The sequence below is a fragment of the Haliotis rufescens genome, unplaced genomic scaffold (assembly GCF_023055435.1).
Source record: "Haliotis rufescens isolate VD_foot unplaced genomic scaffold, xgHalRufe1.0.p SCAF_15, whole genome shotgun sequence".
Classification (NCBI taxonomy): domain Eukaryota; kingdom Metazoa; phylum Mollusca; class Gastropoda; order Lepetellida; family Haliotidae; genus Haliotis; species Haliotis rufescens.
In genome coordinates this window covers 4,083,707-4,205,602 of record NW_025963835.1, presented here as the reverse complement: position 1 = coordinate 4,205,602, position 121,896 = coordinate 4,083,707, and the positions used below count along the sequence as shown (strand labels likewise).

The 121,896-nt window shown below is 42.3% G+C and overlaps 2 protein-coding genes across 2 annotated transcripts; one reads left to right on the top strand and one right to left on the bottom strand.

Moving 5' to 3' along the window:
- Window positions 1-3,942: 3,942 nt before the first annotated feature.
- On the bottom strand, window positions 3,943-10,633 carry LOC124134950 (tektin-1-like). Its single transcript, XM_046500070.2, has 7 exons — window positions 10,486-10,633; window positions 9,872-10,080; window positions 8,231-8,396; window positions 7,239-7,367; window positions 6,652-6,795; window positions 5,233-5,455; window positions 3,943-4,907 (listed from the first exon to the last, which is right to left on the bottom strand). Exons 2-7 carry the CDS (start codon window positions 10,059-10,061, stop codon window positions 4,551-4,553), a joined length of 1,209 nt encoding a protein of 402 aa, XP_046356026.2. The 5' UTR covers window positions 10,062-10,080; window positions 10,486-10,633; the 3' UTR covers window positions 3,943-4,550.
- Window positions 10,634-12,744: 2,111 nt separating this feature from the next.
- On the top strand, window positions 12,745-59,688 carry LOC124134949 (tricarboxylate transport protein, mitochondrial-like). Its single transcript, XM_046500069.2, has 7 exons — window positions 12,745-12,972; window positions 46,700-46,910; window positions 52,020-52,105; window positions 55,974-56,111; window positions 56,935-57,155; window positions 57,816-57,889; window positions 58,717-59,688. The coding sequence occupies exons 1-7, from the start codon at window positions 12,864-12,866 to the stop codon at window positions 58,829-58,831; spliced, it is 954 nt and encodes a 317-aa protein (XP_046356025.1). The 5' UTR covers window positions 12,745-12,863; the 3' UTR covers window positions 58,832-59,688.
- The last annotated feature ends 62,208 nt before the right edge of the window (window positions 59,689-121,896 follow it).

Here is a 121,896-nt window from a genome sequence, read left to right as displayed (position 1 = left end):
CTGGGTTACAGTTGGTCCCCAGCAACCTATGCTGGTCCTAACAGGCAACCAAATGGTTGGTTGGTTGGTTGGTTTGTTGTTTAACGCCACACACAGCAATATTCCAGCTATATGATGGCGATCTGTAAATAATCGAGTCAGGACCAGACAATTCAGTGATTAATATCATGAGCATAGATCCATTGGGATCGATGTCATGTATCAACCAAGTCAGCGAGCCTGACCACCCAATCCTGTTAGTCGCCTCTTACGACAAGCATAGTCACCTGTTACAGCAAGCATGGGTTGCTGAAGACCTATTCTACCCCGGATCTTCACGGGTTGCAGCCAAATGGATCAGGTGGACGGGCTTGGTGAGATGGACAGCTTTGCTGGTTGATTGCATGTCATTGTACCCTGACTGCGTGGATCGTTGCTCACAATATCAATCACTGGTCCAGGTTTGATTATTTACAGGCTGTCATCACATAGTGGCAGTATTGCTGAGTGCGGCATTAACATACAAGCACAATTTGTGTAAAGTGTAAGTCTATTTTTTTTTATGTGTGGGATTCCTAATTTTGATTTTGTTTTTCATCAATGGTTAAAGGAAAATGGCATGAATAGTAAAGACAATTGGCTGCTTCTCGTCAGAAAGGATAATTTCTTTTAATTCAACATTTGTGAAAAATTTGTAAACCAAGTAATTATGTAAAGCCTTAGTTATTTCCAAGGCTCCTTAATCCATTTCATTAGAATCAAATCTTTTACTCTGGTAAAGCTTTGAAAGACCAATATCAGTGAAGGATGCATTGGTACTTGAGCCAATCTTGAGCTATCAGCATTCTAAAACAGTTTGGCATAATTTCTTTCCTCCCTTGGTCAGAAACATTGATCTTAACAAAAGAAAAACAACACAAAACGCAAGTTTTCTTTCGATAGTGCTCCCTTTTGGGTGTAGATGCCTTGGCAGTCAGAGGAGATAGGGTGTGTCTCCTCAAGAAATTGAGCAGATCCTTTATTATTGCCACATGGAACTGACTGTTTATGTTTGAATACAGAAGTAACATATGCTGCTTTGAATGATTTTCTTGCTTATACAACCTCCTGTGGGATGCAGGAAGGTACGTGTGGGAGCAAAAGATCTGATTCTTCTAGGATTTTCCATTTCATACAGATTGTAAAATTCTTTGATTGTAGCTTGTATGTTGACTGTATGAAGTGTGTATTTTACATCGTTGTTTGTTGCCTGATTCCTTATCATGCATGTAAGCCTAATTTATTAATTTATCGTGAGCAAAAGATTTATATTTTCACACATTTAATAAACATTTTGTCAAATTTAGTATGTTTGTTATTGTGCATTATCCTGATATGAGTGTTGTTGTACCCCAGTCCGCACTGGTGCTCGAATATTGCTGAGTTCAGCCTTAAACAACGAACACCAGTCCTCGGGTGTCACGTCAGCCGAGGGGTGGTCGGGTAGCCTAGTGGTTAAAGCATTCACTCGTCACACTGAAGACCTGGGTTCGATTCCCTACATGGGTACAATGTGTGAAGCCCATTTCTGGTGTCCTCCCCACCTTGATATTGCTCGAATATTTCTAAAAGCGGCGAAAAACCATACTCACTCACTCACTCACTCACTCACTCACTCACTCACTCACTCACTCACTCACTCACTCACTCACTCACTCACTCACTCACTCACTCACTCACTCACTCACTCACTCACACTCACTCACTCACTCAGCCGTGTGCAAGTGTGGCCCCTGCATCTAAGCCGCTGCAAATTCACTTTGTGTCCCTTGGTGGTAATTAGGGTAAGTGAGTATAGTTTTACGCCGCTTTTAGAAATATTCAAGCAATATCAACACGGGGAGAAGATTTGAGAAAAATTTGACAATAAGCATATATTCTTGCATGTTTACTCAAAATTGTATCATATTTTGACTTCATTTGTCATACATTTAATGCTCATTTTATTTTGAAACAATAGAAACAATAGATACACACTTCTACAATGTTCTGGGGTGTTGTGATGGGCACGGGTGGCCCAGTTATCTAAGGCACCACAATTTGCTGTGCAGAGTTGCATCCCTTGGTGGTAACCTAAAGGTGAGGTGAGGTGAAATTGGGTTTAACGTCGCGTCCAAGATTATTGCACTTGCAGCGACGTGCATGCACGTGTGTGTGTTTGTGTGGCTGCTTGTACTAGTCCGGACTGATGCCGATTTATAGTGCTAAGTCACTGAGATACCATGCCGCAGTTTAACATGAATACCCCACTCAGACACAGTATACTGACTCCGAGCCGACCAGTCCTTGTTTTAGCCCCTTAATGTCGAGCGCAAGACAGGGTAACAACAAGTACCATCTTTTAACGTCTTTTGGTATGACGCGGCCGGGGATCGAACCCCAGACCTTCCGCTCTCCGGGCGGACGCTCTACCACAAGACCACGAAGGGGGCATGGTAACCTAAAGTGGTTAATGTCTCAGACCTGCATCACTTTCCTTCCCATATTAAGCTGACATGCCTGATATACATGTAACTGGAATATTGTTCGAAGCGGTGTTAAGCCCAACTCACTCCGTGAATCAACAAGTCTAGGCCAGGCTTGCCAGTGGTTAACAGCATGAGCCATCGGGGCGTAAGTCAAACAGGTGAGTCACACAATGTGACAACCAGATTCTCAGCGGCCTCTTCATCATGGTGGTCACCTATTCTGCCCAAAATTAACTGGTTATTGCTGGACAAGGTTATGATACATCCTTTTACTTAAGAATCTCTTATATGATATATCACACATTATTTACAGTCTCTTTAAGGGTGATGATAATTGTACAAGCTTTAAAATATTTACCCATATTTTAATAATGACTCCCTCAATAAAATCCAACCTCGGCATTGTCGGACAAGTCCATATTTGGAACAGGTGGATATTTCCGGTACATTCTCACAATCCTCACCTGTACCTTTACTTCCAATACTAATGGTCATATCTCTCCCGCTTTTGGATGTGATCGTTTAGCCATCCCGTTTATCTGTGTTGGCAAGCTACATCTAAGGGGAACAACTCACAAGACATTCCCCTCTCAAAAATAATGTTGTCCAATACACGACATCAAGTTGCAGGTGCAGGTGCATGTTCGAATCTCCAGAAATGACATGATAGAACAATGTTTTATCGTGAAATAAATCACACTTCATTCTTTATTGTTGTTTGCTGTTTATTGTGCAGCTAGTCTTTCTTATATTCTTCTGTGATACAATGATTAATTTAACATTTCTTAGTTTGCCAATCAAGTTCTGACACTTTACACCCTTGGCATCCTTTACCTTTCTGATTTTGATTTTTTCTCAGGGATAGAATTGGATATTTATATAAGATATTGTTATCATTAACATTAGTGAGTGAGTGAGTGAGTATGGTTTGACGCCGCTTTTAGCAATATTCCAGCAATATCACGGCGGGGGACACCAGAAATGGGCTTCACATATTTTACCCATGTCGGGAATCGAACCCGGGTCTTTGGCGTGACGAGTGAACGCTTTAACCACTAGGCTACCCGACCGCCCCTCATTAACATTAGGTCAAACTAATTTAGTTCCTTGTTTTGCCCCTGTCCCCATGTCACTTTGTAGCTATTTTCAAAAAAAATAAAATATTCCTTTTAAAAGACTTCACCTGAAGGCGAGCTACTGACCCTTCGAACACTGCTGAAGCTTGAGGATGATTTCAAACTGTTTCTAGCAATATTCCAGCAATATCAGGGCTGGGGACACCAGAAATTGGCTTCAATATTGTCCCCATGTGGCGATTTGAACCCGGGTCTTCAGAGTGGTGAGCGAATGCTTTAACCTCTAGGCTACCCCACCGCCTGTTTACGCTCATTGATGTGGTATGACCTAGTGTTGGTTCCACACCTCATCTCAATTCATACAAAAACAACTAAAAGTGCATAGTTAAATTCCAGGTTTATTACCTACGATTGTGATAACATGTAAATTCACAGAATACATATACTGACAAAATGTACAGCTATATAAAGTGTACACTGGCAAAATAAATCTTCATCACAGTTTAAGATAAGCACTGGACAATAGATGCAGTACCTGGTGATATCATAAATTCACAGTTACATTCTCAGGTTAATGCATAAACTTGTTCAATGGTAGTATTGCTAGAACAGAACCATGATGACAAACTCTTTAAAACTTTGGAAACAGAATCATTTGGTGTCAAGATCTGTCAACTGAACTGAGTAAATGTTCCATTAAAGCTCAACATAATTAAAAAAATAATGTTGACCACAAAAGAGTGTTACAGATATGAATAATTTTCTCAAATGTGACATTTCTACTCAATATCAAGAACATGTAAACATTGAAAGCAGTGACCTCAAATTGACTTTTATGCTGTTTCTTGACCAAATATTAAAAATGAATAGAATTTCAATGGTACAGTTTGTAATCTTTAACAAAGGGGCATATATCGGAGATGCAAATTCATAATTCCAAACGATGTCCGAGTGAAAATATTAATGAACATAACTGTTAGTGCGACCCTCAATAACTCTGAATGTTGATGCTCTTCCTCATACCCATACACTCGACTTCATCAATAAACAGGGTGTTGGCCTTGACCTGAATATCCTCTTCCAACGACAGCTGGTTACGAATGAGTCCTTTGAGGGAATCTTGGGAATGCTGAAGACGTTCCTGGAGACGTCCAACAGATTCCTCGATTTCCCCAACTTCTTCGATGAGGCGGTACTGCACATGGTCGCGACACAGTTCCACGTTGGGTCGGTTTGTGCGGGTGTCAAGACGTGTCTGAGCCAGTTTTAGTGGGGATTCCTTGTCAGCGATGGCTTTCATGAGGCGCGAGATGTTCTCTTCGATTTCCTTGATCTGGGCAAGAACCTGGAGATGGAAATGGTTCAATATTATTGTTTGCAATACAAGGCCATTAAAAACATTTATATATATTAATATACAGTTTTGAAAATGCCAGGCCAACAGATATGTTTTTTCTATTGAAACCTGAATTACCAGAAACCTTTTTAATTTGAAATCCCTGATTGACCAATCAGAATAGATCATAGCTTTGGGAGAATCTTCACAATAACAGGTTTGTAACCTAATGTAAGAAAATGTTCAGATCCAGCCTGAATATCACTGTTCTGCCATGTTGTGGTTGTTTAGCCAGGGTCCTGATAAGACTTGCTCTAAGAAAGGCCTCCAGTACCTTGTTAAGATGGTCCTCCAGCTTGCCCTTGGTGTCCTTGGTTTCCGCAATGCGCTTGCTGAAGGCCAGGTCAACAGCCTCACACTGCTTCTGCATGTCATTGGAGGACTGCTGCAGGATACCGTCGACCAGAGACCTCAGATCCACAGAGCTCTGTCTCTCACGCTCTGCCTGCTCAATGTTGGCATTCGAGAAATCTTGCCAGTCCTCTGGTGTAACAGAACTGTTCAAGGGGGATAACTCATGTTAGGAAATGGTTAAATAAATAATTCTCATCTTAGATTAACCAGTGTAAACTCAGTTCTGTTATTATAAATATCCAAGATCGAGGCAAATCTTGCCAGTCCTCTGGTGTAACGGAACTGTTCAAGGGGGATAACTCATGTTAGGAAATGGTTAAATAAATAATTCTCATCTTAGATTAGCCGGCGTAAACTATCTCAGCTCTGTTATTATAAATATCCAAGACCCAGCATTGCATACTCGCTAGCATTGCATACTTATGTTTAAATAACACCATGCTGAAAATAGCCATCCAATCAAATTACATGTGTGATAAAGTGATGGTGATAGACACATGACTTCCTTAATTGAACCATATGGTAGCAAATATTTGTTCTAATAGACTGGAGGTGTAACATTGGTGATGCAAGACCATTCCAGTATGGAAATTTGGAGTTTCATATATCTTTAATCAATTGGACTACAGTTGTTGCTATTGCTTTTCCTCAATTCACAGCATAAATTCAGTTTTAAGACTTTTGAAAGTATTATCATAAACACATGGGTTATCATATTTTATAGCTAAAATGGATAGAATTATCATTAAAACGCCTGCGTGTTATCAGGAATGCGCGGGCCACTGTAACTTGATAATGCCCTCATATTACTTGACGACGGGCCATTATCACGCCCGTTGTAAGGTGACGTCATAGGATAGGGATACGTGACGTCACGTTCAATAGTGACGTCATCTGGTTTGTTCTATGACGTTTCCATATTTGTAAAAGTGGGTCAGTGACATTCGTGTTGATTGCAGTAAATGTTTCAAAACCGATATTGTTGTTTCTTTTTATATGATAACAAATTCCATCCATTTTAGCTATAATAACGATAACGCTATTTTTCAGGGCATTGTCATTTGCAGAAGCCCTCGGTCTTTTCAACTGCCCTCCTTCGTCAGGCAGTTAATTGAAGACCTCAGGCTTCTGCAAATGATGATGCCCTGAAAAATAGCGTTACCCTTATACTATATGTTATCATATGTACAGCTCTTGCTAAATTGCATACTGCCAACCCAGTACATAAATTCCCTCGAAAAGAAAGCTGTATTTCCAAGTATGCCCGGTATTGATTCATTAAAGCTACTTTTCTGTGAAATCCAGGCCTTAGCTGTATAGTGTGTACACCAACACCTACTTTGCCTCGATCTTGGCGGTGCCCTCCTTGTATCTGAGGTTGGCTGAGTTGTTGCGGAGATTCTGACAGTACTCATCGATGCTCATGGAGGAGAACTTATCCTTCAGATCTTTCTCCAACTGGTAACGCGATTTGCGGTTCAGTCTGAAACAATACACACATTTTAGATTGCAAGAACACCAGTGCTTGTGACAGATTGCTGCATCCTGATATTCATAAAAGAAAAAACAGGAACTCAACATTCAATACCTAATTTCTTAGTACAAAGCTCTCTGTCACAAGCATATACATATACATGTCACTGTTAAAAAAGGGCAGTGGAGAAGCCTAGTTATTGAAGTGTCCTCTTGTCAATCAACCAGTCAAGGTTCAATTCCCCACATGGGTAAAGTGTGCGAAGCCCATTTCAGGTTGCTAGAATATTGCTAAAAGAGCATAAAAAGATACTCACTGTTAAAATATTAAATATCCAGCACTTTAAAACAGAATAAAAGAAACTTCTATAAAGGAAATCTGAAAAATCTACAATGATGTTTACAACATGTCCTGGCTGGTAGGCTCATAACTGTGCAAGGGAGACAACTCACCTGATCTGCTCAGTGCCCTGTTCGAGGGTGCGTCTGAGGAGGGCTTGAACTCCCTCGATTGTCTCCACCTCCTTGATCAGTTCCTTCTGCACATCATCATGGACCAAGTCGATCCCAAAGCGCTTTTCTCTGCAGAAGCAATCCACATAGTAAACATCTGTTCCATTACTGACTTTTAATCAGACCCGAGTACCTGGATGATTAATTATGAATATCAATCTACACAATTGGGATACGATGATATGCATCTACCAAGTCAGCGAGTCTGACCATCCAACCCTGTTAGTCGCCTCTTATGACAAGCATGGGTTCTATTCTAACATGGGTGTGCTCAGGGAAACCATGCTAATGCAGATGGTTCCATCCTCGGTGAAATCATTCCAGGATTAAAGAACAATGGGTACGTGGCCGAACGAGGTTTTGGTTTCCTGCTTTTAAAACAACTAAACAAATATTACTCCAAAAACACAGTCAAAGAGAGTTGGTATTTATATTTAACCCATTAACTGACCATACGAAACAAAATCATGCAAACTAAAAAATAATGAGATATATTTATTGTTATTTCGACCTACCTTTCCTATTTGTTGAAATATCTATAAACTATCAGTCCTCAAAAGCATTACCTTATTCGACGTAATAAGCGCCCAGGGTGCTCTCAAAATTAGAAATAGGGGGCTCTTATTAGAATATTATTTTGGTGAGAAAAACAGTTGAAAGATAAATTTCGTGGTTTGTACTGACAGCCTGAAATGTTTATGTACAACAGATATATTTTCCAGAATTTAATTGCCCATAATTAAGGGCGCATATAACACACAAGTGTGTATTATACACGAATAAATAAGTCTTGTGTACATTGATCAATTGGAAGGGGTGCTAATTGGGATTGTTCACCAGCCAATATATTAGGAAATATTGCTGTGGGCACTTATTAGAGCAGGGCGATTATTACGTCGAATATGGTAGTATAAACAGCTCCATGTTCCTACCTGTTGATGAGACACTGCCTTGCTATATGCAGGGGTTCCTCTGTAGCCTCCAGTGCTTTCTCCACTCGGGTCTTGAAGGTCTGCAGACTGTCAACCTCCGTCGCGAGACTGTCAAGCTTGTCGTCAAGCTCCTTCTTCCAGTACTTGATGTCATCCAGGCGCTGCTCTGTCAGTCATAATCATCACTGTCATAAGACTATTGGAATAATAATCATTGTCATTGAAGATTTCAGGGAAAGGAATTTAGATACATTTTCTCTTGTCTGCATATTGATCTGCTACAGAGTTGCCATCTACCCATTGGTAAAAGTGGTAGTCCACACGGAAATGGCACTTAATCCTAATGTTTACTTTTGTCTTGTTTGTTTGTTGTTTAATGCTGCACTGTTTAACACCGCACTCAGCAGTATTCCAGCTATTCTGTAGGTCTGTAAATAATTATATTTGAGTCTGGACCAGACAATGCAGTGATTGCCATCGTGAGAAATGTTCTATGCAATTTGGATATGAATCTACCAAGTCAGAAAGCCTGACCATCAGATCATGAAAGTCATCCTTTATGACAAGCATAGGTTGCTAATGTTTGTTTTTATTGTTTTTTGCTTAATGTCGCACTCAGCAATATTCGACTTTATGACAGCGGTCTGTGAATAATTATATTTGAGTCTGGACCAGACAATTCAGTGATTGATATCATGTGCATCGATCTACGCAATTGGTATATGATGACATGCATCAACCAAATCAGTGAGCCTGATCACCTAATCCTGTTAGTCGCCTCTTACGACAAACATGGATTGCTGAAGACCAATTCTAACCCTGATCTTCACGGGCCAGGTTGCTAAAAACCTGTTCTAACTGGGAATCTTCACATGGCTGAAGTTTAGTACCGGTAGTATCAATCTAGTGGACTAACATTTTGAAACCTATTGTTAAGGCAATGTGAATGATTTAATAGCATGATCAAGATGGCTGCCAACAGGCTCTGTGAAAGATTATTATTCCATGCCTCAAAGTGGTGCGGGGGTAATAGGAACAGAGTTTTTTCAGAGAATGGGCCTTTTGTATATATTAATTTCACATTTATACATTTTTCTGATGACATAAAAGGACCCTAGTGCCTATCTCTTCTTAAGGCTAGAAAGGACTCTTTTTTTTTTACAGTTCCTATTCACTACTATATGAACAAACAACATTCTAATCTGCCCCATAGCAGGGGATAGTGATAACACAGTTTTCTTGTTGTCATTGTCATAAGGCTCTTGAAATTATAATTATCATTGTTCTTTGGCTTTGATAATAATTAGAATCATCCTCAGCTACCTGGAATATGTACTAGAATTAGTTTTCATTCAAACTAGTATAAATGTGTGTGCTGTGATTTAATAATTTATTCTACTTTCTATTTAAACTGTAATACACTGTACAGAAAACATGATTTTAAAGCCATGTTAACACATTGGCAACAACAGATTATATACCACATCATTAGAACCAGTATAAAAACCTATGGTTATGATGATAAGGGGGCAAATGAAAATAAACCATGAATAGTGAGCTGAACAGAAATAAACACTGTTATTTGTTTAAAGTTCTATAGCGTTCCCTAACTATAAGGATAATTGTCAGTTGAATTCTTACCGAATTTCTTGTTGACATCCCTTTGAGTTTTATCTGTCCTTTTCTCTGTTTCATCAGCTAAACGTTTTGATTCTTCAACTAATCTCTCAGATGCTGCCCTTTCGACTTCAGCATTTGCATATTTTGTGAGGTTAGACCGAGTCCAGTCCTCGTGAGCAAAGCGTGACGGGGCTGAAACCACCTTGGCCATGGCTTCTCAAAGGATGGGTCTGAAAATAAACAAAATACATTCAGTCAACTCTGCCCATTACCAGTGAGAAATATTTCATCTTATTGTTTGGACAAAAGCGTTTGTGAAACCCAAAAACATTTTTCCCCAGTGCACATCTAGTGAAGTGGTGTGCATTGCTTTACTTTTTTGGTCTTTAGATAGAAAGAATGTATATATTGTAGTAGGTCAATAAATCTTCCCCACACTTTAAATAAATAGGACATAATAACTGAAGCCGCCCCTATAGTCAACATTGTCATCGTTGTGAATTTGCTAAACCATGTAAACAAAGTCCTTTATCGGTACTTTCTAGTTGTACAATGGTTGTGCAAAGTAACGGTGTTTAAGTTTCCTATACCAGAGCCGGTGAAAGTTGAACGAGATATCAAATCAGAAACATTACCTTGAAACTTCGGGAAACTTCCAACGGATCGCGAATATATCTGGCGATTTGACCTAAACAGTGTGCTCTTTTCTACCAGCCTATTTGACAGTGGCGATTTCCTAGCAACCGTGGTTGCTACAGCAAACTGCGCGTGCGTTAACAGGAAGTTGTTGTGAAACTATTAGCTTTACAACTAATAAGAATCGACTGTAGCTGCTGGGAGTATGGCTGCTGGTGCGGTTTAATGTTATTTCTTGTGTGTTAACACATGTTTTAAATGATACCTGTTACGCAGCTTAATTATGTAGTATATGTTATGATAGCCTTTCTTACCCCTTCCATGAAATAAACTTTCTTGAAAAATGCTTTATTATAGCCAAATAAAATAATTTTATTGTGTCTCTCGTGGTTAAAAAAAACGACAAAATAAATGTGCCAGGTTAAAAATATTACAGATCTCTTTTAATTGAAGAAAATCATAACAGCCACAATTTATATTTTAGAATGGCATAACAAATTTGGTTTTGTCACCAAATGTTGTTGGTTTGTTGTTTAACGCCTCACTCAGCAATATTCCAGCTGCATGATGGCGGTCTGTAAATAATCGAGTCTGGACCAGACAATCCAGTGATTAATATCATGAGCATCGATCCACACATTTGGGATCGATGACATGCATCAACCAAGCCAGCGAGTCTGACCACCCGATCCCGTTAGTCGCCTCTTACGGCAAGCATAGTCGCCTTTTACAGAAGGTATGGGTTCCTGAAGACCTATTCTATCCCCTAATCTTCACGGGTCTATTACGGCGAATATGTTACACTTTGTATGTACTTAGCTTAGGCCATGAAAAAATAAGATTTAGGCATTTGGGGGAGGGCTACTTACCTATTTTTGTAAAGTCCTAATAATGGATTTGTTTATGGGTTGCTGAACTACCCGGATCTACACGTGTCGTCACCAAATGAAAACGATTATTATTATGTTTGGGACACAAACGTAGCGTAACTGTAACTGCATCCGGCAATAATTAGAAGCAATATGTGATCTGTTTAGACGCTTATTCAAATTGTACTTGTTTAAACTGAGATAGTTAAGATACGCATTACATTAACATAACTGTGACAAACTGGGCTGAATAGATTTGGTCTTTAAGTAATAATGTTTATTCTAAATTATATTATATGATTTTAAAAATGAGATAATATAAACTGCAAATATACACAAAAAAGGGAAACGGTGAATCCGCAGCCACTCTACCAACTCGTAGACACAATTTAAGGCGAATTCATAGACGTGTCTTTGTTATATTGGAATTGAATGTTAATAATTACTCATAATTAATATCAGTGTTTATTATTTTGTTTTGGTAGGATTTGCAGGATTCTTTCTAACTAGGGGCGGTCGGGTGGCCAAGTGGTTACAGCGTTCGCTCGTCACGCTGAAGACCCGGGTTCGATTCCCGACATGGGTACAATGTGTGAAGCCCATTTCTGGTGTCCCCCGCCATGATATTGATGAAATATTGCCAAAAGCGGCTTAAATTCCAACTCTACTTTTATAAGCAAATGTCCCCTGCCGTGATATTGCTTGAATATTGCTAAAAGAGGCGTAAAACCAAACTCACTCACTCACTCATAAACAAATAATCAGGTTAGTATAGCCAAGCAGAAGGACAATTGGTGTCGGTACTCGGTAGTATGGGATTACCCAAGCTGAGAAGGGCGATTCATTTGAGCTTCCGTGCCTATCTCTTGGTGACAGCTATCTGTTTAGTTGCAACAAATATATGAACTGACTGCATGAAATATAAATATAGAAACATTGGTCATGCATGACTTGCATGTCAATGAAAGACGGAGATTATATAACTGCCTTTTATTGAAATCGGTGACGTTTTAGCCTGCACCCATTTTTATTCTTAATGTCAATGTTTTTGTGCACAATCCGATTTGCGATCGATCGAAGTGCACTCGAACAGCAATGAAGACAGAAAATGTTTTAAAGAATCTACTATCTTTTACGAGTATCATCGGCTCAATCGGAACATCGCTGTATAGTCTTGTCCAACATTTGTCACGAAGAGTGAATTTGAAACATTTCTACTTTTTTTCACAATTGCTAGACATTTCTTAAGATAAACATTATATGCCACCTGCATCTGAAGCCGTGTGCCACATTTTGTTACTGAAAATCCAACCAAATTCAAACAGGATTCCGATAGATTCTGAATGATGCAAGTCCCGGAAATGACCTATATCCCACCATGACCCTTGAACTAGGTCACAGAATTTCCCACGTGTAGAGGGCGTTGAATGCTAGCGTGATTATCGGACGAGCAACTGGTGACGCGCTAGTGTTATTACTGATGCAGCCACAACTGAGTTGACAGCGCTATGGACAGGGGAACGCAGGGGCTTGTGTCCCCCTTCTACGGGAGAGATGGGAGTAAAATGGCAGCCGCACCGAGAAGCGGTGCCAAGACACTAAAGGGAATTTTAGCAGGTGCGTGGAACATTATTTTGTTACAAAGTTATACAGCTTGGCATTGCATCGTGACCCGTTCACGTTTATTTGTTTACATGTGATTTCCACAGCGTGACTGTGTCATCTCGATTGGTCATGTCACATCGTGGCTGTTATATGCCGAAATTCCAACTGTCAAGAAAATAAGTGCTTGCGGTGGTTGTATAAGTTAGTAGGAGACATAATTTGGATCGATGTTGACCTCGATTACATTGGCGACGTAACGCCACGCTGCGCACAGAACGAAGTCGAAGTCAATAATTAATAGCTTGCCTGTCGTTACATTCAGTTGTAGCAGGGGTAAAAGATATTTTTTGCAAACGTTTCTTAAAACCCGTATTTGCACAGAATGGTGATTTTTCACTGAATGCCAACTGACTGGGGCAAAGAGCCGACACGCCCACCCAGCAAGTCGATAAAAGTGCGCTGGCCAAAATGTGAATGGACAGTAATAGACATCGCACGGTTGACTGGGCACGGAATAGTCATTGTTGGAGCTGTGTCATGTGTATATAAATGTTTTTGAAGATTCATGTTTGCTTCAGTGGTCACCATGTTCAAGGTCTATATTGTGCACAGTCAGGTGGCAATTCGGGGTTGAGACTTTTAAGGGGGTGTCTGATTTTCTGGGTTTTTTTCAATCATCATGTTAAAGATTTTCAAAGAGCTTGTTTTTAAAATAATTTGGATCTGTGCAAGTAACTCTATTTGTAACTGAATGTTTTGTCTTTGATTGAAAAATTGTGTGGTTGAACTTACATATTCATGTAAACATTTTCAATTTTGATAGATAGAAGTTTGTATTTACAAGGTTTGAACATTCATTAGTGACATTTCTAATCATTCTTAGTATCCAAATGTATATGAGGTCTCAAAATATACATTTATTATTTATTATACACAAAATGAAAAGAAACCATGAACAATAGGAATTTGGTCTATCAGTAGAAATATATGACAATTTAGAGGTTATTATGGGATGTGTATTTTCGTAATCTAATACTAAACCAATGTGTATTTCCGTAATCTATTAAATACTTAAAGTTCTCAGGTGTGAATTGTTCAAATTTGGTTGTCAGTATCCAATTAAATTTTATATACTCTACGAATGTCCTGATTTCTAGTTCATCAGTCCCCAATCCCACCTGTTTGTGGAAATCCTATCAATGATGTCTAGACTCCCCTCCCCATTTTCACACATGCCTGAGGACATTGAAGCAAACATGTAGAGCTCCTGTTTCAGGAAGTTGACGTTGGAATAGCTTTGAAGCTATTGTTCAATGTGTATGAAATGAATAGAAGATAGACTGTATTAGAAGCCTGTCTATAAATAGAAAGGGTTAACTGGGTTCATTGATTATATTCATCTGGAGCTGTGGTTTGTAAGTGATACTGTAAGACGCTTTATGCGACATGTATTTAGCATGTTTGGTGTTATAGATACAGGAGTGTTTTTGTATGGAGCTTCCTGGTCCATCCCCAACAAGACAGTCTATGACCAGTGATCCAGTGATGGATGTGTGGGTGGGGGGGGGGGGGGGGGGGGGCGTGAATGAACCTCTTTTTAAAATTTTAATCTCAATATGGCCCAAACCTCCAAATCCAAACCAGCTTATTAAAATACCTTAGGTGTGTTCCGTAAGTGTGTATCCTGACTTACAATTCAATATGCCCTTGTGGCAGTTACCTGTTAAAATCTATGCTGGTCGTAAGAGGTACGACATCATGGATTAGGTATCCAGGCTCTGTGGCTTGAGTGATAGTGTGTCACTGTGCCCCAACAATGTGGATCGTTGTTCACAACATCAATCACTGGTTTGTGTGGTCCAGATTTCATTATTTACCGTTATTTGCTGTTGTCATATAATTGGAATATCACTGCGTGGGGCCAAGCAACAAGCAAACAAACACATAGATATGTTTGGTTCTCCCTTTGAGAGTACATGCTACAGTGCTCAGATATGACAGGATGTATCTTCAACAATATAATGGTAATTTTTTAATTTACATTCAGAACTGGCTGTTTAAATTCATTTTCGAGATATAAAAACCTGAGTGCGTCTTTTGTTATATAGTGTAGAAGTATCAACATGATCAACTTGGTATTTTTAACACCATTTTGAAGAGTCTGGCTAAATTAGAGAACTGCTTATTAAGATTAAGTCTTTTACAAATAGTAAAAATAATCTATATAAAAAACCAAAGAAATTTCTAAAACATCCTGTTCACATACAGTTAGCATTTATGTAAGGCACATATAAGATTTAAAATTTTATAGCCAAAGTCAATCTTAGAATAATATTTATTTAACTCTGTTCTGTGAAGCACAGATATATTCTGTTTCATGTAAACATGTTTATGCTCTCTTCTGGAGTCTCGTCATATGCCCCTCCATAATTTTAGAAATTTTGTCATACATCAAAGTATGTAACTTTTCTGTCATAAGGTAACCAGAATAATCCTAATCAAGCTAATGCTCTTATATTATGCACTTTACTCCATTTTCTATTTCATTCTGATTCTAATTTAATAGTGTTCCTATAAAGGAATCCTGATAGTTGTTTGATATCAGTCATGTCTGAAATGCCTGTGTTTGTATTGATTAAACAAACAATGACCATTCTACAGTCCGTTGCATCAGTAGAACAGCTGGGCAGTATTTGAGGCCAGGCTTCGTTTAACTAGAATATTGCTGATTGGCAAACATATAGATGTATGGTTCTATGTTTTGAGTGTACATGCTACAGTGCTCAGGAATGAAAAAGCGTATCCACAACAATACATTAATTGATAGATCTTTTATTATTTACATTAAGAACTGGTCATTAAGTCCATTTTTGAGATGTGACTCTCTTCTGGAGTCTTGTCACATGCCCCTCCTTAATTTTAGAAAACTTTGTAGTACATGAAACTGTAAATTTTCTGTCATAAGATAACTTGATTATTTCTAATCAAGCTACTACACTTGTAGAAGGCACTTTACTCTATACTTTGTTTCGTCCTGATTGCGATCTAATAGTGTTCCTATAAAGGAATCCTGATAGTTGTTTGATATCAGTCATGTCTGAAATGCCTTTGTTTGTATTGATCAAACAAACAATGAACATTCTACAGGCTGTTGCATCAGCATGATCAGTAAAACAGCTGGGCAGTATTTGAGGTGCTTCGTTTAACTAGAATATTGCTAAGTGACGCTAAGCAGCAAGCAGACAAACATATGGATATTTTTGGTTCTCCCTATAAATATATAAAGAAATAATTATGAATTATATTTTTGTAAAAAATATTGTATTGACCATTTTATCATTGTTGATTTCCATTGGCTGTTATCAGGTTATAGGATCCCATATCAATTTCTGTATCTTGTCCTATTCACAAATATTTAACATATATAATATGTTTTTTGTTTTTTTTAACACTACACTCAACAATATTCCAGCTATATGATGACAGTCTGTAAATAATCAAGTCTGGACAAGACAATCCAGTGATTGACATCATGAGCATCGATCTACACAATTAGGATATGATGATATGCATCAACCAAGTCAGTGGGCCTGGCCACCTGTAGCCCGGATATTCAGGGGTCTATTAACAAATATGGTTTTAAAACAACAAATGTAACAAGTGGTTTGGCCAAAAGACAAAATTTGGAATGTGGACATCTGGCTAATATGTCTTTCACACTTAAAGAAAAAGACTGTCTAGTTTGAATTATCTAATATATCAATTTAAACACATGTTGCCAGAGTGCCATTGATTGTCTTTCACCCAGGTGTTGAGGTAGTCTCTCTTTCAAAGCCGAGAGAATAAAAATTGAAAAAAGAGTCAAGACAGCTAAAGTCTAGGATGATTTGGCAAGTCTAGATTGCCTCAGTAAGGATTATTCTGGGCTCCATTTGGATTTTGTTTTTTTAATTTTCTCTCTCTAAATATTTAAATTACATAATTTTATTCCTGGGACTAAATGTGAGTCTAGTGTTGAGGCTGTTTGTGCTGGGAGTGATGATGAAGTCTTTGTACAGGGAGCACATGTGATATCCAGGTGTTACATGTGTGTCCTATCTCCGTCTCCACATTCATTATCTCAAGAAGCTGACCTCTTATGTATGTACATTCATTGGACTTTGAACACATTTACTTGAGATCAGATGCACTCTGTCGTGTTCAGTAGGAATTGGAGAATTATGCTGCTGTAAATTAAGGCATTATAGCTTTATGGTTTTATAGTCATTATTGTCATGATTATCATGTCATGTCATGTCATGTCATGTAGTCAGGCTATGCAGAATCCGTATTGCCTAGATAGATGCTCATGATGTCAATCACTGGGTTGTCTGGTCCAGACTCGGTTATTTACCGACCGTCATCATATAGCTGGAATATTGCTGAATGCGGCATTAAGCAACAAACAAACAGTAGCAGCTGACCAACAGCTGATAATTGATCGACATACTCGATGAAGGAGACACAAGCACCTATAAGATAGGTCAACACATTTGCTGCCTCTCAGGCCTCAAAGTTGCGACTAAAATGATCACCAATGCGACCTAAATTTGAATTTGTCCACTGTCTAAAATTCAGAGGTAGCCAAATGACTACCTTCAAAAGTATCTATTGCTACAAAATAGATTCAAAATTCTATTGATACACATATGTAGACACAATAATAAACATGTCTGCTACTAATTGTACTCGCAAATAATTCCTCCTAAAGTCAACAGTGAACCGAAATACATAAATATTAATGTAATTAGTATTTTACTTTTGTTAATAGTTTATTGGATAAGGAAGGATATACCTATATAATCTAGTAACATACATTGCATCATTGTTCAAGTCACAAATAACAAAACTCAAGTACAGTTTCCACTAATGTACAATTCATAGACTAGTGCTATGACTTGTACATATTATAATAGTTATTTGATAAAAGATAATTTTAAATGCTTTTGGCTACCTACAATATTGGCTTGACTTCTTGATTTTTACCACTGGCTACCTGGAAAAAAATACTTGTAGCCATATGGCTACTTGGTAAAAACTTAAACTTTGAGGCCTGTCTCTGACCTTGATAGCCAGGGATAATGAAAACAAGATTAGACACAGGTATCTCCTGCAGACAGGAGTTCAAAGTCTAACATCCTGACAGGAGTTCAAAGTCTAACATCCTGACAGGAGTTCAAAGTCTAACATCCTGACAGGAGTTCAAGTTGGTTTAGTCCAAGGTTACATACAGTTATTTTCACTATACTGTGGAACATGACCATGCTTATGATTATTATATTCATGCACATACAAATTCTGTATATTTATCCCCCCAAAAACAAAAAACTCAATATATGCCTATTATGTTGAATACATTATTTTTCTAATGCACTCTCTATAATATATTCTTGTTGGTTTCTGGTTTAACGGTGCACTCAGCAATATTCCAGCTGTATGATGGCGTATGAAAATAATTAAGTTTGGACTGGACAATCCGGTGATTGTCATCATGGGCATTCATCTACACAACTGGGATACGATGACATGCAACAACCAAGTCAGCCTGACCACTCAATCCCCTAAGTCGTCTTTTACGACAAGCATGGGTTGCTGAAGACCAATTCTAGCCTGGAGCTTTATGTGTGCTATAAAACTAATTACACTATATCAAACCTAAAACATTGACACTGTGTAAATCAGTGTTTGAAAGAATTACAGCCCCTAGGTTGACAGCTGAATGCTACAATTTCCAGTTTCTGTAATTTATATCCTTGGTTGAAGGCTTTAGTCAATATCATTTTCATTTTCAAGGGCAAACAGAGTTTTATTTTTTACATAGACCTCATACAAAACTGGGGGCAGTAGAGTAGCTTAGTGATTAAAGTGCCTGCTCGCCACACAGAAGATCTGGGTCTATTAAAAGCACTCTCAGCAATTTGTCCTGATCCTGATTGGGAACACACACAGCTGGCTGTGGCTTGTCATAATGAATGACATTGTTTACGTGATACTATAAAACGTATCTATGAAATGTGTTCCCCTAACAATTGAAATATGTTGCCGGTACACAATTGCCAAAACACCATTAAATATGGGGATATTCAATGTGTGATAGTCAGATGTATAATTGATGGGATATTAATATTTTTAGTTAAGAAACACCTGTTCCACAGGAATTTGTTGCCATACACATTAATGAATATCAGTCCATATAACCCACATAGATGGACCACATACCGTACTCGCTGTAATGACTGCTTTGGGCTCTTCGAAAACAGGTTAAATTTGTTGTCAGAGATCGAACAAGAGGGAACAAAGTTAGTACAAACATCTATGGAACGCTGATAATTGTTACTGGGCATTGACATGTCCCTTCTGCGCTGCTATTTTCTGTAAAAATCTGTAATATACACAAGAAAATATGGACTGTTACAGATAAAATTTTAATTAAAAGAATGAGCCAGAATATTTTTTTCTAAAAAACACATAGCAAAAATGTTATTTTTGTGGCAAACAATTTCTTTTTTCTTGATATAGTGCCACAAGTAGTTATTGTAAGTTGTAGTAGGATCACGAGGGGTGCGTGGGGTTTATGCATCACTTTGGCTCGTGGTATAAAACAAGGGACGCATAAAACCCCATAGAACCCGAGTGAAAACGAGAAAAGTTGAAACCTGAAACAATTTAGAAAATATCTGTTGACACCCAGGTGACAGTACACATGCTTTGCAAGTCCTGGAATCTACCAAATTCTGCATGGAAGTTGCTGTGTTATTTATGAACTGAATGTCAATTCCTTTACACGATTTTGACTAGATTATGCATAGAACCATTTGGCCAACCAAAATATATCTCAGAAATTCTAGCCTAGGTCGGCAAGGGTGGAAACTGGACTTTTATAGTCACTTAACTCCCTTGCCTCAGGAAGATGGGTAGTGAATGGATCCAGGATATTGATTTTAATATGATGGAAATAAAATACCCTGGATAATCGAGGATGCAGACTGATGAAAGACCACCAGGGCTCAGACAATGTCTGGTCGTCTGTCATCCATAATGGCATCCTGGTTTCTGACATATTAATTTTGAACAAATTTGATGTGTGGGTAGTCAGACTAGCCCTCATCATCAATATTATGTTGGTCAAAGGTAAATTATCTAAAATTGGCCAAGTACTATTTAATACAAGACAATTTTTTCAACAAATATTGATGGAATTGAAGCATATTTTGTAACTAGAGAGTGCATTTTGCAAGACAGGCTAAAGTTGTGATAACCAGTAAAATCAGTCAAAACATTATTTAATTTGCTTTTGAGTTTAATGAGCTTGATAATAAACAATAGTAAAACTAACTGAGAGTATCAAGTGTCCAATATCAATAGAAATATGAACAAGTGAAAAACTGTCAACTCGTAAGGTCAAGGCCCCCAAACCATCATATTGATATCCATCATGTAGAATGAAGCGGTTCACCCAATACAACGTTTAGATTTCCTCTGACTCTGTTTCCGACAGCTGGACACATTGATCATTTTTTTAAAAAACCCATAAAAATGGCATCAGCTGACTGTAGACAGGTGCATGCTGGGAATGGTAGTGATCGGCTGCTGCAGTAGAGGGTCAATTTTCCGAGAGGTCACGTTATCCTTTCTGTGTACAATCAGCAAGTGCTGCTATCCTCCCGAGGACTCTAATCTATCAAGATCCCACCTCACGCCTGTGTAAACTTTGCTCAGGAGAATGTGGACATACTGTTTACCTACTACTTACTATAATATTTACTTGGATTGGAAGACTTGGTGCTCTTTGCAGGCGAAATTTTGAAGTTGAAATTTGTCAATTTGTATTTTATGATTTTCGGGCAGGGTTGTTTTCTATATTGTTTCTATTGGGTGTACACTGAATTAAAGGGTGAGTGAATGTGATTATGCATCACATTCAGCAATTTGTATGAGGTTACCAAAAATTGTAAAATATATAGAATTAAACTGGCCAGATGAAAATGTTAAAGGTAATTGAAAGAATGTATTATATTTTTCTTGGTCAGTGTCATAACTCTAACATTATTTGACGTAATATTCTGGGGAGTTTTTCTTGTTAGAGACAGACCATTTTTCCTGTTGCTTCTTTAAGTGAGCTTATATTGTTGCGAAGTGTCCAAGGGCCATCTGGCTGTCTATCCGATTGTCTGTCTGTCCATCTTGTCAACTTTTACGGAGTTGAAAATTTGCATGAATGATTCCAGCTTTGTTTCTGAAAGTGCTCACTGAAATTAAGCATGGCTACCACAGTGTTTTGAAAACGTTTTTTGCCAATTACTCAGCCATTCCTGCATGTTTCTTTGTGAAATTTGATATGCAGCAAGTATGTGGTGTGAAAAGTGTCATACATGTATAATACAGTTTTTGTAATCAAGCTACACCTTTTGACCTTCACATCCCCCCGAGCTTTAGTTTTACGGCATTTTTATGTGCCTTCTGAAACTACAATGGTGGTCAGGTAGCCTAGTGGTTAAAGCGTTCGCTCATAACACCGAAGACCCGGGTTCGATTTCCGACATGGGTACAATGTGTGAAGCCCATTTCTGGTGTCCCTGCCGTGATATTGCTTGAATATTGCTAAAAGCAGCGTAAAACCATACTCACTCACTCACTCCGAAACTACAATACATATTGACCTGAAACTTTGTATGAATGATCCCAGCTGTGATGCCTCAAAAAACAGCTCACAGAATTCTGATTAGATTAAACATGGTTGGCATAATTTCTTCATAATTCGGGTGAACTACAGAGCCTAGTGGCTCTCTTTTTTCTGGAAGGAGGAGACAATGTGTTGGTACCCATGACACTTTTTTGAAGATATCCAATGAATATATTGTTGGGGTTTTTTTTAAACCAAGAGTAAGATTACTTTTTTGAGAATTTCTCAGGCCTTCTCCTAGAAAATCAAGGGCTCCCTAAACCTTAAATGGACATAATTATCACTTTGTTGAACAGTCCCTCACTTCTGTGCGATGAATGAATCAGGCTTGCATGGAATTTGTTATAAAACTGCTCACTGACACAATGACAAGCACTGTTAGCTCATGCTGATTCAGTGTCCTGTAGGGTAGGGCAATAGCTCAACTGTGAGATTTCATCCTCTCCCACTTGACTGAGCGCCTCTTGCAAAGCTTAATGCTAGGTATCACCCACAGCAGCCATTCATCACCATTATCCCTGGCCTGTAACCATGGCAACTTGACATGATAAATTTAAAAGAAGTATATAATGAGGAATTTAAAAGAAATTTAGGGCTAAACGTATTGTAAAGGACAAGGTATGCCAAGGGCTTTTTGTAGCCAACATGATCTGCAGGATTTAAGAAATAAGTAAAACTTTTAGAAATTGTTAAGATCCGGGAAAGAATAGGTCTTCAACAACCCTTGCTTCCTGTAAAAGGCGACTATGCTTGTCGTAAGACGCGACTAACAGGATCGAGTGGTCAGGCTCGCTGACTTGGCTGATGCATGTCATCATATCCCAATTGTGTAGATCAATGCTCATGATATCAATCACTAGATTGTCTGGTCCAGACTTGATTATTTACAGACGGACGTCATATAGCTGGAATATTGCTGAGTGCGGCGTTAAACAACAAACAAAGACATAGAAACTGTTATGACATTTACCAGATGAACTCATGAATAAAAACTAGACTTTATCCACACTTGCAAGTTTTGGATTCAAAACCAAACTGAATGCATAGTTAAGGTAAAGGTGTGCTAATATCCTGCTTGTAGAGGTGCTAATACCCTGCTTGTAGAGGTGCTAATATCCTGCTTGTAGAGGTGCTTATATCCTGCTTGTAGAGGTGCTAATACCCTGCTTGTAGAGGTGCTAATATCCTGCTTGTAGAGGTGCTAATATCCTGCTTCTAGAGGTGCTAATATCCTGCTTGTAGAGGTGCTAATACCCTGCTTGTAGAGGTGCTAATATCCTGCTTGTAGAGGTGCTAATATCCTGCTTGTAGAGGTGCTAATATCCTGCTTGTAGAGGTGCTAATATCCTGCTTGTAGAGGTGTTAATACCCTGCTTGTAGAGGTGCTAATACCCTGCTTGTAGAGGTGCTAATATCCTGCTTGTAGAGGTGCTAATATCCTGCTTGTAGAGGTGCTAATACCCTGCTTGTAGAGGTGCTAATATCCTGCTTGTAGAGGTGCTAATATCCTGCTTGTAGAGGTGCTAATACCCTGCTTGTAGAGGTGCTAATACCCTGCTTGTAGAGGTGCTAATATCCTGCTTGTAGAGGTGCTAATACCCTGCTTGTAGAGGTGCTAATACCCTGCTTGTAGAGGTGCTAATATCCTGCTTGTAGAGGTGCTAATACCCTGCTTGTAGAGGTGCTAATATCCTGCTTGTAGAGGTGCTAATACCCTGCTTGTAGAGGTGCTAATACCCTGCTTGTAGAGGTGCTAATATCCTGCTTGTAGAGGTGCTAATATCCTGCTTGTAGAGGTGCTAATATCCTGCTTGTAGAGGTATTCAGGAAACATTTTAATATTTGAAGATGAGCAAGTCTTTGACACAGACTGACTTTCTGAAGAGATGTTAATTAAATCATATGGTAAAAGAATTCATCTTGGGTCACAGATTTGTTTGTAGTTAGGTTTTCTCTTGATTTTCAGCATTCTTCTCACACTTTTGCCATCCTTGTGCACTTGAAAGTTGAAAACTGCAAGTATGAAAAAGATGAAAAGGCTAGTTGTCAACCATTTGGACATGTCTGGTAATTCTCGTTGAAAGTTCTTATTAGACAGTTTTGAGTAATTTTGACATTTCCAGTGGGACAAATAGAGCCCGTAACTTCCCTTATCCTTCCCCCTGTTTGTGTTCTGGAGGTGACTTAGTGAGGCCAGTACCCCATGCTTGTTGTAAGAGCTGACTAGGTCCCCAGTACCCCATGCTTGTTGTAAGAGCTGACTAGGTCCCCAGTACCCCATGCTTGTTGTAAGAGCTGACTAGGTCCCCAGTAACCCATGCTTGTTGTAAGAGCTGACTAGGTCCCCAGTACCCATGCTTGTTGTAAGGGCTGACTAGGTCCCCAGTACCCCATGCTTGTTGTAAGAGCTGACTAGGTCCCCAGTACCCCATGCTTGTTGTAAGAGCTGACTAGGTCCCCAGTACCCCATGCTTGTTGTAAGAGCTGACTAGGCCCCAAGTACCCCATGCTTGTTGTAAGAGCAGACTAGGTCCCCAGTACCCCATGCTTGTTGTAAGAGCTGACTAGGCCCCCAGTACCTCATGCTTGTTGTAAGAGCTGACTAGGTCCCCAGTACCCCATGCTTGTTGTAAGAGCTGACTAGGTCCCCAGTACCTCATGCTTGTTGTAAGAGCTGACTAGGCCCCCAGTTAAATTAAGTTAAATTAATGATGCATTAATATAAAATGTTACAGGAACATATGCACATTATCTTGAAGAACCAACAGTTTGATGACATCAAGCCTAACAGAGCATGACAAATAACATGTAACACGGGGATTAGTGAGTGAGTGAGTGAGTTTGGTTTAACGCTGCTTTTTAACATTATTCCAGTTATATCAAGGCGTGTCAGCTTAATGTGGTAGGAAAGTCCAAGTGATGCAGGTCTCAGACGTTTACCACTTTGGTGAAACCCACGAGTACGGGTATGGTGCTGACAAACCTAGAAACATAATCGGGGCGAACCGGGATTCGAACCCACAATCATGGGTTTCTGGCTTGCCCAAGGGATGCAACTCTGCACAGCGATTCGTGCACCTTAGACGACTCTGCCACCCGTGCCCCCCACAGGGATTAGTGATGTCGCATGGAATATAAAGTTGAAAGGTTGGGAGTGTGTTCAAAGAACGATTGTGTGTGGACAAGTATGGGTTAGTCAGACACTAATTTGAGTCTTTCTTTACATACACTTGGTGCATGTAGACATAAATATTAGGATGCATTTTTCAATAATAGGTTGAATTTGTGTGCTAAATCGAGCCCTGACATGGCTGATTAAGTGTCACACAATTACTGTAGATCCTTCACTCTTATAACCTTGGAGATACAGTGGGGATTCCGGGTTACAATAGGTCCACAGCAAACTAATACATTCTTAAAGTTCATGGACTGGGTGGTCAGGTTTGGTGACTTGGTTGACTGTGTGTGTCATCATACCCGACCGCTTGATCGCTGCTCATAATATTAATCACTGGTTTGTCTGGTCCAGATCTAAATATTTATTGGCAGCTGTTGCATAAAGCTTGAATATTGCTGATTATATTGTTAAAACAAAGACGCAAACAAGCATGTTTTGTATGCAGACTGGTACCTGGATCGAGAATTTAATCAGCAATCTGTGGTAGATTTAAGGATAGTTCCAATGTCAAATGGCAGGAGATTATATCCTACTAAATGTATTGGTCAGTCAATTTGGTATATTTAATGATATTCCCACTTTAAGTGGGTAGTACATTCATTGATTTCTCCCACACTTGCACTACGATTCAGTGGCAGACTGTATAATCTGCCCAGTAGATGGACATAGCACTTTATCACTGTCTAGAGCCAGGCCAACTTGCATTGATTTCCCTGGGTTGTAGCTAGCCTTACTAAATATCTCTGATAGGCCGTCTGTATTATTGTGTGTGTGGTTCCCATCTCCCATCTGTCCAATTTACCATCCTGCTTAAAAGTAAAACTAGCCCGCTTGATTCAGTGAACATAGATCACCCTGCTATTGAGAAGAAAGTGAGACATTTCCTGTTTTTTAAAACAATCCTCACTGTTGTTGAGATATTGAAGGATGGGAGTGGCTTAGGTTTTGTCTACCCTTTCAGTCTTTTAAGCTCTCAGCACAGCATCGATGAATTAAGCAAGATAATGATGCTGGGAGCTCATGCACTTTTGACAAATGTAACGCTCGAGTCAAGATTCATAATGTAGACCATTTTTGCACATTTCCTGTTCTGGTGCAGACATTGCATAAGTTCTAGCAGTAGTTCTTAGGGCTTAGGGCCAATACATTGTATTGCTGTAAGTTGTAGCATTATTATGAGGGGTACATGTGGTTTTATGCATCCCCAAAACAGGGTTGTTTGATACTTTTTACAACAAATTTATCTTACCATCACGTTAAAACAAATTCAAAATTGATAGAAAAGAGCTGTTCAATTGAGCTGAGGTTAACTTCTGCTTTGTCACGTGACTTTCATTGACTCTGAAAAAGCATGCTGCATTTTGCTTTTAAGTTGGGTATAATGGATTTATCTCCCACTCATACATCCACTGGGTGTCAACAGATATTTTCCAAATCTTTTCATGCTTTTAATCAAGGTGCTCATGTGACTTGATGCACTTTGCGAGGTAAGACCCGCTATTTTACAATATAGATCTTGATCATCGATCATATCGTCTTGATTGGGTGCAGCCATTTTGTTTGAAGTAAATGCAAGCGATATGAGTGATGGAATCTGATTGGTTAAGAGGAGGGATATGGAAGGGACATAATTCGTAATAGCCACTGGTGGTGCTATGATCGAGCCCAGAAATTCCTGCGTAGTTCAAGCAATGGTGGAAACTGGACATTTACAATCAGTTATGACAGAGACCTGGCTAATTGTGTGACATTGCATCCAGAAGGCATTGGTTGATGCTCATGGTTTCAACCACTGGTTTTCCTGGCCCAGTCACTCACCACTTTCATGCTGTAAGCCATCTTTGCTTTCCAGCACATTCCATTCTATTCACTGTATAGATTTGATCAGGCAGTTACATCTTTGAATAGTGATGACAGTACACACATCGAGGGTCACAGCAGGCATATTGCTGACTACTGCATTTAACATTTGAAACAACATTCATTCACATTACCGTATTTCACATAATAACCGCCTAGGGCGCTCTCAAAATTAGAAATAGGGAGCTCTTTTTAGAATATAATTTTGGTGAGTTGAAAGATCGTAAATTTTGTGGTTTATGCTGACAGCCTGAAATGATACAAAAGAAAAGTCTGTGCATATTATACACAACAGATATATTTTCCAAGAATTTAATTGCCCATAATGAATGATGCATATAACACACGAGTGCGTATTATACATGAATAAATACGTCTTGTGTACATTGATCAATTGGAAGGGTGCTAATTTGGATTGTTCACTAACCAATATATTAGCAAACATCGCCATTGGACGCTTATTACGTCGAATATGGTAATCCTAAAAGAACAAAATCCTCTTATGCTTCAGATATTGTTGTTTAAGTAATATCCTATTCCAGTGTGTAGGCGGTGCAAGCTAATAAAATAATTGAGGACAAAATGCTCAAATAACTTGTCCTATAAGTAGAAAGCTTAGCCTTTTATCTTCTGAGACATGTCTTTTTCTTCACAGTCCAACTTGAATTGGCTGATGCCATAGTCTTGAATCAATCGTGGTTGCCTTCTTGTCCATCTGTTAATAGCATCTCATAGCTTGCCATAATATGATATTAGTGATCTCAATCAAGCTCTGATGCTAGTCTCGATAAGTGGGATAACTTGAATGAATCCATACCAATGGCATACCATTGACTCGAGTAAATGTTTTGTTTTTTTAGATTAAATATATAGGGATAAGGACTTAGCCAGGAATTAACATGGCTGCTCTATGTGTCCTCGCTTAACCAAACCAAGCTCTGGACAAAGTTGGCTCAGTGAGGGTTAAATTCATGAGAAGATGATTCAAAGAAGATAAAAGCTTTAATTATTTCTTCTGCACTAAATTGCCAGGAACTGCATTGCAAAAACATCTTGTTTCTATCGATCCAGCCATTTTGAAGCTGTGCTTAAACATGCAGGATTGACCAAACACGCAATTATAGCTGATTATTGATACAGGGAAATCAATAAAATCTATGAAGACACACTGGGGCCTGGTTTTCTGGAAATAGGTACATGGTTCTTGATTCTTGTTGGCCTCGTATGCGCTCAGTCCCTCGTGTTTCCCGTTCCGTCTTTGTCATGAAGTGATCGATGCCTGTCTCCTTCATTGATTTCCAGATGAATGAACTCTTTTGTACAAGAGTCACTTTCATTGGAGTGTTTAGCACTTGTTAAGAATGTTATGAATAGTCAGTTGGAGAGGTGGCTAATCTGTCATGGTTCTCTTATAAGTTACAGCTTGTGCAAATTGAAGGTTGTGTTTCGTCTGTGTTTGTCTGTTTATTCATGGTTTGTTCATGTTTTCAGGTCGGTTCCATCACGGTTCCTTCATGGTTCGTCCGTGTTCGTCTGTTTATTGATGATTTGTCGCTGTTAGTCTGCATAATGGTGGTTTGTCTGAGTTAGTCTGCATAATGGTGGTTTGTCTGAGTTAGTCTTCATAATGGTGGTTTGTCTGAGTTAGTCTGCATAATGGTGATTTGTCTGAGTTAGTCTGCATAATGGTGACTTGTCTGACTTAGCCTGCATAATGGTGGTTTGTCTGAGTTAGTCTGCATAATGGTGGTTTGTCTGAGTTAGTCTGCATAATGGTGACTTGTCTGACTTAGCTTGCATAATGGTGGTTTGTCTGACTTAGTCTGCATAATGGTGGTTGTCCATGTGAGTCTGTTTACTATACCTGAACTTGTTTTGTTTTATTAATGTCATTTTGCTTATTCTTTCATAAATAAGACAACAACAAAACCCTTTGATGTACTGTATTCGACATAATAAGCGCTAAGGGTGCTCGCAAAATTAGAAATAGAGGGCTCTTATGTGAATATTTTTTTGCTGAAAAACAACAGAGTTGAAAGATCATAAATTTCGTGGTTTATGCTGACAGCCTGAAATATTTACATACAACAGATATATTTTTCCAGAATTAAATTTCATAATTAAGGATGCATATAACACATGTATTATACACGAATAGATAAGTCTTGTGTACATTGATCAATTGAAAGGGGTGCTAATTGGGATTGTTTACTAGCCAATATATTCGCAAATATCACCGTGGGCGCTTATTAGAGCAGGGCCCTTATTATGTCGGATACGGTATTTTGTTGGTACTTCAGTACATCGTAATCACCAGGTTATGATCATTTCCCGTCACGTGTTAAATATCTTGGTATGAACATGATAAGTGTCCTTGACCTTGTTATGCACATGCAGCAACATATGTTTGTTTGTTGTTTAATGCTGCACTCAGCAATATTCCGGCTATATGACAGCAGTCTGTAAATAATTGAGTCTGAACCAGACAATCCAGTGATTGACTTCATGAGCATCGATCCATGCAGTTGGGATACGATCAACCAAGTCAGTGAGCCTGACCACCCGAACCCGTTAGTGGCCTATTCTAACCTGCATCTTCACTGGGGCGGCAACATGTGCTACTGGAGCAGTCATCATTAGTATCAAGTTGTATTAATACAATATAATAAACACCATGTGGTCACATATGAAATGACACATTTGACATGTTGGATGTTTTGGTGTACAACCATGGATGAATAATCTGTTTTCTACCCATTATAAATAACCGTTTTCTTACGCTCCTGAAATCATGCAGTGTATTGATCAGATATTGATTTCCATATGCTTGGCTGTTTCATGTCAGGTTAACTAAATTTCCTTATCGAGTTTTACGGAAAAGCTGTCTCTCCAAAATATTGACTTAGTTTACCCTGGAATGCTGCATAATTCAACACTGTGAGTAAAGAGACCCATGGGTTGGGATTTTCTCATAATCTTGACCATGTTGATCAGGTGTGATGGAATTTTGTTGAGAAGTGTCAGAACAATTTCCTACACAAACACTGGTATGGCCCTGAAACCTTGCAACCCGACCTATAACATAGCATATTGTTTGAGACGATGTAACTTTTGGTACCAGCAAAATGTTCATTGGCAACGTGGTGTAGCGTAGCACTCGCTCATCTCAAACTACAGAGTACTTGATTTTGGTGATAAACATATGGTATGTATACGGTCATATCCTGGGTTTATTGAGTATTTGATGAAGAGGAATTTCAGATGGAGGTGCGCAACAACGTTGTTATAAGCTTTGTAGACTCTGAGTTATTCGATGTTCATTGTTAAACTGTCCAAGGGCTGCAATTGTGTTGCTAATTTGTGTTGGCTTTAACTCACAGCTTAAATCCACTAAAAAACTAAAAATAGAAGTTTTGGTCTGTGAATGCTATAGTTTATCGTAAAATTTGTACGTGTAATGATGATAGATAACTGCTCAGTGTCTAGTGTTCATTGTAAAGGTAAAAAAATGACAAACAACCAACAAAAATCTCTTTCCTTACTTTTATACTGCATTATTATTGAGACTGGTCTGAGTGTAAGCTGTTCACTACAACACTAATTCCATGAAAAATCCTGCAAGTAGAATAAAGAAAAACTATTGCTCGACTTCACCAGTTCCTGACTATTAGATTTCAAAACACCCTGCCACACATTATTTACCATCCTCAATTGCCTAAAATACCTTAAATGCATAAATGAACACTTAATTTGCTAGCCTGCATGACCACCCGATCCCGTTACTCGCCTCCTACGATAAGCTGGGTTGCTGGAGACCTATTCTGACCTGGATCTTTACGGGTAAAGTAGGTGAGAGAATGATGATATATATTGTTTAATGGTGCATATCTTACTGCTATTTGTGGCATTAAAAAAACAACATGTTCATAGAGATGAAAAACCCAGTACAGAGTGATATTGTAACATAAGACCTTGACTAGAGAACTACTTTGGCAATTTTTCCTCATTTGGTGTGATTAAAAGAGGTTTTAAAACCATACACAACAAGTTAAATTTGTTTTCAGAGATTGAGTGGTAGCGAACAAACTCAGACCTTGAAACTAAAACTGTTTCAACTATAGTTACTCGGCAGTAATATACCTCTTTTTTGTATAATATACACAAGAAACTATGGACTGTCATGTAAAGTTAAGTCTTTATAGGCCTCTTATAAAGAATATTTACAGATTGGTCTAGAAGTTGCTGAGACTCTCTCTGGAGGGCTTATTGGAGCAGGGCGCTTGTTACAGCAAATAGTTGGTTGGTTTGTTGTTCAACGCCGCACTAAGCAATATTCCAGACAATCCAGTGATTGACATCATGAGCATTGATCCATGCGATTGGGATACGATGACATGCATCAACCAAGTCAGCGAGCCTGACCACCTGATCCCGTTAGTCGCCTTTTACGACAAGCATAGTCACCTTTTACAGCAAGCATGGGTTGCTGAAGACCTATTCTACCATCTTTACGGGTCTATTACGGCGAATATGTTACACTTAGTATGTACTCAGTTAAGGCCATGAAAAAATAAGATTTATGCATTTGGGGAGGGTTACTTACCTATTTGTATAGTCCTACTAATGGATTTGTTTATGTGCCCAACACCTGTACAGAACTAATCACCTGCCCCTAATATATATTCTGGCAGCTAAAAACTGTGCACCTCACCTTGAAAATTTGTTTTTGGATGATAAACTCTTTCACAAACTTCTCCTGTGCTGTTGGTGATTTTGACTGAGAAATCTGTCAACGCCAGGCTAATTGTTTTAGGGAGACAGGATCCCATTACATATGGACCTAATGTGGCAAATGTCATCTGTGAAAAAAGAGCAGTCGCTTGTTATGGTTATGCATTCCCAACGCAAATTCCAAGGGGATTTCATGACAAGCATTTATAATAGTAGTATATTTGCCCTCCCACCTTTGACCTGAGGTTACCAGCATTGATGACACATGTCAAGCATCTGGGTCACAGTGACATAGCACGGAAATTAGACACCTGTAATCTGTACATTCATGCAGTGTATCTGCTACTGGCTGCCTGCATGGAATGGATGATGATGACGATGATGACGATGATGATGATGATGATGATGATGATGATGATGATGATGGAACGGTATGAAAGGACAGAGGTTTACTGTGTAATTAGGATACAAATCCTATTTGCAGGAATTGTGTGAATGGGTGCTTGTCACTGTGGGAATACTAAAGGCTGTTCCAGACCGATGATGATGATGATGATGATGATGATGATGATGATGATGGAACGGTATGAAAGGACAGAGGTTTACTGTGTAAGCATACAAATCCTATTTGCAGGAATTGTGTGAATGGGTGCTTGTCACTGTGGGAATACTAAAGGCTGTTCCAGACCGATGATAATGATGATCATGATGATGATGATCATCATCGACATCGACTCGTGAAGATCCGGGGTAGAATAGGTCTTCAGCAACCCATGCTTGCCGTAAAAGGTGACAAATGGGATCAAGTGGTCAGGCTCGCTGACTTGGTTGATGCATGTCATCGTATCTCAATTGCATGGATTGATGCTCATGATGTAAATCACTTCATTGTCTGGTCCAGACTCGATAATTTACAGACCACCGTCATATAGCTGGAATATTGCTGAGTGCGTTGTTAAACAACAAACAAACAATCATCATCATCATCATCATCATCATCCTAATTACCAGCTGAATATCAGAAATCCAGATTCTCCCAGATAAACATTATGATCCTTGTTTTGTCTAAGCCATGTGTCTTCATCATCATCATTGGATTGTCAGCTCAAGACTTCATCCTGACTTTTTTGTAAACCAGCTTATTGACTATGACTTACTTTCTTCTAATAATATGGTGTGCTTGTATGTAGACATTAACTTGAAAGAGATCATTGGACCAGAACATCTCAACTCAGATGAAAGCTATTTCACAGCAAGACCAAGTAAACATGCTCACTGAGTCTCTGTGATTTGCTTTAAATCCTATCAAAATATGAAAAATTAAACATAATGCTTAAGATATCAGCTTTAAGGCTGAAGTGGAGTAGTGATATTGTATGTATTCCCTGGAGACCATTGGACCCAAGATCCTGCTGCATATGTCATCTATCCCTGTTTTGAAAAAAAACCGGGGGGGATATAGCAATCAGCATGTCTGTCCGTCCAACTGATGTCTCTGTTTTCCGGTCCGGACCAGAAGTCCTAAACTGTTGAATATTTCTTGTTGAAACCATCTTCCCAAGGCAAGGGAGTTAACTGACTTTAAACGTCCAGTTACCACCCTTGCCGACCTGGCTGGAATTCCTGGGCTCGATCGTAGCGACACCAGTAGCTTTTACGAGTTATGTCCCTTCTATTTCTCTCCTATGGACCAATCAGATTCCACCTCTCGTTTCACTTGCATTTGCTTCAAACAAAATGGCGGCGCCCAGTCAAGACAATCTGCTCGATAATCAAGATCTATATTGTGATAAAATGGGTCTTACACCGCAAAGTGCATCAAATCACGCGAGCACCTTGATTAAAACATGAAAAGATTTGGAAAATATCTGTTGACGAGTTGGCGGTGCACATGCTCTGTTAATCCTGCAATCCACTGAAATCTGCACGACGATTTATGAACTGGATTTCGATTTCGTTGAGTGATTTTGATTGGACTATGCATATACTCGTTAGTCCAGCCAAAATATAACTCTTTAATACCAGCCTAGCCAAACTCCATTTCCAAATTGCACCAGATCAGGGGTATATGTCATCTCCTGATGACTCTTGTTTATATTGTCATTTGTTATTGAAGACAAGCTGTTCTGTGCTTAAAAAACAGATCTGAAGTAAAAAGCATATGGAAACAACTTAAACATCTGTTGTGTGATGCTCACAGTTTTGCATGAAACCAGCTACTAATATTTTGGTGACTGCTTCAAGATGTACAATTTTTTTCTCTGAAAAGGAGTAGATGCACAATTATATTTTTTCAGGATTTCCTGCTTGTCAAGTGAAATATTATGTTTGTTCCAGTAATTTCTTAAGCAAATTATTTGATTAAAAAAATCCACAGTTATGCTTGTTTTTTCAACAAGGCTGGAACAAACGCATATTTACGTCCAATTGTGTGGAAACTTGCCAATAAATATTTCCGAGCAGGTTCAAAAGGAAAAGCTAGCTGTAGACACATGTTCGTAGTAATTAATTTTAACAAGTGTATTGTCTTGTATCGATACAGAAAAAAACAAGTTATCGTGTTTTGTTTCATCGCATGTAAACTCACGATGCACCAGTTCACCAATGTATCATTTCAGCCTTAATTCTAGTCACAAGTCAAAAAGTGATATCTCTCAAGTTCCAGTTTGTTGAAGTGGCATACAGTTCCAGAACTGATGTCCCCTCTGCCCAAAGTCTCAGAAGCTTGCTATGCCTGCTGGTAGTGAGACTTGATGTGTCACTTAAAGACCTCGTTAGCCAACAGAAAGTGGACATTGATTCTTTCCCCCCTGGGACATGGGGCAAGGAACTAATCAGACTTTTTGTCCATCTAGGCGATATATCAAGCGACCCAATCAAGCAATTATGCACACATGGCTTAACGAGGTTAACCATGCTAATGAATAGCTTCAGTCTGGTTTTAAATGCTGTAATAAGTATTCCGTACACCAGCGATCTGCATGACTTGGGTCTGATTAGAGAAGAGGTGGATTTGGTCAATTTACAGTGCAGGCAATTATTTTTTTGCATCAGTGGACCTTTGATTTTGAAGAAATTTGTTGTTCCCCCGACCAGTGATTATAATTACAACTGATCTGGTATTGCAATTAGCTTTGTTAAATTAGAAATTTATGTGATCCATATTACATGTGCTTACCTGTCTCATTAGAAACTAGGGATGATTTAATTTGCCAAACATTAATTCTGTATAATTTATATCCCATTAAGTTTTTACACATGGTGAAAACATAACACAGAATGTGTCCAAGCTGACCACTGCATGGCACTGATGCCACTGTGTCCATTGAGTCGTGCATTGAAACGTTTAACTTATCTTGTAACTATTAGTACTGCAAGCTGGATTGTTGTTGAAATGGTTTATTAGAACAAAAGTCCAACACGATTTAATCTGCCAGAAGTCTGCAGAAGAACCGATTTTGATCATCGTGGAATGGACATGTGAAGTGAATTTATGGCTATATTAGGCCACACATTGTGCATTTTTTGTTTCATGGGCCCGCCGCTCCTACTGATAAGCAGCTGGTCCAAGAAATAAATTAAACATACAAATATTTACATTTTATTATGTCTCCCTCTTGTAATATTAACCTCTTATACAATGAAAAATGTTATATATCAATTCCATGTCTACATCAATATCAGTGATTCAAAGAGCAAGCTGTAGTTTTAACTCACAGCAGAATGACTTTCTTAAAGATAAATAAATAAATAATTGACATTGTTATTTTTAAAAATTCTGTTTTGACTGACCTTGTGTGGAAAAGCTGGTATAGATAAACATACAATTAAAAGTGTGGCCTTTTTTATATGCAGGGTCCAACTAGGATACACTTCTGTATTTTTATTTCCGCCTTGGCCAAACAAGACCCCTTCAGTGTTACCTATCACTGGGTACCTACACTGACCTCGAACCCCACATAGGTGGACGTCAACATCTAACATACTGAGCAGATAGTCCCAGCAATCAATTAGAACATATTCAAGTCACAATGAAGATGATCAGGCAGAGCTTCAGGTCAGTGTAACTGCCTATCATTGAAACTGTGACACTCTCATGGAATGAATGAGACCTAATATTCTGAGAATTCCTTGATGTTGTTGGGCAGATTTAGTCACCAATGTCCCAAGCTTGTAACAGTGACTTAAAAGAAGATTAGCTTGGCACAATGGCTGATTCTGTTTGGTTGTACCTCAGTGTTGCTCATGCTGTTAACCACTGGTTTTGCCTAGCCCAGACTCGCTTGTTTACACGTTGCCAATGTATGACTGACACATTCGCTCACTCATTCTTTGAACCCGTGAAGATCCGGGTTAGATTACTCAGTGGTCTTCAGCAACCATGCTCCCCGTGAAAGGCGACTATGCTTGTTGTAAGAAGCAGGATCAGGTTTGTCAGACTCGCTGACTTGGTTTATGAATGTCATTGTATCCCAATTGCATGGTTCGATGCTCATGATGTCAATCACACTGTATTGTCTGGATTACAGACCGCTGTCATATAGCTGGAATATTGCTGAGTGCAGTGTTAAATAACAAACAAACACTCATTCTTTGAGTTTCCTGCAATCTCACACTGCATCCAGCGGTTCAGTGGTGAGTTTTTGCTTCTCTAATTGGATCCTGACATATGTCACCAGCTCGGCCAGGCACGGCATGACATATAGATTCCTTTTCTCCATCTTGACATCAATCTTTCACGTTTCTTCTGTTTAGTTTTACATTGCTAAGATACAAGGAACAATCTAAATCATTGATTATATGTATTTCTGAAGGTCTGTGATTTGTCATGACTTTTAAAAAGACAAGAAGTTGTAGTATTCATTTGGACATAACACTGCTCTTATCTTCCGTGGGGTTGTCATGGATACCTGATGGCGGTCAGGCTTGGTTACTTGTTGTGTCATCATACCCCGAGTGCATGGATCATGATTCACTAGATTATCTGGTCCGGACATGATTATCAACCGGCTGCCATCATACCGTGGATATTGTAAAGTGCGGTGTTTAAGAACAAACACACACACATGATCTTACTAATCCGGTCCTCTGTCTAAACCTGATTACATTTTCAGTCCCACAGGTCAGGCTCAGACAGATGTTCAACTGTAAATGTATGTCACTAACACACATCACAAGTATTGAGTTTTTCTCAACATCATATATCACACATGGAGAACTTAGGCTGATGTCAGTGGCTTACACTACCAGTGTTACATACCAGTGTGTACAGTAATGTTTATTTACATAAATACAAGTTAGTTCAACATTTAATTCTACTTGACAGTGACAGTCCATTCAAAAGAAAATGGAGAGAGGAATATCCTTTCATTTTGTAATGTTTGAACATTACTTAAAACAAGTACCTTTTCAGTTAATCCTTTAATCAAATTGATACCTATTTAGTGTATTTGGTAGAGTTAAAAATTGGTAATTTCTGATATCGGCAAGAAAAAATATGTGGCTAGCCTGGCTGGCTATTTCACACACTCAGCAACGTGTGATAAAAGCTAAACTGAATTGGGGAGGGTGAGTTACATGATAAAATGATTGAAGCACATGTACCACATGTGTGTCGACCTTTGGCAAGTGACTTTGTTCGAAATGTTCACCCAGCAGTGAGTGGGTACCCGGGAGGATGAGATGGTAATGTGGCTGTTAACCTTCTAGCGCCTCACAGGCAGCTTCGGTTGTATACTCCCCAGGGAGCTGAGAATGAAAATCGAGTGCTCACTGATCCATTAACTGGGGTGATAATGTAAGCGCCATGAGCACACGGGCTGGTATGGAGTTTGGTGTCATACAAATGGACTCATTATTATTATTAATATTATTTTTATTTGTCCCAAAATGTTTGTCTAAAATGAAGAAAGTGCAGCATTGTTTATTTTGCTTGATAATGTACAGTAAACTAGTTTAAAGGACCACTAATTTTAGTTTGTAATAACCGTAGTTCTTTACAAGCATATTAGATACAACATATATACAACAAATGGCCTGGACTAAAAAATAAGTTCGTTATATCGGTCAGTTCATTATAAGACTGTTGGTTGTAAACATAGTTTACTGTAGTAAATTGGGAATTGTTAATGTGGTCCAGTATTGACAGAAATCTTGATTAGTTTTTGTCTCGTTTTTGAAAGATCTGTAATCAATAAATGGTGCTGTAGTGTAGACGTGTGGTTAAAGTGTGTGCTCAGAATGCTGAAGTACTGGGGTTGATTCCCTTGATAAGTACATATCTTGTGTCTCCTGACGTGATATTGCAGGAATGTCGCTAACAGCAGTCACAGTAAAACTATACCGACTCACTGAAACACTAATCACGTGGGGAAATGACACAACAGATTAATGTCGACATCCAGGACACTCATTCTGCAAATCATTTGAATCCTGGTACAGTAAGCCTGACATGTCTGTAGGATGACACTGCCCGTCGTTGTTCTTCGTCCTTGTCAGACAGGAGATATCGATTCAAAGGACATCTTTTAGTCACATTGCCTTCTGATTTTGCTCAGTATTGCTGACTTACAAAGGACAGTTTGATGTAATATCAATTTTGATCTATTTGGGGATCTTTGATACAAGTGGTATGTGATTTGTGATATGATTAAAGATGGGATATTAAGGAAATCCTTTGATTTTAGTTCCCAGTTTTAAATGAAAAGAATTAAGTGGCAGGGATCTAAATTCATCATAGAAAGTGTGAAGAATGAGTGAACATTTTCAAAAATCTTTTAAAAATATTGTTGTTTGTTTGTTGTCTTTTTTTTCGCCGCTCTCAGCAATTTTTCAGCTATATGACGGCGGTCTGTAAATAATCGAGTCTGGACCAGACAGTCCAGTGATTGACATCATAAGCATCGATCCACGCAATTTGGATACGATGACATGCATCAACCAAGTCAGCGAGACTGACAACCTGATCCCGTCAGTTGCCTCTTACGACAAGCATAGTCTCCTTTTACGGCAAGCATGGGTTGCAGAAGACCTATTCTACCCCAGATCTTCACGGGCAAAAATAATAATGTTGAAACCTTTTTCTTTTTTGGTAGTTAAAATTTTTTTTGATGACAAACCCTAATGTTTTGGAATAACATTCTTTGAGTCAAGTAACTAAAGAACAAGTTAGGCCAGACCATTTCGTACCTTTCTTTGGACCAAATTGGATAGATGGAAGAGGGAAAATCAACAACAAAAAATCAGCGAGTGTGCTTTTCAAGAAATGTCCATTTTCTTAGCCATAATTGAGTTTGATTATCACATTGTTGCAATTCGGGTTAGAATCGACAGTCAGGTGACTGCGAGTTGTTATGTTTTGCAGTAACCTTGTTCGATAGTGTGTACATCTGCACATGTTTTTTTTCAGTTTGTGCTGAGAATGTAGTCTGCTGCACATGCTGCTAAAAATAGCCGCTTGCAATCATCTGACGGCTGATCCTCAGTCAGAATGTAATCATGTGATCAAAACTCAGTGATGTTTATCGCTAAGAACATGGACATTTCTTGAAAAGCTTTCATTGCAATTTTTGTCATTACTGTAGGTAATATTCTTTTTTTGCCGGAATAACTTGTTTTCCCTTTCTAAGTATTAGCACACATGCAGCTATCTTGGTTAATTAAGCATCGACCGCCGTCATATAGCTTGAATATTGCTGAGTGCAGCGTTAAACAACAAACAAACAAATAATTAAGCATCGAAATATTTCATGATTATGTTTCAAGTGGCGAGGATTATGATTGGCAGAGACTCAGCAATTGTCCAATGAAATTTCCACTTCTGCTGATGGCAATTGACAAGAGTTGATTTCCCGCCATTGAGTAACTGAAATATTTTAGTATCGTTGACATAATGTTTAAAAAACCCAACAACATAATATTTCATTCAATTTTTGTTTCTCAAAAAGAGAGGGAAAAATCAGTTTGGCAGAGCTGTAATACAAAGAAATATTTGGTCTGGTGTAAATATCTTAGAGATTTGTTCAATTGCCTTTGATCTGGCTTATGAAATCTCTGGCTATTGCACTATCATTAGGTTATCTATGTCTCAGGGGATATCAACATTGATTTGAATGACTTTCTGGATCAATAGTTCCTGTAACTGCGGAAGCCAATTAGAAGAATCTAATTTGGTCTAAGTCGGCAAAGCATGGATTGAAAAAAAGAAGAAAAAAAGATTGCTCATCCAGTGGTTGATAGTAGAGTGATGTGGGGGACTTTATTATTGCCAGGGTTGTAGTGGTGGGCAAGAGAGAATTGGGAGGGTCACCAAGCACCGTGGTGGGGGGAAAGGAAATTTTGATGAGGGTACCGGTATACATGGTATATGTGTTTGTGAAAAATAATTTGGAATTTCAGTCACTTAAGGATATATCAGTTGGTTGGTTTGTTGGTTGTTTCACGCTGCACTCAGCAATATTCCAGCTATATGACGTCAGTCTGTAAATCATCAAGTCTGGACCAGCCAATCCAGTGATTGATATCATGAGCATCGATCCACACAATTGGGATCGATGACATGCATCAACCAAGTCTGCGAGACCGATATCAGTTAATTTACATGGTGTTTTGTATTAAGTATGGGAAATATATTTATTTACCATTTTGGGTATCAAACTTCTTTTGTATTTATGCCAGACAAGTATTGTTTCTTGTACAAATGATCATACAACCTTCTGAAGCTTAGAAACAACTATAGTATGTGGTTCATTGTTTTTGTTGTTGTATGTTTGTATGCTATATGACGTCAGTCTGTAAATCATCAAGTCTAGACCAGCCAATCCAGTGATTGATATCATGAGCATCGATCCACACAACTGGGATACGATGACATGCATCAACCAAGTCAGCGAGTCTGACCACCCGATCCTGTTAGTCGCTTCTTATGACAAGCATGGGTTGCGGAAGACCTATTCTACCCCGGTTGTTCATGGGTGGTGGATTGAACATGTTGAATATACTTTGTTCGGATCTGACTTATAGGACTGCCAATACACCTGGGACGAGCCTCCCATATAGAACACATATATTCTTTAATTGATACCTAACCTCTGTGTATAGATGCCATCCACGACAATGTAACTTTGTTTTTTGCATTCGTAACTACCTGATTACATTCATTTTCGAGATACAGAAATCATATATTTGCTTGTCTGAATGCTTCGGTCACTCGTAAAAATATTTAGACGAGGATAGGTCGATTAAGTTGAACTGACACAGAGAGGTATTGAATTAGAGTAAAAAATCTGGGTCCCATTCCACAAAGCAATCATAGCACTTTGACTGGCGTAATTCTGTGTTAAAGTTACGATTGTCTTAGTGCTACGACAGCTTTGTTGAATTGGGCCCTGATCCTATTCAGATTAGGACTAATTCAGTAACATCAAGACATTTGCTGAAAATGGGAACCCATGAAGACCCAGGTTAGAATCATAGGCCTTCAGCAACCCATGCTTGCCGTAAAAGTAACTATACTTGTCCTAAGGGATTGGGTGGTCAGGCTCGCTGACTTGGTGGGTTATATCCCAATTGCGTGGATCAATGCTCATGATGTCAATCACTGGATTGTCTGGTCCAGACTCGATTAGTTACAGACCGCTGTCATATCGTTTAAATATTGATGAGTGTGAAGTTCAACAAACAAACAAACAAACAAACTGATAATAGGGTTTCCGATCATGGAGCAGAGCTCTACTATAAGATGTTAATCTAAAATTGTTGTTTTGTCGGTAGTTAACCTTGAGCCATCCTTGTTATTTGTCTACATCCTGCAGCAGACATGCTAGACAGCCAAAGACATCTAAAAAACCAAACAGGACTCAACTTGATAGTGATACACATTAATGCTTGACACTATATCCGTTACAATCCATCTTGGGGGCGGTCGGGTAGCCTAGTGGTTAAAGCGTTCGCTCGTCACGCCGAAGACCCGGGTTCGATTCCCGACATGGGTACAATGTGTGAAGCCCATTTCTGGTGTCCCCCGCCGTGATATTGCTGGAATATTGCTAAAAGCGGCGTAAAACCATACTCACTCACTCACTTACAATCCATCTTGAATTCTTAATTCTCAAGTTTGTCATACGAATCATGGCGATGAACCAAATATTGCTTGAAGGTTGCCATTTAACTGAGGATGACACGGTCCAGTACACACAGTCAGATTGGCTATAATTTCCTCATTGCTGAGGTAAAAGACTTAAGCTGTGAATCAAATTGCCAGACACCAAAACACGCTGTTTGAATTCAATGGGCTTGCCATGTCTGGTTATTGTTCGAGAAGGTCACACAATTTCAAACATGCATCGCATCACAGTAAATACAATTAGTAGTCAGGAACCGTGTCCAGTACAATCAGAAAATTACATCTACATTTTGGCTAAACTTGTTCTCTCGCTCACTCAGTTCAGAATTTACTAAGCGTAACTTGCCATTGAATGTAAGATAACTATTTAAGGAAATGAAAATCCAAAAAGGGAGTGTGCATTATACACAAGAAAGTAATGTAACATTTGGATATGTTACTTGAATTGTCCTTGTAACCTAGCAACTCACAGTGACATTAAACCAAGGATAAGATTTTCTGACAGGAACTGTGGCTTGTTAAAAGGCCAGTGAATTAACAGCCAGAAAACACCCTCCTAAACCAACATTATTGGCCAGAATTCTTCACATTGAGGATAAACCAATGACAGACATTTAATTACAGCCAGCACAATTGATAATCCTGACCAAAGAGTTGTGTTCTAACTGATCTCTTTCTTCATCACGATGCGATCTTCCAATTGACATTGCGATATTCCAAATCATAATCGCGGGAGTACTTTTCCCACCCTCTCAGTCATGGTCACTGAAGATCCAATAGTCTCCAAGGCTAATTTTATTTTCTGCTAAATCTGGCAGAAATTGGTACGTTTCTTGCTACACTTTGTCAAAATCAATGCCAGCTGAGACCCTGTAATCAATATAGTGCCTGTAGTTGCAGGATATAGTGCTGTGGCGAAGGGGTTTGTGGTGGCAAAACTCTCAATAATTCACAAGTCTTGTTCGCGATGAAGTGCTGCAAACATCCCTCCGTGTTGCTTCAGCATTGTGGGTGTAAAGGATATTTTGTCTGCTAATCAGGGTGCTGAACGTAATGAGCCTTTGTTTCAGTCAAGGAAATTGATATCCTTGTCAATGTAATGTGTGGGGACGTCAGAAGTGTTTGATCAGATTATAAATGAATAGGGTTGTGAAGGGAGCATATCAAAGTTGTGGTTCAATAAATTTAGTTTAATCTTTATGTATTTAAATATTTTTTGTCATAAATTTACGAAATTATTGAGTCCAAAATATATTATTGAAAATGTTCAGATATGAAGCTTGTTTAAACTTAGTCATGCAAAGTAAGTGTGAATCATCATGCTGTTACTGAGACCGACTATTCTTTTGGGGGACCGTCTCCCAGACCCTAGACAAAAAATTAATGAAGGAGTCCAACTAAAGTCTAGAATGATTTGGCAAGTTTAGATTGCCTCAGCAAATTAAGGATTTTTCTGTGCTCCATTTGGACTTTTTTATTTATTTTGTAGACATATATTTTTAAATAAGATACTTTATTTCTGGGACTAAATGCCAGTCTACCAAAAGAGGTTGTCCAGTTTGGAGTGTGTGAATATTATACTGCTCGACTGACAACATTGTAAATTTGTAGTGGGGAATGAAATAACATGGGAGATCAACAAAATGTGAAAGTCCTAAGACCACTTCACCCACATCCCCTATAATAAATGACCAGTCACTTATTTCCATCTCTTGTGATTTTAGTCAATGATCTTCCTGACATGGTGTGAATCTAAGACTGCTGGTCACAGGCATCTGAGTGGTAATTCTCTGAAAGTTTGATAGGCAAGGGAGAGATATTTTTCGATGGTCGTGATGAATAATGAAATATTTACAGCATGCTGAGCGGGAAAGTAGCACATTATGATCGCAGCATGACACATGTTTTTTTGTCTGCAACATTGATCATTGTTTAGTTTGGTTATTATCAACCGGGGAGTTTTTTTAATTGAGGGCATGTTATGTACTGAATCAATTCGTGCCATGTCTGTTTGTTTGTCAATGTAGGGGTGTGTCATTGATTTATTTCAATTTCAACATTGTTGAAGATGCTTGTGTGCTGGTACAATACATCAATAGAAGAGTTATTTGTTTGATCCATACAGATGCACATATGTGCCACAATCTTGATGTAGCACGTGATATGCCATCTGTACGTGATCCTACCACTCATCCACTTACCCTACTAATCATCCACTTACCTAACCACTCAACCATTAACCCTACCACTCAACCATTAACCCTACCACTCAACCATTAACCCTATCACTCGCTCTACCACTCAACCATTAAGCCTACCACTCAACCACTTGCCCTACCACTCAACCATTAACCCTACCAATCATCCACTTGCCCTACCACTCATCCATTAACCCTACCACTCATCCACTTGCTCTACCACTCATCCACTAACCCTACCACTCAACCATTAACCCTACCACTCAACCATTAACCCTACCACTCAACCATTAACCCTACCCCTCAACCATTAACCCTACCACTCGCTCTACCACTCAACCATTAAGCCTACCACTCATCCACTTGCCCTACCACTCATCCACTTGCTCTACCACTCATCCACTTGCCCTACCACTCATCCACTTGCCCTACCACTCAACCATTAACCCTACCACTCATCCATTAACCCTACCACTCATCCATTAACCCTACCACTCGCTCTACCACTCAACCATTAAGCCTACCACTCAACCACTTGCCCTACCACTCAACCATTAAGCCTACCACTCAACCACTTGCCCTACCACTCAACCATTAAGCCTACCACTCATCCACTTGCCCTACCACTCATCCACTTGCCCTACCACTCAACCACTTGCCCTACCACTCAACCATTAACCCTACCAACTCATTCCTTTACACCCCTGTGCATTGCATTGGATGATGCAAGTCATTGTATCCCAATTGCGTAAATCCATTATCATGTCAGTCACTGGATTGTGTGGTCCAGATTCGATTATTTACAGACTGCAATCATATCGCTGAAATACTGCTGAGTGCAGCATTAAACAACAAACCAGCTACAAACATGCATTGATACAAACTCAGCAAACCTATCAACAGAGACGTCATTATTTTGGAGTACAAGAAATGTTTTGAGAATCAATACTGCCAGTATTGCCTGGAACTGTCCCCTAACTTGGAGAGAAGTCAGTAATTTTCCTGCTTCAAGATTGGTTTTGCTTTAATAACGTTTATGGCTGTGTTGTGAAACACCTTGCGTGACAGATACCAGTGAGGTTGGTGGAGACGGTAAGTCCATATATCCAGTCCATATGGCCTTGCATGATTGGCTGAGCTTAAACATGTTCAGGATCAATGAATGTATATAAAGAATTTTGGACAGTTTCCTTGGCGACTGACTGGAGGTTAATATCTTATACTTTGACCACAATTCTACCATCTTGACGTTGCTTGATGTTAGACATAATGCTCCCCATGTGGAAGTGATAGGGTGTGCTGGGACAGGTAACTGGGGTACCTGGGTACCCACAGGACTACCCGGACCTGTGGTTAGTCACGTAATATATTGTTATTGTCATGAAACAATGTAACTCCATGGCTACATTATATGTTGCTAACAGGGGCGTAGTTACTATGTAGCACATAAAGCAAGAGCTTACACAGTTTTAAAAATGTACTCCAATCTCATTAAAATCAGATATAAGTTTTTGTTGCCGCTAAACAAAGATCTGAGGACATCCCATTATGTCCCAACTGTTGAGACTTTCAGTGAGTACCCAGCTATGGTTGTGTAATGAAAGTTCTGGGTACCCGGGGAGTGAATTTGGACTCCTCCCAGCCAAAATGTCTACTGTCTTTGAATGACACACCACTGTCATATAGCTGGAATATTGCTGAGTGCGGCGTTAAACAACAAACAAACAAACAAACTGAAAATAGGGTTTCCGACCATGGAGCAGAGCTCCACTATGAGATGTTAATCTCTAACACTAATAAACACTCTCGTCTCACTACCAAACACCCTGCTTTACATCATTTTATGAGTTGGCTTGTTTCTTTTATGTGATGAAATTATTAGGATATGGTCAGGCTTGACGACAATCAACAATTGCTGGTGGCTATAGCAAAATTTGGACTTGTGAAATTGATCATTCTGCACCTGTACGTCATCTGTGCTAATGCCATTCCTAAAACGTGTCTGTTTTAGGGATAAGACTTATGAAAATGCAAAGCACATCAAGTGACAGTGTTTGATTTTTATGCATTCTACAGAATGAAAATATACATGTATATACATATAATAAAATGCTTCCATCCACTCAGTGTCTGACAGTTGGATGAAAATATAGTAACTATTATATTATAGCCTAAATTGGAATTTGAATACACAATGCCATATAGAAAGTGGTCAAATGTTATATTTGGGATAACTTAGTAAAGTACACATTCTAGTGGGTTAGATCGCTGATTTTGGGTGCTGGCAAGTAGGTGCCTCACTCTGAGAGTGTGGGTTCGGATCCTGGATGGGACACAACCCCCCAAAGTACCAGAAATTGTACTTTACTAAGGAAGTGTTGTCCCAAATATAACATTTGTTAAAATGGAATTTAGTATTTGATCTAATTCTGTCTTTTGGATGATTTGTTCCTGAAGTTTTGGAGCTAAGGTTTTCTGCATATATATCAGGTGAACAAAGTAATTATCACAAGCAGTCTCTCAACTGTGGCTATATTGGTTAACAAACACTATCGTGAGGTTATCAGCAATGCCATGAATCACTTGTTTAGCTGAGTTTTCAGTGATGTAAAAATTATATCCCTGAATGATTATATACCCGGGGTACATATTCACATTCTTCAATGGGGCCTAGTGGTTAAAGCGTTCGCCCGTCACGCTGAAGCCCCGGGTTCGATTCCCGACGTGGGTACAATGTGTGAAGCCTGTTTCTGGTGTCCCCCGCCGTGATTTAGCTGGAATATTGCTAAAAGTAGTGTAAAACCATACTCACTCAATCACCCTCATTCTTCGATGACTTTGGTAATAAAACTACTGATTGTGTGATGCTGTGAGTTCACTGTTGCCATGGCTACTGAAAATTGACAAAATTCTATTTTCAATTGCAGGTGGCATTACTGGAGGACTTGAGATCTGCATTACATTCCCCACAGAGTATGTGAAAACCCAGCTTCAGCTGGACGAAAGGACTGGTGCTGTGAAACGTTACAAGGGACCAGTAGATTGTGTGAAAGTGACAGTGAAAGAACATGGAGTCCGTGGCTTATATAGAGGACTCAGTGTCCTCTTGTATGGTTCCATTCCAAAATCTGCTGTCAGGTTAGTTCAGTTGTCTCCCTTGTGGAGGGAGTTGTCTCCCTTTGGTGGGGCAATAAGGGGAGATAATTCTACCAGGCCTGCTGGTGTACTTGGATATTCAAAGCAAATGGATTACTATGGATAAAATATTCATTTTCTTCAGAATGGAGGTGTTTGTGTGAATGGTTTGTATTATAGATTGTTTTTTTAGGGACCACCTACATATAGCTGGAATATTACTGAGTGCAGTTAAACAACAAACAGACATGCCTACACAATATTCAATTTTTTGAAAGCAAGGCAAATTTAGGTTCTTCACAATTTTACCCTAAATTGAAGTAAAAAACAAAATAGGGTGAACTTTGTTGAATAAATTCAAAGTTTTTGATTGAAAATGAGCTTTTTTCATCATCTTTATGTAATTTATTATGTACATTTTCGAAAAATAACTTCAAACGAACACCCACAACAAGACAGTCATTTACTTTTCCTCCCATCCTTTTTGACAGGGGGGCACGTGTGGCCCAGTCGTCTAAGGCGCCGCAATTCGCTATGCAGAGTTGTTTCCCCTCGGCACACCAGAAACCTATGATTGTGGGTTCGAATCCCAGTTCGTGCCGATTATGTTTCTAGGTTTGTCAGCACCATACCCGTGCTCGTGGGTTTCACCGAAGTGGTTAACGTCTAAGACCTGCATCACTTGGGGCTTTCCTCCCACATTAAGCTGACACGCCGTGATATGACTGGAATACTGTTAAAAGCGGCGTTAAACACAACTCACTCACACACTCCTTTTGACATGTTTTAATAAAAGACCAACAAGAATTTAATTAGTCCTGCAAACAAGTATGAATGTAACATATTTTTCACAATTATTATTTTTGACCAAAATTGTATGAAACAAGGATGCACTTTATTATCCTCTGCCACGAATTGGGAGGGGGGCATAGGAATAAGTGCTGTCCATCCCCCCTTCTGTCCGTTCATCCGTCCGTTTGTCTGTCCCATTTCATTTTCGGAGCATAAATTGGACACTGTTCAATATTTTATTACTTTGCATATGTATCCAACATGTGCTGAACTTGTGCCTTTTACTGTTTCCTTGTCAACAGTTTGGACTTACTGTATTCGACGTAATAAGTGCCCAGGGCGCTCTCAAAAATTGAAATAGGGGGCTCTTATTAGAATAATATTTTGGAGAAAAAAAACCTGAGTTGAAAGATTGCAAATTTCGTGGTTTATGCTGACAGCCTGAAATGGTACAAAATAAAAGTCTGTGTGTATTATACATGACAGATATATTTATCCAGAATTTAATTGCCCATAATTATAAGGGTGCATATAACACACGAGTGCGTATTATACACGAATGAATAAGTCTTGTGTACATTGATCAATCGGAAGGGGTGCTAATTGGGATTGTTCACTAGCCAATATATTAGCAAATATTGCCGTGGGCGCTTATTAGAGCGGGCGCTTATTACGTCGAATACGGTAACCATAATACAGGTCACTTTCATTACCAGATGGGTTGTAGTGTTCATTTCTGGATCATATATCAATAATATTTTTCATGTATTAACCAGGAAACTTTATACCCATATCAACAGAGTAATGAAATTGTCATGTTATTTTGGCTTTTCTACAAAAGGTCCTTGTTTTGAGTCTGGTTCAAATGCAACAATGCTAAAAATAGACATCCAATCAAATATCATTTCTTCATGATTGATACTTTAGGCTTTCGGGGGCACGGGTGGCCCAGTTGTCTAATTCGCTGTGCAGAGTTGCATCCCTTGGGCACACCAGAAACCTATGATTGTGGGTTCGAATCCTGGTTCGCCCCGATTATATTTCTAGTTTTGTCAGCACCATACCCGTGCTCGTGGGTTTCACTGAAGTGGTAAACGTCTCAGAACTGCATCACTTCGGGCTTTCCTCCCACATTCAGCTGACACGCCGTAATATGACTGGAATACTGTTAAAAAAGCGGCCTTAAACACAACTCACTCACTCACTCGCTCACTTCAAGCTTTCCTCCCACGTAATACTGGAATATGACTAGAATACTGTTAAAAACAATGTTAAACCCAGCTTATTCTATTATATGGTCTCTGATAAAACATTGATCTATCATGACGTCATTTCTGGAGATTTGGACATGCGCTCGCAACTTGATGACGTAAATTGGTCGACGTTACTTTTGAGAGGGAAGTGTTTGTGAGTCGTTCTCCATAGATGAAGCTCGGCCGCGCAGATGAACATGATGGCAGAACAATCGTATTCAAAAGTGGGAGAGATATGACAGGCTTACAAAATGTTGATGTCTCATATAAGAATAAATGACTCGTGGTCGTTGTTTATAGTACAATAAAACAGTGCAGAAAGTATAAACCACTCAGGGCTGCACACTGCATGGTTTATTCTCCCTGCAGTGTTTTATTATATGATAAACAACTCCCACCATCATTTATTTGTAAATAGAATGGAGACAGCACACTGGATATTGGAGGATGTGACGACCTCTGTGGTCAGCCAGCCATATCAGTCTCCTGACCCAACCCGCCATTCAATAGAAATATGCTCTCGTATAGAGGAGTTATTGTCATTTGAGAATATAGATATCCTCTAAGACATTTTTTTCTGAAGTCATTTGAAAACCAGTAGGGCGTTGTGTATAACGGGCGTGCAGTATCGATCTTGGTTATTCTGATGTCAGTGAGGAGTACATTGCTTTCCTTCTCAGGAGATCTGTCTGAATGTAGGCTCAAGATTTCTTTAATTTGAAGCCTACAAAAGTTAAATGAAATTACACAATGACACTGTCTCGGGCTTTGACAGATGAAGCTGAAAATAGCATAGATTTTTATCGATACGTGTATTCATGTTAAGGAATAGAACTATGAGATGATTTTATTATGCGGTTTCGATGTAATGACAATGTTGAGAAGGAATGGAGACATTTTGTTTCAAATTATACAATAGCGATGAGTTGGGGACAGAATTGAGTGTTGACTTGTGTGGCTTTGGACAGAAAGTTATTGATATCAGTTTTATTGATAGAGTTAGAATTAATGCCTATTATTTTCAGGATGGGCCATTTATTTTTTAGGTTGATGGGTACCAGTGGAACCTATTTGCAAACAGGGAACATTATCGATCACTCTTTGCAATTCACACACCACAGAGGAGATATTGGAGCCTTTGTAAAAGTCAAAATTAATTTCAAGAACCTATTTCTAATGTGTCTGTTGCACTTGGCATCAGTGTCTTATGTGGGAGTCTGGAGGCTGCTTGATTGGGAAGACATTTTGCAAACATATATAATCCAATAAGATGCAAGCGTATGTTATCAACTGAAGCAAGCGTTTAATTGATGCCATGGACAAGGTGTATACAGCGATCTCCACCCACATTGGTCTGGGTAATGTTCTCCTGGTATTGACAGAAAACCCTTCCCATAACGAGTGGACGTATTGACGTATTGAGTGTGTATGATGGTGATGACATTGTTCACATGGGGGCCATGTGAGCTGACAGTGGGTGGTTACTTCAAGTATGGAGGCGGCGGGGCAGCCAGGTGATCAGGGCGTTCGTTCATCATGCAGAAGACCTCAGTTCGATTCCTCACATTCGTACAACGTGTGAAGCTCATTTCTGGTGTCCCCCGCTCTGATATTGCTGGGGTAAAAAGCGGTGTAAAACCACACTCACTCCCTCCCTCACTCCCTCACTCACTGTCTGATTGGGAATTGTTTTACCATAGCCCTGGCAAAAACTATATATAGTTTATGTATAAAATGATCTGATCATAAATACACCGAAGTGTACTGAAGCCTCAAACATCCTTACTCAAACATATAAATATCAGAAGGAAGGCGTGCAGTGTTAGAAAGAAATGCGAACATAAGCCAGTGATGAGGGGAAATTAAAATGTAATCAAATGTGTTGCAGTACATATATTCTTAAACACTTAGAATGCTGGTAGACCTCTGAAGATCCGGGTTAGAATAGGTCTTCAGCAACCCATGCTTGTCTAACTAACGGGATCGGGTGGGTAGGCTTGCTGACTAGGTTGATGCATGTCATCGTGTCCCAAGTACATGGGTTGATGCTCATGATGTTAATCACTGATTGCCTTGTCCAGACTCAATTATTTACACACAGCCATTTTGATTGGGCGGTTTGAGTAGTGAGTCCAGTTCGCCAAGTTTGTTTGTTTGTTGTTTAACGCCGCACTCAGCAATATTCCAGCAATTTGACCGCGGTCTGTAAATAATCAAGTCTGGACCAGACAATCCAGTGATTAACATCATGAACATCGATCCACATAATTGTGATCTACGCACGCATCAATCGATTATTTACTGACCGCAGTGATGTAGCTGGAAAGTGCAAAGTGCCGCGTTAAACAACAAACAAATAAAGCCAAATGCCATCTTAAAGATAACTTGCAGCGACTTTGTCTGCTGTGTGGAAGCCCAGGTGGTGGTGTCAGGAGGTTCCCAGTCCATATCACTAAATGTACCTGGCAGGTGCTCTCTCCCAGCAGATGGAGACTTCCCTGGCCCTCCACTGGAGATAGCGAAATCAGTACAGAGGGCAGGTTCACACATGTATACATCGGTCTGGATACATTGTATAAGATTGTATCAGTACATGTTTAGTTGTATAACACATGCAAATATTCCATCTGTGCATGATATATTGTGTAACATTCTCACATGCACATATTCCATCTGTGCATGATATATTGTGACACGTGAAGATCCGGGGTAGAATAGATCTTCAGCAACCCATGCTTGCCATAAAAGGTGACATTGCTTGTAAGAGGCGACTAACGGGATCGGGTGGTCAGGCTTGCCGACTTGGTTGATGCATGTCATCGATCCGAATTCCATGGATCGATGGTCATGATGTCAATCACTGGATTGTCTTGTCCAGACTCGATTATTTACAGACCGCTGTCATTTAGCTGGAATAATACTGAGTGCGGCGTTGAACAACAAGCAAACAAACAAACATGATATATTCTTCAACCTTCTCACAAAGTAGAGACAAATTATGGATAATTTATGTGCTTTCGGGTGTGGGATGAGTATATCTATGATGACTGTTAAATCTTTGTTTCAGATTTGGTACTTTTGAAGAATTTAAGAAACGTTTAGCAGACGAGAGGGGGGTGTTACTACCCCAGCACAGGCTGCTCTGTGGCTTGGGTAAGTATGAATATTGTTTTAAAAATAATAATTATTAAAATAATACTAATAAATATCCTCTCCACGGAGGCATGCTCATTCTAGTCCTAGCCCCACATGTTGTCTGGTTGACTCAAATAGCCCTGTGCTGCACATGTTTGACATCTGTCAACATTCTATTACTATTCCATGAATGCAAACAAGTAGAAAAGATTGTTTAACCCACCTGTGAAATTGAATATCACATGTCACATGTCATGCACTTATTCATCATATTCATAATGGAATATATCATATGCATATGAATTATTTGTTGCCGTTTTAAACAGACTTGTATGTTTTGATAGACTCATTGATTGCACGTGAACAGCTCAGAGATTATCGGTTTGTTATAAACAGCATATATCTGTCAGTTCGTGAGGGGTATGTGACTGTTTCGTCAACATTTTGTAAGACGTTGACATTTTTGGCCTAAAAAGAAACAAACTTCCTCACCTTACTGTCACCATTCCAGCCTTATTTGTACTGACAGAAACTAATTTCTCTTAATATGCTTAAGAATAAACTAACAATAGAAATTATGTGTTATATGACTTATGTTATTTAAGTAAAAATGAAAATAGTTATTTACCAGTCATACCGTCTTGAGGCTGTCAATGAATTTAGCCTGACCTATTTTTGGACAATGTAAATGTTGTTGTAGTGTATTTGAGAAATAAGATCTGTCAGCTGTGAACATGGTTGGGGTCAAGTGAGCTTTGTTTGTATTAGTTACAGGCCTGTTCGACAGATGTTGCCAGGGACATGGCCTTGTAATCACATCCCCCCCCCCCCCCCCCCGGTCAATAGCCCTGCAATATTTGTGACAGGTGTGGACAAAACTATGCTTGTCGTAAGAGGCGACTAACGGTATCGGGTGGTCAGGCTCAGTGACTTGGTTGATGCATGTCATTGATCCCAATTGAGTGGATCGATGCTCATGTTGTCAATCACTGGATTGTCTGGTTCAGACTCAATTACTTACAAACCGCCGTCATATAGCGGGAGTATTGCTGAGTGCGGCGTTAAACAACAAACAAACCAGAACTGAATGTACCAAAATTTAATATTCTATTGTTAAGAGTGGATCCATTACACAGCCTCCATCTATAACAAAGATAGGTCACACAACAGTTTAAGAAGAATTTATTTCTGGCAGTCTCACAACCATAACGTTAGTCCAATATCAGTGTCAGTGAATGCAATTAGAAAGTCATACTTTTTGCTAGAATGTTGTCCCATGTCTCTGCACATAAGTCCATCAGAATCCAATTGATGAGAAATGTTTGTGGTTTAAACACCGCTGACTTGGCCCATCCATTCAATACCAGTCTGACCTGGGAACTAATCACTCTGTGTCTTCTGGCTTGAAAAGACAGAGACCCAAGCTACAATTATATAACACCACCCTTTCCTTGGTTGTTAGCTTACTAGGACTTAAATATAGACAAAGGTGTGTTATTGTGAATCGATATCAGTGTTAAGCATTGACAATCTCTCCACAAGTAAGTGTGTGAAAAGGATGAATATACTCTTCATGAAAAGTTAGTGTACATATCATTGATTCTCTTAAAGCTGGAGGGGGCACGGGTGGCCCAGTCGTCTAAGGCGCCGCGATTTGCTCTGCAGAGTTGCGTCCCTTGGGCACGCCAGAAACCTATGATTGTGGGTTCGAATTCCGGTTTGCCCCGATTATGTTTCTAGGTTTGTCAGCACCATACCCGTGCTCGTGGGTTTCACCGAAGTGGTAAACATCTGAGACCTGCATCACTTGGGGCTTTCCTCCCACATTAAGCTGACGCGCCGTGATATAACTGGAATACTGTTAAAAGCGGCGTTAAACCCAACTCACACACTCACTCTCTTAAAGCTGGAACTCAGTGTTTAAGTTAACAAGGACTTGAGTATTTGGCTTGTTTGCATACTTCCCCTGTGGAGATTTGGGGGCAGAAATACAATGTGTAACATCCAGCTAAAATGAGAATTGGTTGGTTAAAATGTGTGACCTGATGCATGGTTTATCATCGTACCCCATCACTGTGGCTGGCTACTCATGTTATAAGAACTTTTGTTTTGTTTGTTGTTTAATGCCGCACTCAGCAATATTCCAGCTATATGGCGGCCAAGAAGTCTTGTGTGCAGAAAGCTTTGATATAGCTGAAATAATATATTTATATATTTATATATTTATATTATGCTTTAATATACCACAGGTATCTAGGTACTAGTGTCTGCTCAAATGCGGTTTTATTTGTTCTCCGACCAGTGGATCTGTTTGCGTTCTAGTTCCTATTCTGAACTCCCTGAGGAGTATACAACCCAACCAAACTAGAGTGTTTTTTTACCATCCACCTCACAGATAAAGCTGACACATCGTGATGTAACTGAAAAAAATTGCGAAGCTACATTAAAACAATCCAACTGACTTTATACCGCTGTTGTTTGATTATGGAGAAGAAAGATTTTGGGTGTATGAACATATTTGTGTTTCCACCATCTGCTCTTCTGCCATTGGGTTGTTTTGAGTACACAGGGTGTATGTATATTTCATATGTGAAAATATTCAAAATATTTCCCGATGATAAGCATTAATTCACATGTAAAGATGAATGATAAAATGTAACCAAAAGGAAACCCCGTTAGCTTATCCTGAGAAACATATGATTATAGTGGGCAGGCAGGTTTTGGTCAGGGGTGGCAAGTATTTCAGCTAGCCAGTCCTGTGGTCTGGCTGAAATTTTTGGGAGTTTCATACCCTGATGTACTGTACACTAGGGGTAGTGACAACTGAGGGTGTGCGGTATTACTGCTATATACACCAGTATATTGTTGTGCAAACCTTCAGCAATACATATTGCAATATGTTTGTAAATGTAGCAATATATTGGGGCAAATATAAATAAGTATATTTATGTGTTCCTAATCGATATGGAGATGGAAAAGAATATCTTTCTGATTCAACTTGCCTCTGACAATCTTTATATCAATTAGCGTGTACACATCGCAACTATCAAGCTCCTCTTGTTTTGTTTTTATTCTTTAATCTCTTTATCATACATTTAATATATTCGACATAATAAGCACCTTGATCTAATAAGCACCCACAGCGATATTTGGTAGTATATTGGCTTGTGAACAACCCCAATTAGCACCCCTTCTGATTGATCAATGTACACAAGACTTATTCATTTGTGTATAATACACACTTTTGTGTTATATGCACCCTTAATTATGGGCAATGAAATTCTTGAAAATATATCTGTCGTGTATAATACGCACAGAATTTTCTTTTATATCATTTCAGGCTGTCGGATATTTGCAATCTTTCAACTCTGTTTTTCTCACCAAAATTATATTCTAATAAGAGTCCCCTATTTCTAATTTTGAGAGTGCCCTGGGTACTTATTACGTCGAATACGGTATTCACTGAAAAGGAAAAATAGTGAGGGACACTGACTGATGGTATCTGACATTAATACAGGGTAGAACTCTGATTAACTGATGAAAATGTAAATTGGCAATTTATTGCAATGCATATTGCAATACAGGTTAAAGTAAGGCAATATATGAACGTTTTGCCCAGACAGTACTGTTTATCTTGTTTCTGGCGCGGGAGTATTGCAATACAGGTTAAAGTAAGGCAATATATGAACGTTTGGCCCAGACAGTCCTGTTTATCTTGTTTCAGGCGCGGGAGTATTGCAATACAGGTTAAAGTAAGGCAATATATGAACGTTTTGCCCAGACAGTCCTGTTTATCTTGTTTCAGGCGCGGGAGTCTTGCAATACAAGTTAAAGTAAGGCAATATATGAACGTTTTGCCCAGACAGTCCTGTTTATCTTGTTTCAGGCGCGGGAGTATGCGAAGCTATACTGGCGGTGACGCCAATGGAAACTCTCAAAGTTAAATTCATCAACGACCAAACTTCTCACAAGCCTCAATATCGTGGTTTCGTCCATGGCGTCAGGTGTATTATCAAGGACCAAGGTATGTGACAAGCATGGAACTTGCTTCAGGATTGTGTTTCATTGGAAGCATGTGTGCCAGCGTAAAAACTGAAAATAAATTGGTTACACAAAGTGTTTCTTATATAGTCATGTGATTAATGAGTTTATGAAACCACGACTCAGTTATTGAAAAGGACAGACGAGTTTATAGTTCTGTTTTGATGAATAGACCTGCCAAACATTTTGAAGTATTAATTTATCATTTTGATAATGTGGAACATTACACATTTTTGGGGTCACTATGCCGAGAGACATGAGGCAAGTAGGAATAATGGACATTGTCCAGGATGATAAGAAATATGGGATCGGGTGGTCAGGCTCGCTGACTTGGTTGATGCATGTCATCGTATCCCGATTGCGTGGATCGATGCTCATGATGTCAGTCACTGGATTGTCTGATCTTGACTCAATTATTGACAGATCATATAGCTGGCATTAAACAACAACCACAGCATCAATGATCTTAAGTAATAAGAGTTGAAAAAATATAATGAACAGACATATTTCAGTTAAAAACTGGAATATTAATTTATGTTTTCATAAGTTTGTAAAACCTTAGAACAGATCTGAAATGACAACAACGCCTGGAGACTCTTGTTGCCATAGGAATTGGGAATTTGGATCTGACACATATTCATGTCTTTAGTTTCTCCCCAAATTGACTTAAGATGGGACACCTGTTTTGTCTCTCACCCATTGCAGCTAACTTGGCATCAATCTCCTTGAGTAGTTACTGTAACTCAATCAGCACTATTTGAACTTAACTATGCAGTAGTCGTTGAGCAGACATGTTGACACTTCAGGTATCCGTGGCACATATCAGGGCTTGACGCCCACCATCATCAAACAGGGGAGCAACCAGGCCATCCGCTTCTTCGTCATGGAGACCATGAAGGACATGTACCGGGGGGAGGACAAGAAGAAGCATGTCCCCACGTTACTGGTCGGACTGTTTGGCGCCATCGCTGGGGCAGCGTCTGTGTTCGGGAACACGCCCATAGATGTCATTAAAACAAGAATGCAGGTGGGTTGTTGGTCAGAGGTCATCATAAAATAGATGTGATTGAAACATGAATGCAGGTGTGTGATTGATGGAGGTCAAGATAAAATAGATGTCATTAAAACAAGAATGCAGGTGCGTTTATGGTTGAAGGTCATCATAAAATAGATGTGATCAAAACAAGAATGCAGGTGTGTTGATTGATGGAGGTCATCATAAAATAGATGTGATTAAAACAAGAATGCCCGTGCGTTTATGGTTGGAGGTCATCATAAAATAGATGTGATTAAAACAAGAATGCAGGTGTGTTGATTGATGGAGGTCATCATAAAATAGATGTGATTAAAACAAGAATGCAGGTGTGTGATTGATGGAGGTCATCATAAAATAGATGTGATCAAAACAAGAATGCAGGTGTGTTGATTGATGGAGGTCATCATAAAATAGATGAGATTAAAACAAGAATGCCCAAGAACTTCCAATTAATTTGGTGGTGATTTAATGATCAGCTCACGAGAGGGAAAATAATTGATTTGTATAACATGTTTTTTCTGCAAAAGAAATTTTAAAAAAAAGAGTCTATTGTTGTCTTTTCAGAAAGATTAAAAAATGTTCATCTAATATTCGTTATTTTGGTGCTTTTTATTTGTAAGTAAATTGAACTTTCTGCCTACAAAACAACAGGGTCTGGATGCGGCCAAGTACAAAAACACCCTCCACTGCGCCACACAGATATTTAAACACGAGGGTCCAAGAGCGTGAGTAGAAATATTTGGATAATGTGAACAGTTATCTTGTCTTTTTCCAAGGCCTGTGTAGATTCTGGTTCAGAATAGATCACTGGCACCTCATACAGTTGGGGGGGCACGGGTGGCCCAGTCGTCTAAGGCGCCGCGATTTGCTTTGCAGAGTTGCATCCCTTGGGCACGCCAGAAACCTATGATTGTGGGTTCGAAGGTTTTTTTTAGGTTTGTCAGCACCATACCGTGCTCGTGGGTTTCACTGAAGTGGTAAACGAACTGCATCATTTCAGGCTTTCCTCCCGCATTATGCTGACACGCCGTGATATAACTGGAATACTGTTAAAAGCGGGGTTAAACCCCTCACTCACTCATACAGTTGGTGTGTGGACCAGGCTATCGTTTACGGACAACCATGGTTCCGAACTAGAATAGAAATGTCAGTTATATGTAACATAACATCAACAATAATAAGTTTTTATTTCTCAGACATATTGTGTCCCCAGCTGTTCAAATGTAAATTATTTGCTTTCATTCTAAATTTGTGTGTGTATACAATGTAATATTTGTGTCTTGTTGAAACCTTCATTGTTTTAATCATCTTTTCTACATTTGGGGCGGTGGGGTAGTCTAGTGGGTAAAGCATTCGCTTGTCACGCCTCACACCTGGGTTTGATTCCCCACATGGATACAATGAGTGAAGCCCATTTCTGATGACCCCCCGCCGTGATATTGCTGGAAAATTGCTAGAGCGGCATAAAACAATACTCACTCACTTTTCTCCAGTCAACATGATTCTCTTTTACTCAGTTTTTCTTTTACAACGTGTCTTTTGTTCTCCTCAGATTTTACAAGGGCACAGTTCCTCGGTTAAGTCGAGTGTGCCTGGATGTCGCCATCACCTTCATGATCTACGACAACTTCATGGCCCTATTCAATAAGATATGGGTGACTGACTGAAACTACTTTCTTCACAACTACTAGAGGGAAGATATAGATTATACAGACCCCAGATGATAATTTAGATAAATATGACAGTAGTGGGAGATAGAGTATATATGTGATGAGTTTGGTCAGTGTGAGCTAGATATATTTTCATGATATATTAGGTTCATTTCTGAATCTAGGTATGGATGTAGTTTTAGAAAGATTTAGTTGAGGCACATGTTAGAGGCCATCACTTTTACAACTCAGAGGATTGTATTTTCGTGTTCTGGAGATGACTTTTGCTTGATACTTTGATTTTTCTAAGCAGCAAAATTGAATTATCATGACCATCAGATATGATGTCAGAAAACTATTACATGATATAAGGGAGATAACTCATGGAATCTGCTGATAAGATCCTTCAATACTGTCTCTTTCTCAGCTGTCTGTGAATCCTGTGATATATATACACATAGTTCATTTGCTGACTAAGATTTACAATCCTATTTATTCTCTATATTCACCCTGTTATCAGTGTATTTCATTTTTTAGGGGGCCTGGTAGCCCAGTGGTCTAAGGTGCTAAAATATGCTGTACAGAGTTGCATCCCTTAGTCATACAAGTATCCGCTTATCGTTGGTTCAAATCCCAGATTCCTCATGTGACTGGTTGTCAGCACCAAAGTGGTACAATCTATTCAGATCAGATCTTTTACTCTGATATGATACCGCTCTCTGTGTGACATGTGAACATCCGGGTCAGGATAGGTCTTAAGCAACCCATGCTTGCCCTGAGAGGTGACTATGCTTGCCGTAAGACACCACTGATGGGATCGGGTGGTCAGGCTCGCTGACTTGGTTGATACATGTCATCGTATCCCAATTGCGTGGAAAGATGATGTCAATCACTGGATTGTCTGGTCCAGACTTGATTATTTACAGTCTTCCGTCAAATAGCTGGAATATTGCTGAGTGAGGCATTAAACAAACAAACAAACAAACAAACAAACGGCTCTGTGTGAGTTCTTGAATCTGAATGTTCTAAAATGATTTCAGGACACAAATCTTCCCATTTTGGTGTATATGCCTGTCGTTCAGAAATGACAAGATGTATAACACGTCCACCACGATATAGAAGCATTGCCTTATTTTTATAACAATCGGAAGTCCCATAGACAGGTTTTCTAGAGACAGAAATCAGATATGCTGGTGTAAATGCTTTGCTCAGTCGTATTACAATTTAGAAGCCTAGACGCTGATTTGCTGATTAGATAGTTCACCTGACAAGCCTTCCTATGGGGTGTTGGGTATCATGTCGGTAAAAGATCTGGTTTAGTGAGATTGTAAACATCTACGACCTGCTTCACTTGCAGGTTTCCCCCCCATGAAGCTGAAATCCTGTAATGCAGAAATACTGTTCAAACCAGAGTTGAACTTCAATCACTCACTCACTCACTCACTCACTCACTCCATTTTGTATCTGCTCGGTCACAATGCTGCTTGCTCCATTCCAACTTTTCTAAGCAAGTGTCAAGCAAAAGTGTGGTCTAGTATGTATTGTATTTTCTTTAAACATATTATATTTACATGCAATAAATGGTGATTCTGGGTTATAAGATATGAATTCATAGGTTTGCAAGGTGGGTGATCTATTGTTATACAGTTGTTTATTTTGGACAGCTTTTTCCTTTTTGTTGTCAACAAATTGTTGCAATTTTGTACTGAGTGTTTGTTTTACACAGTGATTGTGTGGAGGACTGAGTGTTGCTTGTTTACAGATATGGTTGTTATGCAATTATTTATGTGTGTGTATTCATATTGTGATAGCTATATATATAACAATATATATATACATGCTGGCAAAGGGGAGGTAACCCAAATGCAACAAAGGGAATACAGCAGCCAAATCTGCAAATCTTTAAATTTGTTTCCGACCAATTGTTTTAAAATGTTGCTTTCACTCACAACAGATTCCTACCTCTTACTGGAAGATTTGTTTTTTGTATTTGTTGAGGGAACATGCTTAGCTTTTGGAATAATCCCTAATTTAATTCATAAAAATATTAAAATTGTTTTTTAGAGCAGTTTGAAATTGAGATTTATTGTGGAGTTGAACCCCACCTCATATCAACAGCTTATGACTTATATATTGGCAAACTTAATGATTTCCTTGTGTCTATACAAGAAATTTGAAAATGTTATATTTATGTGTATAGCTTAGAAGAAATATGTGAAACATTCAAACTGAAACATTTACCATGAAGTCAAAACTGAAACTAATGTTTTGTTTACCAGCAGCTTAGATAAAAAACTGAAATAGAAAAACAGATTGTATTTTCGGCACACATCCTTTTTACTTGACCTTGTGTTATTTTGTCAGTTACAAATTTGGCATAAAGTGATCACAGCTGTACAACTGTATCAGGTCTGTATATCAAAGTGTGGCAGTACAGTATGGAAGTATGGTGTCACAAGTGATTTTGGCAAGTGGGATAATGTTCTATGGCCATTTTACGGTAGCCATACTCCTGGTATGGTATTGTTACAGAGTTTATTTTACAATCAATTCAACATGTCTCCTGTAGTTTTAATCATAGATTTACAGTAGCCAAACTTCTGGTATCTATTGTTACTGTGCTAGTCTGGGTTGCTCTCGAAATACACTGACACAATTTATGTTATCCCGACATGCTACGCAGCACTGTTTCAGTCGGACCAGTTCGAGACATGTACTTGCCCTGTTGTCACTCTGCCTAGGGACCAGTTTGAGACGTGTACTTGCGCTGTTGTGTCACTCTGTGTAGGGACCACTCAATCATCACCATTCGATATCTGCATTTCTGTTCAATATTTCCATGTTGATATTTATTGCCTAGTTAAGTGCCGTAGCCAGCCGGGGGGGCAGGGGGGGCAGTTGCCCCCCCTAGATTTTTTAATAGAAAACAGTTATATTTGAATCAAGTTGGGGACAAGTGATACTTGTACAAGTATTTGCCCCCCCTGTCAAAAAAGTTAACTACGGCCTTGAAGCAGGACCAAGTTCACCTAAAGTATAGGTTGATGATGTTGTTTATTGGAAATCCAGTCCATCATGTTGTTATTAATCTAAGTCTGGCTATTGAAGAGTTTTGTTGACAATATTATTTTGTGCTAATGGAAGGTGCAGATAGCGTTGTGCTTGGATATTTTTTATCCTGTTTCATTTTCTCAGGCTCAATTAATAATGACCAATATTTTGATCAATCTCATTAAAAACAGAACTCAGTCCTCGCTTTCGCTAAACAAAGATCTGAGGACATCACATTACGGGTCACGTCAGAATGACCTTTCATTCAACCAATCAAAGCGTTGCTTACCAGATCATGACAGTTACGTCCCCAATGACTGATTCAGTCAAAATTATCGTCTGTCTCTCGCTTTAATGGGATAAACATTTGAACGGAGGAGGCGTTGCACAGTACGTGGGATGCCCTGCCATACAATCTCAACCACCTTTAGACATTCCAGAATGTTCATTAGTTCAGTTTTCAAAATTTTGATCCAGAACTGAAAACATATTTTTCAAGCGTAGTCTGAAATGGAAGTCGCAAGGTTGAAACGAGTGCCATAAAGTTTGAGAAAGCTGCTTTCTAATTGGCTGATGTCGACTTCTTGTTAGTCATTTCAGTGGTCTGTCAAGTTCGCGAAAGGTCGTTCTGACGTGACCCGTAATAGGATGTCCTCAGATCTTTGTTTAGCGGCAACGAGAACTTAGATCTGATTTTAATGAGATTGTATGTTGACAGACGCATGAACAAACATTGACATCACAGTCTATGTGCACATGTATTTGTCCAAGCTCCTCACAGCTATAACAGTAAAAACTAACTCTTGATATCAACAGTATTAATGCTCTCACTTTCTTCCACTAGGTTTGGGTCAGATTCCTTTTAGGAGTTACTGAAATTTTGTATTGAAAATGTAAGGGGCAGAGTACTTTTGATGGGTGATCAATATGTTGAATAAGGGACTATTTGTATCATGAAGCTATTAGTTTTGTTCACATGTGATTAACCTTTGAAATAAGCTAGGCACAGATGGATAAGTCTAGCTGCTGGTCAAACACAAGGTGGCCTTTTTTTGAATATTGATCGTAACTCTTGCCACAATCAGTTTGTTGATGGTACTATTACAAACTGATGTCTCCTACAAAGTATTAGATCTCATCAAATCCTAATTGATCATCTTACTCAGCATTTTTATATTTTATTAGATTATATGTTTTACACAAGACGATATAAATACTTTAATGAATTATGTAATTGGCTTTCCCATCTTGATTTTATGTATATCCATGAAACAAGACAATCATTCTGGCCAAATATTTACTTTAGTATTTCCATCAGTAAACCTGGAACCCGGACTTACGTTTCCTTCATTGACACTTTTAGTCCAGAAACTCTTTGTTATGGGGGGCACGGCTGGCAGTCATCTAAGGCGGCACTATTCACTGTGCAGAGTTGCGTCCCTTGGGCACGCCAGAAACCTATGATTGTTGGGTTCAAATCCCAGTTCGCCCCGATTATGTTTCTAGGTTTGTCAGCACCATACCCATGCTAGTGGGTTTCATCGAAGTGGTAAACGTGGGAGACCTGCATCATTTCGGGCTTTCCTCCCACATTAAGCTGACAAGCCATGATATAACTGGAATACTGTTAAAAACGACATTAAACTCAACTCACTCACTCACACACTCACTTACGGAGGATAATTGTTATAAGTCTCTATGTTAAATATTCGTTAAACAGGACATCTGTATAATATCACTTAGGAATGGTGCAAGTTTACTGGGTTTTACTGTCCACCTCCAAATTGTGATTAAACTATTCACAGAGTTCGACACATTCATCCATGTTTATGTTACATCTTGGAGATAACCTTTTTATTTGACCAGTGGGCACAGGTGGACCTGTCTTCAGAATGTGCTGTGCAGGGTAAATTGTGTCCCTTAGGCATGACAGAATCCTATGATTATGTGTTCGAATCTTGGTTCGCCCCAGTTTTTACTTGGTTTGTCATCACCATCTTATGTGTGGGTTCACTAAAGTGGTAAACATCTGAGACCTACATCACTTTGGACTTTCCTCCCACATCCAGCTATCACACCATGCTATTATTGAAATGCTGTTAATCCTGTTAAGGTCCACATTCCTCTTCTGATGTAAGCCTCTTGGTGAATTGACTCATTTTCCCGAGGCAAGAGAGTTAACTGACTTTGAAGATTCCAGTTTCCACCCTTGCCGAACTAGGCTGGTATTATGGAGTTTCCACCCTTGCCGAACTAGGCTGGTATTATGGAGTTTCCACCCTTGCCGAACTAGGCTGGTATTATGGAGTTTCCACCCTTGCCGAACTAGGCTGGTATTATGGAGTTTCCACCCTTGCCGAACTAGGCTGGTATTATGGAGTTACATTTTGGCTGGACTAACAAGTCTATGCATAGTTCAATCAAAATAGCGCAACGAAATCGAAATCAAGTTCGTAAACTATCCTGCAGATTTTGGTCGATTGCAAGATTTGCAAAGCATGTGCACCGTCAACTCGTTGTCAACAGATATTTATGAAATCTTTTCATGTTTTTAATCAAGGTGCTCACGTGATTTGATGCATTTCGCAATATAAACCCATTTTATCACAATATAGACCTTGAATCGATCGTCCTGAATGGGAGCCAGTGTTTTGTTTGAAGCAAATGCAAGTGATACGAGAGGTGAATCTGATTGGTCAATAGGAGAGCCTTAGAAGGGACATAACTGGTAATAGCCACTGGTGGCACTGCGATAGAGCCCAGGAATTCCAGCCTTGTTCGGCAAGGGTGGAAACTGGACTTTATAGTCAGTTAACTCTCTTGCCTCAGGAAGATGGAATTGACTTGGTGACAGTGTTTGACGTTTGATGCCTCTTATACAGGGGGATGCAAATAAGGATTTGGATTCTTAAAAGCAGAATGTGTCACAGCTGGATATGTTGTTTTCTGTTTTATATCTGTATACCATTGATGCAGGTGTATGTGAATGTTACAAGTGTATTCATGACTAACTATTCCAGATATTTATGTTCACACTGCCTCAAGGCCTGTATAAATTATTTGATTTTCTGATTGTTTACATTTGTTCCAATGTTGTATATATGAGAGCACTTAGTGAGCGGCATCACGTGTGTATGATGTAATTGTGAATGCACAAACATGGTGGGAATAAAGCAGGGAGAAGTCACTGTGGTGTCTCGTCTTACTTGGAGAAGTCATTGCGGTGTCTTGTCTAACAGGGAGAAGTCATTGTGGTGTTTTGTCCTACTGGGAGAAGTCACTGTGGTGTCATGTCTTACAGGGAGAAGTCATTGTGGTGTCTTGTCTAACAGGGAGAAGTCATTGTGGTGTCATCTCTTACAGGGAAAGGGGGCATGGATGGTCCAGTCGTCTAAGGCGCTCCAATTCGCTGTGCAGAGTTGCGTCCCTTGGGCACGCCAGAAACCTATGATTGTGGGTTCGAATCCCGGTTTGCCCTGATTATGTTTCTAGGTTTGTCAGCATCATCCCTGTGCTTGTGGGTTTCGTCGAAGTGGTAAACGTCTGAGACCTGCATCACTTCGGGCTTTCCTCCCACATTAAGCTGACACGCCGCGATATAACTAGAATACTGTTAAAAGCAGCATTAAACCCAACTCGCTCACTTACCTATAGCAAGGATCGACACATATGATTTGGTTGGTTGGTTTGTTGTTTTAAGCCGCACTCAGCAAGATTCCAGCTATAATACGGCGGTCTGTAAATAATCGAGCCTGGACCAGACAATACAGTGATTAATATCATGAGCATCAATCCACGCAATTGGGATCAGCCATCAACCAAGTCCGCGACCCTGACCACTTGACACGTATGATGTTTACTCCAGACTCGGTCATTCACAACAACCCATGCTTGCCGTAAAAGGCAACTAAGCTTGTAAGAGGCGACTAATGGGATTGGGTGGTCAGGCTCGCTGACTTGGTTGATACATGTCATTGTATCCCAATTATGTGGATCGATGTGCATGATGTCAATCACTGGATTCTCTGGTCCAGACTCGATTATTTACAGACCGCCATGATATAGCTGGAATATTGCTGATTGTTGCCTTAAACAACAACCAAGTAAAAACCCTTTTAAGTAAGAGTGACAGGATTTTATGCCACTTGTAACCATATTCAATCCATTAACTGTGGAGGGCACCAAGAAAAGTCTTCACACAATGTACCCATGTAGGGAACTGAACCTAGACTTTGGGTGTGAGGAACCAAAGCATTCAGCCCCTAAACATGTAGTCTCCCTTGTCCTTCCTTAAGAAGAGTGGATGGCCACAATGTCTGCAGGATATGGAGCTTATGGTTTGATCATTATGTTACTCAAACAGGCACCTCCTGGATCTGTACCCTGGGGTGGGCAATTCTCTCTGATGACTTAACACCAAGACAGTGTCCTGGATCGTTGAGGACCATCCCCATGGTCAAGTGCCCAGAGACCGGAAGGTCGGGGGTGGTTCGATCCCCGGCCCCGTCGTACCAAAACATGTTAAAAGATAGTACTTGTTATCCTGCCTGGCGCGCGGCATGGCATCTCAGTGGACTAGCACTAAAAACAGAATTCGTAAGTACCAGCAAAAGCGTGCGCACGCACGTACGCATGCACGCTATGAAGTGTAATTATCTTGAAGGCAACGTTAACACCATTTCACCTCACCACCAATCTGGATCGTTAATGTTTTTTACTGGCATAGACTCGATTGTTTACGGGCCTACTTGATTAAACTTGTCAATTTCAGCGTGAAATAGCATCCACACACCTATTCCAACCTTACCTGTGTCAACAGCTGCACTATAATTCACAGACTGTCATCACAAATATTTCTTGAGTTCAGCTGATATTTTACGACTGCTTCGAGAATTTGATTTCGCGTCTCTATTGGTGATCGACTCTCGACCACGCATAGAGATTCGACGGACTTAGACACTAGAAGTGTGTGATGTACAGCTGCTAATTCCTGTTGCCCTGGCAAACCACTGGTGGACAGCATCAACTACGTACCACGTATTCACGCTACGATGACCACAGCCAGGTCACCGTAACCATCTCACCCTCATTTGTCATCTCAAGCAGTAGACAACTCCAACTCACTGAGAAATACTCTCTTTGCATCATGTATACATGTTTATTTGAGTAACAAAGACATAACATATGTCAAGCACTTCAAGATTCCGTGAATCTTTTCCATTTACAAAAGTTCTATTGAATATAATGCAAACTCCGACTCAAAATTGAGGAAACAGGAACCAATTGAGGAACGTGGAACCAATTGAGGAACGTGGAACCAATTGAGGAACGTGGAACCAATTGAGGAACGTGGAACCAATCGAGGAACGTAAAACCAATTGAGGAACGTGGAACCAATTGAGGAACGTAGAACCAATTGAGGAACGTGGAACCAATCGAGGAACGTGGAACCAATCGAGGAACGTGGAACCAATTGAGGAACGTGGAACCAATTGAGGAACGTAGAACCAATTGAGGAACGTGGAACCAATCGAGGAACGTGGAACCAATTGAGGAACGTGGAACCAATTGAGGAACGTGGAACCAATCGAGGAACGTAGAACCAATTGAGGAACGTGGAACCAATCGAGGAACGTAAAACCAATTGAGGAACGTGGAACCAATTGAGGAACGTAGAACCAATTGAGGAACGTGGAACCAATCGAGGAACGTAAAACCAATTGAGGAACGTAAAACCAATTGAGGAACGTGGAACCAATTGAGGAACGTAGAACCAATTGAGGAACGTGGAACTAATCGAGGAACGTGGAACCAATTGAGGAACGTGGAACCAATTGAGGAACGTAGAACCAATTGAGGAACGTGGAACCAATTGAGGAACGTGGAACCAATTGAGGAACGTGGAACCATATTGAACTTCTTCCGCAGGGAGAATGTTTCGAAATCAAATAAGCTGAAATGTTTCAAATAGTTCTCTCCTAATAGACGTTTCCCTTCATGTTTAGCGAATCACAGTGAGATGGGTGGGGACTTGGATATTGCTGGCTGTATTGGTGTACATTCAAACCCAAACAACAGCTGATGTGATCACAATACTGTTTCCTCGCTAGATTTAATGGATAGCACAAAACTCGAAATTCCACCAACTCAAATATTAATACTGAACATAATACACTATTTACTAAATGCACGCGTTCCACATACGCCATGTAAATTCTCACAAACAACACCAGATGTCGGCGTGTTATGACATAACCATGGCAACGCGATGCTGAACGACTTTTGGATGTGACAATGTTATTTACATGGTCATGTGTGTTGTCGATATCGCAGACCAAGCACAGATGTTATTGTCGTGACGTCATTGCGTTTATGACATGAATGATATTAACTTGACAGTGGAAATTGCGTTTTTAACAAAATCATGAAGAAACAACGATTAAATTATATGGTGAGGACACAAATATATACATTTCACGAGTGCCCTGATGTCACAACTGTAAGTTGAGTCAAGGATCTCCTACGTGTATATATACTGGCTGGACATTTTTTACGTTAATGTATCAGAGGTATAAATATGAATTCTCCCCCAAATATTGACGTGTATTATGTTGTATTCAACTCAAATAATTCATTCAGCTCGATATTATGTTATTTAATCCGTGTTAGCACCACCTATAACTGTTTCTTACATCACACGCTCAACCTACGGACTGGCTATGTGATGACTGATTAAATAATTACATGTATTACCATATTGTAGTATTATGTTTTAAGAAACAAACTTTGTGTTTTCAATCGATATCACTAAAAGCTACGAAAGATATAATGAAGCGGAGGTAGAATCCTTTAAAGGTAGGTAACTCTTAACGCCTTAAGTTGCCAGTATTGCCATGAAGTGACGAGCCACTTCTCTTTCATTCTCACAATAGCGTAAGCGGGATAGTGATGAGTGAGTATTGTTTTACGCCGCTTTTCACAATATTCCCGCAATACCACAGCGGGGAACTTTCGAAATGAGTTTTACCCATTGTACCCATGTTGGGAATCGAACACGGGTCTTCGATTTGACGAGCGAGCGCTTTAACCACTAGGCTACCTCACCGACCCCGTAAGTGGGATATAAGCCTGTGGTCGGTAACACATGAATAGAACTACGTAGTTCCATCAATAGTTCGGAATAAATTCTAATACTAATCAAGCCACATTATGACTGAGACCCGTGAAGACCCGGGTAGAGAATGGGTCTTCAGCAATCCATGCTTGCCGTAAAAGGCGACTATGCTTGTCGTAAGAGGCGACTAACGGGATCGGGTGGTCAGGCTCGCTGACTTGGTAGATGCATGTCATCGTATTTCAGTTGCGTAGATCAATTCTCATGATGTCAGTTACTGGATTGTCTGGTCCAGACTCGATTATTTACAGACCTACGTCGTATAGTATAAACAAACAAACAAACAAACAAACAAACAAACAAACAAACAAACAGTATGACTGAGAGATATACAGGTATCATTGGCATTATTTATTATCCGAAAATTATCTATTTTCTCTAATTTACTCCATTTTGAGGTTTGCCCCTGTACATTTGCTAGCCTTTGATGAAACTTAGAGCTCCAGAGAGAGAAATACATCGGTATCGAGTGTACCGATACAAATGTGATAAATGTCGAATGTCAATCTTATTTGCTACTTATCACATAGTTTATTTCGATGTTAGTGAATTCAGTGGCTGAAAAGGGCATCTGGTTTCTTCCCGTTAAAGGTCAGATCTTTCTCCAGGACAGGAAGACACCATTATTTAAAATCAATCTCAGTCATTGGAAATGTACCCACAAACTACGGTGATCGATATCAGTGTCTGCTGCAACGCCCCACTAACTATACCGATACAAAAAATCCTTTATTATTGTGATGCTTATATGATGGGTAGTATTACACTCTATGCGGCTTTACAGATCACGCGAGAACTTGCCGAGACATGAGTGAGCGAGCGAGTTGGGTTTAAAGCCGTCTTGAAAAATATTCCAGTTATATCACTGCGTGTCAGTGCCGTGATATAGCTGGATTGCTGGTCAAAGCGGCGTTAAACCCGACTCACTCACTGTGTGTCAGCTTAATGTGGGATGCAGGTCTCAGACGTTTACTACTTTCTAGAAACCCTCGAGCACGGGTATGGTGCTGACAAACCTAGAAACATAATCGGGGCGATACAGAATTCGAACCCACAATCATAGGAATTTCTGGCGTGCCCAAAGGGACGCAACTCTGCACAGCGCATTTCGACGCTTTTGACGACAAGGCCACCGGTGCCTTCTTTGTTTTCTATCAGTTTGTTGTTGGCTAGATGGTGGAGGAAAGAGTAGATGGATGACGGTTGTTCCACCAGAAAAACTACAAGCGGTATGGTGCTGACCAACCATGGAAAATAATCGGGGTGAAGCAGGGATTCGAACCCACGAACTTTAGACTAATGGATCGCTCATGACCCCGAGGCCCAGTGAACTATTTAAGATATATTTTCTGCTCAGGCAATGGCATTACATTATAAATATCCAAACGAAGCAGAACAAAACGCCTATAGTTGTATGAACCAGTGTAACTATTTCAATGCAGAGGCGGTGAAATGGTGTTTAACGTCGTCCTCGAGATTAATGCACTTTTAGCGACGTGCACGCATGTGCATGTATGTGACTGCTTGTGTCTGTCCGGGTTAATGTAGGTTTTATAGTGCTTGCCCCCTGAGATACCACACCGAAGTTTAACATGGATACTCCATTAAGACACAGTGTACTGACTCCGAGCCGACCAGTCCTTGTTTTAACCCCTTAATGCCGAGCTCCGGGCAGGGTAACAACAAGTACCATCTTTTAACGTCTTTTAGTATGACGTGGCTGGGTATTGGACAACCGACCTTCCGCTCTCAAGGCAGATGCTCTACCGCTAGACCACGGAGTCTGTCTATTTCAACGTAGAACTACTTGTTCATCACTGACCGAAGAATATCTATACACTACATCAGCATCGAAACGTATAGAAGTCATCACTTTACTCGCGTCTGAAGTGGCGCGTACAATTTATGCTTCAAAATCAATTTAGCGCCTCTATACAAGTAACATAGCTCCAAACTGAAAACACCAGATGTTTATAATCAATGAGAATTACGGAAAAAAATTTCACCGGTATTCGTGCCCTTATGGGTAAGGAACTGGCGAGCAAATTATACACCCATGTTCGATGGTGGCTAAAATGAAACAAAAACAAAGTAGTTCTTAGATGGTGATACAGTTATTATAGTTGGGGTTTCGACTGAAGTTTGCAGTGTTTCGGCAAATGTTTTCAGCCCAGTAGCGTTTTAATAACCTTTAATAATGTTTTGGTCAAATCCAATTTTCAAGTGTATACTTTCTTTTGCCCGGCAGTATATTTTCGGAATATCCGAAGGATTACTATTTATTTTAAATAATTAATTTTAAATAATTATTTCACTAGGGAGAGATAATCCGTCATTTCGAGTTGCTAGTAGGTTGCAGCTGACTAAAGCAACCTCTTGGCGACTGATTTCCTTTGCGACCGAATGACGATCGCTATGACCGGTGCAACTACTTCTGCCCATATTTGGAATTAGGGTATGACCGCCGATCAATCAGCGATAGGTTTTGCAACTTGTCAGTGATTGATCGGCAACTGTTCACCGCAGGTCGATGACTAGTTGTCGATCGATCACCGATCAAAACATAATGCATTTTATATGCTTTTCTGAATCAAATCATTTCTTTGCAAGTTGTCAAGATGTTAACAGCAGAACAGTTGCAGTTGCTCCGCCTGCAAAGAATAAATAAAAATGCTGCAGTTGTTGCCATGATGTACAGAAGAATGAGACTGACAAGGCGAAGGCAGTATTGGCTGAGACATTGGATCGCAAGAAGGCCACAGCTAGGAGACTTTGGGAATCTGATGGCAGAGTTGAAGAGAGAAAGTCGTGGTGATTTCGTGGGCTACCGCCGAATGGAGCCTGTCAACATCTCTGGCTCTTCCTCCCCACACCAGTTGTCTCTATTGCATCTTCTACCATTTCTGGTTCTTTTGTTTTCCTGCCTTTACGGACCATAGTGATGAATGGAAATGATTGATGTGAACTCTCTGAGTACATATGACAAAATGATGCTGTAATGCCCAGACAGGTCTTTTTAGAGACGGTGACATGTTGCAAACCCAACGGCGAATGATCGACGCACGCTTGGAAACCACTTTGCAACCGATCGACAACCAGTCACCGATGAAGCGCCGGTCGATCACCGCCTCATCACTGATCAATCACCGATAGGTCGCCACTAGGTTGCAAAGAGTCAACACACTTGTGTAGACGAAACCGATCGGCGCACAGTGGAAACCAATCTGCGATTAAAATAACACCACTTGGGGAACTCTAGGAGACCAATGAAACCTCCGAGCGACCAAATCGGTCGCAGCCAGTCTTGTGTGCATGTTCAAAAGACTGGTTGCGACCGTATGGGTTTTGCGACCGCTCTGAAACCTTGTAGCGACCTCAGTGAAACCTTTCAGAGACCCCTGAAACCTTATTGCGATTGTCAATTATTTTGGTCGCGAAGGAGGTTGCATCGCGGTCGCATTGTCTGTTTGACCGAGGCTTAAGCTGACACGCCGTGATATAACTGAAATACTGTTCAAAGCGTTAAACCCAACTCACTCACTTATTCATTGTACTTCTTCACTTCTCTGTTATCATTCATGTCAGTTTGTGACGAAATCTCTATTCATTTTAAAGATAATTCAAAAGTGTTTTTATCTAAGAGAAAACACAGTTTAAAACAACAACACAAATGCACTTAGAGTAATAAGGGAGTTAAAGGACAAAGATGTGGGTATATTATCCTCAATCTATCGTGTATCGTCAGATTGACGTCATTGTACTGTCGGTATACTGTATCCATATCAACGAGCCGTGTTGACAAACACTGTAGGCGAGTACAGATCAACATAAACAAGCGAATAATACATTTCTTTTGGCTTCCCTAGAAAAAAACATGAATGTGGTTGATCAATTGAGATGCTTTCAGAAAACCTACAGGTTCATTGTTCAGGCGATAGTTAGAATGGCTGACAGTTTTCATCGATTTTTATTGAACATTACTCATTGTTCTATATTTTACGAGCAGAGATTCCAAAGGTTCGTCAGGATAACGCGATTGCATCAGTCAGGCGAGGTTATCCAATTGTAACAAACGACCGGACTGTACGTTGTAATTATACAGGCTTGTCTGAGCCATAAGCTGGACCTGCACACACACAGAGCGGAGGGACACGAAGGGGGGATGTGTTTGTTGCAGTCCTAGAGCTTTGTTTGTTTGTTTGGTTTGTTGTTTAACGCCGCTGTCAGCAATATTCCAGCTCTATAACGACGGTCTGTAAATAATCGAGTCTGGACCACACAATCAAGTGATTGATGTCATGAGCATCGATCAACGCAATTGGGATACGATGACATGCATCAACCAAGTTAGTGAGCTTGCCAACCCGATCCCGCCTCTTACGACAAGCATAGTCACCTTTTACGGTAAGCATGGGTTGCTGAAGACCTATTCTACTCCGGATCTTCACTGGGCGCAATCCAAGAATAGCCATGTGGTTACATCTGTGTATAGAGATTCATGTGTAAGTACATGTGTGTATGGAGATGCATATGTCGTATATATACTAAGGCTTTGCGAGACGTTTGAAGCAAAGCGAAAACATGTTGACAGTTCAGGCATTCATTTATTTAATGGGAATGGCTTTTTAGCATCATCAATAATTTTTTACTCCATAAGAGCAGAAACTTTACGAATAAAAAAAGACGAAAAGACACAGGGGGTTAAACTGAGATCATTTACATATTACGTGTAATAACAGACTTGTAAGTCACTGCAAAGCAAAAAATCACTGGTTTAATATTGAATATATTCACCTCAATGCACAACACAAAACGTCACCGCACCGATGACGTCAAACGCCTGATGACGTTAGCGGTATTAGTCGCCTTATGGCTTGCCTGTCAAGATGATCCCACACATGTTAGGAGAACAAGGCACGCCAAGGTAAAGCATTGACGTTAATGTTATTGAGGAAGTCCCGTGTCAGACGTGTGGGATCTAAAGTTATCATGCTGGAAGACTGTAGTGCTGGAAGAGTGTATGTTGTTGGATGAATCGCAGCACAACGTGTAGCAAAACTTCATCCCGATACCTCTGGGCAGTAATGGTGCTTTGAATGCCTCGTCTTCAAGTCTTCCCAGATTCTCCCCCAGACCATGACAACCCCGCCTCCAAATGACTGAACTTTCTGGGCAGTTGGGCACAAGGCGTTCATCTGACGGCTGTATACACGCTGGCGACCATCAGGACGAAACAGGTAAAACGTGGTTTCATCAGAGAACAGTACTCGTCCCGTCTCGAACATACTAACGCCGAATCCACCTGGCCCATATCAAGCTGTTATGTCAGTGTCGTGGCGCCAACGTCATTCCACGTGTTCCCACACTCGCCATGACACTGTCTGTCTCCTGACACAATGTCCGATTGCCGTCGTTGCGGGGATGAAGCGGTTTCGGAGACGAAGTCCACGGAAGTAACGGTCTCCTATGGGCCCGTCTGTTGTCGGGCTTGTCTGCTGTAAACGCCGCATCAACCTGGGTGCAACAGATGTCCTTGCCATGTGGGCATGGGTGGCCTCCATCTTGGGCCAACGTCTCTCGTAATGGAGATGCATATGTGGGCACACGTGCGTATAGAGATGCATATGAGGGTACATGATAGAGATGCGCATGTGTGAGCGTAGAGATTCTCTCTCTCTCTCGCACTCTCTATCTTTCGCCCACTCTCTCTTGCATTCTCTCTCTAGGACTCTCTCGCACTCTCTAGATTTCGCTACTCTCTCTTGCATTCTTTCTCTCGCACTCTCTCTCTCTCGCACTTTCTCTCGCGCGCGCTCTCTCTCTCTCACTCTGTCTATCTTTCGCTCACACACTCTCTATTTCTCACTCACTATCTCTGTCGATGTTTTAAAATGTTTGTTTAGTTTTATCAATGTGAAGTTTTCTCCCCAATTAAGCTCACAAATAAGACATTGTTAAAGTCATCAGAGTAAATCAGACTGCTCAAGTCTCAGCGAGGACCTTGTGTTTAGAATGGTACAAACAAATGACGTTGTTGTCTGGAGAGGCAGCAGAGACACCTGGATCGCGTCCACCTCATGTTTTAGTCAAGACCATCTTGTATGTGACAGGTCTTCTCGCGGTGCCGGTGTTGTATTTGGCTGACCCAGTTTATCTAACGGGACTAATGATTGGTGGTTTGGAGGAGAGTGATAGACGGGTCACGGAAACCCCCAGTCGATTTCGTGGTCGGAAGTATTTACGACGAATGGCGTAGTTGCGTGTTCACGTACTGTCCTTTTCTCTTGACCGTGTCTCTTGTAGTTCTTAGTGAAGATATTGTATGACCGCGTCTCTTGTAGTTCTTGGTGATGATATTATATGACAGTGTCTCTTGTAGTTCTTGGTGAAGATATTGTATGACAGTGTCTCTTGTAGTTCTTGGTGATGATATTATATGACCGCGTCTCTTGTAGTTCTTGGTGAAGATATTGTATGACAGTGTCTCTTGTAGTTCTTGGTGATGATATTATATGACAGTGTCTCTTGTAGTTCTTGGTGAAGATATTGTATGACAGTGTCTCTTGTAGTTCTTGGTAAAGATATTGTATGACAGTGTCTCTTGTAGTTCTTGGTGAAGATATTGTATGACCGCGTCTCTTGTAGTTCTTGGTGATGATATTATATGACAGTGTCTCTTGTAGTTCTTGGTGAAGATATTGTATGACAGTGTCTCTTGTAGTTCTTGGTAAAGATATTGTATGACAGTGTCTCTTGTAGTTCTTGGTGAAGATATTGTATGACAGTGTCTCTTGTAGTTCTTGGTAAAGATATTGTATGACAGTGTCTCTTGTAGGTCTTGGTGAAGATATTGTATGACAGTGTCTCTTGTAGTTCTTGGTGAAGATATTGTATGACAGTGTCTCTTGTAGTTCTTGGTAAAGATATTGTATGACAGTGTCTCTTGTAGGTCTTGGTGAAGATATTGTATGACAGTGTCGCTTGCAGTTCTTGGTGAAGATATTATATGACAGTGTCTCTTGTAGTTCTTGGTGAAGATATTGTATGACAGTGTCTCTTGTATTTCTTGGTGAAGATATTGTATGACTGTGTCGCTTGCATTTCTTGGTGAAGATATTGTATGACTGTGTCGCTTGCAGTTCTTGGTGAAGATATCGTATGACTGTGTCTCTTGCAGTTCTTGGTGAATATATTATATGACAGTGTCTCTTGTAGATCTTGGTGAAGATATTATATGACAGTGTCTCTTGTAGTTCTTGGTGAAGATATTGTATGACAGTGTCTCTTGTAGTTCTTGGTGATGATATTATATGACAGTGTCTCTTGTAGATCTTGGTGAAGATATTGTATGACAGTGTCTCTTGTAGTTCTTGGTGAAGATATTGTATGACTGTGTCGCTTGCATTTCTTGGTGAAGATATTGTATGACAGTGTCTCTTGCAGTTCTTGGTGAAGATATTATATGACAGTGTCTCTTGTAGGTCTTGGTGAAGATATGATATGACAGTGTCTCTTGCAGTTCTTGGTGAATATCCTATATGACAATGTCTCTTGTAGTTCTTGGTGAAGATATTGTATGACAGTGTCTCTTGCAGTTCTTGGTGAAGATATTGTATGACCGCGTCTCTTGTAGTTCTTGGTGAAGATATTGTATGACCGCGTCTCTTGTAGTTTTTGGTGAAGATATTGGATGACAGTGTCTCTTGTAGTTCTTGGTGAAGATATTGTATGACAGTGTCTCTTGTAGTTCTTGGTGATGATATTATATGACAGTGTCTCTTGTAGTTCTTGGTGAAGATATTGTATGACAGTGTCTCTTGTAGTTCTTGGTGATGATATTATATGACAGTGTCTCTTGTAGTTCTTGGTGATGATATTGTATGACAGTGTCTCTTGTTGTTCTTGGTGAAGATATTTTATGACAGTGTCTCTTGTAGGTCTTGGTGAAGATATTATATGACAGTGTCTCTTGCAGTTCTTGGTGAAGATATTGTATGACAGTGTCTCTTGTAGATCTTGGTGAAGATATTGTATGACCGCGTCTCTTGTAGTTCTTGGTGAAGATATTGTATGACCGCGTCTCTTGTAGTTTTTGGTGAAGATATTGGATGACAGTGTCTCTTGTAGCTTCTGGTGAAGATATTGTATGACCGTTTATCCTGTTCTTGGTGAAGGTACATACACTCTCAGCAGAAGGATTTTTTAATATCGTATATATCAGCACGAATCAAAGACATCGTTGTTTATACTTAAAACCATCTTGTAATGGTTAGGGCACACCTGATACCTGTGTAATCTGAGGCATATGTGCTACATGTGTTACCGGTGTAAGGCGCGTCATCTGAAACACCTTTTCCCACATACATGTAAGCCACCAAAGGCACCTGTCACCAATGCTACCGGTGGCACCAATGTCACCCTTTTCACCATACAACCCTTACAGCTGTGTCACAATGTCACCTTTTTCACCATACAACCCTTACAGCTGTGTCACAATGTCACCCGTTTCACCATACAACCCTTACAGCTGTGTCACAATGTCACCTTTTTCACCATACAACCCTTACAGCTGTGTCACAATGTCACCTTTGCCATCCTTGACCTTTGCCTCATCCTGTGCCACCTCTGTCTTCATAGGAACATTATCTATACTAAGTGTCGTTAGAAATCCATGTATAAATGAACCAACACCAACACCACCACCACCATCTCACGTGTTGTGTCTATTCCACTTAAACGAAGCTCCACAACACCACTTCCCTACCGTCACGATACAGGTTCTACCACACCAAATCAGAGTCAGTCGTTCAGTAAGCCGTTTTCGTAGTCTTCAGTGCAGGTTGTAAATCAGCTGGCATGATGGGATGATTTTGAGTAAGGTATTTATGTTTCTTAAATGTACATCCATACAGTAATTAAAACTGACCATGTTTTTTCTATATTTAGTGGTCTTTTTAACATGATGACTTTTGCTGAATAGGACCACAGATATTTTCAAGCAAGTGACATTTGGTGCGGAACTGAGGTGGTGTGTTTAGCTTCCTATACTCTGAAAAGGACTTTGCTAAGCTAGTCAATGTTTTTGTTTTTATTGCTGATTTAAGGCGAAACTGTGCACACATGTACAGGTCATAGCCGTTGAATGCTTAGTGTTTTAAAAAAATATAACGTTACTGTAAAAGTCTATGGGAAAACATTTGGTTGTGTGTAACCTAAATATACAAAGAACCGAACTGTCAGCAGTCCATTCAGGGCGGTGTACCCCTGTGGTTAGATGCCGCGAGCAAGAGTCAAAGGACTCACTGAAGGTGATCTATGTTATTCCTTTCAAAGAATCCAACAACAGACTAGATCCCCCATTATATTTGCGCCATACACATCATCAGACGAAGAAGCCGAGATACAGCATTTCTAACGAGCTTACGTTCGTAGCCACGATGATGGACGAGACCGCGTTAGTGGGTGATGGTTAGGTAGATCATGGAACAAACACGGGCCTGACTGATTGAAGGGGCTGGTGTAATACTCTCATGATTTGATACAGTAAGCCCCTTGTGTGTTAGACATGTGAGCCTAACGTCAAAATAAGGTGTTTTGGGTCTCAAACAAAAATGAGAGGGTAGATGTTGTCCATACGACCTTGTTAGACCTACGTTCTTGTCTGGGTTTGGCGACATTCTGACTATCACACATGGTGAGTCACTGAGGTTAGTTCATGTTTCCCTGTTATTGTAGAACAGTAGAACGTTCTTCATGCAGCCTAATGGCCAGCTGTCCCCTCCTTCTGGAAGGAGTTATTGGAACACGGCCATACTTTGATATACGAAACTACAGTTTACATATACATTGTGTGAGTCCCTGTCAGTTGGTGCTTAAAGTGCGTGTTACATGTTTTGGTGGACCATACCTTATATACGAACCGTGGGACATTGTCACACTGTCAGAAATTCATTCACTGATCATGACTGACTGATTGAGTGTGTCGTCACACATTGTACACTTGAGGGAAATCTAACCCGGGTCTTCGGAGTGACCATCATCATCATCTTGTTCTTGTTGTTGTTGTTCTTCTAGTATCTGCTCAAAAGCGGTTTATTTGTTCCCCGACCGTTTGCATTCTAGTAATAATCCTCAACTCCCTGAGGAATATACAACCAAAGCAACCTACGGGCGCTAGAGGGCTTTTACATCCATCTCACAAATAAAGCTGACACGTCGTGGTGTAACTGAAACACAGTGCAAAGCGGCCTTAAACCAATCTAACTGGCTTTGTACCACCGTTGTTGGATTATAGAGAAGACGGATTTATTTACGGTTACACATGTGCTTCACTGGGTGATAGCGACACCTGGGAACACTCATGGCCAAGCCATTTGCATGTTGTGAAAGCAGAAAAGGCCATTATACAGACTGAGAGGTGTGTTCGCATGCAAGCAGAAGCGTGATTCAGAGAAAGACATCACATGCCATTAATTAAGAAATAAGCGACTAGTGGGAGTTGTTTATCGTATTGTACGATAAACAACGACCACGAGTGTTTATTTCGTATATGACATATCAATATTATGTACAGCCCCTTAAGGATGTTAATAAAATGTACACGTTTTAAAAATATTTACCCGTAATTAAATAACGATGACTCTCTGCATAGCATCCGACCTTGGCAATGTCTCACAGGTACATTTAAAAAGGGGGGGGGGGGGGGGGGGATTTGGTCTTGCCTGCATATTCGCATAATTTGCACGTCGATTTTGAGTACCTTTTCTCCCGAAACTGATTGTCATATCCCGCTCACTTTTGGATGCGATCGTTGTGCCATTGCGTTTATCTACGTTTCCCAGCTATATCTATGTGGAACAACTCACTCGATACCTCCCTCTAAAAATAACGTCGTCCTATTTACGACGTCATCAAGTTGCGAGCGCATGTTCGAATCTCCAGAAATAACGTCATGACAGAATAATGTTTCATCGTGAAATAAGCCAAGCTTCGTTCTTCATTGTTCTTTGCCATTTATCGCGTAGCTATCTTATATCATGAAATAACACATTGTACTTTTTCTATCGTACTTTTACTGATGGTCACACACGAGATGGTGTTATTATACAGTTGATGGTGAGTTTGTGTAATCCTGCCATGATGTCAGAGAAAGGCCCATGATCCCCAGATGTGTCATTGATAACAACATGGTGATTTACGCGTGTCTGTGGAGTGCTGTAAGGAAGAACTTGCCACCATCAGTCTAAGTCTACCAGAGACCTATCCTTAACGACATACATTTCTACGTGATATCCTACGGATGTGTCCTCAGATCTTGATGCAAAGACGTATCCTATCGGAGTAAGTAAGTGTGGTTAAACACTGCTTATAGCAATATTCCAGCTATATCACGGCGGGGGGACACCAGAAATGGGCTTCATACATTGTACCCATGAGGAGAATCGAACCCGGGTCTTCGTTGTGACGAGCGAACATTTTAACCACGAGATTACCCAACAGTCCTTTTGGATTAGTGGTTGGTTGGTTGGTTTGTTGTTTAACGCCGCACTCAGCAATATTCCAGCTATATGACGGCGGTCTGTAAATAATCGAGTCTGGACAAGACAATCCAGTGATTGAAATCATGAGCATCGATCCACGCATTCGGGATTGATGACATGCATCAACCAAGTCAGCGATCCTGACCACCCGATCCCGTTAGTCGCCTTTTACGACAAGCATAGTCACCTTTTATGGCAAGCATGGGTTGCTGAAGACCTATTCTACCCCGGAATCTTCACGGGTCTTGGATTAGTGATAATGTTCAGTTATGAATGATTTTATACAATATGGCAATACCTCCCTTTGCTTGGTATCTTTTTAGTTCACCAACGATACCATTTCTCAACCCTTTCAACAATCCGTGTAAACAACTTAAAGGTCAAGGTCAGTGTACGAGTGCCGAACATTTCCGTCAGAATGGTCAAAAGAGAGACCCCAAATTTTCTCCTTAACGTTTTCCTTTCGATCAATCTTTCAAATCATCGTTTATACTTTTTGAACAATTTTGCAGGCGTAATATGATACTTTTTCTGTCTGTCGTCATTAACAAACATCGATCTTAAAGCGCAGGACTCTCGATCCGCGAGCCTCCATCAAGGGAGATAACTGGATTAAGTAGTGCTTCATGTGTCATAGATTGATGGCATAATTATGTTACAGGTACAAGTGAGAAGTTGGTCTGTTTTGGGGTTGGACGGGCATATCAGTATCAACTGCCTTGTCACTTAGACAGCTGGTTATGCATGATAAACCATCACTGAATACCGTTAAGTACATTATAGTATTCGGCTGACAACGTACCATCAATTATACACTGTCAAGGGAGGGGAAATGGTCATTTTGGATTTGATCGTGAGCCTTCTTTCGTTGATATGGTAAGACCTAATGACGTTGGATGGATGTGTTCGCATCTGGAAATCAAAGGGTGTTAAAAGTTTGGTGAAAAATCGTTTAATCAGACCAACAGTAAAGTGCAGCCAGAGGCTATATCTCCGTCACTCCATATAGGTCTTACCGTAAACTCTGGTAGAGAAGGAACGGTGGCCCAGTTGTCTAAGTCGCTGTACTTCGCTGTGCAGAGTTGCGTCCCTTAAGCGTACCAGAAACCTATAATGGTGGGTTCGAATCCTTGGTTCGATGTGTTGTTTCTGGGTTTGTCGTCACCATACCCATCGTAGACGTGCCTCATCTCGGGCTCTCCTCTCATATGTATGACAAGCTGTGGTATAACTGTAATACTGTTCAAAGAGGCGTTAAACCCAACTCGCTTACTCACTCGTTGTACTTCTCACTCACTCACTCACTTTGGTGAATAGAGATATATGGAGAGAATAAAGATATACTCAGTCGGAAAAGTAACTCCAAAGTTGGAAAAGTCGACGATACGCACCCCCTAGACTTTTGTTGCCACTGAAACAAATTCGAAGTTTGTATTCAAATCACACCAAGCACATTTTGTGTTCTTTTACGCAAGACTTGATGCAATGCACGTTTTGTGTTCTTTTACGCAAGACTTGATGCAATGTACGGTTATTCCATTCCCCATTAGAGAGGACATTCTGACGGCGAAGAACATCATCATTATCATTAGCATTAATAATATCATTACTCAAGTATTTCGCTCAACGTTTAAGATGTTCAATCGAAGATTCATTATTTTTGCCATGAACGACCAATCCGGATTATTTCGTCAAGCTAGTTAGTTAAATAAGCAATGTATGCCTGATCAGAAAATCACCCAAAATGGAAAGAAGAATAAAAAGATTCTGAAGAACAAATAAACAATTATTTGTGACTCTGTAAATAAGTGGAGTGAGTGACTGAGTGAGTTGGGTTTAACGCCGCCTTTAACAGTATTCCAGTTATATCACGGCGTGTCAGCTTAATGTGGGAGGAAAGCCCGAAGTGATGCAGGTCTCAGACGTTTACCACTTCGGTGAAACCCACGAGCACGGGTATGGTGCTGACAAACCTAGAAACATAATCGGGGCGAACCGGGATTCGAACCCACAATCATAGGTTTCTGGCGTGCCCAAGGGACGCGACTCTGCACAGCGAATCGCGACGCCTTAGACGACTGGGCCACCCGTGCCCCCAAATAAGTGGAAAGAACTCAATCTGGCATATGTAGCATTAAATTTCTTTGTCATTCACAAGGGTGTCAGATCTGTGTTATATTTCGCCAGAATGGTTGTTTCTACGATTTAATATAAACCCAACTGCCGTATAAAAACACAGACTCACAATAACATGTACGCACAATATAGAATGCCATCATTATTCGATAAGGAATCTTGAAAAATAAGCTCAAGCAGTGAAGACTCCTTTTATGTCAGAACATACGGTAAGGTTTAGACAGCTGTTCTTGAAGTCAGCCGTTGGTGAGGGAAGTACCATCGTTTCCATCGATTTCCATTTGACACTCCTTGTTATGTGTCGTACAGCCGAGGTTCCAGAGGTACGCCACCAGAAAGTGATTGCGTCATGCAGGCGGAAACTTCCGATCAATCTTGGTGTTGTAACGATGTTGGCTTGTTTGAGCCGGTATCTATATTAAAGAGGCATATGTCCTTCCACTTCCCAGGCCACGTGGTGACATATTCATATTGATGTATGGTATGTTGATGACGACTACTGGTTAAATTGCGGTTTTAGCGTTAGGCTAGTCTTTCTTACAGACCCCAGAACATATTATATTCATAAATATTAACAGACTCAAAAAATGAATTGCTTGATTACATGATTGGCAATATTTCTTAACTTTGGGGTAGAACATTTAGACAAGTAGTGAGTTTGTTTGTTGTTTAACGCTGCACTCAACAATATTCCAGCTATGTGACAACGGTCTGTAAATAATCGAGTCTGGACCAGATAATTGATAGTGTCTGATATCATGATCATCGAGCTACGCAATTGGTATACGATGACATGCATCAACCAAGTCAGCGAGCCTGACCACCTGATCCTGATAGTCGCCTCTTACGACAAGCATGGGTTGCTGAAGACCTATTCTCCCCTTGATGTTCACGGGTTACAGTAGTAAGTATCCCCATGGATACAAACTGTGCCCCGCTTCAAGGTGACCTGTTTGTCTTTGCTCACGAATAAGGTTTTTTAAATGCTTCAGTTAAATAAAGAAATGACAGGTTCCAAAAATGTTCAATTTCAGATACACGACCTCATCTCCTTCAACAATGCCGAGATAAATATGTATCTTCACCTCATCTGCTCACAAAAGTTGCAACTAAAAACAACAACTGAGAATCCACATTCAGTGTCATATCTTAATCTTTGTATAAAAATTCAAATGATGGCACCCTCTGTTCGAAGCTGTGGGACAAAGTGATGATTTCGATTTTCCAATAGTGAGCTTTCCCTCCATATCGAGCAATATACCATCCCCTCCAGCTTATGGTGTCTCCCTTTCTCACTCAATTGCCTTGGCACTTAAGAGGATGTATTCAAATTTCACGAAAAAAACATTTTGCTGCGAGCTAAGCTTTCCCTCCATAGTTTCACCATCAAAGGCCTGGTTAAGAAACTCTAGATATTTATGGTACACATTCAGAGGACATAACTACATATGATACATCGCTTGTCAACATGATGCGATGCTGTCCCATACCATGACCTTTAAAGGGAGTCTTCACGCCTTCCCCCTCACTGGGACTTACGTCAATAGTTCGGGTGGCCAAGATTGATGACTTTGTTCATAGCCTGGCCGTGTACCCGACGACAAGGATTATTGGTCATGATTCCAATCACGGGATTGTCTGGTTCACACTCCATTGTTCACTGGCCGTTTTGCTGGGTGTGGCATTAGGCAACAAAAACTAACTTACTGTATGAATTATGCATGATAGGCGGATACTACCGATGGAACAAGACATGTTTACTACTTTCATCACTATTTTGCCTTTTAAGCGATTTTAGTTTTTTATTTATTTTGGGAGGATGTCGGGGATTTGCCAGAGGCTCCGTATTTCCAAGCAGTTTTGCTTTAAAGGGTGATTTAACTTTAAAGGCTGTTTTTTCGTGTATAGATTTCATTGTGCCGCCTTAATTTCTTTAAGATAGATTATGCTTCCTCAGCCAAAATAATTGACGGGGACTGGAACCATGCTACAGAAAATATTGAACTCATGCATACACATTATTGTACCCATACATGCTCATTATTGTACATTATTGTATTAAGGTATATGATTACTGTACCGCAAGTGCGTCGTAGAAACACAGAGATAGTTACCCGAGTGTTTCAATGTCGGAAATATAATATAATTGTATTGTGAGAGAGCTTCTGGCGTTTATAATAAAAAATCCTGACACTTGATATGGAAACACTCGAGGGTAATACTATTTTCATCATATAATGTCCTTCTTAAGATGTTCGATGTTTAAGACGCAATTTCACTCACTGACGTAACTAAGACATCGCGTATGAATACAATGCTAGATTGAACCGTCCTATATAAGATATAGTGCACAATGACGTAAAGCCACGTTTGTGTCCAAAAGCAACCACACCGATAAACACCTGTCCTATGGAGCGTATGAAACATGATGTGTTTAGCCACGTGACCTCATTTGCATATTTATCGGCTCGTGACACGAAGCTTTATGGATTAGTCTGTGGCATCAGTAACACAAGCCAATATTTGCTATGTTATCATACACAGGTTTCTCCTGAAGTTTGTGATTACACAATACGTCTTGTACAGATCAACAAACCCATTGTCATCATCCTTCGCAAGTTTTTGAAATGCAATTTTTTCCATTTCACATTCTTGTCGTTCGGTGTTCATTATCTGTTTTGCGAGCCATACATTCATAATGAGCAAATCATAAGAAAGACTTTTGACAAATTGCATTGTTCAACTGATTTCTTAAAGTACAATTTCTCCTCATTATTTCAGCAAGAAGATGTTGATTGATGTAACAGTTGTTTTGCTGCCCACGTTGTCATCACGTAACAGGAAACGCTGGAATATGAATGCGCCTGAAATAATTAATCGATTCTAGGCCACGCTAGCTAGAGGTATGGTGTAGCCCACCATCAGCGGATCCTGGAACTGCCAACAGACGTAACTCGGCATAGCAAAGTGCAGCACCTTAGACCAGCATATCCTGGGACTACTAAGAGACGTAACTCGGTACAGCAAAGTGCAGCACCTTAGACCAGCATATCCTGGGACTACTAAGAGACGTAACTCGGCACAGCACAGTGTAATACTTAGACCAGCGCATCCTGCTAAGAGACGTAATTCTCCAGAGCAAAGTGCAGGATCTCATACCAGCATATCCTGGCACTGCTAAGAGACGTACCTCGTAAGTCAGCACATCAAAGTGCAGCACCTCAGACCAACCCTACCAGGCACTGGTAAGTGCAACCTCAAAGACAGCTAGGTCACATATTCCTAAATGTCTACAAAAATGACTCATTTCATCCAGGGAAAATAGGTTTTTGCATATTTATATTGACTTTAACGGGACATACTAGTTTTTGTACCCAAAACGACTCAAATCTTTCGGAGTGTAACTCACTTCAAATCAATCTGACGTTTATGTCCATATTAAAAGTAAAGTTTGCCCCGGGTTCACGAAGGTTATTATCAAGGGCAAACTCAAAACTATTTCAAGAAAGACATAAACTTGATATCGAATTGAAACTGCATGTAAGCGAAATATAATAAAATGATGTATTTTCCTCTGTCGGAATATTTCTTCATTTAATTAGTTCAATACATAGTGGCTAACGTATCTTACAAGTTTGTTTCCCTTGTTTTTATAAACATGATATTCTCAAAATATGAATCGTTTACGATATTTCAGTGTGATAGAGTGAGTTTGTTTGTTTTAAAGCCGCTTTGGGGTGAGGTGAGGTGAATTGGGGTTGAACGTCGCATCCAAGATTATTGCACTTATATAGCGACGGGCATGCACGTGTTTGTGTGTGTGGCTGCTTGTACTAGTTCAGACTGATGCCGATTTATAGTGCTAGCTCACTGAGATACGATGCCGCAGTTTAACATGAATATCCCATTGAGACGACTCCGAGCCGAATGCCGAGCGCCAGACAGGGTAACAACAAGTGCCATCTTTTAAAGTCTTTTGGTCTGACGCGGTCTGAACTTCCACTCTACGGGCGGACGCTCTACCACTAGACCACGGAGGCGGTCTAAAGCCGCTTTGAACATCATTTCAGTTAATTATTATTTCAGGGCATGTTTGGAAATGCCCGAAGTGATACAGGTCATGGACGTTCACCACATATGTGAAACTCAATGGGATCATTAATTATAATTCGTTATAACCGTAGTTCGTTATAAGCATAAAGACAGCATATATTCAGTTAATTGACGGGACCAAAAAATAAGTTCGTTTTATCCCACAGTTCGTTATAAGCGTGTTCGTTACTGTACTGACAACGTGAGAAACATAATCAGGGTGAATCTGGGATTCGAACTCAGTATCATGTTCCTGGCGCGCATAAGGGATGCAACTCTGCACAGCGAAATGCTGCCACCTGTGTCAGGAATTATAGTGCAGAAGCAGTTGACAAACAGCACGGAAAGCTGGAAATATTGCGCATTGTGCAAATAGATTGAATATTTGCACCGATGTTCCCGTGTTTGTTTTCAGGTGAAGTATTGACTTGCCTTTGCATGTGTTCGTGACGGGTGCCACCGATGGGACAGGATGGCTCACCTTTCACCGAACAGCTGGAATCATCACCTGTTGAAAGTGCTTCATAATTATTCGGATTCGGATTACCTTGTAATATAGTCGGAATCATACAACGGATTCTGCTTTCAGCAGTGATTTCTTTTGGTTATGGAACGAGTTTGATAGCTTTTATTTACCCTTGTGTTGTATAAAGAGGTACATAGGAGAACGGGTGGTCATAATGGTGGAAGGTGAGGCAGGATATACTCTGACTTGGGAACCACTTTTTACAAGAGAATACGTATGACCCGCCTTGAAGTGAGTGAAAGTTGTTTTATGGCTTGGCTATATTTCAGGCACAGGGCGGTGGCTGTATTATAATCGATTCAAGTCCATGCAAGCTAGAGGTTGATATCAAGAGCACCGATCCATACCACCGGGGTATAATGACATACATTCAACCATGCACAATATTGAAATATATAAAGCGCAACGAACAATGGAGAACGAAGCATGGTTTATTTCACGATTAAACATTATTCTATCAAGACGTCGTGTATTTCTTAACGTTTACTCACTTCATGAAATCTTGAAAATGAGATATACAGTGAAACCCCGATAGTCCGGACATCGCTTTACCGGAAACCCTACTATTAGCTGTGTCTACATATATACAAAATCCTTGTTCAATAATGATCCAGTAATCAGGAAACAATTTTTAATCCGGACGAATTCATTGGTATCGGTATCATCTGGGTTAACAGGGTTTAACTGGACATCGATCCTTTAATGATGTGGTAGTTCTCCTATTCTCAACACGTCTGATATGTGCACAGGGAAATCACTGTCTGAATGCGCAAATTATCCAATTAAGAGAAAAAACAACATGTCTAGCGAAGGATCTCAAGGGGACATGTTGACAAATAGAGAATTAATTTCCCAGGTCAGACGGTTGCACGGAATGAATTACCGCATAGGGAATTACTTTAACTTGTCTACTGGGATAGCCCAGATATATCTGCAAATAATTTTTTAATTTGAAGTTAACACGATAAACGGCTTTTCCATTGGACGAGAGGTCGGTCACATGACCGCGAAATTGACGTTCATAAGTGTATGAACGACAAAATTTGACGTTCATACGTTTTTCACGAGACCGTGTTCTTGAAATGACGTAAACACTGACGGACTACTTCCACATTCCTGGGGCTTCCCTAGCACGAAAACATACATAAGCGTTTCTTTCTGATCATTAAGAACCTTTATTCTTGGTCTCGGCGTATCAGTATACATTGAGATATGTCAGAGAGCGTGACTGCATGATTGTTCACGAATATCCTCGCTGCGGCCTATCCAAATGAACAAACGAAGAAATGCATATCTAAACTATCGTAGTATCGAGTCAATCCGTGCCTTGGCTGATATTGACTGTCTCCAGCAATCTATGAATTTACCTTAGTGTCTCTTTGACGCATCTTTATTCACCTTTCAATGATCGGCCAGTTGATAAATGATAACTAACACATGTAACCGCCACAGGTTTATTAACAACTTCGGAAATCTCTCCCGTCACGTTTATCGTGTCGGCCATTTTGACGTCTTGTACTTGATGTAAATGTATTACGACGCGCTGTCATTGTGACTGACTTACTGAGGTAGTTCTTTACAGACCTTTCTCATCTCGAAACAGTATATGATTTGAACACATGTGCTGCGTAAGATGTTTCTGAAGAGCAAGTTGTGCATCCATATGCCCATGTCACCTCTCTTTTTGAGGAACTATTTTACTCCGCGATATAGCTGGTTGTCGTATGGCTGTCAGAGTAAACATGAAGTCACACGTACTAAATAAAATTGTTTTTAGATCTTGGCCTACATCCTTTGAGGAAAGAAATTGTGATAAAATTTTTGTAAGAATTGACTTTCACTTTGTGTGAGTTCATTGGAGTATAAACCTTCATAGAGTGAGGGCCAAACATTGTATGAACGTCGTCGCAAGCTCCGACGTTCATACAGTTTGGTCCTCACTCTATGAAGGTCCATACTCCAATAAACTCACACAAAGTGAAGGTCAACTCTTAATTGCATCAGGATATTTTGCCTACCAAAGTTACGTCATCAGTTACCATGACGTCACAGTCAAATGACATCACTATTCACTATTACTAAGGCGGGATAGCTGTACGTTTTACAGAAATATTTTTTTAATTTGAAGTCTACACGATATACGGCTTTTCCATTGGACGAGAGGTCGGTCACATGACCGCGAAATTGACGTTCATAAGTGTATGAACGACAAAATTTGACGTTCATACGTTTTTCACGAGACCGTGTTCTTGAAATGACGTAAACACTGACGGACTACTTCCACATTCCTGGGGCTTCCCTAGCACGAAAACATACATAAGCGTTCTTTCTGATCATTTAGAACCTTTATTTTTGGTCTCAGCGTTTCAGTATACATTGAGAAATGTCAGAGAGCGTGACTGCATGATTGTTCACGAATATCCTCGCTACGGCCTATCCTAATGAACAAACGAAGACATGCACATCTAAACTATCGTAGTATCGACTCGATTCGTGTCTAGGCTGACACTGACCGTCTCCAGCAATCTATGAATTTACCTTAGTGTCTCTTTGACGCATCTTTATTCACCTTTCAATGATCGGCCAGTTGATCAATGACGACTAACACATGTAACCGCCACAGGTTCATTAACAACTTCGGAAATCTCTCCCGTCACGTTTGTCGTGTCGGCCATTTTGACGTCTTGTACTTGATGTAAATGTATTACGACGCGCTGTCATTGTGACTGACTTACTGAAGTAGTTCTTTACAGAACTTTCTCATCAAATGAGAATATGATTTGCTCCGACGTTCATACAGTTTGGTCCTCACTCTATGAAGGTTCATACTCCAATGAACTCACACAAAGTGAAAGTTAATTCTTAAATGGTTATTACTTGTTTTGAAAATAAATGATAATGATCATAAATAGAATGTTAAATATTCGTGTAAATATATTTGATATCAAAAGACACTCGGATAGGACTCTATAAACTGCACACTGACCAGGTTCTGAGTGAGTAAGTGAGGTAGTGAGTGAGTGAACAGAGGTTCAGTGTGTGTCAGCTTAAATAGGGAGGCGATCCCGGGGTGATGCGGGTCTTAGACTGATTCATCCCGATTATGATGCCTGGTGTGACAGCCTCATACCCGTCCGTGGGTTTCAGAGGGAAACGCGTAGCCTGCATCACTAAGGACGCAAATACGATGACGCACCGTGCAGGGTCTCATACGTTCTCCATTTAGGTGAATCCATCGAGCAGGAATATGGTGCTAATAAACCAACGAAAAACACAATCAGCGAGGATATTAAATTCGACACACTATCAGGGGATCCTGGAACTGTCGAGTGACGCAACTCAACTTTGTGGCTCCCTACAAGACATGGCTACCCTTTTGATAATTACATACGTATAAGGGGTGGTCGGGTAGCCTAGTGGTTAAAGCGTTCGCTCGTCACGCCGAAGACCCGGGTTCGATTCCAACATGGGTAAAAGGTGTGAAGCCCATTTCTAGTGTCCCCTGTCGTGATAATGCTGGAATATTGCTTAAAGCGGCGTAAAACCATACTCACTCACCCACATACGTATTATACAAGTGAGTGAGTGAGTATGTTTTTACGAACCATTCCAGCATCATCACGTTTTGCGAAAGAATGGGCTTAACAGGAGCAAAGACCAGCCGGTTTCGCCAGCTCAATTGACCCAATTTTTGGTTGCCATTTGGAACAACATCCTCCAGGCTGTTTTCAAGCATCTGGTGTCTTCAATGCATCACCGCAGCCTCGCCTGTATCAACACATATTGCTGTCACACCCGATTTTGACATTGTCAGTTGAGTTGTTACACCACCCCTCTTTTAGGGCGTGTCTCTCTGTCTCATGTCACCAGGTGTGGGGTTTGTCAAAGAATCTGTTATGATGAAACATTGATCAGAGGAATAACATAACATTACATGTGCACAACGTTCTATGAAACATAGTTGCCCTTTCCGTTAGCATATTTAGTAGAGAGACACCCCGTTAATCCGGACGGTAGCATGTCCAGTTAAATCGTTCGGTTTAACAAGATTTCAGAGTAAAGAAGTTCGAATAACGTCACGTTGTAAACATGTAAGCTTTCCCATGATTAATAATCCGAAAGGAGGGGTTTCCGGAATAACCAGGTCTGGATAAACGTAAAACCTTATACCCATAACGTTGTGATCCAAGCCACGTTGACAGAACTTAAACCTTAACAAGAAACATTTCCACATCAATAACACTTGAGAGTAGCATTATCTGTAGACTCCGGTCGATCAAATTCGTGCCTGGTTCACATTTAATGGTACCTTTGTTCTTGGCGAATTCGAAATCCCAATTAAATGTTCAATAAGATTTTCAATCAACAGAATGCACTCATCATTTCTTGAAACTATTGTTGATCTCGGGCATATTCCAGTAATCCATCTTGAAATTACTTTCTGCGTGTGACTTTTCCACCACTCATAACATCCATTACCTTGAGATATCGGGGCGGAGAAACCGAATGTGGACGCGACACCTGCTCCTGAGACGGTAAGATCTGGTCACGGATTTGTTCAAAATTACACACAACCAAATGTTTTCCCATAGATTTCTATAGTAACGTTATAATACAAAAAAAATAACTAGGCATTCAAAAGCCATTTCATGTACATATATAACAGTATGGCCTTGAGGCTGCAAAAAACTCACAAATTTTGAAATTTTGGCTAAGTTAGCCTGCTCCTTTTCCGAGTACAGGAAGCTGAACACACCAACCCCAGCACCGCACCAAATATCTCTGCTCACATAAAGCACAAGTCTTCTTGTTAAAAAGGTCAGCACCAAATATTGAAAAAATGGTGAGATTTAAGTACTGGATTGTTTTGCGGAAGAAACGGTTTGACATTTTCTTTATGTTTCCGGAAATATTTGCGAAACTATTTGCCCATTTTATGGGACTCATTAGTTTAATGGTCCCCGGGCGTCGATAAAAGCTTTATGTGGAACACAAGTAATATCCCTTCGTTCGTTTTATGGTTGTATATGATTAACTGTACAATTGGTGAAGTACAGTCTGTCTGTTTGTTTGTTTTGTTTGTTTCTCTTTAACGCCACGTCTAGCAATATGTCAGATATATGACGGCGGTCAGTGAATGTGTTCCGTGTTCATGGACAGGGAGATGATGTACCGTGGTCAGGCAGAGAGGCGTGATGAGGCACAGCTGGGGACAGGGAGATGATGTACAGTGGTCAGGGACAGGGAGATGATGTACCGTGGTCAGGGACAGGGAGATGATGTACCGTGGTCGGGAACAGGGAGATGATGTACCGTGGTCGGGGACAGGGAGATGATGTACCGTGGTCAGGGACAGGGAGATGATGTACCGTGGTCAGGCAGAGAGGCGTGATGAGGCATAGCTGGGGAGAGAGAGATGATGTACCGTGGTCGGGGACAGGGAGATGATGTACCGTGGTCAGGGAGATGATGTACCGTGGTCGGGGAAAGGGAGATGATGTACCGTGGTCAGGCAGAGAGGCGTGATGAGGCATAGCTGGGGAGAGAGAGATGATGTACCGTGGTCGGGGACAGGGAGATGATGTACCGTGGTCAGGGAGATGATGTACCGTGGTCGGGGAAAGGGAGATGATGTACCGTGGTCAGGCAGAGAGGCGTGATGAGGCATAGCTGGGGAGAGAGAGATGATGTACCGTGGTCGGGGACAGGGAGATGATGTACCGTGGTCAGGGAGATGATGTACCGTGGTCAGGCAGAGAGGCGTGATGAGGAATAGCTGGGGACAGGGAGATGTTGTACCGTGGTCAGGGACAGGGAGATGATGTACCGTGGTCAGGGACAGGGAGATGGTGTACCGTGGTCAGGGACAGGGAGATGATGTACCGTGGTCGCGGACAGGGAGATGATGTACCGTGGTCAGGGACAGGGAGATGATGTACCGTGGTCGGGGACAGGGAGATGATGTACCGTGGTCGCGGACAGGGAGATGATGTACCGTGGTCAGGGACAGGGAGATGGTGTACCGTGGTCAGGGACAGGGAGATGATGTACACTGGTCGGGGACAGGGAGATGATGTACCGTGGTCGCGGACAGGGAGATGATGTACCGTGGTCAGGGACAGGGAGATGGTGTACCGTGGTCGGGGACAGGGAGATGGTGTACCGTGGTCGGGGACAGGGAGATGATGTACCGTGGTCGGGGACAGGGAGATGATGTACCGTGGTCAGGGACAGGGAGATGATGTACCGTGGTCAGGGACAGGGAGATGGTGTACCGTGGTCAGGGACAGGGAGATGATGTACCGTGGTCGGGGACAGGGAGATGATGTACAGTGGTCAGGGACAGGGAGATGATGTACCGTGGTCGGGGACAGGGAGATGATGTACCGTGGTCGGGGACAGGGAGATGATGTACCGTGGTCAGGGACAGGGAGATGATGTACCGTGGTCGGGGACAGGGAGATGATGTACCGTGGTCGGGAACAGGGAGATGGTGTACCGTGGTCGCGGACAGGGAGATGATGTACCGTGGTCAGGGACAGGGAGATGGTGTACCGTGGTCGCGGACAGGGAGATGATGTACCGTGGTCAGGCAGAGAGGCGTGATGAGGCATAGCTGGGGAGAGGGAGATGATGTACACTGGTCGGGGACAGGGAGATGATGTACCGTGGTCAGGCAGAGGGGCGTGATGAGGCATAGCTGGGGAGAGGGAGATGATGTACACTGGTCGGGGACAGGGAGATGATGTACCGTGGTCAGGCAGAGGGGCGTGATGAGGCATAGCTGGGGAGAGGGAGATGATGTACTGTGGTCGGGGACAGGGAGAAGGTGTACCGTGGTCGGGAACAGGGAGATGGTGTACCGTGGTCAGGGACAGGGAGATGATGTACCGTGGTCGGGGACAGGGAGATGGTGTACCGTGGTCAGGGACAGGGAGATGGTGTACCGTGGTCAGGGACAGGGAGATGGTGTACCGTGGTCAGGGACAGGGAGGTGATGTGCCGTGGTCGGGGACAGGGAGATGATGTGCCGTGGTCGGGGACAGGGAGGTGATGTGCCGTGGTCGGGGACAGGGGGATGATGTACCGTGGTCGGGGACAGGTACATGATGTACCGTGGTCGGGGACAGGGAGATGGTGTACCGTGGTCGGGGACAGGGAGGTGATGTGCCGTGGTCGGGGACAGGGAGGTGATGTGCCGTGGTCGGGGACAGGGGGATGATGTACCGTGGTCGGGGACAGGGAGATGATGTACCGTGGTCGGGGACAGGGAGATGATGTACCGTGGTCGGGGACAGGGAGATGGTGTACCGTGGTCGGGGACAGGGAGATGGTCTACCGTGGTCAGGGACAGGGAGATGGTCTACCGAGGGCAGGGACAGGGAGATGGTGTACCGTGGTCAGGGACAGGGAGATGGTCTACCGTGGTCGGGGACAGGGAGATGATGTACCGTGGTCAGGGACAGGGAGATGGTGTACCGTGGTCGGGGACAGGGAGATGGTGTACCGTGGTCGGGGAGACGATGTACCGTGGTCAAGGACAGGGAGGTGATGTACCGTGGTCGGGGACAGGGAGGTGATGTACCGTGGTCAGGGACAGGGAGACGTTGTACCGTGGTCAGGGACAGGGAGATGGTGTACCGTGGTCAGGGACAGGGAGGTGATGTACCGTGGTCGGGGACAGGGAGATGGTGTACCGTGGTCAGGGACAGGGAGATGATGTACCGTGGTCGGGGACAGGGAGACGATGTACCGTGGTCAGGGACAGGGAGATGATGTACCGTGGTCAGGGACAGGGAGGTGATGTACCGTGGTCAGGGACAGGGAGATGATGTACCGTGGTCAGGGACAGGGAGATGGTGTACCGTGGTCAGGGACAGGGAGATGATGTACCGTGGTCAGGGACAGGGAGATGATGTACTTGGTCAGGGACAGGGAGACGATGTACCGTGGTCAGGGACAGGGAGATGGTGTACCGTGGTCGGGGACAGGGAGAGGATGTACCGTGGTCGGGGACAGGGAGATGGTGTACCGTGGTCAGGGACAGGGAGATGATGTACCGTGGTCGGGGACAGGGAGATGGTGTACCGTGGTCAGGGACAGGGAGATGGTGTACCGTGGTCAGGGACAGGGAGATGGTGTACCGTGGTCAGGGACAGGGAGATGATGTACCGTGGTCAGGGACAGGGAGATGGTGTACCGTGGTCAGGGAGATGGTGTACCGTGGTCAGGGACAGGGAGATGGTGTACCGTGGTCAGGGAGATGGTGTACCGTGGTCAGGGACAGGGAGATTGTGTACCGTGGTCAGGGACAGGGAGATGATGTACCGTGGTCGGGGACAGGGAGATGGTGTACCGTGGTCAGGGAGATGATGTACCGTGGTCGGGGACAGGGAGATGGTGTACCGTGGTCAGGGACAGGGAGATGATGTACCGTGGTCGGGGACAGGGAGATGGTGTACCGTGGTCAGGGACAGGGAGATGGTGTACCGTGGTCAGGGACAGGGAGATGGTGTACCGTGGTCAGGGACAGGGAGATGGTGTACCGTGGTCAGGGACAGGGAGATGGTGTACCGTGGTCGGGGACAGGGAGATGATGTACCGTGGTCAGGGACAGGGAGATGGTGTACCGTGGTCAGGGACAGGGAGATGGTGTACCGTGGTCAGGGACAGGGAGATGGTGTACCGTGGTCAGGGAGATGGTGTACCGTGGTCAGGGACAGGGAGACGATGTACCGTGGTCGGGGACAGGGAGATGGTGTACCGTGGTCGGGGAGACGATGTACCGTGGTCAGGGACAGGGAGGTGATGTACCGTGATCAGGGACAGGGAGGTGATGTACCGTGGTCAGGGACAGGGAGACGATGTACCGTGGTCAGGGACAGGGAGATGGTGTACCGTGGTCAGGGACAGGGAGATGATGTACCGTGGTCGGGGACAGGGAGATGATGTTCCGTGGTCGGGGACAGAGAGATGATGTACTTGGTCAGGGACAGGGAGATGATGTACCGTGGTCAGGGACAGGGAGATGATGTACCGTGGTCGGGGACAGGGAGATGGTGTACCGTGGTCAGGGACAGGGAGATGATGTACCGTGGTCGGGGACAGGGAGATGATGTTCCGTGGTCGGGGACAGAGAGATGATGTACTTGGTCAGGGACAGGGAGATGATGTACCGTGGTCAGGGACAGGGAGATGATGTACCGTGGTCAGGGACAGGGAGGTGATGTACCGTGGTCGGGGACAGGGAGATGATGTACCGTGGTCGGGGACAGGGAGATGATGTACCGTGGTCAGGGACAGGGAGATGATGTACCGTGGTCGGGGACAGGGAGATGATGTACCGTGGTCGGGGACAGGGAGATGATGTACCGTGGTCGGGGACAGGGAGATGATGTACCGTGGTCAGGGACAGGGAGGTGATGTACCGTGGTCGGGGACAGGGAGATGATGTACCGTGGTCGAGGACAGGGAGATGATGCAACGTGGTCGGGGACAGGGAGGTGATGTACCGTGGTCGGGGACAGGGAGATGGTGTACCGTGGTCAGGGAAAGGGAGACGATGTACCGTGGTCGGGGACAGGGAGATGGTGTACCGTGGTCGGGGACAGGGAGACGATGTACCGTGGTCGGGGAGATGATGTACCGTGGTCGGGGACAGGGAGGTGATGTACCGTGGTCGGGGACAGGGAGATGGTGTACCGTGGTCGGGGACAGGGAGATGATGTACCGTGGTCGGGGAGATGATGTACCGTGGTCGGGGAGATGGTGTACCGTGGTCAGGGACAGGGAGATGGTGTACCGTGGTCAGGGACAGGGAGACGATGTACCGTGGTCGGGGAGATGGTGTACCGTGGTCGGGGACAGGGAGATGATGTACCGTGGTCGGGGAGATGATGTACCGTGGTCAGGGACAGGGAGGTGATGTACCGTGGTCGGGGACAGGGAGATGGTGTACCGTGGTCGGGGACAGGGAGATGATGTACCGTGGTCGGGGAGATGATGTACCGTGGTCAGGGACAGGGAGGTGATGTACCGTGGTCAGGGACAGGGAGATGGTGTACCGTGGTCAGGGACAGGGAGATAATGTAACGTGGTCGGGGACAGGGAGATGATGTACCGTGGTCAGGGACAGGGAGATGGTGTACCGTGGTCGGGGACAGGGAGATGATGTACCGTGGTCGGGGACAGGGAGATGGTGTACCGTGGTCGGGGACAGGGAGGTGATGTACCGTGGACGGGGAGATGATGTACCGTGGTCAGGGACAGGGAGATGATGTACCGTGGTCGGGGACAGGGAGATGATGTACCGTGGTCGGGGACAGGGAGATGGTGTACCGTGGTCAGGGACAGGGAGATGGTGTACCGTGGTCAGGGACAGGGAGATGGTGTACCGTGGTCAGGGACAGGGAGATGGTGTACCGTGGTCGGGGACAGGGAGATGATGTTCCGTGGTCAGGGACAGGGAGATGATGTACCGTGGTCGGGGACAGGGAGATGATGTACTGTGGTCGGGGACAGGGAGGTGATGTACCGTGGTCGGGGACAGGGAGATGGTGTACCGTGGTCGGGGACAGGGGGATGATGTACCGTGGTCGGGGACAGGGAGATGATGTACTGTGGTTGGGGACAGGGAGATGATGTACCGTGGTCAGGGACAGGGAGATGGTGTACCGTGGTCGGGGACAGGGAGATGATGTACCGTGGTCGGGGACAGGGAGATGATGTACCGTGGTCAGGGACAGGGAGGTGATGTACCGTGGTCGGGGACAGGGAGATGGTGTACCGTGGTCGGGGACAGGGGGATGATGTACTGTGGTTGGGGACAGGGAGATGGTGTACCGTGGTCGGGGAGATGGTGTACCGTGGTCAGGCAGAGGGAGATGGTGTACCGTGGTCAGGGACAGGGAGATGGTGTACCGTGGTCGGGGACAGGGAGATGATGTACCGTGGTCGGGGACAGGGAGATGATGTACTGTGGTCGGGGACAGGGAGGTGATGTACCGTGGTCGGGGACAGGGAGATGGTGTACCGTGGTCAGGGACAGGGAGATGATGTTCCGTGGTCGGGGACAGGGAGATGATGTACCGTGGTCGGGGACAGGGAGATGATGTACCGTGGTCGGGGACAGGGAGGTGATGTACCGTGGACGGGGACAGGGAGACGATGTACCGTGGTCGGGGACAGGGAGATGATGCACCGTGGTCGGGGACAGGGAGATGATGTACCGTGGTCGGGGACAGGGAGATGATGTACCGTGGTCGGGGACAGGGAGATGATGTACCGTGGTCGGGGACAGGGAGATGGTGTACCGTGGTCGGGGACAGGGAGATGATGTACCGTGGTCGGGGACAGGGAGATGATGTACCGTGGTCGGGGACAGGGAGACGATGTACCGTGGTCGGGGACAGGGAGACGATGTACCATGGTCGGGGAGATGGTGTACCGTGGTCGGGGACAGGGAGATGATGTACCGTGGTCGGGGACAGGGAGACGATGTACCGTGGTCGGGGACAGGGAGACGATGTACCGTGGTCGGGGAGATGGTGTACCGTGGTCAGGGACAGGGAGATGATGTACCGTGGTCGGGGACAGGGAGATGATGTACCGTGGTCGGGGACAGGGAGACGATGTACCGTGGTCGGGGACAGGGAGACGATGTACCGTGGTCGGGGAGATGGTGTACCGTGGTCAGGGACAGGGAGGTGATGTACCGTGGTCGGGGAGATGGTGTACCGTGGTCGGGGACAGGAAGACGATGTACCGTGGTCGGGGAGATGGTGTACCGTGGTCAGGGACAGGGAGACGATGTACCGTGGTCGGGGAGATGGTGTACCGTGGTCGGGGAGATGGTGTACCGTGGTCGGGGACAGGGAGACGATGTACCGTGGTCGGGGAGATGGTGTACCGTGGTCAGGGACAGGGGGATGATGTACCGTGGTCGGGGAGATGGTGTACCGTGGTCGGGGACAGGGAGATGGTGTACCGTGGTCGGGGAGATGGTGTACCGTGGTCGGGGACAGGGAGATGATGTACCGTGGTCGGGGAGATGATGTACCGTGGTCGGGGACAGAGAGATCATGTACCGTGGTCGGGGACGGGGAGATGATGTACCGTGGTCGGGGACAGGGAGATGATGTACCGTGGTCAGGGACGGGGAGATGGTGTACCGTGGTCGGGGACAGGGAGATGATGTTCCGTGGTCGGGGACAGGGAGACGATGTACAGCGGTCAGGGACAGGGTGATGATGTATTTTGGAATGATTTACACTGGTTTAGGACATGTACATGCATTATGTAGGAAGCAGATTTACCCACCTGACCCGAGAGGGTCTCATTTGTTGTCTCTCAAGTTCCTGTTTTGTTAATCGGATCAAGCTTGAGTTATCGAGATAATGCGAATAGTTTGTTCTAGCATATTTTTTCACAACTTCTTACCAACATAATATACATGTTGGTTATTTTATATAATTTATATTATGTGGAGACAGTTTACCGTCTAAAAAAGCAAACACTGACGGTAATGATGGCTCTCACGCGTCCTTAATAACATGTAGTTGATGTGTTGGAATGGCTATTTATTGACAACAACCATTTATTCAGACGGTGCATTTGGGTTTGTTCTGGTAACAAATCGAAATGATTTATTGTAACATAATAACACATGATTTAGCTATCTATATTTTTTTGTTTTACGATTTTGGAGTCCTCTCCCTTCAGTGCCCGAGTCTGCTTCACACCCATGTCTTGGGGACAAATATGTTTTGTTCTCCAATCCGTTTATTTTACTCAATTCCATGTTTTGGGTATTCCTGTCAGAATAGGCCTCCATAGTTTTTATAAGAACCGAATAAAAAGAGGATTGCCTTTTCTTACGTATAACGTAAATAATCGTGTCTGGACTAGACAATCCAGTGATTGACGTAATGAGCATCGATCCACGCAATTTGGATACAATGCATCAACGAAGTCAGCGAGTCTGATCACCCGATCCCGTTAGTCGCCTTTCAAGACATGATGGTTTGTTGGAAGACCTATTCTAACCTAGGCAGACTAATGTGTTAAGCATACTTTAATTATCCAGATTCGATTACTTACAAGACGTCATGGTAAAGCTGGAAATGTTGTTGGCTGCGAATTAAACGCCGCTCTCTCTCTCTCACTCTGGACCGCGTCTCTCTCTCTCTCTCTCTCTCCCTCTGTCTCTCAGACACACACAGACACACACACAGACACACAGACACACACACACACACACACACACACACACACACACACACACACACACACACACACACACACACACACACACACACACACATTTAAGTGCATCAATCTTTAACGCGGCGTTAAATCGCATATACCTTCAGCTCACCTCTCACGCAGCCACCCACTCACAGACATGTCCACACACCCATGCTCTCACGCAGCCACCCACTCACAGACATGTCCACACACCAACGCTCTCACGCAGCCACCCACTCACAGACATGTCCACACACCAACGCTCTCACGCAGTCACCCACTCACAGACATGTCCACACACCAACGCTCTCACGCAGCCACCCACTCACAGACATGTCCACACACTAACGCTCTCACGCAGCCACCCACTCACAGACATGTCCACACACCAACGCTCTCACGCAGCCACCCACTCACAGACATGTCCACACATCCATGCTCTCACGCAGTCACGCAATCACAGACAAACCCACGCAGCCACCTACTCAGGACACGCCCACACTGCTACGCTCTCACGCAGTCTACCATTCACAGACACGCCCTCACACCTACGCTCTCACGCAGTCATCAACTCACATACACGCCCACACACCAACGCAGTCACCCAGTTGCGGACACGCCCACACATCAACGCTCTCGCGCAGTCATTCATTCACAGACACGCCCACATAACCACGCTCTCACGCAGTCACCAATTCACAGACACGCCTACTCACAGATACGCCCTCACACCTACGCTCTCACGCAGTCATCATCTCACATACACGCCCACACACCAACGCAGACACCCAGGTACGGACACGCCCACACATCCACGCTCTCACACACTTACCCACTCACAGACACGCCCACACACGCACTCACTCACTCGCTCGCAGAACTCCTTCCCTATAAACTAGTCGACTAGACTCCTGACTTTCACTAATGTCTTCCATCACGCTCTTTACAACGGTAATCCAGCCTAGATCAATATCGTGTCTATTCATCAAATGGGTTCTCTTACATAATACGACTCAAGCACACAGTCCCTGTGACACAGCACTAACGACAACAGTGTTCGTCAAGTCCTCACTCCCTTGACGCCCCATAAACCATGAATTCATGTCTTCTGTATCCAACATCATAAACAGCTCGAGACACGTGACCCAGTTGTCTAAGGCGCCGCAATGTGGGTTGCGTCCCTTAAGCGTGCAGGAACATGTAAACGTGGGTTCGAATGCCAGATTTGCCCTGATTATGTTTCCAGGTTTGTCGGCACCACACCCGTCTATGACCTACATCACTTCGGGATTTCCTCCCACAAGAAGCTGACACCTTGGTGCTTACAAGGGATGTCTGGTCATCGTTTCCTGATCCCTGGACCGACGACCGCTGGTTCACCTATATATTACATTAGGCCGCTATAGCCTGTATAAGAGGTGCATGGATGTCATGAATACACACAGAGCGCTTTCAGTGGTATAAGAGGCACATGCCGAACAAATATATTTAAGAAACTAATGTCTATTCCAAAGATCAGAACATCCACGTTTGGGGAAAGAACCTTCTCCTATCCAGCATCGATTCTGTCGAACTCTCTTTCAGATAATGTAAAATTGTCTCCTTCAATTCCTGCTCTTAAAGCCCACATCGAAACCCGCCTTTTTCAATGCGAGGCACACTGAACACAAAGTTTTGTTCATTTTTAAGCGCTACATATATACAAGCATAATTATTATTAATAGACTTAACGCAAAGTGTCCACACGGGATGCTACATGTATACTCCAAATGAAAAACATTGAAGTCAATTCTTGTTAAAAAAACCAACCTGAGAATAATATAGCAGCAGTAGTAAAATATTTATTAAAGTGTCACACGCACAACATGTATTATATAAAATCGATGCACATAAGACAAAAGGTTTATGGGGTGCGTCCAGCCAGACATTGGCTTATGAGACACTATGTTCAATATAAACAGAATATATACATATATATATAATGTGAGAGGTGGGACATTTAGCTACGAAGTCAGAAGACTCACAGGAAACAATAACAAACTCCTCGATTCAACAACGAAAGAAAAAGAAAGGATAGATAGAGAGGGAGGTAACTTAACAACCATGGCGACGACTGCCGTCTCTTAAACATTTTAAAAAGCGTTGCGGCAAGCAATTTTAGTAAAACGTTTGAATTCATCAAGTAAAAAATTTTGGTTGTTTTCTTCAGCTGCACAATATAAATCATGCCGTAAATCTTCATAAAAACTGCATTGTAATAAAAAATGACATTCCTCTTCCACCAAATCACAATTGCAATATTTACATAACCTATCCGATAGTGGTATAGGAGGCTTGGACTATCTGCCTGTCTCAGTAAAAAAAGGGACAATTCTACATCTAAACTTGGCTAAAATATGGCGATGGTCCCCATACAAATTATTTTTAACATAGAAATCAACCGAAGGTGTACACTTATATTTTACAGAAGTACAGAACTTACATCTACATTACCCGTATCATTCCAAGTGTGTCAATTAACTGCGTCATCTTGAAGTGAGTGAGTATGGTTTTACACCGCTTTTAGCAATACTCCAGCAATATCACGGCTGGGGACACCAGAAAAGGGCTTCAGATATTGTACCAATGTCGGGAATAGAACCTGGGTCTTCGTCGTGACGAGCGAACGCTTTAACCACTAGGCTACCCGACCGCCCGCGTCATCTGGAAATAACACATTTTCAATGTACCCAACACTGCGTTTAACACACCATCTGATTTCCAGTAAGTGAGTACAATTATATTGGTTCAAAAGCTTCATTATGTTACTATCCCAAGATGTGGTAAAACATCCAGACCATCCGTGAATAATATCAGGCAGGCGCTCTTGCTGCATAGATTTAAGTCTGAGCAGATTTCTGAAACATTCTATTTTCTGAGTAACCAAAACGGAGCACCAGTCCATATCCCCTCTACTTGCAAGAACAGGAGCATATTTATTTAAACCAAGAAACATCCTGGCAGCCTTATTTTGCACAACCTCAACTTCTTAACACTATGTGAGCCCCATATACTGGCACCATAAAACAAAACTGGTTCAACCAGCGATTTATTTTCGTAAAAAAACATCACATAACATTCCACCAGCATAAATATACTTAGTGTATAGAGCTGATAACGCTCTACTAGCTGACCTACAAAGCTTTTTCAGTGTCTTGTGCATGTCTAAATACTAGTATTCGTTTAAACATAATCCCAGATAACGATAAGCGCTATCCTAAGAAATGTGAGTATTGCCACGCGAAAACTGCTAGCAAGATCTAACAACAGATTACTTCCGAAAATGGACAATTTTGGTTTTGTCATCATCAATACTAATACGCAATTTGAAACACCAAGTACTTACAATATCTAACATATTTTGGAGATATGTTTCATTTGGGGCTAATTTTATTTAATGTTCTAAGGGACGTCTGTGTCTGTGATGGCACTGTGCCAAAGTCAGTACCGGGTATTACCACCACGAGCATCGATCACAGCTCTGCACCGCCTGGGCATGGACTGTATGAGTCGTCGAATCTGGCGTTGTGGAATCCTTCTCCACTCATCCTGCAATGTATGGTTCAGCTGTTGAAGCGTCTGTGATTGAGGCTGTCGGCGTCGTACACGTCTGTCTAGCAGATCCCACACATTTCAATGGGGTTTAGATCAGGCGATTTGGAGGGCCATGGCAGCACAGTAACATTGTTGTGGGCAAGATAATCCATGGTAACAAGTGCAGTATGCGGTCTTGCGTTGTCTTGCTGGAGAATCTCTCTTCTGACGTCAATGGCGGGAATAAGGTGACGTTGAAGGATTTCATCACGGTAGCGTACAGTAGTTAAATTTCCCTGCACGTGCACCAGATCTGTCCTACCATTCACGGATATGCCTGCCCACATCATGACACTTCCACCGCCGTATCGGTCGACTTCATGAATACAGTGTCGAGTGTAGCGTTCATTTCTCCGTCTGTAGACAAGCATCTTACCATCATGGCGATACAGCATGAACCGCGACTCATCACTGAACCATATCCTTCTCCAGTGCACTAGGGCCCATGGTCGAACATTCCTGCTCCATTGCAGACGTGCACGACGATGATGTTGCCGCAGAACGGGCGCTGTATATGGTCTCATTGGCCGTATCCCACGCGGTCTTAGACGATTTCTGATGGTTTGCGCTGAGACTCTACGAAGACCAGGAACATTGTTAGCTGTGTATGCTGCACTGATTGTCCAGTTGCGAAGATGCAACACCCGGATGAAGCGGTCCTGCGCCGCAGTTGTGAACCTGGGTCTTCCACTTCCCGGTCGATCTCTTGTAGAGTTGTGGAGTCTGTAGCGCTGCCACAGATGAGATATGGTACTCTGCTTCACGTTAAAGTGCCTGGCTACTGATGTCTGACTTTCTCCAGCTTCCAGACGTCCAATGGCTCTGTTTCTACAGTCTGCATTCAGTCTTGGCATCATGAGAGTCACGTACACAGAACATCGGAGAGTGATTCGCAGCAGGACTGCCAATTTTTTTATACCTATCTGTACAAAGGTTAAGTAGCCGTATTTGCACGTGCAGCATGCTTACAGCTTTTTCTCCATGCAATTTCTCCCAGTTTGGTTTCAAGATGCTGTATTTGGGCGACAAGTCACCAAATGTTGTGTTCAGGTGCAATAAATTAGTGTAAGGTCAATATTCACTGTTAGCAATGACATTTATATTGAGTTCAAGCCTTCATCTTTAATAACAGTCAAGTTTGTAAAACAGATTTCAGCTATGCGTTTCTTTTTTTGGCCAGTATATATCCCAAAAATGAACTGTACTGGCGCTTAGTCAGCTCTCAAAAAATAGTTCTACTTGGTTATATTAAAAAACAACAAAAAACTTTTAAAAATGAAAAAAAATATGTTTATGCATAATACACAACTGTGTCTGAAACATCTTACTTTTGAAAATCAATAAATTTGCATCAAACCTTTTTGCATAAATGTACAACATTTCAAACATAGTAGGAGTCATGTGGTGGCAAATTCATTTCTTAACCCAGTCTTCACTGAACCAATCTATTATCACACAACATTACCCAGCCACAGATTACTTTATACAAACTGTAGCAGGAATGAGTGATGGCTAGATAGACATGATCAAATTTCACAACAGTTCTTTCAATTACATAAAAAATCTCGGTATTCTTTTTTTGCCCCTCAGTTTATAGAGATCAGGGTGCCGTTGTACAAAGCGATCTTAGCGCTAAGGTGATCGTAACTCCCACACCTTAACATAGACTTACGACAGTCGTAGCTTAGGGTTGTTTTGTACAACGGAACCCAGGTGTTGGAACGTTAATATTAAAAAGGTATCAGAGCAAACAAAAACGGCTTTCAAATAATTGACAGAGCACAGTATCTGGGGAAGCTTGAAGTTGTAACTGTAAGTTATTTTTTTCAAATCATGAAGCTCGAATTAAGAAAAACGTACTACTTTATGGATAACAACTTCTGGTTTATTTATTTATATATAGCGGCGTTTCGATGTAGATTATTACACCCTTATCAAGCTGGAGTGACAACAACCAAGTGATGAGAGGTATATAAGCCTAACATGTTGTGATAAGCAGCAGATTAACATTGACAACAACGGTAATAGATAATTGGGTGAAGCCAAATGTACAGCTCTGTTCAGACGCTTCCACCATACGAAGATGCCATGGCCCACAAGGGAATAGTATAATTTATTACGCGAATAAATGAAATGGTCTCTTTGGTTAACTAGTCCTTTAAGTAATGATGAGGCTGTGGCTATTAATCTGGAATAAAATCAAGTAAACATATAACGTAGCCTTTGCGCGAATATTTATAATCACTAGGACCGGGATTGGTTATGGCTTGATGGACTATTCAGACAAATCAAGGCGTCCTCTCCTGACATACAAATTTGCGGGTTATTGCAAAGACAAGAATGAAATGACTTTGTTCCATGCTGAGCTGATGGTATCCGCATCATTACCTCTAACAAACACCCATCTTCGTGACACAAGGGAACATTAAAACACACGCGAGATCATTCTGAAGTGACAATAATGATCGGCCGAGTGCGTTGGTTATTTGTTCGAATCCCCAAGGCGTGATTTCTACATTTTCCGGATTTACATCCGTCGTGCTGTTTCTTGATGTTAACCATTTGGCATGGATGTAAGTATTTGTTAGCTAGCACAGATGGTCACGTGTACTTAAGCGCCACGATATAATTATTATGTGCAGAATTACGTTTCTTTACCGTGTCAGGATCCTTGATCATGAGTTCGAATCCCAGATTCGCCAATGTATGATCCATATCTATCAGCACCCTATCATGTCCGTAAGTAGTTCTCAGATATAACATTTTGATATTCTGGAGGTTGGTGGTTTGTGATTGAAAAAAATGTTTGCTGGACAAGTGATGATTATGTCAAAAAGATAAATCATTCGACTCCCCACTTCAGAGAAAAAGAGTGCATGTCTTTGAAACAGTGACCGAAAAAAAATAACATTAACAAAAACTCAGTGCAGCCCCGCCCCCCTCAATATTAAACGGACGGTCCATTTCCCCCTTGATTCCCAAAGCGCCAACACCGCAGACACTACATTATTCGTAATTCTTCGCTTTATTTATTATGCTTGTTCACGCAGCGCATTGCCACCACTGCTCGGTGGTAATGGCGATGTCAAAAGGGCGTCATCAAAGCCAGTTCTTTGAATAAAACATGACGCCATCAGTGTCAAGCTGGGCGCCTTCCTGTGCTCCACTTTCTTGTTGTAGCGCGCCATGTCCACACAGCACTGGCAGCCCCAGCCCAGGGCTCAAAGTAAACTACCGGACACAAGAAAGTATACTCATGAAAATGGATTTGACCAAACAATTGCAAACGTTATCAAAAAGTTACCATGCTGAAATGGTCTCCGAAACACTGCAAAGTTGAGGTCCAAAACACGGCTGTGGTACCCGAATCTATATACATCACTATCGAATAAGCTGTTTGTTTCATTTGAAGTCGCTTCAAGCATGGGTGTAGACTTTCGTTTGCCCGGCAGTTTAGAAAACAAGAAAGAGACCAATATACAACGCATGTGGTGAGACTCAAAGACAGTGCTAATGGCTTCAGTAGGGGAAAGGTGCCTTAATCCTTCTTAGCACTAAGACGATTGCGACTTGCACCAGAACACTGAGACGTTAACACATATATTTACATATGTTGTAGCACTAAAGTCGTTTAATGACTCAGTGACCCAGAGAGAGTACGTCTTATTGTGAGTGTCAGTTATCATATAAAATGTCTGAAGGTGTTTTGACTCATGAGCTTATGAACAAATGAGTCACTTGGCTATTCTTGAGCGCTAAAGGTAACGCGCGCGTGCGTGCGTGCGTGCGTGCGTGCGTGCGTGCGTGCGTGCGTGTGTGTGTGTGTGTGTTTGTGTGTGTGTGTATGTGTGTAAAGTGCATTGCTCTTTTTCATGTAAGTGTGCGATGTGTGAGTGTATAACATCGTATTAAAACAACGACGACCTTAATTTGTAGGACGGTGACACGTCGTTATGTCATCTGAACATTATAACATGTAGCCAAAATACCCAATTTTGCATTCTGACAACAACCATTCCATATCTTCGCTTATTGTGAAAACCTGGCTCGGTTATACGAAGCCATTGCTCTTGGGTGAGTGTTGTATTCAATTTAGATTTAAGCCCAAGTAAGCTTGGCAAGATTGCCCCCAGTCTTCTAATTTCCCATATCGGCACCTCCTACAATCTCTCAAGTGGTGCCGCGGCATGAAGTTAGCTGTTCAATATAATGCCGGTAAGCTTTGTAAATAGTTTTCCCTCTCGCAATTTCCGGGGCCCTTTGTAATCTTTGATTTCCTTCCCCGAGAGACTCAATCTGCCTACAAAGCTCTGGAAATCAGGTACTATATTGTGATCCTTCTCACTCCACATCAGACGGAGTCTGGGATATTCCTCCGCAACACCGCTCCGCTGTTGGTGATAAGGCAAATAATAAGGGTCTTATTGTGATTGACTTTTCACGTTCTGCTCAAATATGGGGGACTTTCTTCCATACCAGGCCGCGATTTATCAGTGTGTCTGGCTATTCATTACGTCAAATAGTGTGGTTATTACATCAATTTATTACGCTTAGATTGGGCTTCGGTTTGGCAGTCTGCCGCGGGCAACCACATTCAAAACGTGTGCCACACATACACCTTGACCTCGACCTCATTCATAACGTCAGTGGATAGTGTGACACACATATATCTTGCCCTCACACATGACACCATTCGATAGTGTGGCACACATATATCTTGACCTCGATCTCATTCATAACGTCAGTGGATAGTGTGGCAAACATATATCTTGCCCTCATTCTTAACGTCAGTATCTAGTGTGTAACTCATACATCTTGACCTCGGCCCCATTCATAACCTCAATGTATAGTGTGTGTGCCACACATATATCTTTATCTCATTCATTACGTCAGTTGAAAGTGTGTGTCACACCTATATCTTGCCCTCATTCTTAACGTCTGGAAAGCGTGTGAAACACCTATATCTTGCCCTCATTCATAACGTCAGTGGACAGTGTGTGAAACACCTATATCTTGCCCTCATTTATAACGTCAGTGGACAGTGTGTGACACACCTATATCTTGCCCTCATTCATGACGTCAGTGGACAGTGTGTGAAACACCTATATCTTGCCCTCATTTATAACGTCAGTGGACAGTGTGTGACACACCTATATCTTGCCCTCATTCATAACGTCAGTGGATAGTGTGTGACACACCTATATCTTGCCCTCATTCATAACGTCAGTTGACAGTGTGTGTCACACATATATCTTGCCCTCATTCATAACGTCGGTGGATAATGTGTGACACACATATATATTGCCCTCATTCTTAACGTCAGTGGACAGTGTGTGACACACCTATATCTTGCCCTCATTCATAACGTCAGTGGACAGTGTGTGACACACCTATGTCTTGCCCTCATTCATAACGTCAGTGGACAGTGTGTGACACACCTATATCTTGCCCTCATTCTTAACGTCTGGAAAGCGTGTGACACATCTATATCTTGTCCTCATTCTTAACGTCTGGAAAGTGTGTGACACACCTATATCTTGCCCTCATTCTTAACGTCAGTGGACAGTGTGTGACACACCTATATCTTGCCCTCATTCATAACGTCAGTGGATAGTGTGTGACACACATATATCTTGCCCTCATTCATAACGTCAGTGGACAGTGTGTGACACACATATATCTTGCCCTCATTCTTAACGTCAGTGGACAGTGAGTGACACACCTATATCTTGCCCTCATTCATGACGTCAGTGGACAGTGTGTGACACACCTATATCTTGCCCTCATTCATGACGTCAGTGGACAGTGTGTGACACACCTATATCTTGCCCTTATTCTTAACGTCAGTGGACAGTGAGTGACACACCTATATCTTGCCCTCATTTTTAACGTCAGTGGACAGTGTGTGACACACCTATATCTTGCCCTCATTCTTAACGTCAGTGGATAGTGTGTGACACACCTATATCTTGCCCTCATTCATAACGTCAGTGGACAGTGTGTGACACACCTATATCTTGCCCTTATTCTTAACGTCAGTGGACAGTGAGTGACACACCTATATCTTGCCCTCATTCATGACGTCAGTGGACAGTGAGTGACACACCTATATCTTGCCCTCATTCATGACGTCAGTGGACAGTGTGTGACACACCTATATCTTGCCCTCATTCATAACGTCAGTGGACAGTGTGTGACACACCTATATCTTGCCCTCATTCATAACGTCAGTGGACAGTGTGTGACACACCTATATCTTGCCCTCATTCTTAACGTCTGGAAAGCCTGTGACACATCTATATCTTGCCCTCATTCATGACGTCAGTGGACAGTGAGTGACACACCTATATCTTGCCCTCATTCTTAACGTCTGGAAAGCCTGTGACACATCTATATCTTGCCCTCATTCATGACGTCAGTTGACAGTGTGTGTCACACATATATCTTGCCCTCATTCATGACGTCAGTGGATAGTGTGTGACACCTATATCTTACCCTCATTCATGACGTCAGTGGAAAGCGTGTGACACACCTATATCTTGCCCTCATTCTTAACGTCAGTGGACAGTGTGTGACACACCTATATCTTGCCCTCATTCATAACGTCAGTGGATAGTGTGTGACACACATATATCTTGCCCTTATTCTAAACGTCAGTGGACAGTGTGTGACACACCTATATCTTGCCCTCATTCATAACGTCAGAGGATAGTGTGTGACACACCTATATCTTGCCCTCATTCTTAACGTCAGTGGACAGTGAGTGACACACCTATATCTTGCCCTCATTCATGACGTCAGTGGACAGTGTTTGACACACCTATATCTTGCCCTCATTCATAACGTCAGTGGACAGTGTGTGACACACCTATATCTTGCCCTCATTCATAACGTCAGTGGACAGTGTGTGACACACCTATATCTTGCCCTCATTCTTAACGTCTGGAAAGCGTGTGACACATCTATATCTTGCCCTCATTCATGACGTCAGTGGACAGTGAGTGACACACCTATATCTTGCCCTCATTCTTAACGTCTGGAAAGCCTGTGACACATCTATATCTTGCCCTCATTCATGACGTCAGTTGACAGTGTGTGTCACACATATATCTTGCCCTCATTCATGACGTCAGTGGATAGTGTGTAACACCTATATCTTACCCTCATTCATGACGTCAGTGGAAAGCGTGTGACACACCTATATCTTGCCCTCATTCTTAACGTCAGTGGACAGTGTGTGACACACCTATATCTTGCCCTCATTCATAACGTCAGTGGATAGTGTGTGACACACATATATCTTGCCCTTATTCTAAACGTCAGTGGACAGTGTGTGACACACCTATATCTTGCCCTCATTCATAACGTCAGAGGATAGTGTGTGACACACCTATATCTTGCCCTCATTCTTAACGTCAGTGGACAGTGTGTGACACATCTATATCTTGCCCTCATTCATGACGTCAGTGGATAGTGTGTGACACACCTATATCTTGCCCTCATTCTTAACGTCAGTTGACAGTGTGTGACACACATATATCTTGCCCTCATTCATAACGTCAGTGGACAGTGTGTGACACACATATATCTTGCCCTCATTCTTAACGTCAGTGGACAGTGTGTGACACACCTATATCTTGCCTTCATTCATAACGTCAGTGGACAGTGTGTGACACACCTATATCTTGCCCTCATTCATGACGTCAGTGGATAGTATGCCGCACACACACACTGACCTCATTCATAACGCCAGTATTTAGTATGTGAACAACTATATATTGCCCTCATTCATTGTGTCACACACATATATCTTGATCTGTTTCATAACGTCAATGGACAGTATGCCACGCACAAATATGTACATGATGATCTGTTTCACAACATGATTCGAAAGTGTGTGACACACACACAACTTAATCTAATTCATAACGTCAGTGGATAATGTGTGACACACCTATATCTTGCCCTCAATCATAACGTCAGTGGATAATGTGTGACACACCTATATCTTGCCCTCATTCATAACGTCAGTGGATAGTGTGTGACACACCTATATCTTGCCATCATTCATAACGTCAGTGGACAGTGTGTGACACACCTATATCTTGCCCTGATTCATAACGTCAGTGGACAGTGAGTGACACACCTATATCTTGCCCTCATTCTTAACGTCTGGAAAGCGTGTGACACACATATATCTTGCCCTGATTCATAACGTCAGTGGACAGTGTGTGACACACCTATATCCTGCCATCATTCATGACGTCAGTGGACAGTGTGTGACACACCTATATCTTGCCCTCATTCATAACGTCAGTGGACAGTGTGTGACACACCTATATCCTGCCTTCATTCATGACGTCAGTGGACAGTGTGTGACACACCTATATCTTGCCCTCATTCATAACGTCAGTGGACAGTGTGTGACACACCTATATCCTGCCTTCATTCATGACGTCAGTGGACAGTGTGTGACACACCTATATCTTGCCCTCATTCATAAGGTCAGTGGACAGTGAGAGACTCACCTATATCTTGCCCTCATTCATAACGTCAGTGGACAGTGTGTGACACACCTATATCCTGCCTTCATTCATGACGTCAGTGGACAGTGTGTGACACACCTATATCTTGCCTTCATTCATGTCGTCAGTGGATAGTATGCCGCACACACACACAGACCTCATTCATAGCGTCAGTATTTAGTGTGTGAACAACTATATATTGCCCTCATTCATTGTGTCACACACATATATCTTGATCTGTTTCATAACGTCAGTGTATAGTGTGTGCCAAAATACATCTTGATCTGTTTCATATCGTCAGTGGACAGTATGCCACACCCATACATCTTGATCTGTAAAATTGATTCGATAGTGTGTGACACACACACACCTTGATCTCATTCATGACGTCAGTGGATAGTATGCCGCACACACACACAGACCTCATTCATGTCGTCAGTGGATAGTATGCCGCACACACACACAGACCTCATTCATAGCGTCAGTATTTAGTGTGTGAACAACTATATATTGCCCTCATTCATTGTGTCACACACATATATCTTGATCTGTTTCATAACGTCAGTGTATAGTGTGTGCCAAAATACATCTTGATCTGTTTCATATCGTCAGTGGACAGTATGCCACACCCATACATCTTGATCTGTAAAATTGATTCGATAGTGTGTGACACACACACACCTTGATCTCATTCATAACGTCAGTGGATAGTATGCCACACACATATACCTTGACCTCATTGCTAACGCCAGTGGACAGTATACCACACACACACCTTGACCTCATTCATAACGGACAATATTTTCATCTGTACGATTATAAAAATAGACATCGTTTAGAAGATGACCCAGCTCGTCAACACGGAAGTTGGCTCGGGTAGAAAATGGGTCAAAGCCTCGCTTTCGATTAGGGAATTTCCTTTTAGCGAGAGTCACGAATTCAGGCTATACCCTCAATCAACTGAACTGAAGGTGTCCCCAGATTGTCACACAGAGGGACATCATGTCGGAGTAGACGATCTGATTTTAGTGAGATTGACAATGGATTCAGAATACCTTCCGCAAACACTGTGTCCCAGAAAGCACTATAAGACAACAAGGGGAACACTGCTTTAATCAATATTAGTGAGTGAGTGAGTTGGGTTTAACGCCGCTTTTAACAGTATTCCAGTTATATCACAGCGTGTCAGCTTGATGTGGGAGGAAGGCCCAAAGTGATGCAGGTCTCTGACGTTTACCACTTCGGTGAAACCCACGAGCACGGGTATGGTGCTGACAAACCTAGAAACCTAATCGGGGCGAACCGGGATTCGAACCCACAATCATAGGTTTCTGGCGTGCCCAAGGGACGCAACTCTGCACAGCGAATCGCGGTGCCTTAGACGACTGGGCCACCCGTGCCCCTTCAATCAATATTAACCCTAAGGCTGATGAATGTTTAAAGTCACTGATGCTCTTCTGTATGTACAACTCGACGAAATCTTTAAGTTTTGAAATTCTACTTTATGTTCTTGTGGGTCATACCCGTGTACATGGGTTAAACCCACTTTAGGCTGACACGCCGCGAATACCGCGTTCTACATCCCTCCATCTCTCAATCACTCACCCACTCACTCGTAACGGAATTGCTAATCGATTAGTCTATCGTTTTCATGGTAACTAACGACGGTATGCCTTTTTTAGCTATTCGTCTTGTTGTTTCATTTGTTGAATGGAGTGTTTACAAAAGAAAATGTATGTTGTCTTTAATCCACAACTGATTAAAATTAACAGTCATGGGCGGAATCGTTTGATAAATGACCTTTCAACTGAGATGAAAGATCCTTTTAGTAAAATCGCTGTTTACTTTTTCTGAACCATCTATAACTTCTGGCAGCTGGCAAAGACCACATTTCCGATGTCAGGTCAAGGTCAACGTGTCGAAACGTAATGAAAATGTATGAGATGAAGGAGCAGTAATCGAATAAGGTGGTACAGTGATGAACGTCTACAGTGTGTTTCCATGTAATGAATTGCTGTTTGTTTAAATGTGAACGATATTAAGAACAGTGTAAGACACCGCAATGGGTGAGCATGGTTACGTTTCATGTTACCCAGTGATCGTGGTTCGCATCCTAGATTCCACCTGGTTGTGAGTCTTCATTCTTGTCAACCTCATTCAGTGCTTGGGGTTTAAACAAGAGAGTTGGCTTCTAAAATCTGCTTCCAACGCACACACTCAACAAGTATCGCGTTCCAGTTCCATTTTAACATTCAGGGTTCGAAAACCTCTCATGCCACGTTTTGGAAGAAGACTACATATGGTGGCGTACCCTGGGCTCGTCTTTTTTGTTCGTTCGAACCTTGGTTTGAGGCACTGGGATCGTCGCAACGAAACCTCGATGGATGACGTTCCAGATGTTTAGGCTAGACATGAGAGGACGCTGATGCCTGTACGTGCCATGTATTCCAATCAGACCCTTTCAGAGCGTGCTCAAGCGTTTTCCTGAAATGGAGTTGGCAGATGGAGTACTGACAAACAGTGTTCAAATGGGCATTGCGACATTATTACATCCGCTCACAATATGTCTGTCTTATGTGGAACCTTCTCAGATGGAACTATCTAGGCTGGAACCGTCTCAGCTGTCTGTACCCAGTGGATGGACCCTGCCACCTAGGCTGAAACCTTCTCAGCTGTCTGGTCTGTACCCAGTGGGTGGACCTTGCCATCTAGGCTGGAACCTTCTCAGCTGTCTGTACCCAGTGGGTGGACCCTGACATCTAGGCTGGAACCTTCTCAGCTGTCTGTACCCAGTAGGTGGACCCTGACATCTAGGCTGGAACCTTCTCAGCTGTCTGTACCCAGTGGGTTGACCCTGCCATCTAGGCTGGAACCTTCTCAGCTGTCTGTACCCAGTGGGTGGACCCTGCCATCTAGGCTGGAACCTTCTCAGCTGTCTGTACCCAGTGGGTTGACCCTGACATCTAGGCTTGAACCTTCCCAGCTGTCTGTACCCAGTGGGTTGACCCTGCCATCTAGGCTGGAACCTTCTCAGCTGTCTGTACCCAGTGGGTGGACCCTGCCATCTAGGCTTGAACCTTCTCAGCTGTCTGTACCCAGTGGGTTGACCCTGACATCTAGGCTTAAACCTTCTCAGCTGTCTGTACCCAGTGGGTGGACCCTGCCATGTAGGCTGGAACCTTCTCAGCTGTCTGTACCTAGTGGGTGGACCCTGACATCTAGGCTTGAACCTTCTCAGCTGTCTGTACCCAGTAGGTGGTCCCTGACATCTAGCCTTGAACCTTCTCAACTTTCTGTACCCAGTGGGTGGACCCTGACATCTAGGCTGGAACCTTCTCAGCTGTCTGTACCCTTGGGTGGACCCTGACATCTAGGCTGGAACCTTCTCAGCTGTCTGTACCCAGTGGGTGGACCCTGCCATGTAGGCTGGAACTTCTCAACTTTCTGTACCCTTGGGCGGACCCTGCCATCTAGGCTGGAACCTTCTCAGCTGTCTGTACCCAGTGGGTGGTCCCTGACATCTAGGCTTGAACCTTCTCAGCTGTCTGTACCCAGTAGGTGGTCCCTGACATCTAGGCTTGAACCTTCTCAACTTTCTGTACCCAGTGGGTGGACCCTGCCATCTAGGCTTGAACCTTCTCAGCTGTCTGTACCCTTGGGTGGACCCTGACATCTAGGCTGGAACCTTCTCAGCTGTCTGTACCCAGTGGGTTGACCCTGCCATCTAGGCTGGAACCTTCTCAGCTGTCTGTACCCAGTGGGTTGACCCTGACATCTAGGCTTGAACCTTCTCAGCTGTCCGTACCCAGTGGGTTGACCCTGCCATCTAGGCTGGAACCTTCTCAGCTGTCTGTACCCAGTGGGTTGACCCTGACATCTAGGCTTGAACCTTCTCAGCTGTCTGTACCCAGTGGGTGGACCCTGCCATGTAGGCTGGAACCTTCTCAGCTGTCTGTACCCAGTGGGTGGTCCCTGACATCTATGCTTGAACCTTCTCAGCTGTCTGTACCTAGCGGGTGGACCCTGCCATGTAGGCTGGAACTTCTCAACTTTCTGTACCCTTGGGCGGACCCTGCCATCTAGGCTGGAACCTTCTCAGCTGTCTGTACCCAGTGGGTGGTCCCTGACATCTAGGCTGGAACCTTCTCAGCTGTCTGAACCCAGTAGGTGGTCCCTGACATCTAGGCTGAAACCTTCTCAGCTGTCTGTACCCAGTGGGTGGACCCTGCCATCTAGGCTGGAACCTTCTCAGCTGTCTGTACCCTTGGGTGGACCCTGACATCTAGGCTGGAACCTTCTCAGCTGTCTGTACCCAGTGGGTTGACCCTGCCATCTAGGCTGGAACCTTCTCAGCTGTCTGTACCCAGTGGGTTGACCCTGACATCTAGGCTTGAACCTTCTCAGCTGTCTGTACCCAGTGGGTTGACCCTGACATCTAGGCTGGAACCTTCTCAGCTGTCTGTACCCAGTGGGTGGACCCTGCCATCTATGCTTGAACCTTCTCAGCTGTCTGTACCCAGCGGTTGGACCCTGCCATGTAGGCTGGAACTTCTCAACTTTCTGTACCCTTGGGCGGACCCTGCCATCTAGGCTGGAACCTTCTCAGCTGTCTGTACCCAGTGGGTGGTCCCTGACATCTAGGCTTGAACCTTCTCAGCTGTCTGTACCCAGAAGGTGGTCCCTGACATCTAGGCTTGAACCTTCTCAACTTTCTGTACCCAGTGGGTGAACCCTGACATCTAGGCTTGAACCTTCTCAGCTGTCTGTACCCTTGGGTGGACCCTGACATCTAGGCTGGAACCTTCTCAGCTGTCTGTACCCAGTGGGTTGACCCTGCCATCTAGGCTGGAACCTTCTCAGCTGTCTGTACCCAGTGGGTGGTCCCTGACATCTAGGCTTGAACCTTCTCAGCTGTCTGTACCCAGTAGGTGGTCCCTGACATCTAGGCTTGAACCTTCTCAACTTTCTGTACCCAGTGGGTGGACCCTGACATCTAGGCTTGAACCTTCTCAGCTGTCTGTACCCTTGGGTGGACCCTGACATCTAGGCTGGAACCTTCTCAGCTGTCTGTACCCAGTGGGTTGACCCTGCCATCTAGGCTTGAACCTTCTCAGCTGTCCGTACCCAGTGGGTTGACCCTGCCATCTAGGCTGGAACCTTCTCAGCTGTCTGTACCCAGTGGGTTGACCCTGACATCTAGGCTTGAACCTTCTCAGCTGTCTGTACCCAGTGGGTGGACCCTGCCATGTAGGCTGGAACCTTCTCAGCTGTCTGTACCCTTGGGTGGACCCTGCCATGTAGGCTGGAACCTTCTCAGCTGTCCGTACCCAGTGGGTTGACCCTGCCATCTAGGCTGGAACCTTCTCAGCTGTCTGTACCCAGTGGGTTGACCCTGCCATGTAGGCTGGAACCTTCTCAGCTGTCTGTACCCAGTGGGTGGACCCTGACATCTATGCTTGAACCTTCTCAGCTGTCTGTACCCAGCGGGTGGACCCTGCCATGTAGGCTGGAACTTCTCAACTTTCTGTACCCTTGGGCGGACCCTGCCATCTAGGCTGGAACCTTCTCAGCTGTCTGTACCCAGTGGGTGGTCCCTGACATCTAGGCTGGAACCTTCTCAGCTGTCTGTACCCAGTAGGTGGTCCCTGACATCTAGGCTGGAACCTTCTCAGCTGTCTGTACCCAGTGGGTGGACCCGGACATCTAGGCTGGAACCTTCTCAGCTGTCTGTACCCAGTGGGTGGACCCTGCCATCTAGGCTGGAACCTTCTCAGCTGTCTGTACCCAGTTGGTTGACCCTGGCATCTAGGCTTGAACCTTCTCAGCTGTCTGTACCCAGTGGGTTGACCCTGACATCTAGGCTGGAACCTTCTCAGCTGTCTGTACCCAGTGGGTGGACCCTGCCATCTATTCTTGAACCTTCTCAGCTGTCTGTACCCAGCGGTTGGACCCTGCCATGTAGGCTGGAACTTCTCAACTTTCTGTACCCTTGGGCGGACCCTGCCATCTAGGCTGGAACCTTCTCAGCTGTCTGTACCCAGTGGGTGGTCCCTGACATCTAGGCTTGAACCTTCTCAGCTGTCTGTACCCAGTAGGTGGTCCCTGACATCTAGGCTTGAACCTTCTCAACTTTCTGTACCCAGTGGGTGGACCCTGACATCTAGGCTTGAACCTTCTCAGCTGTCTGTACCCTTGGGTGGACCCTGACATCTAGGCTGGAACCTTCTCAGCTGTCTGTACCCAGTGGGTTGACCCTGCCATCTAGGCTGGAACCTTCTCAGCTGTCTGTACCCAGTGGGTGGTCCCTGACATCTAGGCTTGAACCTTCTCAGCTGTCTGTACCCAGTAGGTGGTCCCTGACATCTAGGCTTGAACCTTCTCAACTTTCTGTACCCAGTGGGTGGACCCTGACATCTAGGCTTGAACCTTCTCAGCTGTCTGTACCCTTGGGTGGACCCTGACATCTAGGCTGGAACCTTCTCAGCTGTCTGTACCCAGTGGGTTGACCCTGCCATCTAGGCTTGAACCTTCTCAGCTGTCCGTACCCAGTGGGTTGACCCTGCCATCTAGGCTGGAACCTTCTCAGCTGTCTGTACCCAGTGGGTTGACCCTGACATCTAGGCTTGAACCTTCTCAGCTGTCCGTACCCAGTGGGTGGACCCTGCCATGTAGGCTGGAACCTTCTCAGCTGTCTGTACCCTTGGGTGGACCCTGCCATCTAGGCTGGAACCTTCTCAGCTGTCTGTACCCAGTGGATGGTCCCTGACATCTAGGCTTGAACCTTCTCAGCTGTCTGTACCCAGTAGATGGTCCCTGACATCTAGGCTTGAACCTTCTCAACTTTCTGTACCCAGTGGGTGGACCCTGACATCTAGGCTTGAACCTTCTCAGCTGTCTGTACCCTTGGGTGGACCCTGACATCTAGGCTGGAACCTTCTCAGCTGTCTGTACCCAGTGGGTTGACCCTGCCATCTAGGCTGGAACCTTCTCAGCTGTCTGTACCCAGTGGGTTGACCCTGACATCTAGGCTTGAACCTTCTCAGCTGTCCGTACCCAGTGGGTTGACCCTGCCATCTAGGCTGGAACCTTCTCAGCTGTCTGTACCCAGTGGGTTGACCCTGACATCTAGGCTTGAACCTTCTCAGCTGTCTGTACCCAGTGGGTTGACCCTGCCATGTAGGCTGGAACCTTCTCAGCTGTCTGTACCCAGTGGGTGGACCCTGACATCTATGCTTGAACCTTCTCAGCTGTCTGTACCCAGCGGGTGGACCCTGCCATGTAGGCTGGAACTTCTCAACTTTCTGTACCCTTGGGCGGACCCTGCCATCTAGGCTGGAACCTTCTCAGCTGTCTGTACCCAGTGGGTGGTCCCTGACATCTAGGCTGGAACCTTCTCAGCTGTCTGTACCCAGTAGGTGGTCCCTGACATCTAGGCTGGAACCTTCTCAGCTGTCTGTACCCAGTGGGTGGACCCGGACATCTAGGCTTGAACCTTCTCAGCTGTCTGTACCCTTGGGTGGACCCTGACATCTAGGCTGGAACCTTCTCAGCTGTCTGTACCCAGTGGGTGGACCCTGCCATCTAGGCTGGAACCTTCTCAGCTGTCTGTACCCAGTGGGTTGACCCTGGCATCTAGGCTTGAACCTTCTCAGCTGTCTGTACCCAGTGGGTCGACCCTGACATCTATGCTTGAACCTTCTCAGCTGTCTGTACCCAGCGGTTGGACCCTGCCATGTAGGCTGGAACTTCTCAACTTTCTGTACCCTTGGGCGGACCCTGCCATCTAGGCTGGAACCTTCTCAGCTGTCTGTACCCAGTGGGTGGTCCCTGACATCTAGGCTTGAACCTTCTCAGCTGTCTGTACCCAGTAGGTGGTCCCTGACATCTAGGCTGGAACCTTCTCAACTTTCTGTACCCAGTGGGTGGACCCTGCCATCTAGGCTGAATCATTCTCAGCTGTCTGTACCCAGTGGGTGGACCCTGACATCTAGGCTTGAACAGTCTCAGCTGTCTGTACAACGTCCCATATATAAATGGTATTGCTGTTGATGTAGAATGAGAGCAGTGTCAATATATGGGCGTGAATATCAACATCCTGTAATTGGGATCCTATCCTCACACGTCTAAATATAACATCACTCCGTACACATGAATCAATCCAATAAGGTCCTATCTGATATACACGTCTATTGTTGATACCAGACAAATGACGATGTTGTCCAGATGTATATTTTATTCAAGACTATCCTGGAAGTGACAGATGTCGTGTTTTCGTGGGATTCTTTTTATTTCAGAGAAAGAATATTTTGTCTGGGCTTCAAAACATACCAGAAAATTTCACTGACAAGGTGAGTCTTATATCTTTTCCCAACGCCAAAATGCCCAGATCTTTGGCTAAAACCTACAGGTAACAAAGCTCTACTTTGTAAACACTATGTTCAGCTCCTAATTCAGGAACGGACAATTGGCCCAGTCGGCGGCTGGTCTCAATGGACTAATGTCCCTGTCGGTCGCTGAGAATTAACGGAAAATGTCCCTGTCGTTCACCGATCATTCATGGACTAAAGACTTTTGTCATTAGCTGATCATTCAAAGACACGTAAGCCCCTTAGAACCTAGTCATTCAAGCTAATACTTAACGGAGCAGTCACGGAATAACCCGGCCGCTTGACGGTCATTCACTTACTGATGCATACTAGTGGCAATCCAAGGAGTTGATTTGGTGGTTACGATAAGTCCTCGTGCATGCCGCCCTGAGGCTGTCTAGACTTTGTTAGTACGGGATTGTTCGGCGACAAAGAAGATTTGAATCTCACATAGCAGTCCTACGCCCTCAATACATTAATGTTAGGGTGGGTTTTAGAAGATGTTAGTTTGACCAAAACTGATTATACTAGTCTCCTTATAAACTGGATCACCCCCGTGGTGTAGTAGATAGAGTGTATGCCCGGAGAGCGGAAGGCCGATGGTTCAAGCCCAAAAGATGTTAAAAGATGGTACTTGTTGCTCCCTGCCTGGCGCTCGGTATTAAGGGGCTAAAACAAGGACTGGTCGGCTCGGAGTCAGTATCCTGTTAAATTGCGGCATGGTATCTCAGTGGGCTAGCACTCTAAAACCTGCATTAGTGCGGAATAGTACCAGCAGCCCAACACACTCACCCA

Excerpts from the sequence above, each read along its gene's own strand:
- LOC124134950 (XM_046500070.2), bottom strand. The coding sequence starts at position 10,061 with ATGGCCAAGGTGGTTTCAGCCCCGTCACGCTTTGCTCACGAGGACTGG. Across the intron at positions 8,397-9,871 it reads GGATGTCAACAAGAAATTCG|AGCAGCGCCTGGATGACATC; the intron begins GTAAGAATTCAA and ends TATGACTGACAG. Across the intron at positions 4,908-5,232 it reads TGGAGGACCATCTTAACAAG|GTTCTTGCCCAGATCAAGGA; the intron begins GTACTGGAGGCC and ends TTCCATCTCCAG.
- LOC124134949 (XM_046500069.2), top strand. The coding sequence starts at position 12,864 with ATGGACAGGGGAACGCAGGGGCTTGTGTCCCCCTTCTACGGGAGAGAT. Across the intron at positions 46,911-52,019 it reads ATTCCAAAATCTGCTGTCAG|ATTTGGTACTTTTGAAGAAT; the intron begins GTTAGTTCAGTT and ends TCTTTGTTTCAG. Across the intron at positions 56,112-56,934 it reads GTGTATTATCAAGGACCAAG|GTATCCGTGGCACATATCAG; the intron begins GTATGTGACAAG and ends TTGACACTTCAG.